Below are 144179 nucleotides of genomic sequence, written 5' to 3'. Positions count from 1 at the left end.
TTGGGATACCAAAGGCCAATGCTTGGTGTGTGCTTAAGATACCTAAGGATTCTTTTTACGGCAATTAAATGTGTTTCCTTAGGACTTGCTTGAAATCTAGCACACATACACACACTAAACATGATGTCGGGCCTAGATGCGGTTAAATATAACAAGCTACCAATCATAGAACGGTAGAGAGTTTGATCAACCGAGTTACCTCCCTCATCTAGGTCGAGATGTCCATTGGTAGGCATTGGGGTCTTGATTGGCTTACATTCATCCATCTTGAATCTCTTGAGAAGATCTTTTGTGTATTTCTCTTGAGAGATGAAGATGCCTTCCTTCATTTGCTTGACTTGAAAACCAAGAAAGAATGTAAGCTCACCAATCATTGACATCTCGAACTCCTTAGACATCAATTCACCAAATTCTTTGCATGAGTCTTCATTTGATGATCCAAAGATGATATCATCAACATATACTTGACAAATGAAGATATGCCCATCAAGCTTCTTGGTGAATAGTGTGGTGTCGACCTTCCCAATGGTGAAGCCCTTTTCAATAAGGAAGTCCCGAAGGCGCTCATACCAAGCTCTTGGGGCTTGCTTAAGCCCATATAGTGCCTTGGACAACCTATAAACATGATTAGGATATCTAGGGTCTTCAAACCCGGGAGGTTGATCAACATAGACTAGTTCATTAATAAAGCCATTTAAGAATGCACTTTTCACATCCATTTGATATAGTTTCATTTCATGATGTGATGCATATGCAAGAAGGATACGGATGGCTTCTAGTCTTGCAACCGGTGCAAAGGTTTCTCCAAAATCTAAACCTTCAACTTGAGAGAACCCCTTTGCAACTAGTCTTGCCTTGTTCCTCACAACAACACCTTGATCATTTTGCTTGTTGCGGAACACCCACTTCGTTCCAATGACTCTTGCACCGTTTGGTCGCTCTTCAAGATTCCAAACTTCATTGCGAGTGAAGTTGTTCAACTCTTCATGCATGGCATTGATCCAATCCGGATCTTTTAGAGCATCTTCTACCTTGGTAGGCTCATAGCAAGAGACAAAAGAGTGATGAGCAATAAATGAAGTAAGTTTTTGAGATCGAGTCATCACCCCCTTTGTTGGACTCCCTATGATGAGATCTTGTGGATGATCTTGTAGGAGAGGTGTATTTCTTCTATTGACCACTTGAGGAGGAGGTTGTGGAGCATCAACATCTTGTGCTTGTACCACCATTTGCTCATGGGAGATATGAGTATCTTCATTTTCTACTCTCCCAACTTTTTCACCATCTTGTGGTACATTTGATGAAGAAGGTTGGTTAATGACTTGTACATCATCTTCATCATCTTTTGGCTTGATGTCTCCCACCGGAATGTTCTTCATAGCCTCCCTCAATGGTTCATCACCTACATCATCAAGATTCTCATGTGCTCCTTGGGAGCCGTTAGATTCATCAAATTCCACATCATATGTTTCTTCAACCAAGCCGGTGGCATGATTAAATACTCTATATGCTTTGGACTTCAATGAGTAACCAACAAGAAAACCTATGTCACAACGCCTTTGAAACTTCCCTAGGTGTTGCCGCTTCTTGTAGATGTAGCACTTGCAACCAAACACCCTAAAGAAGGAGACGTCCGGCTTCTTCCCATTGAGCAACTCATATGGTGTCTTGACAAGGAACTTTTGAAGAAATAGGCGGTTGGATGCGTAACATGCGGTGTTGATTGCTTCCGCCCATAGAGCTTCGGGGGTGTTGTACTCATCTAGCATTGTCCTTGCAAGAGTGATCAAAGTCCGGTTCTTCCTCTCAACTACACCATTTTGTTGAGGAGTATAGGTTGCGGAGACTTCATGTTTGATTCCAACTTCATCACAATAAGCTTCTATATTTGTGTTGTCAAACTCTTTGCCATTGTCACTTCTTATCTTCTTTAGCTTCACTTCAAATTCATTTTGAGCTCTCTTGGCAAACTTCTTGAAACATGATCCAACTTCGGATTTGTCATGAAGGAAGAACACCCATGTATATCTTGAATAGTCATCCACAATCACAAGACAATAGAGATTTCCTCCCAAACTCTTGTATGTTGTTGGTCCAAATAAATCCATGTGTAGGAGTTCTAGCACTCTTGTGGTTGACATGAAGGCTTTGGTTGGATGAGTGTTTGCAACTTGCTTGCCGGCTTGACATGCACTACAAAGCTTGTCCTTCTCAAACTTGACATCCTTCAATCCTCTCACCAAATCATTCTTCATAAGCTTCTTGAGTGAGCTCATCCCAACATGAGCAAGTCTTCTATGCCATAGCCACCCAAGTGTTGTTTTGGTGAATAGGCAAGTCTTCAAGTTTGCATCTTCGGAGGTGAAGTCAACTAGATATAAGTTGTTGTATCTAAATCCATTGAATATCACTTGCTTGTCATCTACCTTGGATACAACAACCTCCTTCTCGGTGAACAAGCATTGGAAGCCAAGATCACACAATTGTCCAACGGATAGCAAGTTGAAACTTAATGAAGCAACATAGAGCACATTGGAGATGGAATGATCATTTGATATTGCCACTTTGCCCAATCCTTTGACCTTGCCCTTTGAATTATCTCCAAATGTTATTTTCTCTTGTCCATCTACCTTTTCATCTAGTGAGGTGAACATACGAGGATCACCGGTCATATGTTGAGTGCAACCACTATCAATAACCCAATGACTTCCACCGGTCTTGTAGTTCACCTACACACAAGAGATTCAAGCTTTAGGGATCCAAGCTTGTTGAGGGCCCTTCACCTTCTCAACAAGTGACTTAGCCACCCAAATTTTCTTAGGCCTACTCTTGTTGGGGGGACCTAAGAACATGACTTTCATCTTTCCACTCGAATCTTTTCTAAGCATGTAGTGAGCATTGAAGGCAAAGGGTCTAGCATGCTTGGGCAAGGGTTGTGGTGGTGGAGTTTGACACTCATGAGCAAAGTGGCCTTCTTGTCCACACTCAAAACATCTCTTTGGCTTTGGCTTTGGCTTTGATTGTTGGTGTTGAGCTTGAGCCTTCTTCTTCTCTACACTTGCCATATATCCAATGCCACTTCTATCCATCTTCATGACGGTATTCATGAGTAGCTCACTTTGGAGATGCTTGCCTCTAGCAAACTTGCTCAATCCCACCTTGAGATGCTCTTTCTCCATCTTGAGCTTCTTATTCTCTTCCTTGAGAATATCATTGTTCTTCTCCTCCTTGAGTTTCTTGATTTCTTCTTTTAGCTTCTCATTCTCAAGGATCACCTCTTTGTCATGATCAAGAGTTTCTAGCACAATGGTGTTGTGACTTTTCATCTCTTCAAGATCTTTCATGAGCTTTTCATTGTCACTCTTGAGCTTGACAAACTCATCATAGTCATTGCACTCAACCACTTGCTTGCCCTTGATACTAGATCCATGCTCAATGCTTTCATCAATTAAATCATCACATGAGGTAGCTATATCAATCTTAACAACATGGTTAGTAGCATCATGTGGCTCATTTGGTAAGAATTCTTGTGCAATAATAAGGGTATCATAATTGATCTTTAGAGTTGTATATTCATCTTTTAGCTCATGGTGACTAGTGACAAGCTCATTGTGCACCCACTCAAGTTTTTCATTTTTATCTTTAAGCTCTTTCTTAGAAGCTTTGAGCTCCTTGAGTTTGGATGATATAGAATCATTTGTTTCTTTGAGCTCATCATTAGCCTTTTCTAATGTATCACACTTAGCTAAGAGTGAATCATTTTTAGCATCAAGTTTTTCATTTGTAGCTCTACTCTTTCTAATGATCTTAGTATATTTTCTTAGTATTTTGACAAGATCATCATATGTAGGTGAGTCATCATCATCGCTATCACTATCATCATCACTAGCATGTTCATCATCACTACTATCATCACTCTTAGTTACCTTGCGTTCACCTTTGGCCATAAGGCATAGGTGTGTAGAGGATGATGGCGATGGTGGCGGTGAAGATGCAAGATCAATAGCAATGGCGGCCACCTTTTCATCGTCACTCTCATCATCGGATGATCCACTTGATGAATCAATGTCCGTGAGCCAATCACCGACAATGTAGGCCTTGCCACTCTTCTTCTTCTTGTAGAAGTCCCTCTTTTTGCCATCTCTCTTCTTGTATGGCTTGTTCTTCTTCTTTTCATCTTCATCACTTGACTCATCTTTCTTGCCCTTGTTCTTGAACTTGTCTTTCTTGGGCTTTGTGCATTGATGAGCTAGATGGCCAAGTTCGCCACAATTGTAGCAATCCATCTCGGAGATTGGCTTTCTTCTTGAGCTTGTGAAGAACTTCTTCTTCTTGCCATCAAACTTGATGCCACTCTTATTTAGCCTTTTTAGCATCTTGGTGGTCTTCTTCACCATGAGGGCAAGGCTTTCTTCATCATCTTCATCACTTGAGCTCTCATACTCAAGTCTTGCTTTGCCCTTGTCTTGACTAGCTTTGAATGCTAAGTCCTTCTCTTTCTTCTTTGTAGAGGATGAGCCATCTTGTGGTGTGATGTGCATGTACATCTCATGAGCATTGATCTTTCCCAAGATTTGTGTCGGTGTAGCGGCGGAAAGATCACCTTGATGTAGCACGGTCACAATGTGCCCATATTTGTCAATGGGGAGGACACTCAAGATTCTTCTCACAACGTCGGATGGTGACATTTGAGTAAGTCCAAGCCCATTGACTTCCTCTACAAGAACATTTAAGCGAGAATACATCTCATTAGCACTTTCTTTGGGAAACATCTCAAAAGAATTTAGCTTTTTAATCACAAGATGATAGCGTTCCTCACGCTCACTCTTGGTTCCCTCATGGAGCGCACAAACGTCCGACCATAGTGCATGGGCGTCTTTGTGGTTCCTTACACGGTTGAACACCTCTTTGCAAAGGCCTCTAAAAATGGTGTTGCGAGCCTTTGCATTCCATTTTTCATAATTTACTTCATCGCCTTGAAGTTGTGCGGCATTCCTAGGTGCGGGGAACCCTTGGGAGGCGGCTCTAAGAATTCCAATATCTAGAGCTTCTAAGTATGCTTCCATGCGAATTTTCCAATATGGAAAATCATCTCCCTCAAAGATAGGAGGAGGTCCATCCCCGTGAGACATCTTGCTCTAAGCGATTAAGCTTAAAAACGTGAGCACGAGGCTCTGATACCAATTGAAAGGATCAAGATGCCCAAGAGGGGGGGTGAATTGGGCTAATTCGAAATTCTCTTGCAATAAACAAATCCTACGGATAGCCCAATTAACCCCTTGTGCCTAGAAAGGTGTTTCTATTAAACTAATGCACAACAAACTCACAACCTATATTTCAACCTTACTCTAGCAAGCAATTCTATGGATGTAAAACAAGTATTGAATTGCTCAAAGTAAATACTCAAAGTAGGTGCTCAAAGTAAATAGGGAGAGAAAGGAACGCGGCGATGTTTTGCCGAGGTATCGAAGAGTCGCCACTCTCCACTAGTCCTCGTTGGAGCACCCGCGCAAGGGTGTAGCTCCCCCTTGATCCGCGCAAGGATCAAGTGCTCTTTACGGGTTGATTCTTCGACACTCCGTCGCGGCGAATCACCCAAAGCCGCTCACAACTTTAGTTGGGTCACCCACAAGCTCCGCCGGGTGAACACCAAACTCCCAATCACCACCAAGCCGTCTAGGTGATGGCGATCACCAAGAGTAACAAGCACGAACTCTCACTTGACCACGCGAAGCCTAATGAGACGATGGATGCACACTTTGCTACTCTTGATTTGCTAGTGAGGCTACTCTCTTGGATTCTCAAATCACAAACACCTCACTAGGACCTTGCTCTTCTTGGCACTCACAAACGTGTTTCTCAGCTGTTGGAATGAGCAAAAGTCACTCCACTCACGAGTGGAGCTTCTATTTATAAGGCAGCCTGAAAAACTATCCGTTATGAGCTTCTGCGGGATGACCGGACGCTCCGGTCGTGATGACCGGACGCTCCGGTCAGTTCTACCCGCGAACCAGTATTTAAAGAGTCGACCGGACGCTGGCAGGGTCCGGTCATCACTGACCGGACGCGTCCGGTCGCATAAAACCCTTACTGGAACCTTACTGGACTCGACCGGACGCTGAACCCTCAGGGTCCGGTCGCACTGACCGGACGCGTCCGGTCACACTTTTCCAAGTCTGGACCCTTACTGGAGTCGACCGGACGCTAGCTCTCAGCGTCCGGTCACACGACCCTCCAGCGTCCGGTCACAACAGACTTAACCACCTCAGTCAAATGAACTGACCGGACCCTGCGGCCAGCGTCCGGTCGCACCGGAGCCAGCGTCCGGTCAGTGTTTGACCCTCCATTCACTTTCAACTTTCGAACATATGTGAATGAAGTTTGCTCCAAAGGATCTTAGGCATTCATAGGAGCTACCTAGAGCTAGTTTTAACAAGTGTGCACCACACCTAACTCACTAGACTCAACTAGGTCAAGCTACCCGTTCATACCCCCCTTCATAGTACGGCCAAAGGAAAAACAAAGTCCTAAACTACTCTAAGTGTCTCTCCAACTCCAATCGACACTTAGAACTAGTTATCCTTAACCTTGTCGTCCATCCTCTGAAAACCGAAACGATTTTCATCGTAGGGGCATGACAACCTCGATTGCCCAATCGATCTCCATTACCATGACCTAACTTAATTGCCTCTGCAAAACACACGTTAGTCATAGTAATCTTGTATTGACATTAATCACCGAAATCCAACTAGGGGCCTAGATGCTTTCAGTCATGGAATGCCCAAAAAATCTGGAGCAGGTTATATTTCTGAGATTATGACCAAAGACAATGTCATGGAAACTACAGAATTGTCCTAATATATACATTGTGCCAAAATTTCATCCCACACAGGTTACACATCAAACACATATCACAATTGCACAGGTTACATATTCAAGCACACAAGAGAGGTCCAAGAGCACAAAGGCCCATAGTTCATACATGTCTTGCCAAACACATACATCTAGCACAATAGGTTCAACATGTTCTTGCCAACACTACAGCTTTTGTCAACATTACAGACAAAACACAAAGGCCCACACTTCATCACAATTGCCTACTTCAACACAACAGCTACAACCAAGAAGATGGCCAACAAAAGGAATATTGTTACATTCACACATCCACACACAAGACAAATGTAGCTTCCTATGCCTTCCCTGTTCTTGCCAACCATCTCCTTGACCTTGTTCAGATTTTCCTCTAAGCTTTCAATTTTTCCCACAAGCTCAGGAACATCTGTTGTCGAAGCTACTGCAATGGTTGGGTGAACTGACGGTAGGTATCCATTATCAACAAGAAACACCACATACTCTTCCTTGAACCAATACCTAGAACATGACCCCTGCATCCAAATTACAACAACAGGGAATGAAATTAGGGCAAACAAGAACAAAATTTGGGCAATGCAAATTGAGCCACTGCACTAACATTTCCATAGCTCTTCCTAGGACACTTGAAAAATCTCTTTCCTTTGTTAGACCCAGACTTTGTCGTGGCAGCAAACACCCTAACATCCCTGCAATCTAGGCATCTAATCAACGGCAACCCGGTCACATCATCGATCGGTGCCTACAGATCGACGGCACTGGCCAGAGGCGCAGCATCCACAACGGCAAGGGATCCGGGTTCCTAGGCACTCCTAGCTGCGCTTGAACGATGATTGCAAGCATTAGATGATGAAGCCTACGACATTAGCCCTAATTAAGAGAGAGGGGATTGATTAGGAACTGCAATGGCAACACAAAGAGGAGCAAGGAGGGGGATGAGGGTGATACTGCCGACCAAATGGAGGGGGACAGGAGGGGAATGATGGTGGCATTGCCAACCATGCGCACCTGGGGAGTAGGAGCACACGGCCTACAAGGTGATGGAGTGGCGCCGGTCACCGGAGATCCACGCTCCACCGACCACGCTTGCAGTGGATCTTGAGCTGCCTCCGCCTAGAGGCCGCCACGCCATCAGTTGGGGAGAGGTGAAGCTGTCTCCACACTGAGCCCTCTCGATGCCGGCCGGGCTCGCCCAGATGCCACGGCCCACCCTCTGCTCGCTGCCCTCCACTCCGACTAGGGGCCGCCGCCGGATATCCACCACCGCCGCCTGCTTCAGTCCAGGTCGGGGAGACGGGAGAGGAGACGACTGAAACTAGTCAACACAAAAATGGGTAGGGTCCACCTGCAGGGGTATATTATCGTTGGAGCACGTCTTTTATTTGGGAAAAAATAAGGTGACGCTAGAAAACTGTCACATAAAGACAGGTACTAGCGTCACAAAAAGAAACTATCAACCGGCAGTTGGTGAATGACAATTTGTGACGAAAATTTATACCTTTCTGTGACACAAAGTTTAGTGTCGTCATAAATAGTTCTGAACCTTGTGAGTTTGTGACGACAGGAAAACTTTCGTCATAAAATGTAACATTATATGATGAAATCAGTCCTCGTCATGAGGAATTTTGTCATAAAAAGATGGATTTCTTGTAGTGATTTCTTTTTTATTTTGAGGGATCGAGATGTGGATAAGAACATTTGAATTGTCATCGTAACATTTGTAATGTTTAATATTGATGGACCTGTCGTCTACGTAGCGTATATAAAGCGAAACCTGATTCCACGAAAAAATATAAATTAAAATAAATTATAAAACAATAAAATATGAACGGTCCATCACCGCCAGTTAGCAACAAACCGACAGTGTTGTCGTAACCATCACTACCGGTTAGAAGGAAACTGATAGTGTTGGCTTGGCCAACACTACCGGCTTGAACCATGAACCGACACTGCTAGTTACAAGAACACTGCCGGTTTGATCCATGAACCGACACTGATATTTACTACAACACTGTCGGTTTGAACCATGAACCGATAGTGTTGGCTTGCTCAACACTGTCGGCTTGAACCATGAACCGACACTGATAGTTACGAGAACACTACCGGTTTGGTCCATGAACCGACACTGATATTTACTACAACACTGCCGGTTTGATCCATTAACCGACAGTGTAGGCTTGCTCAACACTGCTGGCTTGAGCCAAGAACCGACACTCTTGAAGCAACCATCACTGTCGGTTGGCTCTACAAATGGCAGTGTTGTTCAACTGGACACTGCCGGGTGGAGCCAGGAACCGACACTATTTCCTATAGATCAGTGTCGGTTTTTAAGGACCGGCAGTGATGTCAACCCCCCATCACTGCCGGTATGCCGCTGTCGGTTCAAAATCTAGCAATGAAGGGGGTTTTTGAACCGGCAATGATGTCCAGATCTGGGGTAGTGTCATGACTGAGACTAAGTCGAGAAAAGTATGGTTGGTGTGGTGGATGAAGGCGTGAAGCACTTTCTGCTGCATATATATCGTTGGTGAGTGTCGACGAAATACGGCCGATAGTCTACCAAGGGGTATGCCCACGGTAGTAGATGAATCGGTGGAGGTGCATGTGCGAGATACGAACTAGATGGTAATACAAGCACCGAGACACAAGATTTAAACAGGTTTGGCCATCAATATGACGTAATACCTACATCCTGTGTTCCGATGTATTGCATTGAGAAATGTGTAAATGCCCACTAGGGGACCCCTGTCTCTCCTTATATACTCTGGAGGGGTAGGGTTACAAGGAAAATATCCTATTTGGTACTATACAGTAAATCACATCTTCTTATAGCCTTGCGGTGCACGCCTTGATCTTGTGGGCTAGGCCACCTTTGGGGTGCGGCCCATGTCTTGTCTTGTGGGTACCAGGGGTATATCCCCACAGCTAGTCCCCGAACGCCTTATCCTTTGAGCAATGCCATCTGGAGCTTATCTGAGTTGTCCAACTTGCTACAGATCACCAGAGACATGCTTCTAACCAGTTTAAATTGGAGCCGACCTGTTGAAACAAGCATCTGAGCTGTTAACCATGCGTCCAAGCAGTTGAAAACGGCATCCGAGCAGTTGAAGCAGATGTCCAAGTAGTTCAACTAGGAGCTAGGCTCGGACTTACTCGAGTAAAGTTTGCCAGAAGGATGTAAGGGGCTCAACATAAAAATTGAAAATTCTTCATCTTAGACGAAGTGTAGCCACTTAGACTCCTTAGTCAATAAGAAGGGTAAATCAGAAAGAAAAACACTACATTCATCGTCAGGTGAAGTGTAGTCATTTAGTCCCCGAGCATGTAGGAAGATGAAGAAATAAATCTTGAGCCGGGTCAAAGGAAATAAATCTGAAAGCTTAACAACGCCATCTGTCATGTACTTATCAAGACCCAGACGTGTTGCCTAAGATCAGCACCCTGATCCGAACAATATGGAGCAACTTGAAAGCATAGGGATGAGACGTAGCAAAATCCAAACACCAAGAGAGTCTCTAGCTTAACTGGCGACTCTTGCACAAAGAATCCAAGGGCCGAGGAGTCCTTAGTATAGCTGGCAAGTCCTTAGCGTAACTGTCGATGAAGCCGAACCGACAAGCAATTGCCCTATTCGCTTGGCTGATAAGCCATGGCTGAAAGTACTGTTGGCTGATTTGTTGTGAGAGAAAAAAAAATACTATTAGTTGGCTGAAAAAGTACGGCTTATAAGCCAAGCGAACATGGCGAATATGACCAACGGGTTGGTGATGAGCGCCGAGAAGTCCAACCAACTGGTCGGCGGTGAAGTGAATGCCTAAGCGGAAATGAGTGTCGAACAGTCCGACCAACTAGTCGGCGATGAAATCCATGAGCCGAACGGTCCAACCAGTTGGTCGGTGGTGAAGTCCGAGTGCCAGGTGGCGTGACCACCCAAACGATGATCCTCTTGTACTTCCTGACGGATCCAGTCCCTGAGCTTTAGCTCGTTGACTGAACTAGGCCCCTAAAATTAAAATATGTAGCACGGGCAATTCATGATGTAAAACTAAAATATATGAAACCTGGAGGAAAATCAAAAATAGTGTATGTAGCTCGGCAATTAGTTGTAGATGAACATTGTGTTCGTTTTTGGATGAAGTGTTTATATTTAATATAAACCATCCGAACAGTTAGTTTGTAGTTGAATCTCTAGCCCTGGCTAGCCCTTTAACCATAACACGGAGCGCGGAGCCCGTGTGAGTATAGGAAGAATAAAGTGTCATCAAGGAACCACTGCCGACCACCCATAACACAAAGGGTAGATGCTCATGCACATGTAGGGAGAAGCCAGAGACAGGGCCGTCTCTGGAACATCAAAGCGTCAACATGACTGTTTAGGGATTTATTGAGTCGAAAGCATGTGTCATCTTTAGGATGGTATACGCAGAGAAAAAAGTCGTTTGGAGAATGATTATGGACAAAACAACATGTAGAGACATCGGAGACGTACGAAGATTAGAGAATATTTAGAAGAATATTAAAGCATGACTTAGCTTGATTGACGCCGAATGGAGTAGAGGAGTCGGCAAGTCATGATGCCCGAGTAGATGGGTGTGATTTGGATGGCTCGCTTGACAGCTGGGACGGCAGGCTTGGCAGCTCGGACAGTTCGCTTGATAGCTTGGACGGATACGCGGAGTCATAGATGAACGGGCATAATCGGAGCCTGACGGAGTTGATATGCATGGGGAGGCGAAGCCCTTGAGCATGTCCGACCGAGGCGACGGCGTAGTCTGAGATCTTCCTTGCATGCCTTAGACACGTGAGGTTGCTTGCATGGTAGCGTAGTTCCAGATCCATATGTGCTTGTATATCTCTTCAACTACTCCAATTAGCTTGTACGACCGACCAGCATCTTTGATGGAAACACTGCTCCACATCATGTTATCGCCGGCCGCCTTTCCTGATTGCTGGTTGTCGTGATCCACAGAAACGAACTTGTGTATCCGATCAGAAATCACGAGCAACAACAAGATGCGATTAGGTTTCTTCCAACTGAAATCATGCAGACATACGGATATATCTGGAAGTATAATAACAATATTTAATTAGGAAGTGACTTGACTTAGCTTTCTTAGATTGCTTGACTCCGATCTTGTTGTCGTGTGTTGCGTCTGTTGGAGGTGCATGGCAAGGCGTCGGACTCCAGCACGTGCGGCCGTTCACAGAGGAAAGCAATCTGCTGCGTGCCAGCATCGAGTTGCCACCGAATGCCGAGTTGTCGGCGATGTTGGTTGAAGAAAAAGATTCTCATCTGATTCGCCATAGAATCAGCACGCACACCCCCTACTTGACGTGCCACTGTCGACGAAATACGACCGACAGTTTACCAAGGGGTATGCCCATGATAGTAGATGAATTGGTGGAGGTACGCGAGATACGAACTAGATGGTAATACAAGCATCGAGACACAAGATGTAGACATGTTCGGCCATCAGTATGACGTAATACCTACATCCGGTGTTCCAATGTATTGCATTGAGATATGTGTAGATGCCCATTAGGGGACCCCTGCCTCTCCTTATATTCTCTGGAGGGGTAGGGTTATAAGGAAAATATCCTATTTGGTACTATACAGTAAATCACATCTTCTTGTAGCCTTGCGGTGCACGCCTTGATCTTGTGGGCTAGGCCATCTTTGGGGTGCGGCCCATGTCTTGTCTTGTGGGTACCAGCGGTATATCCCCACAGCTAGTCCCCGAACGCCTTATCCTTTGAGCAATGCCATCTAGAGCTTATCTGAGTTGTCCAACTTGCTACAGATCACCAGAGACATGCTTCTAACCAGTTTAAATTGGAGCCGAGCTGTTGAAACAAGCATCTGAGCTGTTAACTAGGCGTCCAAGCAGTTGAAAACGGCATCCGAGCAGTTGAAGCAGATGTCCAAGTAGTTCAACTAGGAGCTAGGCTCGGACTTACTCGAGTAAAGTTTGCCAGAAGGATGTAAGGGGCTCAACATAAAAATTGAAAATTCTTCCTCTTAGATGAAGTGTAGCCACTTAGACTCCTTAGTCAATAAGAAGGGTAAATCAGAAAAAAAACACTACATTCATCATCAGGTGAAGTGTAGTCACTTAGTCCCCGAGCATGTAGGAAGATGAAGAAATAAATCTTGAGCCGGGTCAAAGGAAATAAATCTGAAAGCTTAACAACGCCATCTGTCATGTACTTATCAAGACCCAGACGTGTTGCCTAAGATCAGCACCCTGATCCGAACAATATGGAGCAACTTGAAAGCATAGGGATGAGACGTAGCAAAATCCAAACACCAAGAGAGTCTCTAGCTTAACTGGCGACTCTTGCACAAAGAATCCAAGGGCCGAGGAGTCCTTAGTATAGCTGGCAAGTCCTTTGCGTAGCTGTTGATGAAGCTGAACCGACAAGCAATTGCCCTATTCGCTTGGCTGATAAGGGCTGAAAGTACTGTTGGCTGATTTGTTGTGAGAGAAAAAAAATACTATTAGTTGGCTGAAAAAGTACGACTTATAAGCCAAGCGAACATGGCGAATATGACCAACGGGTTGGTGATGAGCGTCGAGAAGTCCAACCAACTGGTCGGCGGTGAAGTGAATGCCTAAGCGGAAATGAGTGTCGAACAGTCCGACCAACTAGTCGGCGATGAAATCCATGAGCCGAACGGTCCAACCAGTTGGTCGGTGGTGAAGTCCGAGTGCCAGGTGGCGCGACCACCCAAACGATGATCCTCTTGTACTTCCTGACGGATCCAGTCCCTGAGCTTTAGCTCGTTGACTGAACTAGGCCCCTAAAATTAAAATATGTAGCACGGGCAATTCATGATGTAAAACTAAAATATATGAAACCTGGAGGAAAATCAAAAATAGTGTATGTAGCTCGGCAATTAGTTGTAGATGAACATTGTGTTCGTTTTTGGATGAAGTGTTTATATTTAATATAAACCATCCGAACAGTTAGTTTGTAGCTGAATCTCTAGCCCTGGCTAGCCCGTTAACCATAACGCGGAGCGCGGAGCCCGTGTGAGTATAGGAAGAATAAAGTGTCATCAAGGAGCCACTGCCGACCACCCATAACACAAAGGGTAGATGCTCATGCACATGTAGGGAGAAGCCAGAGACAGGGCCGTCTCTGGAACATCAAAGCGTCAACATGACTGTTTAGGGATTTATTGAGTCGAAAGCATGTGTCATCTTTAGGATGGTATACGCGGAGAAAAAAGTCGTTTGGAGAATGATTATGGAGAAAATAACATGTAGAGACATCGGAGACGTACGAAGATTAGAGAATATTTAGAAGAATATTAAAGCATGACTTAGCTTGATTGACGCCAAATGGAGTAGAGGAGTCGGCAAGTCATGATGCCCGAGTAGATGGGTGTGATTTGGATGGCTCGCTTGACAGCTGGGACGGCTGGCTTGGCAGCTCGGACAGTTCGCTTGATAGCTCGGACGGATACGCGGAGTCATAGATGAACGGGCATAATCGGAGCCTGACGGAGTCGATACGCATGGGGAGGCGAAGCCCTTGAGCATGTCCAACCGAGGCAACAGCGTAGTCTGAGATCTTCCTTGCATGCCTTAGACACATGAGGTTGCTTGCATGGTAGCGTAGTTCCAGATCCATATGTGCTTGTATATCTCTTCAACTACTCCAATTAGCTTGTATGACCGACCAGCATCTTTGATGGAAACACTGCTCCACATCACGTTATCGCCGGCCGCCTTTCCTGATTGCTGGTTGTCGTGATCCGCGGAAACGAACTTGTGTATCCGATCAGAAATCACGAGCAACAACAAGATGCGATTAGGTTTCTTCCAACTGAAATCATGCAGACATACGGATATATCTGGAAGTATAATAACAATATTTAATTAAGAAGTGACTTGACTTAGCTTTCTTAGATTGCTTGACTCCGATCTTGTTGTCGTGTGTTGCGTCTGTTGGAGGTGCATGGCAAGGCGTCGGACTCCAGCACGTGCGGCCGTTCACAGAGGAAAGCAATCTGCTGCGTGCCAGCATCGAGTTGCCACCGAATGCCGAGTTGTCGGCGATGTTGGTTGAAGAAAAAGATTCTCATCTGATTCGCCATAGAATCAGCACGCACACCCCCTTCTTGACGTGCCACTGTCGACAAAATACGACCGACAGTCTACCAAGGGGTATGCCCATGATAGTAGATGAATTGGTGGAGGTACGCGAGATACGAACTAGATGGTAATACAAGCATCGAGACACAAGATGTAGACATGTTCGGCCATCAGTATGACGTAATACCAACATCCGGTGTTCCAATGTATTGCATTAAGATATGTGTAGATGCCCATTAGGGGACCCCTGCCTCTCCTTATATACTCTGGAGGGGTAGGGTTACAAGGAAAATATCTTATTTGGTATTATACAATAAATCACATCTTCTTGTAGCCTTGCGGTGCACGCCTTAATCTTGTGGATTGAGCTACCTTTGGTGCGCGGCCCATGTCTTGTCTTGTGGGTACCGGGAGTATATCCCCCACAGTGAGATCAAACAACAATTGACATTGCAATCTGTCATGCAGAACATGATGGATGGGCACCATCAGCTCGCTATGATGCAGCACCATCAGCATCGGAACCACGGCCAGCAGAGGACCGGAAAAAAGAAAAAAAAAATAAGACAATTGGATGTTCTCTGGTTTCTTTCCTTCCTGAATGTTTACAATTGTCATTTGATCATTCAGTAAAAGATACTTGTGTTACCAACTTAACTGGAATTGAAAGTGTAAATGCTGGTGCACATTTCTTGTGTGTGCTCCTCTCACTGATTTGATTGCTCTCATATACCAGATCTAAAGCCTCTCATGCAATTGGAAACTGCAATATAAGACGTATTCACGATGATCCATGACATCCTCATGTTGCAGGTGAGTTTGTTGTTGATACACAAGTCTATCCTTTCTAGGCTAATTAAGTTTTGAGGTCGCACAAAATGTTCAGACTTTTAGCCTGTCATTTTGTCTGACTTTTACTAAGCCCTGTTCGTTTCGCTGAAAAGCCAGGCTGAAAAGTACTGTTCGCTGATTTGTTGCGAGAGAAAAACACTATACCATGGCTGATAAGCCAGGCTGAAAAGTACAATTTCTTAGTTTGCAACCGGCAGCATGGGCCAGCAACAACTTGTATTTGAAACTAGAGGTCAACATGAAAGCTAAAGATCCATGGAATTATTGAAAATAACGTGTAAATTTGTTTAGAAATTACTAAAGTTTGTGATTCATTCTTAAGTTCATTAGTACTAAATTAGGAACTAACACTACCGGACAGAGCATCTTTGCTGAGGGCCCAGGGCACTCGGCAAAGGCCTAAAAGCCCTCGGCAAAGGCTTTGCCGAGCGCCGCCCTCGGCAAAGAGCCCTCGGAAAAAAATTTAACGGCAAAGAGGCTCTTTGCCGAGGGCCAGTTGTCGGGCACTCGGCAAAGCATTTTCCGAGGGCCAACGGCGGCGCTCGGCAAAGAAAAGCAGCCGTCAACGGCGCTACTCCGTTGACGGCGTCTTTGCCGAGTGCCGACAGTTTGGGCACTCGGCAAAGACATTTTTTATTTTTTAAAAAAACTCTTTGCCGAGTGCCTCCCCAGCTTGCACTTGGCAAAGATTTTTTGCTTTTTTTTAAAAAAAATCTTTGCCGAGTGCAATGTCCTGGCACTCGGCAAAGTTTCCCAGCTTTGCCGAGTGTCATGACCATTGCGCTCGGCAAATCAACCGAAACTGCAATTTTTTTTGTTTTTTGCATTCCACTGACACAAACAGTTCAAATATATATCACATGTCACATATATATCACAAACATCATAATAATCACATATATATCACAACGAAACCATTTTCACACATTATATCACAACCACAACTCAAATAACAACATATCGCAACCACAAGTCAAATATCACAATCACAAGTCATAAATTCACAAACACAGTCCATCAAGTCAAAGCACAAGTCACAACCACAAGTGAAGCTCAAGTCCAAGCACATGACGAAGCACAACTCCTCAAAAAAGCGGCCTATGACACGATGGTTCATTCGGTGACGCATTAGCGGGGTTATTCGAACCCGCCGACGAAAGCTGCAAAAAGGATAAGAGGTTGCATGTGTGAGATTCATCTAGTAAGTTTCTATGTGAAGCATTGGTGTATGCCATAGCTAGTGCATGCATGTAGTAAGTTTCTATGTCAAGCATCTAGTAAGTTTCTATGTCAAGCATCTAGTAAGTTTGTATGTCAACCATGGTTGTATGTCAAGGAAGCATCTAGTAAGAGTGAATTTTCATACTTACAGGAGTGGCTGTAGGAGTAGGCGGTGGAGGTGCTGCCAACGGCAAAGGTACACTCCCTTGTTGGACACTCCGCATGAAGGCCTCCATTTCTTGCATCCTCCTCTCCTGGGCCGCGAACGCTTCCCTCTAGGCCTGCAGTTGCGCGCTCTAAGCCTCGACCACGAGCTTCTGGGCCTGCAGCTCGGCCTGCAATACAAACTTCAATGTTTCAGTAATGCAAATGTAACTTAGGTGTGCAAAGATGAACGTACGACGAGTAAACCAGGACGTACCTCGAGAGCATCGACCCGCTGCAGTGACGGACTAGGCCATGGGCGTATGGGCTGGCTGGAGCTCGTGCTCCGTGCTCGGAGCATGTCGAGAGAGGGAACAGTGGTGGAGTCGATGGTGCCGTCTACAATCCACAGCCGCCCATGCTTCTTGCCTCCTCCTAGCCTCATGATGGTCTCTGCATCAATGGGCTCAGTGCGCACATCGTAATCTTCCCCATGGACCTCCCTCACCTTTGAGGTGTACTCTTGGATCTTAGTGTGCACGGTCGGGTCGGAGTACACCTCGCGCGGGGCAGACGTGTCGAAGGAGACAGAGGAAGACGCCCTGCCCATGTGGGACATAGCCCACGTAGAGAACTCCGAGACCTCCACGCCCGGGTGTGCAGCCTCCTGCGAGTAAGACGGCAAGATGGTGAGAAATAAGGCAGAACTCAGCGTCAAATAAGATAAAAGAAATCACTTACATATGCTTGTTTGTAGGCCGGGAGGCTGCGACTGCCTTGATGGTGAGTAGCACCTCGCCTCAGCAGACGCTGGTCCCGCTGCCTCGCGTGGTTCTCAGCAAAGTCGTTGGACAACCACCTGTCCACGATCATCTCCCAGCACAAGGAGTGGGATCGGCACCACCAGGGAACCACCTACAAGTCATCGATTATTTGACACAGAAAAAGATAAAATTAAACCGACTTAATCTCAAAACGAATCATTATTAATGTTTTTCGTCTACCTCAAGGTACTGGGCCCGGGACAGCTCCACATGTCTTGCATCAGGCTTGCTGATGGACTGCTTCAACACCACGGCGTAGTAGTCTCTGTGGGCCTGCACGCGCGCCTCGTGGTGCATGTCGGTGACGTACTTCCTACAGGCGGCGGCAGCCGTCTGATCCGCCCGAGCCTCAAGTCCTTCTTCTGGCTTGAAATACATCTGCATACAAAACCGATGTATCCATTCATTATTTCAATAAAAGACTTGCCCAATGAAAATGTTGTGCGAGAGAGACTTACCCAAAACTCCGCCAGTACCCGCTCCTGCTTGTGATCACATGTGGAGATGTTTGGCTTTTAGGCATCCGACGTCACAACTTGCTGCAAACTTTCTCAATTTTTTACCACGGCCTCCAGATGCGATAACAAGACACCTCGACAAGTTTCGTGATTTTCGGAGTTCGTTTGGATTTTATATAATTTAAATACACTTTTACCGCAAGTACATCGCCATGTTATGACAACAAGATGCTCGTAATTTCATGCGAGTTCCTGGATACTACCTCAACATACGCCAAACATCATGAATACCATTTTTTGAATGACCAAATTCCATTATTTCATATACATGCAGTTCAAATTTGAAATAGTCGAAAAAATTCAATGAAACAAAAATAATTAAGGAAATATAGTAAAAAACTCAAAATTATCCCAAATTTTGAAATGGAGTTTCAATTACTGTAGCAAGGCCCAGGAAAAAATGGGGAGAAAAAAACAATTTTTTTTTTAATTTGCCGAGTGCCAACCTTGACACTCGGCAAAGACTGTCAGGGCGCTCGGCAAAGGATTTTTTAAAAAAAATTACAAAAACGGTTAAAAAGTCTTTGCCGAGGGCCTAACGGTGATGCCCTCGGCAAAGATTGATGGTAGAAGACGGACATCGTGTCAGGCGGTGTTGCCGAGGGCCGGCCCTTTGGCGAGGGTTTAGCCCTCGGCAAATAATTATTGTTGCCGTGTGCTTGTCTTTGCCGAGGGTCTAGCCCTTGGCAAAGAGTCTTTGCCGAGGGCTGTTCTTTGCCGAGGGTCAGGCCCTCGGCAAAGACTCTTTGCCGAGTGCCCGATTATTTGCCCTCGGCAAAGGGACAGGCCCTCGGCAAAGATGCTCTGTCCGGTAGTGTAAGGCGCATAAATTCAGCTGAAGTGTCACTCATGAGTTCATTGGAGAGCTATTTAATTGTTATGCACGTTTGTGCCTTACAGAATGTATAAAGTTTGATTAAGGAAATATATTTTAAAGTAACAACATTTTTTGTTTCTTTATTTTGTCTTCAGAATATTTCTGTGAACTGTGTTTGAGTGTTTATTTGGAGTTCAAAACATTGCGCAATTTGCACTACAGGCTTAGAATAAGCAAGCTCATATATAGTCAATGGCCATAATAAACATGCAAGTTCTATACATTGATTAACGTTATGGCTTACGGCAGGCCAGCCACAAGCTACCTTGTCAAACTCAAACCTGCAATTCTGCGCCCCCGGCCTATCTGCACCCTGCTTCCAAACAGCGACATGAATTAGGGGAAGAACGGGGGAATGACTCCCAGGGAAACGATCATTAAATTATTTCCCCGTAGGGGCTCCGTGCACTGGGCAAATCGGCCCTGAGTTGCCAAAGTAGCCCTTATTTGGCGAGAGAGAGGCAAGCCACCCCGTGCGTGTGGTCCTTTGTTGTTGTACCGGCCTAATAAGAGGCCGGCCATCTGTGCCCTTTTTGTGGCCCATGTAAGGTAATTAGGTTTGTGCTTTGTGCTAGTATATGTAGTACATCCAATTTGTTTCATCTCCTTTTAGTTGTGACAGATTTTCTTATATATGGAGTGCTAGTTTCAATTCTGTTTCCACCACTATATTTCTTACAATGACATTTAAGGACTTGTTTAGATCCTCTGCTCTAAACTTTAGAGATAAAATTTTCAAACAGATGGTCTAAAGTTAGCACTAAGCTTTAACCCATCTCACATTAAAGCTTTAGAGCTCAAAAGTGAGCGAAAGTGCTCTAAAGCTTCTAGAGCTCTAAAATTCAGAGGAAGGGATCAAGCAGGTCCTATGAAACAAGATCCACATTGATATTCTTCTTCTCACCACTGATACAAGTATGTGTGCATTATACTTGTATCAGTTCGCCCGTGCCGGTATGGTCTCCGTTGGTCGTCGTTCCCAGTGGCGGAACTGGGGTGGCCAGCAGGGGCCGCCCCCCAATCGTCCAAAATTTTGGCGGCGGATAAGCGGATTGCGTCGCGGAGAGGAAACATCTTTAGACTCCCTCGCTGCCTCGCGTGATTTGCGTCGCATCTGCGACCGTACGGGTGGCTTCTCCAGTTCTCAGCGCGGAGGACGGAGGTGATGAAGGTGGACGAGACGAGGATCGAGGGCTCGAGGCGTCGCGCCGTCGCTGTGTCGCGGCTCGCATAGCTGGTGCGAAACTGCCGAACTTGGCTGGTCGCTGTACCGCCGTAGGACTATCAACAAGACAACAACAGGAGCAGCCGAGCAGGAGCAAGTCCTCAGGTACAAACGATTCCTATTTTTTAATTGCTATTTTCCTTTGATAATCTTGCAGATTTTTAATTCAGTTTGTACGCTAATTAAAGTAGGAACTAATGGTTTCTATATTAACAAAGAACTTACCGTACAATTCACTATGGAATGCCATTATAGATGATTTCTATGCCAGGAAGTGCAAAGTGTCTCAAATGAAAAAAAAGTTCTCTTGTCCTCTTTTCTAAAAGAGATACTTTTGTGTGTTGTCACAATAAAAAAAATTAGGATTATATGGATAGTTATATTATATATAATTAAAAAATCTCGATCCGCGGTGGCTAGGCAGCCCAAGGTTTCCGGCTTAAGAAGATCTTCTTACGCAGATCGATAAACCTCCGAACCCCTGCCCCACCTTTACACAGCGGCACCGCAGCTTCGTGAGATGAGCTGATCATAGACATGTGCTTTGGATGTAGGACGGATGAGAGAGTTTTTTTCCCCCTCCGGTCGCTGTGGAGTTATATTATATATACATGTATATTAAAATATGGTCACACTACCTATATTTGCAATATGGTCACACTACCTATACTCGCTCGTTCGTCGGCAAGAGCTAAGAGGGACGTGATCGGCCGGTCATCTCAGCGTGAGGTGGCCGGAGATGACGATATACGTGCCGCTCGGCGGACGGCGTTGGCACTTGCCCGCACGTGTAATTTAACTTGATATGCGTCCAGTCCATGTTGGCCACGTAGTACGTGCTACCACATCCAAATTAATTCTTGGTGGTTGGTGTTGGACTTTTTAGCACAGATATTGATGATCCTCAATGGCTGGAAACCGTTTTGGGCACGTTACTCGTGATGGAAAGACACACCTTGCCAATTTTCTCAACGTACGTCGTGTTCATATCACGTACGCATATAGAAAAAAGAGTAATATTGGAGGAATATTGTGGCTTCTCATCACTAAGAAAAAAACCGTAATATAGATAAATGTCCATCCATATTACAACTATGAAAAGCGGATCGAGGTTACAAACTTTGCGTGTTCGAGATTACAAACTTTTGCGTGTTCGAGAAAAAAAACTTTTTACTTAAACTTTGACTAATAATATTTGATTAATTAGCTAGTTAAATAAGAGTAAAATCATTACGTCTATTATGAAAAGCACTTTGGATTTAATTTGTGGATTCATCTATTTGCATGAATATTTGTAGAAAGACGAACAGTTAAATGGATGAAAAAATTAATAGTCATATATTTAAGAACGGAGTAGTATATATATTAATGAGAGCATTGTGAGGCGGTGGGAGGAGATTCTGCTGATTGCATCTAGATTTGGTGAGTTTTGAATTTGCCATCTGTTGTTGACTTGTGGTTTCTGGGGGGGGGGGGGGGGGGGGGGGGGGGGGGGGGGGGGCAGGGTGTACACACAGGATACTTGCATGGACTCGACATGCTTCCATCTTATACGCAACTCCGTCTGTTCAAGGTCAAATGAGATCACAATATATTCCTATCTAGGAAGTTCGTGCACTGCACGTATGTACTTTTGTCGAGCTGGACCTGCCCAAATAAGAAAGCACGCCATGATTAATTAGTGATGGTCTCTTGGGTCACCACAGCAATTATGTGTGGCTCTGGTACGTACGCATCACACGATCCAGGGTGCGGAACCATTTTACTAAAGAATGAGGGATGCTGTTTAATCAACACATTTTCAAATCCTTTCAGGATCTCCTGCTGGACTGGTTGGTGTTGGAATTTTTAGCCCATGTACAATCCTTGACAGCTGGAACCCCGTGATGTAAAGAGTCGCCGCGCCATTTTCTTCACATAGTGTTCAATGTTCATGTCATGCATGTAGAGAAATACTAGGAGATTACCCCGCACTTTGCTGCGAGAATTTAGAAAGTGGTATCTTTTGAATAGCAAATACATTAATCATGTACATATTAAAACAATATAAGGATATTTTTGGGTAAGAGAGATGAAAGACACTATATATAGTATGCACAATAGCAATAATACTATATAGTTGGCAATTTTTATTATTGATATCAGCTGACCTATAGACATTATGTCATAATTGACTTGGAAATAAGAATTTGTTTACGTGCTACATTACAATAATTTTCATATCCATCATGTTCTGAAAAAAGTGCTCACGGTAGGAAGGATCAAATGAAACCTCACTAATTAACAACCATGCATGTACAACCCGACACCGAATGCACCGGCAGTCGGGTGTCGCCAGCTGGGTAACAGGCAAAGAAGTCCCAGTCCACCGAACGGTGGCCGGCGACTCCGTCAAGGCCGTCCTCCGGCGGCTCGCGACCGACTACTCCATCACGGATCTCTGCCCCGGCCGGCATCACCATCGTTTGCACCTTCCAGACCGTCCTCATACTCCAAGTCGTCGACGCAGGTGCGTAGCGCCGTTTTAGAAACACAAAGCACGCACTGAGGAGATTGACCAGGCTTCTTGTCCTCTCTATCTTTGCTTTCCTTGTTCTTATCATCTGCGATGTGGAGGCCATAGTGGACCACCTGCGAGTGCGTCATGCGGGCGTTGGCAAATTGCATATATGAATCACGGAAGATAAAAGGCCAAGCCGCACAAGGTCCCTTGGGTTACCGGCAATGTCTCAAATAGCTCGCTATAGTTGGATTTAGCCTCTGGGAAGGCCGAAGGCAAAGCTAATCCACTTTTAGCTCTAAACACACTTTTTGCCGCCAGCTAAATAGCACCCCATTTATCCCGCTAAGCATAGGGGAGAAACTGAACAGGGCTGTCGAACCAGTTGTGCAAAGATAATCCGCTTTGAACTCATTTGTTTATAATAGTATTTGTAAGGAGGCTATCACTTGTTGATTGGTATTTGTAATATATATGTGTGGTTTATATTTTATTTTTATATATGGATAGAATTCAGTGATGCTTGACATATCTTTTGTTTAGCCGCTAAATGGCTTAGCGCGCTATAGCCTTTTTAGCCTTTAAAAGAGCTAGCCGCTAAAGATCATAGCCCCTGCTATTTAGAACATTGTTCACCAGACAGCTGTTGGAGGCGTGCGTAACTGTAGGAGGTAGGAAATGGGGCTCTCAGAGACTTTAGATCTCATGTTTGAATTGAACAAATACAAAGGATAATATATTATTCACATCTCCTATATCTCAAACGCCTGAGATCTGGGCAGACGCTCAGGCGACGTTCTCCGCGCCTCCTCCTTCCCTTCACTCCAGCGGCGGCGGTGTCTCCTCCCCGACGTGCCCGCTCGGGCGTCGCGCCCCGTGCCCTGCTCCCACGTGTTCTAGCGGCGGCTCCTCCTCCTCGGTCCCCTCCAGCAAGACGGTCCAGGAAGAAGATGAACAGGGGGCTGCATCAGCTGGGGTGTTGGATCTTGATCCAATGGCTGAGATGGTCGCCTGAAAAAAAATCCAAATTTCAGGCGCCTGGATTATAGCAATTCCCTATATTATTTTGAACAAGCGAACTAGCTAGGCACACGTACGCCACTTCACAGAGACAAATTATTCCACCCAATTAAGAAATAAATCGTAAAACGATAGATAGATGTAGTAGTAACTAGGAGCCTGCCACGTACGGATCGGAGGCGAAATTCCTTGGTACGTACGGATTGACGATCACCAGCACTGGACGTTCCAAGAAGTACGGCCTCCATCCATCCACCAATGCAAATGGAGCTCCGAACCCTACCATTCATTTTGCAGCAGCAGGAAGAGGAGGGATGCTCTGCTCATTCCTGAAGAAGTCATGAGGATCCACCTTGCTCTTCACGGCCGCCAGTCTCTTGAAATTAGCTTTGAAATACTTCTCCCCCCAAACCCTAGCCTTGGCGTAGCTGGTGACGTTACCACCCTCCTCCAGCTCGTTCGTCCCCAGGTCCAGGTCCCTGTAGTTCACGTACACAGCTCTTGGGTTTTTGGACACGTATGGCGTCAGATCCTCGTACACTCCCCTGACCCAGCTCATCCGCTTCTCCAGCGCCGCCGTCCCGTTCTCGTACCAGACCGAGTAGAACTGGAGCTGGTAGAGGTAGTTCCGGTGCGGGAACGGCGTTGCCGACGGCGAGATGCTGCCCATCCGGCCGCCGTAGGGGTCGAGCATGAGCAGCGCCGCCTCGGGCTTCTCGAACCAGTTGGACCAGATGCTCTCCCACGCGTGCCCTGGCATGGCCTCCTGCACGTGGTCGGACTTCACCTTGAGGTAGTAGTATGGATTGCTGCTCCTGTTGAGGAGCACCTCCGCCGGCAAGTCGGCCCTGCCGTAGTTGAAGAAGACGGTGGATTTCACCCAGCTCATCTCCTGGCAGTCCGGCTCCGTCATTCCTAGGTCCGGGAAGTGACCTCTCATGGTGTCGACGAGGCTGCCGCACCGGCCGAGGAACAGGGCGACGAAGTTGGCCTGCTGGTTCTGCACGAGCACGCGGAGGTACAGGTCCCTGGGGAGCGCCGGCGCGATCGCTTGCCATTTGGTGATGAGGTCGACGGCGGACTCGTTCCTCAGCCGGCGGATGCTGAACACGGTGACGGTCTCCGTCACGGGCACCAGCCGCACCTTCCAGGAAACGACGACGCCGAAGCTCTCGCCGCCGCCGCCTCGGATGGCCCAGAACAGGTCCTTCCCCATGGTGCTCCTGTTCAGCAGTCTCCCCTCGGCGTCCACCACCACGGCGTCGAGGACGTTGTCGGCGGAGAGGCCGTACTTGCGCGACAGCGCGCCGAACCCACCGCCGCTCAGGTGGCCGCCGACGCCCACGGTGGGGCAGTTGCCGGCGGGGAACCCGAACGTGGAGTTGGCGGCGGCGGCGGCGTAGTAGAGCTCGCCGAGCGTGGCGCCTGACCCGACCCAGGCCTCGGCTCTCGAGGCGTCGACGTGGATCGCGCGGAGCGCAGCGAGGTCGAGCACGGCAAAATGCCGGTGGGGGTCCACAGAGGCGTAGGAGAGGCCCTCGTAGTCGTGGCCGCCGCTGCGCGTGCGGATGTGGACGCTGTGGCGGCGGCCACAGACCACGGTGGTCTGGACATGGGCGGGCTCGGTGGCCGCAACGATCACCAGCGGCCGGCTCATGGTGGTGTCTGGCGTGACGTAGTAGCGGAGGTTCCGGACAGAGGACACAAGGACCGAAGAGAAGTTGTTGTTTGCTGGGGTGTAGATGAGGGAAGGCGGAATGTCCGCGGAGAGGCAGCTGAGGAATCCATCGACATCGCTGCTGGAAGCTGAAGAGGAGGATGTTCTTGCGCTGGAGAGGATGCATACAATAAGGGTTACGAGAAGGTGCAAGATTATTGTTGGTGTTCTTGCCATGACGATTGACGCGTAAGTACGTGGCAACTGTGTGTGTTGGAGGCTCGGAGCGAAGGAGATATATTTATAGGCAACAGTCGTGTTGAACTTCATTTGCGGCTCTCTTCTTATGATGGCCCTGTTTGGATCCATAGGTTAGAGCTAGTTTGGGCTAGTTGGAGCTCAACTAACCATAAAGTAGCCAAACAGGAGGGCTAGAGTGGGTTATTTGCAACTAGCCCACCCTAAAAAACTATCCCCCCAAAGAGGTGATTATTTGGGCTAGTTGGGGCTATTTGAGGTAGGGTCCACTGTTTTCTCTCTACTTTCACCCGTACCAATGATTTGGAAAGCACATTTATTATCATTTTAACCCTTGTATCCAAACATCTCTTAGGCTAGAGTTAGCTCAGGGCTAGTTCTGAGCTAGAAACTAACTCTAACCTCTAGCTGTGCAAGTCACATGATTAAATAGCTGTTTACCTAGAATTTTAATTAAATGATAGGTTACCTGGATGATTAATGAGATTTGACGGGAAATTACTATGATGATATATTAGCTCAAGTCACATGAACTTATGATGATTAGCGCAAGTCACATGATTAAATGGCTGTTTACCTAGAATTTGAATTAAATGATAGTTTATTACCTGGATGATTAATGAGATTTGACTGGAAATTAGTATGATGATTAGCGCAAGTCACATGATTAAATGGTTGTTTACCTAGAATTTGAATTAAATGATACTACATCCGTTCCATCTTATCCGGCGCACACGCGTATCAAGATTCAAACTTTAAAAACTTTGACTAATAATTACGCTAATAATTTTCAACTATTATAATACAAATTTTATATGAATAGATTTGTAAGGAATTATACTATCCAATAATTATAAGTTTATAAGTATAAATAATATAATATAAATCAAATGAATGGTTAAAGTGTAATCTAGGAGACCGTATCATTCTAACTTGCGCCAGATAAAATAGAACGGAGGGGGTAGTTTTATTACCCGGATGATTAGTGTGATTTGACAGGAAATTACTGGTAAAAGCATCTCCAGTATGGTCATTATTCCCCGATCCAACTAACATATTGGGGGAGTTGGTGCAATTTGGACCTTTAACTACTGCTCTCCTTCACCTGACAAAGAAAGTCAATACAGACTTTTACTCGCTCTCCTTAAGTTGCCTAAGAAAGTCTCAAACTAGTTATTATATTCTGGGATGGAGGGACTTACCATGACAAAATGAACTCTGAACAATCTCTAGTACACTTGCTTTGAATCAGTTTGGTCTCAAAGTTAACTTTGATAATTAGTTTCTCTTACCTTACATTGCCCTATATATCATTTTATAACTAGGCCTTCGATACGTTACACCAAGAAAATAGAGAAATTCTGGACATTTGCTAAGAAAAATAAAATGTCTAGCCTCAAACAAAGAAACATCTTAGGTCTTGTTTGGATGTGCATGTATTCATCTCAATCCACATATGTTGAAATGGATTGGAGTGGAATTAAACTAAGTTTGATTTCATTCCACTCCAACACATGTGGATTGAAGTGAATACACATGCATCCAAACAAGGCCTAAATGCTTATTTTAAAGTTGTTTGCACAAGAGTACGTAATAAATTTTCTTAAATGCTTCTGTGCAAGTGCCAAATAATTTATACTGTATTGGACAAACAGGTGCAAAACATTACCAGGGCAGTGAGTTTATTGGCTATTTGGTAGGAGTAGAAATGTAGAATTGTTGTGAAGTAATACCGCCGTTCCAAATTATAGGTCATTTTGGGTTTTCCAGCTACATAATAATGTTTACTATGCATTTAGATATACACTGTGTTTAGATACATAGAACAACGCATAGTACAAAATGACCTATAATTTGAAATGGAGAAAGTATAAAATTATACTTGGAAATACAATCAACCACTCTATAGCAATGCTAAAAGCTATTAAGACTGTTGGCCAATGGCCACTAGAAAAAAATATCAAGAAAGTCATATGTCTCGGAGTCGGAGTGTTTTTCTGCATGCATGCAGAGACGTTTACGTGTCAGGCAGTAGTAGCTAGATCGAGTTTGAGTTGGACACTACATCTAACATTGAAACGTGATCTCATGAGCCAATGAGCTATATATACACCCTTTTCCCTTCCATGGTTCGGTGCATGACTTTGAATCGGAAACGACTTGTTGGCTCTAAACGTAACGTAATCGAACGTGTGTTATAGTCAATTATGTATGTAATTGCTGCTGCTAGCAACACGAACGATTTCTTTCGGCACACGTACGGAATGAGCTCATGGCGCACACAGAAATTAAAGACCATGTGGACCCATTCCAGGTGCTAGGGTCACAAGTAGTCACAGATAGTTCACAATAGGCATCACATGCAGTTCATATAGATATATTAACAATACATTAATGCAAATAAACTTTAGAATCACTAGTAGGTTCATTCACAACCACAAATAGTCACAAGTAGTCACAGGTAACCCACAAATGCAAATGCAAATGCAAATAAAATCACAAGTAGTCACTTAGGCCACGAGTTCCACTACGACAACGCTGGGTCATAAGGCTCATTCGATGCCACCGATTGATGCTACACAAAAGGAGAAGGGATTGCATGTGTGAGCCAAGATTGAACAACACGTATGGTCTCTCTACTGCCTAACTAGTATAACCCTTGCAACTATCAGCAATATCTTCTCCGTTGCATTGTGCTCTAGTATGATTGCTTAAGTACTAGTTGGTAACAAACATATAGCATTAGTCACTAAGTTTCTAGTATCAGGGCATCTTTGTAAGATTGATTCTGCATAAACTAGAAACGGTGATTATAAGGTTGTAAATCGACTCACAGTGCCTGAAATAGTATTTGGAGCAGGTTGAGGAGGAGGGACTGGCATCGGTGGCGGAGGATGACCGATTGCAGCTATAGCACCCGGTTTTAAGAACAAAACCAGATACACACTATATGTAAGCCCAGGAAGTCAAATCTCACATATAGCTATAAATAAGGGTAATAACAAAAGACAATGTTTAAATACATAGCGTATCAGTATAGAGATTATAACCTCAGAGTATAGACAGCGGAAAGATAACTCCAATCTTCAAGCGAAGACTCCAGTTCCACAGAGACAACTGATTGGTTGATCACAATCCTAATTCCTCCAAACTCTAGCAATCTGGTACCCATCCGGGATTTTTCCAAAGATTTAAAAAGTAAAGCAAGCGTAAGTACATGTCGTACTCAACAAATATAACATGGGGTTCATGAGGCTCAAAAGGTTGACACTGGTTAACTACGATTAGCTTTTAATGAGTCATGATTTTAGCAATTGAGTAGCAACAAGTTTATCCACAAGCCCATAAACACATGATCAGGTAAACATGAATAATGAATAGCATAATGAGTAATTATTAAGGAGCATATTCATCATCAGCATCATCCATGTTCATCAACATTAACCATTAGTGATCATCTATTCCGTAAGGGTTCCAAGGCCGCTTGTGACCGTGAGCACGGCTGATATACCAGTTTTACACTCTACAGAGGTTGTACACTTCCACTGTGAGTCGTGATTTACCCTTTCGCCCGAGGTGATCTGCCTCTTGACCCACTACCAAGGAAGGTCGGCAGGGTTCACTATGAAGCCTTTCAAAGGTTCGTCTAACAAATTAGGGCCATGACTTTTACTTCTCCAAGTGATAGCACTTTTCCAAGTCATAATCCATTTCATTCCAACGAGGATATCACAAGCTCAAGACCAACTTGGTGAAGATGTCCTATAGATTCTTGTGATCCTCCTAGAGGTCACTCTTACTTCCAAAACGACAGTACTTCCACGCTCCACAATGGATAACTCCAAATAACATGTCGGTTAGTTCAACTCACGCTTCCTTAGTTGACCTAATGAACCGGCCACTACTTTTCTTCTCGTATAAAGACACATCCCACACCTTTGACAAGGTGCATCATTATAGCTATAAAACTCTTGTCCGGATCTAGCAAAGCTAATACTTAGATTTTACTTCAATCTTTTCTTGGACTCCTTCAACACTTAGCTGAGGTCTCTTGATCCAAACTAACTTAAAAGCTTCTCTAATAGCTCTACCAAAATCTTGATGATCTTGGTTAAACCTCCCTTGAACCTTTAATCAAACTTCTTTGAGACTCTGAGTTTCTCTAACATCTTTGGGTACCACCATGCTTCCGCTGCGCAAACTAGAACGTAGGATACTTCATCTTACAAATTCTTCAACTTGGCTACCCCCTCAAGAAAAGATAAACTAGGGGACACCAAGAATAGCTTGCACATTCTTTTAGATGAGCTAACTAGTATGAAGTCATTCTGGCATCCCGATGATACTCTTGTATATGGGCAAGGACAAGAAATCTGGAATTCCTCGCGAGCAGAAAAACAACAACGTTGTAAAACGGCTGTTACTCTCATTTTGTTAATCCAATGAAGTTGTAGATTGTACCGTTGGAAAGATTATCAAATCCTTCACAACTTCCTTATAGAACACTTTTCCAAATTCTGCAGTTAACTTGGTCTAAAATAGTGCACAATAGAAACTACTCTAGATTCCAAACAGCACAGATGCATCAGCTTATGATTTTTGTATCTCCATAACCAAAAAATAGCTATCAAGCTGATTCTTGCGCTCAGAGAAAGATATTGAAGTGTACTATTGTCCAGAATTTTCTCATGATTCTTTGTCATCTAAAATCAGAGATATAAGCCGAAGAGTGCAGACTGCTCCAAAAAGACAGGATCAAGAGAACAGAAGAAAATCATAACCCAACTATTTATTGCACTGATCCTTATACCTTAGGCCTATAAACTAAATGAAATTGTGGGAACACCCAACAAGATCATTGCAATCACTACAAAAATCCAAAACAATCATAAGCATAATGACAGTTCAACAAAGCAATAAAGGTGCACACTCAATCATTGACTCAACTTGCGATACTATCGTCATCATTATGCTAGGGGTAACAATCCTAAGACTTATCTTCAGATTACGCAAGAAGGTAATGAGGAACAGTTCTAATAGCATATCAAATCAAGCAGTGGAGATGAGAACAAGGACTTTAAAATAAGCACCAAGGTAGAGATGAATAGCAAGGGTAGAGATATAGTAGAGAAAAAATATCAAGGTTCATAGAGCAAGGGTTTTATAGCAATTTCAAAACCTTAGGACGGCCAATTTCTAACTAGGTTTGTGTCCTACAGTCAGCATTGCTCTGACACCACTTTGTAGCACCCGGTTTTAAGAACAAAACCAGATACACACCATATATGAGCCCAGGAAGTCAAATCTCATTTATAGCTACAAATAAGGGTAATAACAAAAGACAATGCTTAAATACATAGCGTATCAGTATAGAGATTATAACCTCAGAGTATAGACAGCGGAAAGACAACTCCGATCTTTAGGCGAAGACTCTAGTTCCACAGGGACAACTGACTGGTTGATCATAAGTATAATTCCTCCAAACTCTAGCAATCTGGTACCCATCTGGGATTTTCCAAAGATTTAAAAAGTAAAGCAAGCGTAAGTACATGTCGTACTCAACAAATATAACATGGGGTTCATGAGGCCCAAAAGGCTGACACTGGTTAACTGCAATTACCTTTTAATGAGTCATGATTTTAGCAATTGAGTGGCAATAAGTTTATCCACAAGCCCATAAACACATGATCGGGTAACATGAATAATGAATAGCATAATCAATAATTATTAGGGAGCATATTCATCATCAGCATCATCCGTGTTCATCATCATTAACCATTAGTGATCATCTATTCCCTAAGGGTTCCAAGGCCGCTCGTGACCGTGAGCACGGCTGATATACCAGTTTTACACTCTGCAGAGGTTGTACACTTTCACTGTGAGTTGTGATTTACCCTTTCGCCCAAGGTGATCAGCCCCTTGACCCACTACCAAGGAAGGTCGGCAGGGTTCACTATGAAGCCTTTCAAAGGTTCGTCTAACAAGTTAGGGCCATTAGATTCTTTCGGCAAACAGATATAGGAACCCCCCCTGTCGAATGGCACAATTCCATCATGGCTATACACATAAGAGTAGAGCTTGTCCAATACCCGATTCGGCAAGCCATTCTTACACCAATAAAGGTAACCACTAACAAGCTAGAAAAGGTCCTCATACTGAGCTAAAGCTAGAGCCTTGTAGCCCTCACAGCTATACTGTAAGTCCTAGATGATCACTTACAAATAAGTCCTTAGGGAGAGGAATCTAGAGCACCATAAATATAGCCCAATGCTCTAGCCCCCTTGTTCCATGTTGCTAAAAAGCATCTTTTAGTGTTTATTGCATATACCATTAGTCAAGTTATAAGATCATGGTTGTAGTTGAGCACTAGCAAAGCTACCCAATGCACATCCCAAAGGAGTCAAGGTACAAGTACAAAATACTAGAAAATCCTTAGTGGCAGTCAAGGTAGACACATGCAATATGAATTAAGTGATTAAAGGTGTATAGGACAACAAGGAAGATCCTATGCTATACTTGCCTTAAACTTATATCCTTCTTCAAGTCTAAAACTTCAAAGATCTACTTCTTGATTCACCACGTATAACTCATCGATGGGACAAGATCATAAAGCACCACACAACCATCCATGCAATCATACATGAAGCAAACAATTACATCTATATTAGAACAGTACACCAATCATAGAAAAATAAGTAAAAGAGTTTGAAATACGATTCTACGCATCGCTACCAACACACAGTCGCAAGAGGCACGCTGATCGGAGCTACGGTTGAAAAGATACAACTACCGAGAGATCTGCTCATAAAACTATTAACTTCAAGTGTTTTAATTATATAAAAACATATATAAGATATTTTATAGATAATATAAATTAAGTCAAATTTAAGTTTGAATTATAATGCTAAAGTAAAATAAATCATATTTTATTTATAAAACATAGTTGCATAATTATTATTCAAATTAGAGTTTAAACCATGAAATTCTAGAAATAGTGACATGGTAACCACTATTACTAACGCGTAGATCTCGTCGCTATGAATCTAACGCAACTTGAATGGGCTAAAACGGAGTTAAAACGTAAAAGATATGAAATAAATAAGATTTCCTTTAATAAAATAATAAATTAAATCTAACCTCGAATTTTAAAAGTTGAAAGCTTTTCTAACAGTTGTATGAACATGTAGATTATGAAATTACGAACCTAACGCAAGTTCAACGGATCAAATCGGAGTTAAAACGGAGAAGTTGTGGCTAAAACAAATCAGTGGCAAAACTTATTTTGAATCTAATCCGACGAAACTACGCTTTCCAAAAAAGAAAACTTAACCTGTGATTGCGCTTTGGACCACGGGTTTATCTGCCGAAAATACAGGGGCTCTTTAGCAAAAAGAACAGTGAAAGGGTATGTTTTAATCTAGTCCATTGATCTAAAAACGGACGGCTAATGTGTATTTCTATTGTATTTCAAGGTTTGTTTTCTTAAAGAAAAACGGCCACAAAGCTCATGCATGACCTCATATGATGTCATCAAGGTAGCCAGCAGATTGGAACAGCGCAACGCATGCAGGCTCACGGTCGGTGGTGCCGTGGCCGGTGACGACCAGAGCTCGCCAGAACAGCTAGAGAAAAAGGCCTAGGCCCCGGTTGACCAATAGGAGAGCAGGGATACCGAGAGAGCGACGGTGAGCTCACCTGCACACTAAACGGAGATGGACCGGAGGCGGCACCGGGCTTGGTAGAGTAGCAGCAACTTCCACAGGGTAAAGCTCGTCGGCTAGCTCGAGTTGACGGAGAAATAGCAAGATGCCGCGATGGCTTCGGCGGATAGGCTCGGCTCCTCGGTGAGATTCAACTGGGTAGGAGCACGAGCTCAGGCATGAACGGCAGTAAAACGGCAGGCGACATCAACGGCGACAGTGGCGTGAGCTCAGATGGAGGCGACGGCTTGCGCTTGGATTCGGCGAGGGCGTAGCGGTGCCGGGGCTCGGTATTTATGTGACTGGGATGCTTGAGGCGCGAGGCAAGGCGACGCTAGGCGGCCTCAGACTCTCGACAACGGAGTCCAGCCTAGTTACGTGAGGTAGGAGAAAGGCCTGACATGTGGGCCCGGGCTATCGGTGAGCACGGAAGGAAAGGAGGGGCACGCTGCGGCCTTGTCGGCTGCAAAGCTGGGCCGACGCGGTGACTTGGGCCAGCGAGAGAGAGGGAGACCGGGATGGACCGCCGGAAGCAAAGGCCGAGTGGGGAGCGAGAAGCAGCCACACGGTGCCAAACGGAGCTGAACAGGCCGGCGCAGTGGAGAGAGGGAGAAAGTGAGTTTCCATTTTCAAATTTTTTCCTATTTGGTTTTTTTGAAAACCAAATTCAAACATGACCAAAGTCAAATTCAAATGGGATTTCAAATATAATTTTTCAACTCAAGTAAAAATGAGGAATTTTAGTAAGTCTTCCCATAAATAATTTTTACAACTTTTTAAATTCTTTTATTTTCAAATTTTCTTTTCTTTTACTTCAAAGCTGACTTCAAAAACATTTTGGCATATTTTCAATTTAAATCAAATTCACACAATACAAAGAAACAAATGCACCGGCATGTATGCACATCCATGTTGCTAGCTTATGATGGATTTTAGTTTAATAAAAAAATTTATTTTCCTATGTTTTTATGAGCACAAAATTCATAAATGAATTATTTTAATCCTATTTTCAAAAGTGCAAATTTTAGGGTGTTACAGCAGCATAAACACCCCTCATATATTCAAACATCTACTGCTCCATCCTCTGCCGCTCTACCTCCATCTTCGCCTCTAGCTCCTCCTGGCGCCTCGTTTCTTGTTCTAGCTGAGCCTACAATATTTCATCCCAATGTTACAATGCAATGCAAAAGTATATAAAAATCAATGAACGCTGAATAAAATAGAAATAACCTGGAGTGCGTTCATCTGGAACCGTGTAGAGTCCGACCGTGGGCGTATCGCCGAACTAGAACCCGTGCTCCGTGCTCGAATCTAGGAGAGAGTGGGAGTACTGGCCGTGTCGATTGTGCCGTCGCCAATCCAGAACCGGCCATGCTTCTTGCCTCCTCCTGCCCTCATGACCACTTCTCCATCAAGGTCATGGGCGCTCGGATCGTACTCTGGGCCATGGACCACCCTTGCCATCGATGTGTATCCATCGAGGCGGCTGTGGACGGACTCGTTGTTGTACGCCGAGGGCGGGTCCTCCAGGTTGTAGGCGACGTCGGACGTCGCCTTCCCCTTGTGGGCCAAAGCATATGCCATGAACTGGGGGCAAGGCTCGCCACCATGTGCCACCGACTGCAAAAAAGCAATATGATTAGAAATTATGCATAGTTGAGCGTTAGAATAAAGAAATGAATTCGCGTACCCATCTAGCCATGTATTCTGAGAGATTGAGGTTGCCTTGATGGTGTGTTGCACCCGACATCAACAAACGCCGCTCCCGGCAAGCGTTGTGATTCTCCTCCCACGCGGGGTCGCACCACCTGTCCACCATTGGGGCCCAGCACTATAGATCGTAGGCGCACCACCATGGAGGCACCTATGTAATCAAGTATATGACATATAAGAAGATGAAATTAAGCGTAATTAATCTCAGAAAAAATAAGTATTAATGTTCTATATTTACCTTCAGGTATTGTTTTAGGGTCAGGCTCATGGTTCTTGCCGCACTTTTAAGGATCCTCTCTCTCAGAATTTCCACGTGGTATTGGATCACGGCCAGGATGCGCGCGCAGATTTTTCTAGTGCCAATCGAAATCGACTACAGAACAAAATCAATAAGCTTAACAGGGCTCGGCAAATATGAAAAAGTAATCGAACAGGACCTCAGAATTCAAACACCAATCAGAATAGATATATGATCCCAATAAGTTAACATAGGATCATCGTGTAACAGTTCAAACTGAGACATTTATATATGACACACTGAGATCGTAACGAAAAGAACCTAAAAACTGCCATGTATAGAATTGTCTAGCAGTGGTCCAAAGATTAAAAAAAGAGGTGGGAATCAATGACCGGAAACTAAAGGGAGGAAATGAACACATGTCCAAAGTATGTCACTGAGACGTCGATTGCCAAATTTGACTACTTGATAAGTGTAGTGTAGTTGCCCTTTTGTGATATCAAATTGCGTTATTACTAAAACATAACATACACTGCAGCCATAAGCAAGGTTTATTTCCCTTGAATATGAACTGATGCAAACACCTAATACAAGCATGCAAGCACACTTCCTAATTTGACTCTGCTGAACATCTGCAGTGTGTAGTCAAGTATTCTTGAAAACTGATAAGCAAGAGAACAGTCACTGTTACTTATCTCCAATTTGCTAACATAACGGATTTTAGCTCTTTAGGTACTCTGTGCAGAAAAAATTTCAGTTATACATTGCACAATCCCTTAGAAACTTATCTATTTGAAGCAACCAAGTACTACAAACTGATAGAAATTCCACTACCAAACAACTGCGAACCAAACAATGAAATCACTAAATCAGACAAAGGGAACATGAAAGAGATGACCAAGGTACTACGCGAGAGGCCGGGCGCCAGAGCTCGCATTGTCGGCACGTGGGGGCGAGCGTCGGGTGCGGTACGTCGTCGGCGCGCGGGGGCGGGCACCAGGAGCGGGACGATGGGGGCTAGGCGTGGGGCGCTGGGAGCCTGCGTCGTCGACGCGCGGGGGCAGGCGCCGGGGGCCAGGCGTGGGGCGCTGGGAGCTAGCGTCGTCAGCGCACGGGGGCCGGGCGCGGGGCGCCGAGAGCCTACGTCATCGGTGAGTGGGGGCGGGCGCGGGCGCGGGGCTGGCGGCGGGGACGGCGGCGTTGTCTGGTTTGGGAGCGGCGAAGTGTTTGAGTGTGTGCGTGTGTGTGTGGCCGGGTGCGGAATTTTGGGTGGTTATGAAGGAGGTTTGCTGAGTGCCCGCGATCTAGCACTCGGCAAATTAACCTCCATTTTGTTTTTTTTCATTTTCAAAACCTAAACTACTGCGCGTGTGTGGGGCCGGTAATGCTATTTGCCGAGTGTCCTAGTTCTGACACTCGGCAAACTACAGGTTTGGCTATATGGAGGACAATCGGCAAACCTATTTTATTTTTTTTCATTACCAAATCCTAAACTATTGCGCGTGTGTGGTGCCCATGAAGCTGTTTGCCGAGTGTACCAGTTATGACACTCGGGAAACTATAGATTTGCCGAGTGTCATCTCAGGGACACTCCACAAAGTTCGCAAACTTATTGATTTTGTACTCATTTTATTATATTATTTGAATCACTTGTAGTTCAAATTTGACTTATATCAAAAAATTCCTTGAAATGCAATAAATTAATTAAATATAGCAAAATGCATCCAGAAATATACCAAATCTTAATACGGAGTACCACATGTTGTATGTGGAGAGTACAAAATGTTTCAAGGCCGGTAGAGAAAAAAAGCTTATTATTTCATGCAGTTGTTTCTCAAATTCAATTTATATCAATTAAAATTCTATAATTACACTTAACAAATTAAAATTATCAAACAGATCCAAAAATTTACCAAAATTACACATGAAACAATCTATGTTCTCTATTTCCTATACAAAAAGTTTTGAAGTCAAACCCCAATTCGACCGTTGCTTTGACTCCAAATCTTACCGATTCCTTCTCAACGCTACGATTCTTCTTCTAAGATACTTCAGTTTGTAAACATCGTACGTGACAAATTGTGCGAAACCTTCTCAATTTTTTACCATGGCCTCCACGTATGATATCATGGGATCTTGACAAATCTCATGATTTTTAGACATCGTTTGATTTTTTAAGAATTTAAAAACCATTCGGCCACACGTTCGTGGTCGGGTTCAATGAACATGATGTTCAAAATTTCCTGGATAAGGCCTCACACGGGACTCAATAACATGAATATTATTTTTTCTATTCATTTTGTTATATTATTTGAATCACTTGCAGTTCAAATTTGACTTATACCAAAAAATTCCTTTTAAGGCAATAAATTAATTAAATATAGCGAACGGATCTAGAAATATACCAAATCTTAACACTTAGTACCACATGTTATACACTAGTAGAGAACAGACCTTTGATCCTCGGCTAAAATGGGCTCTAGTCTCAGAATTTTTTGTGCTCGGGACTAGAAATACCTTTAGTCCCGGTTGGTGGCTCCAACCGGGACTAAAGGTCCCTGCCCAACGACTACTGCGCCAGACAGAGGTGGTAGGGACCTTTAGTCCCGGTTGGAGCCACCAACCGGGACTAAAGGTATACTTTTACTCCCGGTTGGTGGATCCAACCGGGAGTAAAAGTCTACTCCCAGGCCGTGGCTGCGCCTGGGGTTGGAAAGTTACCTTTAGTCCCGGTTGGATCCACCAACCGGGACTAAATGTTCTCCCTTTATATATTGGTCGTCTCCTTCTTCCTCCCCGAGCCCGAGCTCAGCACATTTTGAAGCTCACTGCACTAGTGTTCTTGCTTCCTCCCTCCCTCCATTGTTCCTCCATCCATTCTTCGATTCCTCCGTCGATTTCTTCGATTCCTCCGTCGATTCTTCAGTTGTAAAGGTTACCAATCTCATACTCTCATTTTTCACCATTTTTTATGCCATTTTGTTCACTATATATATTTATGGTTCTTTATTGTGGTTTTTTTCATTTGTAAGCAATTTGAGCTCAAAATCACTTCAAGCTTGCATATTTACATGAAAGAAGGTTAAAGTATATATAAATATAAACTTAGAAAATAGTTAGAAAATTATAGCAAATCCGTACTAGTTGAACTTGCGGACCGTGTTCAACTCGGCGAGCATGTTCTCTGCCAAGCAGTAACGGACGTCAAGGAGGAGCTTTGATTCTATGAGGGAGAGCGACAACGGTCGTGGAAGACCGTGTTCCCTTTCTCGTAGAATCGGAGCTCTTCCTTGACCAAGTACGGTGCCGTCCGGTGGAGAAATGCTCGCCGAGATGATCACGTAAGCAAGGTCAACTAGTACGGATGGTTATTTATTCACATGTCCCAATATCGTCGTAGTAGTCTGTCAATCACCGTACCTAAACGTAGTATATATAAATATAAACTTAGAAAATAGTTAGAAAATTATAGAAAATCCGTATTAGTTGAACTTGCGGACCGTGTTCATCTCGGCGATCATGTTGTCTATCGAGCGGTAACGGATATCAAAGAGGAGCTTTGATTCTACGAGGGAGAGCGACAACGGTCGTGGAAGACCGTGTTCCCTTCCTTGTAGAATCGGAGCTCTTCCTTGACCAAGTATGGTGCCGTCCAGTGGAGAAATGCTCGCTGAGATGATCACGTAAGCAAGGTCAACTAGTACGGATGGTTATTTATTAAAACATGTTTTTGAGCTATAATGTATTAAAAATGAGTATAGAGATCTAGATAATTTTATAGTTTCTTAATTTTATTTGTTTATAAAAGGAGAAATTTGTAGTGTATTAAAAAATGAGTATAGAGAGTAGATGGCAACTGCTTCCGGGTCCTCGGCCTATCATGGGTTTCCAAAGCGACTTAGGCCGGGCCTCCCTCTCATTCCATGCGGCAAGTGTCGTGATGAGACAAAGATTGTGATGGAGTACCGAGTGAAGAAGGAGGGTCCCAACAAGGATCATATCTTCTACAAGTGTCCGGATCGCAATGTGAGTTATTTTATCGTATTTAATGATTGTGGTTAGTTTATACCTATTTTCATGATGGTTGTGATTAAAGTTCTAATTTTTTGTTTTAATTTCAGTGGGATGGCAGTGGACGATGTTCAGGCTTCTACTAGGAGGAAGAGTATGTTGAACTCGTGCAAAAATATCTTGCACAATAGGCAGATACGACGGCTAATGAGGCAGTGATCCAGCCGAAGAAGCCCAAAGATGTTGCACAATCGGGGGATCTGTCTGTTTTAGTTGAGATTGGTCGCGAAATCCTTGTGCTCCTGAAATGTATTTTATCTTTAGTTCTTTTAGTGGTAGTTGGGATTGTCTACATTGTAGCGATGCTTTCATAAATTTGTATCTTTTGTGGTGGCACGCATGTTGTATAAATAATTAATTATGATCTAGGTTTTAATATTGTATTTATGTCATGTAATGCAGATGAGCCGTCATTGGATGTATAATGCTGATCGCCGCTCCCAAGAGTTCATTGATGGCATACATTCTTTGTTACGTGCGGCCAAGGCAAACAAACACGACGGTTTCATGTGCTGCCCATGTGACATATGTAAGAATACGGTGGAATATCCTTGCTCAAGGACTCTTCATTCATACTTGTTCAAGTCGGGTTTCATGCCAAACTATATTTGTTGGACAAAGCATGGAGAAACCGGTGTTGTAATGGAAGAAGGTGAAGAAGAACAATGGGACGACAATGATATTATTCCCGATGGTGCGTGCTTCAATGATACTACAATGGGAGAAGCTGAAGAAGAGGTAGCCGCAGAAGATGAGCCGGCTGATGATCTTTCTCAGGTCATTCGTGACGCACAAAGAGAATGTGAAAGTGAAAAGGAGAAGATCAAGTTCGAGCGGATGCTAGAAGATCACAAGAAATTGTTGTACCCAACTTGTGATATAGGGCAGAAAAAGTTGGGAACCACACTAGAATGCTGCAATGGAAGGCAAAGAATGGTGTATCTGACAAGGGATTTGGAGAGTTACTAAAAATCCAACTGATCTAGCTAAACTATAGAATGATGTGGTTCAATGTCTCGTCAGCTTTGAGTTGGTGTTCCCTCCTTTCTTTGATATTATGACACACCTCCTAGTTCACCTAGTCAAGGAGATTTTCACTCTCGGTCCTGTGTTCCTACACAACATGTTCCTCTTAGAGAGATTCATGGGAGTCCTAAAGAAATATGTTCACAACCGTGCTCGCCCAGAAGGAAGCATCGCCAAGGGCTATGGAACAGAAGAGGTCATTGAGTTCTGTGTTGACTTTATTCCCGACCTTGACTCGATTGGTGTTCCTGAATCGAGACATGAGGGGAGACTAAGCAGAAAGGGGACACTAGGGAGGAAAACATATATTGGTACGAATGATGATTATTTCAATAAAGCGCACTACACAGTTCTACATAACTCCTCTTTGGTAGATCCGTATATTGAGACACACAAGGATCTCTTACGATCCGAGTTTCCAGGGAAGACTGAAGCTTGGATTACAAGTAAGCACATGGAAACTTTCGGCGGTTGGTTGCGAAAAAAATGTCAAGGTGATGAGAGCATCCATGAGCAACTGTATTTATTGGCTATGCAACCATCATGGCATATCATCACATACAAAGGGTACGAGATAAATGGGAACATATTCTACACAGTAGCCCAAGATAAAAGGAGTACTAACCAAAACAGTGGTGTCTGCATAGATGCCACAGACCCAAATGGGAATAAGCAGACATATTATGGACGCATAGATGAAATATGGGAACTAGAATATGCACCTACTTTGAAGATCCCATTGTTCAAGTGCCAATGGGTCAAGGTGACCGGAGGCGGGGTAACAGTAGACAACGAGTATGGAATGACAACAGTAGACCTTAGTAATATTGGGTACAAAGACGAACCATTCGTCCTTGCCAAGGATGTGAATCAGGTGTTCTATGTCAATGATATGTCTACCAAACCAAAAAGAGGGAAAAACGATAATGACTCAACCAAAGAGCCAAAGCGCCACATAGTTCTTTCAGGGAAAAGAGTCATCGTGGGAATTGAGGACAAGTCGGACATTTTAGAAGATTATGAAAAGGATGACCGAATTCCGCCCTTCAAAGTGAACAAAGACCCTAGCATCTTGGTAAATGATGAGGACACTCCATGGTTACGAAGCGATCATAACCAAGGGACATATGTAAAGAAGAAGTTCACTGCTGTGCCCACTTGATGATATAGTGATTTAATGTAGTGTGTGTTTGAGATATTATGTAATAATTGTTAATTCAGATGTTTATTATGTCATGTTTCAAATTAAATCAATATTTGATTTGGTGGGATTTCTCTCTCAAAAAGGTAAATTAGGATACTGAGTGATGAAAAATTAAAATATTAACGTTAAAATGATGTGAAAACAAATTTCCTGTCCAAAACCAATAGTTTTAATAATTTTAATTAAACACTACATTTTTGCATTAACAAAATAATAAATATTAGTTACATTATGTTTTATAATTGTAACAAAAACTAAAAAAAGTTAGGTTATAGATTTTTCCTATGTGCAATAAAGAAAAAGAAAATCCATACTTTTAACAAAATAATTTTATGCCTTTTATTTAATTTACTATGTATTTAACAAGAAAATCCATATTACTATTAAAAAAGTCTGCTCAAAACAGGCGGGAAACAAAACTGCAGGCCACCTTTACTCCCGGGTGGGAAGCCCACCCGGGAGTAAAGGTGGGCTGCAGTTTCGTGGCCCGCCAAAAAAAAACTCTTTACTCCCGGTGCGTGTTACCAACCGGGAGTAAAGGTATACCTTTACTCCCGGTTGGTAACACGCACCGGGAGTAAAGAGACCTTTACTCCCGGTTGGTAATACGCACTGGGAGTAAAGGGTTTTTACTCCCGGTTGGTGGCTGGCACCGGGAGTAATTCTCTCTGATATATAATCTCCAGCGCCTGGCGCAGATCGATCCGCTCGTCTTCTTCCTCGTCGAACACCGCCGCCCTCTTCTTTCCTCGTGCCGCCGTCCATTCGCCTTCCGTGACACCGCCGCCCTCTTCTTCCTTGTGCGGCCTCCACCGCGCGCGCCCGTGCCCCTCCACCGCGCCCTCCACCGCACCCTCCTCCGCGCCCGAGGCCCTCCATCGCGCCCGTGGCCCTCCACTGCGCCCAAGGCCCTCCACTACCGAGCTCGAGGTGATCCGTTCGTCGATCTCTTTGTACATTCTTAGACAGTGGCCGAAAACTAGAACATTGTTTGATGAATCTAAAACACTGCCTTTGCTCAATAGAAGAATTTTTTCTATCTTAGATCAATGTTTGTTAACGAAATTTTATCCAAATATATTCATATAGGGTCTTTTTTTTGAAGGATTTGTTGTAGGATATATAATGGTCAAATAGGAACTCAATTTGGATACCCAGTTTGTAAACTAAGCGTTTTTTAGTTTATAAAAAATATCACATGTGATGATGTAAGCATGGTTGGACTTGCATGCATGGCTACAGACAATGAAGGAAAACTTCAACGTTTCTTCATTTGTGAACTTTGAATATACAGATATAATATATTAATGTTGCTAAAGTAATATGAGCATTACATATTTTTTTCGGGAAGACTATCTTCAAACTTTATATTATAGCATCAGAGATCGCCTGTAGAAGAAGAAAATAAATTCTTATCATTTCAGAAATAGTAATGGTTATATTAGCAATAAGACACAAATACTTACATTTCATAATGACTTATACTTACATTATCAGCATAGAATTTTCTCATATGATGAATGACTACATGGTTCACATAGTACATAGGATCACAACATCACGCACCGACACCGCCCCGGCCCGCCTCACGTCGTCGTCGACGTCAGCATGCCGGCCTGCCTCACGTCATCGTCGTCAGCACACCGGCCACCGTGCCGACACGTATATATACATCATTTGTATTCATATGCATGTATATATACGTCGCGGAGCACCGCCGCCCTCATTCGCCCATGCGTTTCTATGTATACGGCGGAGCACCGCCGCCCTCGTTCACCCATGTGTACAGACATATATACGGCGGAGTGGAGCACCGCCACTCTTGTCACACCGCCCTCTCTCGTGGCCTAGTTGATCAACATTCGTATTATCGTTATCATTAATGCTAAACAATCACACCAGGGCGAACCGCGCTGTTGATGTCACCGACGTGGTTTGCCCTAGTCATCGACGCAATTTGCCCTCGGCCGTTTATGTATAGCACTAATTCACCCTAGTACCGACACAGTTCGCCCTAGTGTGGCGAATTGCGTCCGTGACCAAGGGGCAAGATTTAATAATGCATATTGTTCGTAGATTTTACGCATGTAAGCAAAGATTTGACGTACTACATATTGGTTTTGTTTTTTGAAGCTAGATGGCCGACCCGAGAAACATGGATGAGGAGGAGTTGATGATGAATTTAATCAACACTGGCACTCAAGTTGCCGGCGATGATGGTGCTAAAAATAACGTGCAAGAGGATGCAGATGACGGGAGTCAGTACTTAGCTCTTGAACAAAATGAGCAACAACATATTGGCCAAGTATATATTTTTTATTATTAGCTATATATATTATCATATGTCTTATGTGTGCTCATGACATTAAAAATAATGTTTATGTTTTGTAGCCCTCTAGATCGACATCAACAACTACAACGAAGAGTAAAAATGTTCGAGGTCCCAAAAAGCCATTGGAGGGCCGCTTCATCATCTCGGAGTTCAATGTGGATACAGGAGAACCGAGGGGGCCGAATAAAATGAAATTTATGCACCACTGTGGTTACCTTGTATGGGACCGGCTCCCGATTAGTACCCGTGAATGGAAGAAGAAGACCAATGCTCCTCATATCAGTTTTGTCTCCGATCGTGACAAGGCGTTAATTTGGAAAGATGTCTTGGTACATTTCACGCTCCAAACAGATGGTTATGATGATATAATAGATGGTGATGAATTGAAGGAGCGAGTTAGGGATTGGGCAATGAAGAAGATGGCCACCCAGTTTCAGACTTGGAAGAAACACCTATACACGACGTATGTCAAGAAGAACATAGCACCAGATTTTACTGTCCCAGGCCCGATCTCAAAGCAGAGGCCCTATTGGGATGAGTTTGTATAGTACAAGACTTCGGAAGAGGGTGTGAGTCGGGTGATAAAGAACCAACGTAATGCCCAACAGAAGACATACCACCATAACTTGGGATCAGGTGGCTACCCGACTACCATTAAGAAGTGGAACAAAATGGAAGCAGACCTTCTTGCCAAGGGTATCAGACCAGAATCACTCGAGTGGGGAGAACGTGCAAAGAATTGGTTTTCGCTCATGGGGGAACACTAGACTAGGAGACAGGGAAGTGCGTTTATGGCGCAAGACTGCAAGAAGCAGCAGAAAGATTGTTTCATGCTCAGAGAGCTACTGCTAGTGGTGCGTTCAGGCCCAACAGAGAGAAGGATGAGTTGACATACGCCATCGGGACTATTGAACATGGTGGCCAAACTAGAGGCAAAGGAAGTGTCTCGTGGGAGCATGGATTCCCTCAGGATAGACCTTCCTACAGAAGTCGCCAGAGAAAGAAGGAAGAAGAGGCACAGCGGCTCCAGAGGTTGGAGGAAGCGGTGCGTGAAGCATAGGAGCGGGAAAAAAACCTTGAAGCGAGAATGCAGGAGAAAATTAGAAGGCAAGTGCAAATAGCAGTGAGTGCAAGCAAGCAGGCATCAAAGCCAGGAATCAACATTAGCTAATCTGTTTAGTTGAAAAGCAGCTGCGCTTCCACGGAGATACCAAATCAAGGGGACACAGGACTGCGCTTCCCTGTGGATGATGTCACTGAACCTTGTACAACGTGTGAGCTACACATTCCGAAGGAGAATTCCACAATCAAGGTGGCTATCGGTCTTGTTAATCCTCTCGACCGAACCAAGACACCAAGGATTCATAGGAATATAATCCAAGAAGGATATGCTACCATCTCGGTAGATAAAGCTGAAAAAGGTTTTAGTGATTTGCCTCTTGACATTCCTGGAGGTGATGGCGAGAAGACTCTAGGAGAAGCGGAGAAGACATTCATTCTATGGCGCAAGCGCTACATCATCATTCCAGGGATGTCGGCTCCACCTCCTCCTGAACTACCTCACCATAGGTACGTGCAGATGAAAACACTACATCATTAATTTGTATTGGCTTAAATAATTAACAATCTGCTCATAATAATATGTCATTCCTTTTTTTGTAGCAGATCCTCCCCAACCTAAATCCAATTGTTCAATCGCCAGATCATCATAGTGCTCTGTACGATGACATTGTGTTGGAAGGCGAGACTGCATCCACACCATCTCCAAGGAGGTCTCCAACGCCGTAGCCGCCACCTCCAAGGAGGTCTCCAACGCCGCTACCAACACCTCCAAGGAGGTCTCCAACGCCTCCCCCGCCCCCACCTACCAAGAAGCCTAGCAAGAGGCTAGCCCCTCAAACGAAGAACCAGTCCCCGCCTGCAAAGAAAGCCACCGTGAAACCAAGGGTTATTCCCAAAATAATATCTGAAGAGAAGGAAGAAGGAACTGATGCATATAAAAAAGACATGTCAAGATTCTATGACAAACTTAAAATGAATCAAGAAGCAAGGAGAAACCCGGAGAAACCGTACTTCTTCGTAGCTCCAGATATTCTAGGAAAAAATGTGACTTCTTACCAGCAACAACAGTGGGAATCTCGTAAGCCGTCCAAATCAACGTTATCGGGCTATGACCGCACTCTCACCAAGTCAATTGAGGCGGCACAGAAAAAGAAGCGGGTAGGGAAAGGAGTTGCCCAACTCGGACAACAAGCGCACCAATCAATCCCCCCGCTAGTTGTTGGTAATGAATATGGTTCAAATTTAGGATTAATGCATCAGGCAAACATACCTCCGGATGTCGATTTGGATCACCTTGGTGAATTTCTTGATGAGACTGGTCTCGACCTTTACCAGATGTTTGGTGATGGAAACATTGAGAGTGTGGCAGAGGTTGATATTTGGAAGAAAAAATTTGTACTAGGCCAGAGTCTATACAGCCCTCAAGCCTTATCTGATCTGGGGACGCAAATGTACCTGCTAAACAAGTGGTACATGCAGGCGTCTACCAGTGGAGACTTCTGCGTTGGTGTCAGAATTAGAGATGAACATTAGTTCCGTGGTGATGATGTTATGTATGTTGACTTTGCAGAATTTCATCAACTATGCACCTGACCTCTCTGGACAAAGTTATCATTAGCTGCTATTGCCTGTAAGTAATAATTCTTTCGATCTATTATTAAACTCATCATATGTGTATATATGCATATAAATTATCCTAACAAGTACTATATATATGTAGATTTACAATGACAGAGCTCAGAAAGGAAGGCTGCAATGAAATTGGTTTTGTTGATCCCCATATAGTATTCAAAGACCCAATTACTCCAAAGACTAATTGGAAGAATGAGTCAGAGAGTAACCTCATGAACTTCTTAGTGAACCAACGCCACAAGAAGGATATACTCTTTCCCTATAACTTCAAGTGAGTGTTAATCATGTCAATCATCCTTAATGGCTCATATGTTGATTCTAGTTAATTAATGAGTGTTATGCGTTATATCCTATAAACACATGCAGCAATCACTAGATATTGATGGACATCGATCTGGTGAAAAGTCACTTGATAATCTATGACTCGATGAGAAAACCACAACAAGACTACCAAGATATGATAGATATTATCCAGAGGTAATTTCGGGATCTCTAGCAACTATATATACACACAAACATGATGATTAACTATATCTGATGATGTGGCAAATTTTTTATTGGGCAGTGTTTGGAAAACCTTTATTGAGAAGCAACACATGGAAAAATGCAAAGCGCCACTGAATATAATCCCTTTGAAAGTAAGTCCCCTGAATCGCATCATCTTTATTAATTAAACATATAGCTTTCACCGGATCACCAGATTGGATGACAAATCTTTTTCTCGTAAAGTGGTGTCTGAGGCAGGAACAGGGGAACAACTACTGTGGTTACTATGTTTGCAAGTTTATCAAGGTGCTCTCCCAAAGAACTCCTACAGAGAGACTCAAAGTACGTTAAAAATACACTATATATTCATTTAATTATTATTATTGATTGTGTTACTATATCTTTATATATATATGTACATATATTAATTTATTTTCCTTTAATTCAAACCTATAGACTCGATGGTTGGAGGAAAAGGTCATACGGCAAGACCAAATCAAAGCAATTCAAGAGTCTATAGCCGGATTTTTTAATGAGCAGGTCATCGATTCCAAGGGCGAGTTCTACTTCGACCCAACACTGCCATTGAAGCCAAACTAGAGGATGAGAGGAAACTTGTTATGTCACAACAACTGTAATACAATCTTTTGTAATATATGCACATGAAATAATATAATGTAAAATACACATATGCATGCATGCATGTAAATATATATATGATGCATGCATGCATATATATATATATATATATATATATATATATATATATATATATATATATATATATATATATATATATATATATATGCTTGAATTGTGTGATTTAATACGTTCATTGTGCTTGAACCGAAACATACTATACGTGCGTATAAATGTATAATTAGCAACGTACAATACGACTTCGAAAACCTATTTTGAAAAGAAAACAAAAAAAATGAAAAGAAAAGAAAAAAGAAAAAAACCTTTAGTCCTGGTTCGTATTACCAACCGGGACTAAAGGTGCCGGCCATCGTGGCATGTCAGGAGGCACCTTTAGTCCCAGTTGGTGTTACCCACCGGGACTAAAGGTCCTCCTTTAGTCCCGGTTCCTGACCCAGGACTAAAGGACCCCCCTTTAGTCCCGGATGCTTGCTCCCGGGTGGGGAACCGGGACTAGAGGGTGTTCCCCACCGGGAGTAAAGCTCGGTTCTCTACCAGTGATATGTGGAGAGTACAAAAAGTTTCAAGGTCAGAAGAGAAAAAAATCTTATTATTTCATGGAGTTATAGCTCAAATTCAATTTATATCAATTAAAATTCTATAATTGCACTTAACAAATTAAAATTATCGAACAGAACAAAAAATTTACCAAAATTACACATGAAACAATCTATGTTCTCTATTTCCTATACAAAAAGTTTTGAAGTCAAACCCCAATTCGACCATCACTTTGACTCCAAATGTTACCGAATCCTTCTCAACGCTACGATTCTTCTTCTAAGGTACTTCGGTTTGTAAACATCATACGTGACAGATTATCCAAAACCTTCCCAATTTTTTACCATGGCCTCCACGTATGATATCACAAGATCTTGACAAATCTCATGATTTTCAGACTTCGTTTGCTTTTTTAGAATTTAAAAACCATTCAGCCACACGTTCATGGTCGGGTTTCGTGAACAAGATGTTCAAAATTTCCTTTCATTTCCCGGATAAGGCCTCACACGGGACTCAATAAAATGAATATCATTTTTCTACTCATTTTATTATATTATTTGAATCACTTGCGGTTCAAATTTGACTTATACCAAAAAATTACTTTAAAGGCAATAAATTAATTAAATATAGCAACCAGATCTAGAAATATACCAAATCTTAACGTGGAGTACCACATGTGGTATGTGGAGTGTAGAAAAAATTTCAAGGTCAGGGGAGAAAAAAAACTTTTTAATTTGCCGAGTGCCAAAATAAAACACTCGGCAAACGAACCTATTTGCCGAGTGCCAGATAAAAACACTCGGCAAAGATTATCTTTGCCGAGTGTCACTAACCGACACTCGGGAAAGTTCTAACGGCCGGCACCCTAGTTGACGGCCGGCACACGTGGCGGTCTTTTGCCGAGTGTCTATTCTTTGCCGAGTGTCTTGTTGTTTGCCGAGTGTTTTATTTCCTACACTCGGCAAATAAGTTTTTTGCCGAGTGCATTTATTTTACCGAGTTTTTACCTGTAGGCACTTGGTAAAGATACTGTTTTTCGAGTGCCCAAAGGAATGCACTCGGCAAACCACCAGGCACTTGGCATATATACTGTTTCCGGTAGTGTAGGCCTTCGATACGTTACACCAAGAAAATATAGAAATTCTGGACATTTGCTAAGAAAATTAAAATATCTAGCCTCAAACAAAGAAACATCTTAGGTCTTTGTTTGTACGTGCATGTATTCGTCTCAATCCACGTATGTTGAAGTGGATTGGAGTGGAATTAAACTAAGTTCCATTTTATTCTACTCCAACACATGTGGATTGAAGTGAATACACATGCATCCAAACAAGGCCTAAATGCTTATTTTAAAGTTGTTTGCACAAGAGTACGTAATAAATTTTCTTAAATGCTTCTGTGCAAGTGCCAAATAATTTATACTGTATTGGACAAACAGGTGCAAAACATTACCAGGGCAGTGAGTTTATTGGCTATTTGGTAGGAGTAGAAATGTAGAATTGTTGTGAAGTACTCCCTCCGTTCCAAATTATAGGTCATTTTGGTTTTTCCAGCTACATAAAAATGTTTACTATACATTTAGATATACACTATGTTTAGATACAAAGAACAACGCACAGTACAAAATGACCTATAATTTGAAATAGAGAAAGTATAAAATTATACTTGGAAATACAATCAACCACTCTATAGCAATGCTAAAAGCTATTAAGACTGTCGGCCAATGGCCACTAGAAAAAAATATCAAGAAAGTCATATGTCTCGGAGTCGGAGTGTTTTTCTGCGTGCATGCAGAGACGTTTACGTGTCAGGCAGTAGTACCTAGATCGAGTTTGAGTTGGACACTACATCTTACATTGAAACGTGATCTCATGAGCCAATGAGCTATATATACACCCTTTTTCAGCTTCCATGGTTCGGTGCATGACTTTGAATCGGAAACGACTTGTTGGCTCTAAACGTAACGTAATCGAACGTGTGTTATAGTCAATTATGTATGTAATTGCTGCTGCTAGCAACACGAACGATTTCTTTCGGCACACGTACGGAATGAGCTCATGGCGCACACAGAAATTAAAGACCATGTGGACCCATTCCAGGTGCTAGGGTTCCTCCTCACTGTTGTGTTGTAAAACCCTCGCGTTGAACGCCGCCTAGCTAGATATAGTTTCGGTCAAGAATGTGCTGTGCCTATGCTTGTATAAGTTGAAAAAGCTAGCCATCGCAAGGAGTTAATTATTAGAGGATAAGCTTTCTAGTCAAAAGTTGAATATTGTACAGCAGTATACTACGCAAGAAAGATACGCGCGATAGATTGTTCTAGCTTTCAGCACACGGAGGGAGGATAAATGTCAACCTGCCGTTTTGTACGAGAAAAAATAAAGTGTAAAATGTTTGTTGACTCAGACAAGATTTTGTGACTCTAACCACGTACGTGGGTTCATTCCGGCTCCTGGAGTTCCCCATTATATATAAAAAAACCCTCATATTGAATGCCATGTTTTTGTCTCGATTATATATTCTGGCACCATCATATGCTGTGCTCATACTTTTCCATGCCTTTCTCGAACGTGTGGAGGCCATAGGGATTAAAATAACCCAAGGACAAACAATTAAAACCAACACAAACATGCCTCATTTGCCGAGTGTCAACTCCCAGATACTTGGCAAAGCTTCCTCCTTTTGTCGTGTGTCAAATTCCAGACACTCGGCAAAGCTACCTCCTTTGCCGAGTGTCGACTCTGGGACACTCGGCAAACCTGTCTTCTTTGCCGAGTGTCAAATACCTGACACTCGGCAAAGACTGGCCTAGAACGTATAAATGTTGGCTTCTTTGCAGAGTGTCACAACGTAGACACTCGGCAAAGAAGCCATTTTAGTCCCAGAAAGCACAGATTTCTGCCACGTGTCCCTCTTTGGCGAGTGTACTTTCATGGCACTCGGCAAATAGGGTTTTTACCGAGTGTAACACTCAGCAAAGCTGCCACATATAATCAGTTTATATGGTTCGGTCATAGCCACGTACCATATTCAAATAAACATCACATCAATCACAGATAGTTCACAATAGGCATCACAGGCAGTTCATATAGATATATCGACAACACATTAATGCAAATAAACTTCAGAATCACTAGTAGGTTCATTCACAACCATAAATAGTCACAAGTAGTCACAGGTAACCCACAAATGCAAAATGCAAATAAAATCACAAGTAGTCACTTAGGCCACGAGTTCCACTGCGACAACGATGGGTCATAAGGCTCATTCGATGCCACCGATTGATGCTGCACAAAGGAGAAGAGATTGCATATGTGAGCCAAGATTGAACAACATGTATGGTCTCTCTACTGCCTAACTAGTATAACCCTTGCAACTATCAGCAATATCTTCTCCGTTGCATTGTGCTCTAGTATGATTGCTTAAGTACTAGTTGGTAACAAACATATAGCATTAGTCACTAAGTTTCTAGTATCAGGGCATCTTTGTAAGATTGATTCTGCATAAACTAGAAACGGTGATTATAAGGATGTAAATTGACTCACAGTGTCTAAAATAGTGTTTGGAGCAGGTTGAGGAGGAGGGACTGGCATCGGTGGCGGAGGATGACCGATTGTAGCTGTAGCACCCAGTTTTAAGAACAAAACCAGATACACACCATATGTGAGCCCAGGAAATCAAATCTCACATATAGCTATAAATAAGGGTAATAACAAGAGACAATGCTTAAATACATAGCATATCAGTATAGAGATTATAACCTCAGAGTATAGACAGCGGAAAGATAACTCCGCTCTTCAGGCGAAGACTCCAGTTCCACAGGGACAACTGACTGGTTGATCACAAGCCTAATTCCTCTAAACTCTAGCAATCTGGTACCCATCCGGGATTTTTCCAAAGATTTAAAAAGTAAAGCAAGCGTAAGTACATGTCGTACTCAACAAATATAACATGGGGTTCATGAGGCTCAAAAGGTTGACACTGGTTAACTGCGATTAGCTTTTAATGAGTCATGATTTTAGCAATTGAGTAGCAACAAGTTTATCCACAAGCCCATAAACACATGATCAGGTAAACATGAATAATGAATAGCATAATCAGTAATTATTAAGGAGCATATTCATCATCAGCATCTTCCATGTTCATCATCATTAACCATTAGTGATCATCTATTCCGTAAGGGTTCCAAGGCCGCTCGTGACCGTGAGCACGGCTGATATACTAGTTTTACACTCTGCAGAGGTTGTACACTTTCACTGTGAGTCGTGATTTACCCTTTCGCCCGAGTTGATCATCGTCTTGACCCACTACCAAGGAAGGTCGGCAGGGTTCACTATGAAGCCTTTCAAAGGTTCGTCTAATAAGTTAGGGCCATTAGATTCACTCGGCAAATAGATATAGGAACCCCCCTGTCGAATGGCATAATTCAATCACGGCTATACACATAAGAGTAGAGGTTGTCCTATACCCGATTCGGCAAGTCATTCTTACGTCAATAAAGGTAACCACTAACAAGCTAGAAAAGGTCCTCATACTGAGCTAAAGCTAGAGCCATGTAGCCCTCACAGCTATACTGTAAGTCCCGAATGATCCCTTACAAATAAGTCCTTAGGGAGAGGAATCTAGAGCACCATAAATATAGCCCAATGCTCTTGCCCCCTGTTCCATGTTGCTAAAAAACATCTTTTAGTGTTTATTGCATATACCATTAGTCAAGTTATAAGATCATGGTTGTAGTTGAGCACTAGCAAAGCTACCCAATGCACATCCCAAAGGAGTCAAGGTACAAGTACAAAATACTAGGAAATCCTTAGTGGCAGTCAAGGTAGACACATGCAATATGAATTAAGTGATTAAAGGTGTATAGGACAACAAGGAAGATCCCATGCTATACTTGCCTTAAACTTAGATCCTTCTTCAAGTCCAAAACTTCAAAGATCTGCTTCTTAATTCACCACGTATAACTCACCGATGGGACGAGATCATAAAGCACCACACAAGCATCCATGCAATCATACACTAAGCAAACAATTACATCTATATTAGAACAGTACATCAATCATAGAAAAATAAGTAAAAGAGTTTAAAATACGATTCTACGCATCGCTACGAACACACAGTCGCAAGAGGCACGCTAATCGGAGCTACGGTTGAAAAGATACAACTACCGAGAGATCTGCTCATAAAACTATTAACTTCATGTGTTTTAATTATATAAAAACATATATAAGATATTTTATAGATAATATAAATTAAGTCAAATTTAAGTTTGAATTATAATGCTAAAGTAAAATAAATCATATTTTATTTATAAAACATAGTTTCATAATTATTATTCAAATTAGAGTTTAAACCATGAAATTCTAGAAATAGTGACATGGTAACCACTATTACCAACGCGTAGATCTCGTCGCTATAAATCTAACGCAACTTGAATGGGCTAAAACGGAGTTAAAACGTAAAAGATATGAAATAAACAAGATTTCCTTTAATAAAATAATAGATTAAATCTAACCTCGAATTTTAAAAGTTGAAAGCTTTTCTGACAGTTGTATGAACATGTAGATTATGAAATTACGAACCTAACGCAAGTTGAACGGATCAAATCGGAGTTAAAACGGAGACGTTTTGGCTAAAACAAAATCAGTGGCAAAACTTATTTTGAATCTAATTCGACGAAACTACGCTTTCCAAAGAAGAAAACTTAACATGTGATTGCGCTTTGGACCACGGGTTTATTTGCCGAAAATACAGGGGCTCTTTAGCAAAAAGAACAGTGAAAGGGTATGTTTTAATCTAGGCCATTGATCTAAAAACGGACGGCTCAGGATGATGTGTATTTCTATTGTATTTCAAGGTTTGTTTTCTTAAAGAAAAACGGCCACAAAGCTCATGCATGACCTCATATGACGTCATCAAGCTAGCTAGCAGATTGGAACAGCGCAACTCATGCAGGCTCATGGCCGGTGGTGCCATGGCCGGTGACGACCAGAGCTCACCAGAACAGTTAGAGGAAAGGCCTAGGGCCCCGGTTGACCAATAGGAGAGCAGGGATACCGAGAGAGCGTCGGTGAGCTCACCTGGACACTAAACGGAGATGGACCAGAGGCGGCACCGGGCTTGGCAGAGCAGGAGCGACTTCCATAGGGTAAAGATCGTCGGCTAGCTCGAGTTGATGGAGAAACAGCAAGATGCCGCGACGGCTTCGGCGGACAGGCTCGACTCCTCGGCGAGATTCAACTGGGCAGCAGCGCGAGCTCGGGCATGAATGGCGGTAAAACGGCAGGCGACGTCAACGGCGACAATGGCATGAGCTTAGATGGAGGGCGTAGCGGTGCCGGGGCTCGATATTTATGAGACTGGGCTGCTTGAGGCGCAAGGCAAGGCGACGCTAGGCGGCCTCACACTCTCGACGACGGAGTCCAGCCTAGTTACGTCAGGTAGGAGAAAGGCCTGACCTGCGGGCCCGGGCTGTCGGTGAGCGTGGAAGGAAAGGAGGGCACGCTGCGGCCTTACTGGCTGCGAAGCTGGGCCGACGCGGTGACTTGGGCCAGCGCGAGAGAGGGAGACCGGGATGGGCCGCCGGAAGCAAAGGCCGAGTGGGGAGCGAGAAGCGGCCGCACGGTACCGAACGGAGCTGAACAGGCCGGCGCAGTGGAGAGAGGGAGAAAGTGAGTTTCCATTTTCATTTTTTTTCCTATTTCGTTTTTTTGAAAACCAAATTCAAACATGACCAAAGTCAAATTCAATGGGGTTTCAAATATACTTTTTCAACTCAAGTAAAAATGAGGAATTTTAGTAAGTTTTCCCAAAAATAATTTTTACAAGTTTTTAAATTCTTTTATTCTCAAATTTTCTTTTCTTTTACTTCAAAGCCGACTTCAAAAACATTTTGGCATATTTTCAATTTAAATGAAATCCACACAATACAAAGAAACAAATGCACCGGCATGTATGCACATCCATGTTGATAGCTTATGATGGATTTTAATTTAATTAAAATTTTTATTTTCCTAGGTTTTTGTGAGCACAAAATTCATAAATGAATCATTTTAATCATTTTTTCAAAAGTGCAAATTTTAGGGTGTTACAGCAGCATAAACACCCCTCATATATTCAAACATCTACAGCTTCATCCTCTACCGCTCTGCCTCGATCTTCTGTCGCTCTGCCTCCATCTTCGCCTCTAGCTCCTCCCGACGCCTTGTTTCTTATTCCAACTGAGCCTACAATATTTCATCCCAATGTTACAATGCAATGCAAAAGTATATAAAAATCAACGAACGATGAATAATATAGAAATAACCTAGAGTGCGTTCATCTGGAACCGTACGTGTAGAGTCCAGCCGTGGGCGTATCGCCGGACTAGAACCCGTGCTCCGTGCTCGAATCTAGGAGAGAGTGGGAGTACTGGCCGTGTCGATTGTGCCGTCGCCAATCCAGAACCGGCCATGCTTCTTGCCTTTTCCCGCCCTCATGACCACTTCTCCATCAAGGTCATGGGCTCTCGGATCGTACTCTGGGCCATGGACCACCCTTGCCATCGATGTGTATCCATCGAGGCGGCTGTGGATGGACTCGTTGTTGTACGCCGAGGGCGGGTCCTCCAGGTTATAGGTGATGTCGGACGTCGCCTTCCCCTTGTGGGCAAAGCATATGCCATGAACTAGGAGCAAGGCTCGCCACCATGTGCCACCGACCGCAAAAAAAATAATATGATTAGAAATTATGCATAGTTGAGCGTTAGAATAAAGAAATGAATTCGCGTACCCATCTAGCTGCGTATTATGAGAGATTGAGGTTGCCTTGATGGTGTGGTGCACCCGGCATCAACAAACGCCGCTCTCAGCAAGCGTTGTGATTCTCCTCCCACGCGGGGTCGCACCACCTGTCCACCATATGGGCCCAGCGCTGTAGATCGTAGGCGCACCACCACGGAGGCACCTATGTAATCAAGTATATGACATATAAGAAGATGAAATTAAGTGTAATTAATCTCAGAAAAAATAAGTATTAATGTTCTATATTTATCTTCAGGTATTGTTCCGGGGTCAGGCTCATGGTTCTTGCCGCCCTTTTAAGGATCCTCTCTCTAAGAATTTCCGCGTGGTATTGGATCACGGCCAGGATGTGCGCGCAGATTTTTCTAGTGCCAATCGAAATCGACTATAGAACAAAATCAATAAGCTTAACAGGGCTCGTCAAATATGAAAAAGTAATCGAACAGGACCTCAGAATTCAAACACCAATCAGAATAGATATATAATCCCAATAAGTTAACATAGGACCATCGTGGTACAGTTCAAACTGAGACATTTATATACGACACACTGAGATCGTAACGAAAAGAACCTAAAAACTGCCATGTATAGAATTGTCTAGCAGACGTCCAAAGATTAAAAAAAAGAGGTGGGAATCAATTACTGGAAACTAAAGGGAGGAAATGAACACATGTCCAAAGTATGTCACTGAGACCTCGATTGCCAAATTTGACTACTTGATAAGTGTAGTGTAGTTGCCCTTTTGTGATATCAAATTGTGTTATTACTAAAACATAACATATACTGCAGCCATAAGCAAGGTTTATTTCCCTTGAATATGAACTGATGCAAACACCTAATACAAGCATGCGAGCACACTTCCTAATTTGACTCTGCTGAACATCTGCAGTGTGTAGTCAAGTATTCTTGAAAACTGATAAGCTAGAGAACAGTCACTGTTACTTATCTCCAATTTGGTAACCTCACGGATTTTAGCTCTTTAGGTATTCTGTGCAGAAAAAATTTTAGTTATACATTGCACTATCCCTTAGAAACTTATCTATTTGAAGCAACCAAGTACTACAAACTGATAGAAATTCCACTGCCAAACAACTGCGAACCAAACTGTGAAATCACTAAATCAGACAAAGGGAACATGAAAGAGACGACCAAGGGATTACCAAGGTACTACGCGGGAGGCCGGGAGCCAGAGCCCGCATTGTCGGCACGTTGGGGCGAGCACCGGGTGCGGGACGCTGGGGGCCGAGCATGGAGCGTCAGGAGCCTACGTCGTCGTCGCGGGGGGGCGGGCACCGAGAGCGAGACGCTGGGGGCTGGGCGCGGGGCGCTGGGAGCCTGCATCGTCGGCGCGCGGGGGCAGGCGCCGGGGGCCGGGCGTGGGGCACCGAGAGCCAACGTCGTCAGCGCGTGGGGGCCGGGCACAGGGTGCCGAGAGCCTACGTCGTCGGTGAGTGGGGGCGGGCGCCGGGGCTGGTGTGGGCGGGTGCGGGCGTGGGGCCGGCGGTGGGGACGGCGGCGTGGTCTGGTTTGGGAGCGGCAAAGTGTTTGAGTATGTGCGTGTGTGTGTGGCCGGGTGCGGGATTTTGGGTGGTTACGAGGGAGGTTTGCTGAGTGCTCGCGATCTAGCACTCGACAAACCTCCGTTTTGTTTTTTTTCATTTTCAAAACCTAAACTACTGCGCGTGTGTGGGGCCCGTAAAGCTATTTGCCGAGTGTCCCAGTTCTAACACTCGGCAAACTACAGGTTTGCTGAGTGCTATATGGAGGACACTCGGCAAACCCGTTTTATTTTTTTTCATTACCAAATCCTAAACTACTGCGCGTGTGTGGTGCCCATGAAGCTGTTTGCCGAGTGTCACTCAGGGACACTCCACAAAGTTCGCACACTCATTGATTTTGTACTCATTTTATTATATTATTTGAATCACTTGCCGTTCAAATTTGACTTATACCAAAAAATTCCTTGAAATACAATAAATTAATTAAATATAGCAAAATGGATCCAGAAATGTACCAAATCTTAATACGGAGTACCACATGTTGTATGTGGAGAGTACAAAATGTTTCAAGGCCAGTAGAGAAAAAAGCTTATTATTTCATGCAGTTGTATCTCAAATTCAATTTATATCAATTAAAATTCTATAATTGCACTTAACAAATTAAAATTATCAAACGGATCCAAAAATTTACCAAAATTACACATGAAACAATCTATGTTCTCTATTTCCTATACAAAAAGTTTTGAAGTCAAACCCCAATTTGACCGTCACTTTGACTCTAAATCTTACCGATTCCTTCCCAACGTTACGATTCTTCTTCTGAGATACTTCGGTTTATAAACATTGTACGTGACAGATTGTGCGAAACCTTCTCAATTTTTTACCACGGCTCCACGTATGATATCATGAGATCTTGACAAATCTCATGATTTTCAGACTTCGTTTGCTTTTCTAAGAATTTAAAAACCATTCGACCACATGTTTGTGGTCGGGTTTCGTGAACATGATGTTCAAAATTTCCTTTCATTTCCTGGATAAGGCCTCACACGGGACTCAATAACATGAATATCATTTTTTCTACTCATTTTATTATATTATTTGAATCACTTGCAGTTCAAATTTGACTTATACCAAAAAATTCTTTAAAGGCAATAAATTAATTAAATATAGCGAACGGATCTAGAAATATACCAAATCTTAACACGGAGTAGCACATGTTATATGTGGAGAGTACAAAAAGTTTCAAGGTCAGAAGAGAAAAAAAAAACTTATTATTTCATGGAGTTATAGCTCAAATTTAATTTATATCAATTAAAATTCTATAAATGCACTTAACAAATTAAAATTATCGAACGGATCCAAAAATTTACCAAAATTACACATGAAACAATATATGTTCTCTATTTCCTATACAAAAAGTTTTGAAGTCAAACCCCAATTCGACCGTCACTTTGACTCCAAATCTTACCAAATCCTTCTCAACGCTACGATTCTTCTTCTGAGGTACTTCGATTTGTAAACATCATACGTGACAGATTATCCGAAACCTTCCCAATTTTTTACCATGGCCTCCACGTATGATATCACAAGATCTTGACAAATCTCATGATTTTCAGACTTCGTTTGCTTTTTTAGAATTTAAAAATCATTCGGCCACACGTTCATGGTTGGGTTTCGTGAACAAGATGTTCAAAATTTCCTTTCATTTCCTGGATAAGGCCTCACACAGGACTCAATAAAATGAATATTATTTTTCTACTCATTTTATTATATTATTTGAATCACTTGCGGTTCAAATTTGACTTGTACCAAAAAATTACTTTAAAGGCAATAAATTAATTAAATATAGCAAACAGATCTAGAAATATACCAAATCTTAACGTGGAGTACCACATGTGGTATGTGGAGTGTAGAAAATGTTTCAAGGTCAGGGGAGGAAAAAACTTTTTAATTTGCCGAGTGCCAAAATAAAACACTCGGCAAAGATTATCTTTGCCGAGTGTCACTAACCGACACTCGGCAAAGTTCTAACGGTCGACACCCTAGTTGACGGCCGGCACACGTGGCGGTCTTTTGCCGAGTGTCTATTCTTTGCCGAGTGTCTTGTTGTTTGCCGAGTGTTTTATTTCCTGCACTCGGCAAATAAGTTTTTTGCCGAGTGTGTTTATTTTAACAAGTTTTTACCTGTAGGCACTCGGTAAAGATACAGTTTCCCGAGTGCCCAAAGGAATGCACTTGGCAAACCACCAGGCACTTGGCATATATACTGTTTCCGGTAGTGTAGGCCTTCGATACGTTACACCAAGAAAATAGAGAAATTCTGGACAATTGCTAAGAAAATTAAAACATCTAGCCTCAAACAAAGAAACATCTTAGGTCTTTGTTTGTATGTGCATGTATTCGTCTCAATCCACATATGTTGAAGTGGATTGGAGTGGAATTAAACTAAGTTCTATTTCATTCCACTCCAACACATGTCGATTGAAGTGAATACACATGCATCCAAACAAGGCCTAAATGCTTATTTTAAAGTTGTTTGCACAAGAGTACGTAATAAATCTTCTTAATTGCTTCTGTGCAAGTGCCAAATAATTTATACTGTATTGGACAAACAGGTGCAAAACATTACCGGGGCAGTGAGTTTATTGGCTATTTGGTAGGAGTAGAAATGTAGAATTGTTGTGAAGTACTTCCTCCGTTCTAAATTATAGGTCATTTTGGTTTTTCCAGCTACATAATAATATTTACTATGCATTTAGATATACGTTATGTTTAGATACATAGAACAATGCACAGTACAAAATGACCTATAATTTGAAATGAAGAAAGTATAAAATTATACTTAGAAATATAATCAACCACTCTATAGCAATGCTAAAAGCTATTAAGACTGTTGGCCAATGGCCACTAGAAAAAAATATCAAGAAAGTCATATGTCTCGGAGTCGGAGTGTTTTTCTGCATGCATGCATAGACGTTTACGTGTAAGGCAGTAGTAGCTATATCGAGTTTGAGTTGGACACTACATCTTACATTGAAACGTGATCTCATGAGCCAATGAGCTATATCTACACCCTTTTCGCTTCCATGGTTCGGTGCATGACTTTGAATCGTAAACGACTTGTTGGCTCTAAACGTAATCGAACGTGTGTTATAGTCAATTATGTATGTAATTGCTGCTGCTAGCAACACGAACTAACGATTTCTTTCGGCACACGTACGGAATGAGCTCATGGCTGGCGCACACAGAAATTAAAGACCATGTGGACCCATTAATACAGGTCCTAGGGTCCCTCCTCACTGTTGTGTTGTAAAACCCTCGCGTTGAACGCCGCCTAGCTAGATATAGTTTCGGTCAAGAATGTGCTGTGCCTATGCATGCTTGTATAAGTTGAAAAAGCTAGCCATCGCAAGGAGTTAATTATTAGAAGATAAGCTTTCTAGTCAAAAGTTGAATATTCACTACGGGGGAACGCAGCTTTGCCGAGTGCCGCCAGCTTTGCGGAGTGTCAAAAATCGGGCACTCGGCGAAGCCACTCTTTGCCGAGTGCCGGACCGGATGGCACTCGGCAAAGTCTAGCACTCGGCAAAGAGTGGCTTTGCCGAGTGCCACAGAGTGCCCGGCACTCGGCAAAGGGCGGCACTCGGCAAAAGCCCTCTTTGCCGAGTACACTCGGCAAAGAGTGGCACTCAGTAAAAAAAATGGCACTTGACGGCCGAGCCCGCCCATGCCATCAATTTAAAAAAAAAATTCTTTGCCGAGTGCCGGTCCTGGCACTCGGCAAAGAGGGCCTTTGCCGAGTGCCAAGGCCCTATACTCGGTAAAGATCCCTTCTATGCCGAGTGCCACTTCCTGGCACTCGGCAAAGGACCTCTTTGCCGAGTGCCAGGGCCGGCACTCGATAAAATATTTTTTTGTTTTTTACCCATTTTTTGTGAGGCCTTCCCACATTATTTAAAACTCCATGTTCAAATTTGGGACAATTTTGACTTTTTTTGCTATATTTTGTTAGTTTTTTTTGTTTCGTTGAATTTTATGGAATATTTCAAATTTGAACTGCAGGTGCATGGAATAATCGAATTTGGTCGTTTAAAAAATGATATTTATGATATTTGGTGTATGTTGAGGCCGTATCCAGGAACTCACATGAAATTTTGAGCATCTTGTTGATGTAACATGACGAGGTACTTACGGGAAAAGTGTGTTTAAATTATATAAAATCCGAACGAAGTCCGAAAATGACGAAACTTATCGGGGCATTGTGTTATCGCATGTAGAGTCTATGGTAAAAAATTGAGAAGGTTTCGAGCAAGTTGCGACATCGGATGCCTAAAACCCAGACATCTCCGTGATCACATGTGGAGATGTGTGGGTTTTAGGCATTCGACGTTGCAACTTGCTCGAAACCTTCTCATTTTTTTTACCATAGACTCTACATGCGATAACACGACGCCCCGACAAGTTTCATCATTTTCGGACTTCGTTCGGATTTTATATAATTTAAATACACTTTTCCCACAGGTACCTCGTCATGTTACGTCAACAAGATGCTCGAAATTTCATGTGAGTTCCTGGATACAGCCTCAACATACACCAAATATCATGAATATCATTTTTTGAACGACCAAATTCGATTATTCCATGCACCTGCAGTTCAAATTTGAAATATTCCATAAAATTCAACGAAACAAAAAAACTAATGAAATATAGCAAAAAAAGTCAAAATTGTGCCAAATTTGAACATGGAGTTTTAAATAATGTGGGAAGGCTGCACAAAAATAATGGGGCAAAAAAACAAAAAAAAATTGTCGAGTGCCGGCCCTGGCGCGTGCCAGGAAGTGGCACTCGGCAAAGAATATTTTAAAAAAAACAAAAGCCTTTGCCGAGTGCCGGCCTAGCCCAGCACTCGGTAGAGGGGGAAACCCTAACTAAATGTGTAGGCCGGCCCACACACTCACTCACTCCACACAACACACTCACGCACGCACACCACCGCGCCCGCCGCCGTTCGCCGCCGCCAGCTCGCCCCGCGCCCGCCGCCGGCCGCCACCGCCGTGCTCGCCCCACGCCCGCCCCACCCGCCCTGCTCCACCCCGGCCCCGACCGCCCCACGCCGCGCCATCCCCGACCCGCCCCGTGAACACCGCGCCGGCGCGCCGCCCGTCCCTACCCCGGCCGGCCACCGGCCACCGGATCCGGGGCACACCGGCCGCGCCCGGTGCCGGCGCCCCCTGCCCGCCCTCACCCCGCCCTAGCCCCGCCCCGCTCCGGCGCCGCCCCGCCCCACCCCGGTCGACCTCGGTCACCGATTCCAGGCTGCCCCGGCTGCTCGGCGCCCCGTGGCAGCGCGCCCGGCCGTGCCCTGCCTGCCCTGCGCCGACCCAAGGCAGCGGCCCCGGCGAGCCCGCCGCGGCCCTGGAGGGAGGAAAGAGGTAGCAGGAAGAGGAAGGAGGAAGAAGGAGGAAGAAAAAGAAAGAAGAAGGAAGAAGAAGGAAGAAAAAGGAGGTGGAAGAAGGAGAAGAAGAAGGAAGAAGAAGGAAGAAAAAGGAGGAGGAAGAAGGAGAAGAAAAAGGAAGGAGGAGGAAGAAGAAGGAGGAGGAGAAGGGGAGAGGGGGAGGAAGCCAAGGTGGAGGGGACGAACGTTCGTCCATGTCGTCCACGCCGTTCATCCACGCCGTCATCCCCGCCCTCGCCGGAGGAGAAGATAAAGCCGCAGGGTTATCGGCCATCGTGCCGTTTATGTCGTTGACGGCCTTCGTGTCGGGTTTGTGGTTGTGTTGTCCATCCTGCCCAAATGTGGACATCAGCCATTGTGCCGACGGTTATTCTTGTAGGTTTTGGAAACCTCCCCGTGCAGGGGAGGTTCTGCCGAAATTTTCATCTTTTAGTGTTGTTTTTCTTCTTTTGCAGAGCAGGACTATCGGAGGGGACCCGGAGCACCTCGGCGACCCTGATCGTCTTCGTCGGCGTTGCGGTCCTGCCTGCACAGCGCCGACTCGCCACTGCACCAACTCGCCATTGCACCGCTAGCCTGTCTCCACCGCCACCCTAGGTATAATTGAGCTCTCTTCCTTAGTGTTGTAGTACGTAGATCGGTGTTGCCCAGTTAGGCGTCTCCCACCCGAAACAGATACGGTTGGAGGTATGCGGATCTCTGCATATCTATGACCATATCTGTTTCGGATTGTCCACGTTTTTTGGACAGTCCGCAGATGCGTAGATGGTTAGTTTTCATGTTCTGCTCGGATCCGAGATGGAGTTTCGGCACCACCTCACTGTTGTTCTCCGGATACACACTCTCCCTTCCAGGACGTGTATCGGGAGAACAGCGGGGAGGTGCTGCCGAAATTCTATCTCGGATCGGAGCGGGAGGCCGAGCGTCAGAGGCTACAAGCTGTTGAGGCCCAGCAAGAAGGTTTGCTCAGGTTCGTGCAACAACTTGGGGAGCAACAAGGTTGGTAGATCCCACTACACCTGCTTGCACCACAGCCACCACCACAGTCTACTCCGGTGAGTATGTTTTACTTTCTGTGCTCATGCTTAGTGTCAAACCTAGAGATGGCCTTCGTGCCAGATTTGTTGATGTGTGGGCCTTCGTGCCGGGTTAGTTGATGTGTCGGCCTTCGTGCCAGAAATGTGGTTGTCGGCCTTCGTGCCAACGTTTTTCTTGTAGGTTTTGGAAATGTCCCCGTGCAGGGGAGGTGCTGCCGAAATTTTCAACTTTTCTTTAAACTCCTTACATTTCTATCTTGTCACTCACGTGTAATATCTTCTTTTTTGTGCAACGGACATCGGGGGCGGCGTCGAACCAGGTCGGAGGGTCGCCGGCATCGCAAGTCGGGCCATCCGCACCCGGACCGTCGCCGGGATCGCATGCTAGGGCGTAGTCGCCGTGAGCCGCTTGCGGAATAGTTTCTATGTATCGAACTTGTGAACTTGTGGTTTGTAATAAATTATGGATTTCGGACAAATTTGGTCGTTTGTAATATATAAATGTGGTTTGTAATTTATTGCTGTTGAATTGTGGTTTCTATTATATATATGCATTGTTGTTTAAATGGAAAAGCAAAAAACAAAAAAAAAATTAGAGGTGGCTTTGCTGAGTGCAATGACCATTGCACTCGGCAAAGAAAATTAAAAAAAAATAAAAAACACGCTTTCCGAGTGCAATGGTCATTGCACTCGGCAAAGAAAATTTAAAAAAAAAATAAAAAACACCCTTTGCCGAGTCCCGGTGCTGTGGCACTCAGCAAAGAGGTTTAAAAAAAACATATTTCTTTGCCGAGTGCCGGAGTTGTGGCACTCGGCAAAGAGTTTTTTTAAAAAAAATTAGACGGCGTCGGCCGTCGGCCGACGGCGTCAAATCTTTGCCGAGTGCCCGAAATTTGGCACTCGGCAAAAGCAGTCTTTACCGGAAGGGGATTCGATGGAGGCTCTTTGCCGAGTGTTGCACTCGGCAAAGCCTTTGCCGAGTGCCGAGTGCAAAGCTGCCTTTGCCGAGTGCAACAGGCACTCGGCAAAGAGCCCGCCTCCGGTAGTGATTGTACAGATTGTTCTAGCTTTCAGCACACGGAGGGAGGATAAATGTCAACCTGCCGTTTTGTACGAGAAAAAATAAAGTGTAAAATGTTTGTTGATTCAGACAAGATTTTGTGACTCTAACCACGTACGTGGGTTCATTCCGGCTCCTGGCGTTCCCCATTATATATAAAAAAACCCTCATATTGAAAGCCATGTTTTTGTCTCGATTATATATTCTGGCACCATCATATGTGCTGTGCTCATACTTTTCCATGCCTTTCTCGAACGTGTGGAGGCCATAGGGATTAAAATAACCCAAGGTAACACAAGGTCTCATCCATGACTTGTAAGGGCTATTATTAATAATTTATTTATGATCAATCGAGAGGATTAGACTTGACAATGTATTATAGAACATTATATTCTTATATATAGGGCAAGAATCTGGGTCCTAAATGGTTGTGAGATCACTCATATTGTTTTGGAGCTGTTCTTAAACAACTTTGTGTTGTGGTTGCTCAACGTCCCATCATGTAAGGTTGTTTTCTATGAGGTACATCTGCATTGTTCTTATATGGCGCAATCTTGTATTGTACTTAGTTACTCGCAATATCATTTCTGAATCCTCTTTTTTTTTTTGGGGGGGGGGGGGGGGGGGGGGGGGGGGGGGAGGGGGGGGTGTGGGGGGGGGGGGGCGGGGGACACCGGGGGATGAAAGATCCCCACCTGAATCATTTACCATTGATTCTGGCTAGGCCGGTGATGGTGCGTGCTGGGCACCTTAGCAGGCCTAAGAGGCCTGAAGGAGAATAGGGTACAACAGAGGGGGTTGAGCTAATCATTTCTGAATCCTAGCTACAGTTACACATAATTAGGGGTATCAGATTCTAACATAGATTCTCAACCCTTTGTGTGATATCATCGGTCTCATCCGACTCCCTCTGTTGTAAGAAAACATATCCAATTGCCTTCATCTCTAATCTAAACAATTAATAATAATATAGACAATTAACCCATACTAACTAACTTAAACATGCTACCTAAAATTTCTGACTAACTTACGAACCAAAACATAGAGTCGTCCACACGTAGTCGTCACAGCTGTTACCTAACCTCCTCGCGGGGCCCGAGCTCAAGAGCTCTAGGCCCTGCTTGCCCATCTGCTGCACCTCCTGCGGTGAGAGTATCTTTATGCAGGACACCGTACTCACGAATTCCCTTCAGGTTGCAACGGGCAGGCAGCAATGTAAGGAAGATTGTGGATGGAAAACCGAATGAAATTGATCAGCATGTATCACCAAGATGGACGGTCATGAGAACTTACTGCCAAGGGTCATCGTCCATGAGAAGGACATCCTCCTCACGGTGGACGAATACAAGCTGCCAGCCTGATCTCAAAGGGTCTTCCAACTGGCCCTCAAGGCCAAATAGGCGCCCTAGTTCCCAACGGAGCTCATGATAGTTACTAAACCTAGTGATATCAAGCGACCTTCCGTAGGTTCCAGATTTGTAAACCTGTTATTCAAGTGCAAGGAAATGTGTAGATTAGTGCCAGTACGTGATTGTAATAATAAATGGGAGAGAGAGAGAGAGAGAGAGAGAGACTTTTCATAGACTAGATTCTTATATCAAGTGCTTACAGGTAAACTATTGTTTCTTTTTTTTTGCGAAAAGGTAAACTATCGTTTCTGCTAGAATGCTCTAAAATCTTAATTGCATGATTATCCATTATATTCTATCAATATAATGATTAATACTAGTAAGCATTGGCAGTGCACAAATTTCCATAGTTGTGAGCAAATAGTCAAATATTTTGGCAATCACATGTGTTGTTCATAAATAAAGTTCGATTCACAGAGGAATCATGGTTTCCTTCCCAGTAAAAAAATTACTTACCTTCACGAAGGTCGCTGCCATCTAAGAAGCCTGAAGAATTTAGTGTATGATCCAAAGGAAAATCATTCTGTGAAGGGCTCAGGAAATTGGAGGTGGAATAAGGTATAGCAGTTGAATCATTCCCATTTTGGAGACCAGGGATGCCTCCTTGCATTAGCAGTGACTGTGAATCTATATTCTATACTAACACCAAACAAGAGATGATTTTGAGGATCAGAGTTCACATCTTGATCCACCAAGCATCGTCTTCTAGGAAGTGGTGCCAACGCAGAGCTATGAGGTATACTAGCTGGTGTAGAGTCCAATTGGTCCATTTGGGATGAAACATGGGGCCGAGAAGGAAGCAAAGACTCCACTGCAACTCGCTTCAATGACCATGGGTCGAGAACAGGTATCGCAGTGGGCCTCGGCATACTGAGGTGAGAAACGGCTTCCGATGAGAATGGCCTCAGTACGTGTATTTTGCATGGTGTTGGCGTTGGATGGAGACAATGAGCTTATTCTTTTTTTCAACAACGTGCTTAGCACGTGTTTCATTAAGAGGAAATTAGAGTTTTACAAACTGTCTTGCGCAGGCTGGCGACTTGCCAAAGCACAAGACGACGACCAGATTACAAAAGCTAATTATACAAGGAAGTAATTTGCGACAGAAGCGGTAAAAGAAGCTAGCTAAGTGCCATGCATCATGAACGGCAACATAGGCCTGATACCGGCCCCCCACCCAGGCATTAGCTTTGTCGATCACGCACTGAACAAGTTGCGCTGGCAAGAGACGCTCCCCCTAGAATGTCCGTCGATTCTGTTCCTTCCAGAGCCCCCAGGTTACTAGGAGAATCATTGAGTCGAAGCCCCAGTCGGCCAGTCTCGCAGTGGAGTCAGGCACTAGCTGCTGCAGCCCCGCTGAACGCAATAGCCGCAACCACACTTCACGACTGTAAACGTAGGCAGCGAGTGTTGCCCAAGTAAACAAGAACACAATAGGAATTTGGCTGTCAGAGGACAGCTTGGCCATAGGCCGCTTGGTTGTATTGAATTGCAAAAACTTGGGATACAAGATGATGCTTAAGCCACTGCTTATATAGGCAAGTGATGTACCTACTCCTTAGCATATTCTAACTGCATAAAGCAGATGCTATGATTCCTACTTGGTTGCCAAGGCACCATGATCAACTTGGTTGCCAAGGAACCTGAAAACTACATGATAGTGAATAGTAAATAGATATAGTAGGTAACTGGATACATTGAGGTTCAGCACTAGGCTAACACCCTCATTTCTCTGCCTTGGGGATGATCTGCTTCAAGCCAATTCTCCCCCTCATCTCTTCAAATGTGGCCCTGCCCAAAGATTTGGTGAGAATGTCTGTAAGCTGATCAGTAGTTGCGATGTGATCGGCCTTGATGCTTCCATCTTCTAGGCAGCTGCGGATGAAGTGGTACTTGATTCTTATGTGCTTGCTCCTCTCATGGAAGACTGGATTGTTGGCCAGAGCAAGTGCTGATTTGTTGTCCACCTTCAGCTCCACCACCTCGGCATGTTTGTCGAGGAGCTCTACTAGCAGCCTGGAGAGCCACAGAGCCTGGGTTGCAGCAGTAGATGTGGCAATGTACTCTGCTTCGCAGCTGGAAAGCGCCACCACCTTCTACTTGATTGATTGCCAGCTGACCAAGCAATTGCCGAGGAAGAAGAGTGTTCCACTCATGCTCTTGCTTGTGTCGATGTCGCCGGCAAGGTCGCTGTCGCAGTAGCCGATGAAGTGAGCAGAGCCGAGCACCTTGGTTAAGTGTAGACCATAGTCGAGCATGCCAACGACATAGTAGAGAATGCGCTTGACAGCTTGCTGGTGCTCCACCGTGGGCTGCTCCATGAACCGGCTGACGAAGTCGACGGCGAATGCCAAATCGGGACGAGTGTGCACCAGGTAGCGCAGACTGCAATGAGGCGCCGGTAGTGCGTGGGGTCGACTTCCACCGCCATGCTGTGTCTACTAAGCCTCAGCCACTCCTCCATTGGAGTGTGGGCAAGGTTGCAGCCAGCCATTCCGCCGAGCTCTAGGATCCACTTGGCGTAGTGTGTCTGACGGAGGGTGATGCCATTGGCATCTTGATGCACCTCAACACAAGGTAGAAGATGAGGAAGTTGAGGTCACTCATGTCAAAGATCTTCTTCATATGTGCCTTGAATGCCTCCACTTCTCGATCCTCCACGCTGATGATGATCAGGTCATCGATGTAGACGCCGATGAGTAGGACAGAGCGTCCGCTGCCCCACTAGTACATCGCCGCCTCGCGAGCGCTCTGCTGGAAGCCCATGTCCTTAAGCATGGCGTTCAAGTCGCATGGAGCCTGCCACAGACCGTAGAGGGCCTTACGGAGGTGGTAGACTTTCCCCTCTTCTCCGGCGATGGCGAAACCGGGCGGCTATTGCACGTATACCTCCTCCTTGAGGTCGTCGTTGAGGAAAACCAATTTGACATCCATGTGATGGACGCGCCAGCCCTCTTGAGCCGCCAGCGCGAGGAGGACCTTGATGGATTCCATGTGAGCCACCAGAGCGAACGCGTCGTCGTAGTCCACCCCCTCCTGCTGGACGAAGCCATGCGCCACCAGTCTTGCCTTGTGCTTGATCACCGCGCCTAGCTCATCCTTATTGAGCTTGAACACCCATTTCAGGGTGATGGGCCGCTGGCCAGTAGGGAGCAGCACCAGCTCCCAAGTCTGGTTCTGCTCCACCGCCTTCAGCTCTTGCTCCATTTCCACCCACCATGTCGGATCATCCTTGGCCTCGGCATAGTTGATAGGCTCGCCGGCGTGTGTGAGGTGAAGCTCGGCGAAGAGGTGTTGAGGTAGTGGAGGCAGAGGATGGTTGCCGATGATGTTCGTCATCGTACGGTACCACAACAGCTCATCGTCGTAGTAGGCGTCGAGTCTGTCTTCATCATCCACCAGTGGAGTGGCAAACTCCACTTGGTCTCTAGCCACAGCTGCCGCCGCTGGTGATGCCGGTGGAGTAGAAGGGATAACAAGGGATGCTGGCGGTGGTGTTGTCAAGGCCGGCTAGGGTGCTGGACGAGTGACCGCTGCTGTCGATGTCCCTCTGGGCTCCCCCAAATCTAGTGATGGTGAGCGCGGTGTAGGGTGTGATGGCCCTGGCGATGTAGCTCTGGCCTCCACTATAGAAGCACCTTGTGCTCCCATGGCTCCTCCAGTCTCCCAGAATTCGACGATGAAGTCACTCGTCGCTGCAGCCGAGCCATTGGCATCCAGGGTGGACCAATCCTAGCCACGCCCCTCGTCGAAGATGACATCGTGGTTGATCCTGACACGCTACGTACAGGGTCCAAGATGTGGTACGCCTTGGCGCCCTCCATGTACCTGATGAAGACACCGAGCTTGCCGCAATCATCTCGCTTGCGAAGCTGCCCGAGATCCTTGGTTTAGGCGACACAGCCGAATGTCTTCACATGGCCGACCGTCGACGTGCACCTGTGCTAGGCCTCATTGGGGTCTTGCCCTGCAGGATCCTCATTGGTGAGTGATTGAGCAGATGGACAGTCGTCATCACTGCCTCCCCCAGAACTTGGCCAACATCCTCCTTTGCTTCAACAGCGCTCGAGACATGGCCACCACGGTCTAGTTCTGGCATTCCACTATGTCGTTCTGCTGCGGCGAGTAAGGCACCGAGAAGTGGCACTAGATGCCCTCTCCCATGCAATAGTCGGTGAACTTTGCGACGGTGAACTCGCCACCGTTGTCAGTGCGTAGCACCTAGAGCTTATGGCCACTCTCCTTCTCTACCGTGGCCTGGACCTTCTTGACAGCATCTGTGGCAGCATCCTTGGATGGTAGCAGGATGACACACATGAAGCGGGATGCGTCATCCACCATCATGAGGAAGTAGCGCCGCCCTCCTAGAGTTGTCGGCGTCACAGGCCTGCAAAGGTCACCGTGGACGAGCTCCAACTGCTCCTACGTGCGTACTAGGCCTACTGAGGGAAGGGGCATCAACGCTGCTTTGTCATGATGCAGGTGTCCCAGACTTGCTCAGCATGCTTGATCACTAGCATGCCATGCACCATAGCCTGCTTGTTGAGCTGGTGCAGCACCTCGAAGTGGAGGTGGCCGAACCGCTCGTGCCTACGCCATTCGTTGTCGTCCTTCCTTGCGGCAAGGGAGAGTGGCTTCATGGCCTCAAGATGGAGAACGTAGAGGTGGTTGGGCCCGCAGTTCACCTTGATGAGGAGGCACCCACGGTGATCCCAGATGCGAAGAACGCCCTTGTTGATCTCCACCTTGGACCCACCTTCATCGAGCTAGCCAAGGCTCATGATGGAATTGTGCAGTGCCAGGATGAAGAAGATGTTGTGTAGGACTCGGTGCTCGCCGGTCTTGGCTTGGAACACGATCAAGCCGACGCCTTGAATATCCACCCTTGACGCATCGGTGAACCACAGAGTCGCGAACAGAGGTGTCAAGGTCGAAGAAGAGCTCGTGATGGCCGGTCATGTGATGGGTAGCGCCATTGTTGAGGTACTAGCCATCCATCATGAGCTCGCCGGAGCTGGTGTTGAGGAACGCACGAGCCCGGGGTTCATCGATGTTGAGGCTAGCCTTGGAGCAGAGGATGTTCTCCTCTGTTTCTAGCTCTAGGAAGCCATGAGCGAGAAACAGAGCCGCCTCATCATCATCCGCCTCCGTAAGATGCGTTGCACCACCACACTCGCATCGGGGCTAAGGGCAGTCCTTTGCCTAGTGGCCGACATGGTGGCAATTGAGGCAGGTGTCGTCGCGGTTTGCCTTGCGTTCGCCACCGGTGTCACCAGCCTTCTCTCCTTGCCTGCCGCCGCCATGATCACCATGCTCTCCTTTGGGCCTCTGCTTTCTACCATGGTGAGGTCACCAACAGTGGTACTTGGTCAAGCTGGATGAGCTAGAGCCACCTCCTCCCTTCTTCTCCTCCTTTTGCTGAGCGAGCCATTCTCCTTGGTGTACATTAGCTTCCTACCGACAGAGATGGGCTTGAAAGGAGGTTCTTCCTCGAGATCGTCCACCGTCTTCAGCCTTCCGGTGACCTCCTCTATGGTGAGGTCCTGGAAGTCAAGGAGGGTCTCAATCATGATCTTCAGCTGGGTGTACTTTGTCGGTGTCGCACGAAGAAGCTTCTCCACCACCTGCTCCTCGTCGAGGTCCTTGTCGCCATGGCGGACCATCTGCTGCTTCAGCGTGGAGAGGTGGAGGGTGAAATCCTCGATCTGCTCACCAAGATGGAAGGCGAGGTTCTCCCACTCCTTGCGTAGCCGCTATATCATGGCGCTATGGACGCGGTCGATGTCGATGCGTGCTGCGGCGATGGAGTCCCACACCTCCTTGGTCATCGACTTGTCCGCGAGCGGTGTGCCCATCTCCATTGGTATCCTAGCGATGATGGCCTCGAGCGCGTGTTGATCGTCGTGGTATGGAAGGTCACCATACTCGATGGCATCCCAGAGCTGGCGCACCTACATCTTCACCTTCATGAGTAGGCTCTGCTCGTGGTAATTGGTCTTGGTGAGCATCGGCCATGGTGTCCCCATGCCAGAGTCCTTGTACACCGTCTGGACGGCTGTAGGTGACCCGCGATGGCCTCCACGTCCGTGATGGTGCTCTAGCGATGGTGACGGGATCTGGCGGTGCACTGGGCTCCATGACGGCTCCCTAGGCTGCCTCCCCAACTCCGCACATAGTGCGGCGGCTGCATTGGCCGCTGCTTGGGCTGCTGCCGCTGCCTGCCTGGCCACCTCGATCGCCTGCGGCCTCTGCCGCGGCCAAGCGCTTAGCCTGATCGGTGGCAGGATTGACCACTACTCCTCCACCTACGTTGGCACCTACGGCAGTGGCTGCTGCTCTTAGGGCGCACTCGCTGGAGGTGGACATGGCCTCTACTCTCTCCTAACCTAGCTCTAGATACCAATTGTTGCCCAGGTAAACAAGAACACAATAGGAATTTGGCTGTCAGAGGACAGCTTGGCCATAGGCCGCTTGGTTGTATTGAATTGCAAAAACTTGGGATACAAGATAATGCTTAAGCCACTGCTTATATAGGCAAGTGGTGTACCTACTTCTTAGCATATTACTGCATAAAGCAGATGCTATGATTCCTACTTGGTTGCTAAGGCACCATGATCAACTTGGTTGCTAAGGAACCTGAAAACTACATGACAGTGAATAGTAAATAGCTATAGTAGGTAACCAGATACATTGAGGTTCAGCACTAGGCTAACACCCTCAGCGAGCAGGTGGTCGGTTGTCTCATCTGCCTGATCACACAAGGCGCAAGCTGCTTCCTCTTGAAGTCCATGGCGCATCCTCCGTTATGCTATCCAGTGGCGACCATGAAGAGCACAATGAGCTTACATTTGTGTCTGTAAATCTCTGTGCCTGTGAGAATGGTAATATAGTTTGCAGTGCCATAGGTGAAGACTGAGAGGCTGACGACAGTTAAGAAAACACTGATAATGCATTAGATACAGACTAGTAGTTGGTCATGTTCTATTGTTGCATTTGTTGATGTTGAGGAACTTGCAGACACCGTGATTGTTGCTGCTGTGATTCTTGTTGTTATTGCTGAGGTTGCAGCTGGGGCTTCTGCTCATTGAATGACTGGCTACATTAGATCTACTGTTTGAGGAACTCAGATTGACCCTGAATCTGACTTGAAAGAAGTGGCGTGGCCTGTTAGATAATCTATTGCTTCCTTGTGTGAACACACAGCAAGGGAAGGTGGCGCTGAAAAGGCTCCCTGCTGTGGTACTGTAGCCATTGTAGAGGCAGGGGACGAACGGCTCACCTGCCTTACTGTAGCTACATGCAGGGACAGGCGCAGAAGTCAGTCCTAATATGTTATCTAGTCACTGTTGCAGCAAGGCAGCTGATGTAGACAAGGACCGATCTTCTGAAAGGTATGATAGTGTCGATTGGTGGAGACTCGACGTTCACAATCTAGGCTTCAAACCAAGATTGATTCGGACCCCCCCCCCAACCGTTACACCACTGCTCCGTTGGTTATCAACCACGCGAACGCGATTGACCTCGTCGAGAAGGCTTTCCTGCAAGTGAATCGAGAACACAAGCAAGAACGGGATGAATGCAATCTGAAATTGCAAATAAATATGAGGCTTATGAAAATAAGAAGGAGTTCAAGTCTTTATTCGAAAGGACTAATCGCCACAGGCGAACAAGATCAAGAACTGGGGCCCTGGTTCACAGCAAGTAGCCTTGGCGGCACAGTTGTAGCAAAACGATGTCTGTTTCACAAGGAAATCAAGAACTAAACAAAACCCAAACCCTAAGGAGAGTGACGGCTGCTATTTATAGAGTCTTGGGCGTCACCCCCTTGGACGTGCCCCCTAATGGGCCCAAACACGATACACGGTCCAACGGACCAAAAGACGGTGTCGCAGCACCCTGACAGATTCTGGACGCTGACTTGTTTCGACGATTCCCGTTGATTCCGAAGGGATTTTGATGTGAAACCAATTGGGTTGGCTTCCTTATCCAATTAGCTTTCCATCCATATGTGGATCATCAAAAACGGAGTCCGAATGCGTCCTAGGTGACCAGTTTAAGGTAGACTGGTCCTGGAGCTCGAGAGGGACTCGAATTTGAGTTGGACTGGGCTTCTACCATGAAAAAGATGAATTGGACGCCCATGCTAGACCTCCTCCTCTCCTTGGCTTGTATGCGATGAAGTAGTGATATCCTCATCATCCTCCCTTTCTTGAATTGAAGTCGTCCTCGACCGAAGTAGATCATCTTCTCCATTGGATGATAGCAACGATGGTTCCGGAAGAAGACGTTCATCTTGGCACCCCATCCTTCACAAAGGCGGCTGCCATAGTGGCTTCTCTATTGGGAATTCATCCTCCTTCTCCTACAAAAGGTTAGTACCAACAAGAGGCATAGCACTAGGGGCAGGTGTACAAGTTAAAGCATAACAAGGTTCATCATGATCAGCAAGAACAGATTTAAGAGCAAATAAAACTTCTTTCATGTTACTTGATGGTTCATTTATTGGTTTGCTAAAGTCTTTATCATGGCCTTTCTTTTTATTTTTAGCAAGTTCCTTTTCATATTGCATAATTTCAGCAGGAGTTAAAGGAAGTAAAGCAATGGTCTTTCCCTTAAATATAAAAGTATATCTATTTTGCCTACCATGATGTGGAGCATTATTATCATATTGCCAAGGGTGGCCTAACAAAAGTGAACAAGCTTGCATAGGCACGACATCAAAATCAGCATAATCATGGTATGACCCGATAGAAAAATGCACACGAGCAGATTGTGTTACCTTTGCCTTACCACTATTGTTGAACCACTGAACATGGTATGAATGTGGAAGAGCATGTGTAGATAAACCAAGAGTCTTGACAAGCTCAGAATTTACCAAGTTATTACTGCTCCCTCCATCAATTATAGCACGAACATGGAAATTATTGATAATGAGGAACATTTGAAACAAATTATGGCGTTGTAGCTTGTCTACTGGCTCAACTTGTGTACTCAAAACACGCTGAACAAAGATTGATTTGTAGTATGCAGTGCATGTCTTACTATCAATTACCTCATCAGGATCTTCAGCACTATCCGCAAATTTATCTGCATAAAGATCAGTTGCAAGTGCAAATTCATTCTCTTCATCACTAGCACTAGCATACCCACCATCATTAGTAGCAATATATGCGCGTTTGCTGGGGCATTCTTTAGCAATATGTCCCATGCCCTTGCAGCGGTGGCACACAACTTTAGAAGAGCTGCTAGAGGAAGGTGTAGCAGATCCACTGGAAGAAGGTGTGATAGGAGAATTCTTCTTTACAGGCGCTGGTGGTGTCTGCACATTAGAAAATTTACTCACCTCGGTTGGACGTGAAGGAATGGATGGAGTCACGGATGGAGTCGTGGATCGCCTAGGTTGTCGTCCCTGTACTTCCCTTTCAGCTTTAATAGCATAATGATATAATTGGGAAAATCTAGTCCATTGTTTATAGTCAAGAACATCCTGTATTTTACGATGTAAACCTCCAAAAAATCTAGAACACTTATCCATATCATCCTCTTGTATGTTACTACGTGCTAGACCAATTAAAAGCTCCTGATAATATTCCTCAACAGTTTTACTACCTTGATTTAAATGTTGTAGTTTTAATCGCAGATCACGCTGATAGTATGGAGGAACAAATCTTGATTTCATTCGTCGTTTAAGTACAGTCTAGGTTTGAGGTATTTGAGCATTAGCATTAGCATTATTGCAAATATCATTCCACCAGAAAAGAGCAAAACTAGTAAACTCACTAGTAGCAAGTCTAACTCTATATTCTTCAGGTACTTGATAGGAGCTAAATTTTTTATCTACAGCCATCTCCCAATCTAAATATGCTTCAGGATCAGCAGAACCAGAAAAAGGAGGTATCTTAAACTTAGTTTTAGAGAAAGGATCATTATTACCTTGGTTGTTACCTCCCATACCGCGTCGGTTAAAGTTCAACCGATTACGGTTACGTGCATCCTCAGCACGTCATTGAGCTTCGGCTTCAGCCTCCGTGTCGCCATCGTCCTCCTCAGAGAGATGATCATTATCATCTTCAGGACGTGGTTCAGGATGTCATTGTTCAACATCTTCAATCCTCTTGGCCAAATTGGTGATTTGTTGAAGGATCTCATTGAACTTGTCATCAAGAACGGCACGAAGCTCATTCTTAGAAACACAGTCATTGAAATATGTAGGTGCGTCCTCGTTTCCTTGGCCGTTGCCTCCGGCTTTTCCTGACATGGTTAGTAGAAAGGAAAAGACAACGCAAAAAGTATTATCCCTACCAACTACTTAGGTTGTGGACAAGGAAAAATAAGACACTCAACTCTCAAGCGTCTTACCATAGTCTTACAAGTGTTCTTACCAAAGCAACAGGCGGTGCAATCGGTCGGTGACTGTGATACCGTTGTATCTTGAGTGTAACAGTTGCAAGGCGAACCTGTACTTGGTTAGAAGAAAGTGGAGCTTGGACAGGCACAATATAGTAGCAAGGAAAAACAATATTCGCAACTGAATAGCAAAGCTGAATAAGTATCCCAAGTACTTGTCTTAGTTGCTGGCCTACTCACGTTCCAAGTACCAGATGTATCAAGTGATGTGAACAGCAAGAATATGATTAGGAACAAGGTAGAAATCAGCACACGCAAACACGGCTCAAATGGCGCTCTCAATGTGCTCCTCTAGATATTGTTCTACTTTTGCCCCTTTCTTTTTTCTCTATTTTTGGGCTGTCGTTGTTTTTTAGGATTCTTTGACTTTTTCTTTTTATTTTTTTATTTTTTTCTTCACTTAGGAGCACAAAAGAAGTAACCACGGAAAATATGAGCTTAAACAAGTGAAAGACGTGGCCTATGGAATTTTCAGAAGACGTGCTCGAAATCGACAAAGACCTTGTGACCACGAAAAGAGAATATTGTGACCACTTTTTGACCAAAATAAAAATCTCCAACCCCCACGGAGCGGGGATGGACGGATCCAAAAAAATTTTTGATCGATTTTGATATATGGAACGTCGAAATCCGAGTTTGTATGTGAAAACTAGACCAGTTTTAAGAACGGACTCCGAATTAGAGGACAAAACGAGAATAATGCGCGCAAAATTTGTTACAGCAGCAATGATTTGATGGAAACAGTGAAGACAAGTGTAGGAAATTAGATGGCGTGGACTACAGTTTGATGGATACAAAGGAAACTCAACAAGACTTGGAGGTGTTCACGGATTATAATGAAAAACAAAGGGTAAAACACAAACTGGACTAAAAAACGATCTAAAACCAGCAACCAGAACTTGACCTAGGGTACAAACTCAACAACGTGAAACAGAGACGAAATTGCACGACACAAAGAGGCTATAGGATAGGGAATATGTGACGATGTATATTTTTTTGGCTTTTTGTGGACTATAGGTAATGCAAAAACAGTAACAATCTAAAGGAAAAAAACAAAGCTATACCTAACGGGCAACAAGGTCTCTGATACCACTTGATGTAGACAAGGCCCGATCTTCCGAAAGGTATGATAGTGTCTACTGGTGGAGACTCAACGTTCATGATCTAGGCTTCGAACCAAGATTGATTCGGACCCCCCCCCAACCGTTACACCACTGCTCCGTTGGTTATCAACCACACGAACGCGATTGACCTCGCCGAGAAGGCTTTCCTGCAAGTGAATCGAGAACACAAGCAAGAACGGGATGAACACAATATGAAATTGCAAATAAATATGAGGCTTATGAAAATAAGGAGTTCAAGTCTTTATTTGAAAGGACTAATCGCCACAGGCGAACAAGATCAAGAACTGGGGCCCTGGTTCACAGCAAGCAGCCTTGACGGCACAGTTGCAGCAAAACGATGTCTGTTTCACGAGAAAATCAAGAACTAAACAAAACCCAAACCCTAAGGAGAGTGATGGCTGCTATTTATAGAGTCTTGGGCATCACCCCCCTGGACGCGCCCCCTAATGGGCCCAAACACGATACACGGTCCAACGGACCAAAAGACGGTGTCGCAGCACCCTGATAGATTCTGGACGCTGACTTGTTTTGACGATTCATGTTGATTCCGACAGGGTTTTTATGTGAAAACAATTGGGTTGGCTTCCTTATCCAATTAGCTTTTCATCCATATGTGCATCATCTAAAACAGAGTCCGAATGCATCCTGGGTGACCAGTTTAAGACAGACTGGTCCTGGAGCCCGAGAGGGACTCGAATTTGAGTTGGACTGGGCTTCCACCATGAAAAAGATGAATTGGACGCCCATGCTGGACCTCCTCCTCTTCTTGGCTTGTATGCAATGAAGTAGTGATGTCCTCATCAGCAGCTGTACTAGGACTAGATAAGTAGAGTTATATATATAGTTTGCCACTGCAACTCACCAAAGAGAGTTTAGATTTGTCATCTCCTATACAGCGCTCCGGCCAACGCTGGTGCTTGTAGTGTGTGTGTATGCTCTGTTCTCCCTCTTCTTCTACATCTAGCCATAGTGGGTGTAGTCGGACAATGCTTGTTCGTGGTCGGCATAGCTAATGAGTGCTCGACAACACTAGCGGGTGCTCGACAAGACTATTGAGTAGTCGACTCACCTGAGCCGGTGATCATGTGGCCTAATAAGTGGTATTAGAGCCGTACAAGCGTTGTCGCCGGACTAACCATTGGCGATGACGAACGGTTCAGAAATGGGCGATAGCAGTGGCACTACTGTGGCTGCCCAACCACGATCTGAGATCGTTGTTCGCACGGTGTGGGAGGTCAGCGATACCAGTTGGCCGACGCTGACTCGCACCAACTATGGAGAGTGGTTGGTGACCATGAAGGTCAAGCTCAAAGCCCGATGGCTTTGGAATGCTGTTGACAAGGGCACCAACAATGAGGAAGATGACATGTCAGCATTGGAGGCTATCCTCGCTACTATATCGACGGAGTACAGGGAGCCATTGGGGGTAAAGAGCTCTTCTAAGGTGGCGTGGGAGGCTATTGCGGTGATGCGCGTTAGTTCCGACCACGCAAAGAAGGCGATGGCCTAGCTTCTGAAGCAGGAGTACGCCAACCTCAAGTTCAAGGATGGTGAAACGGTGGAGGATTTCTCCCTTTGCCTACAGACGCTCATCAGCAAGCTGAAGAGCCATAGCGTCACCATCAACGAAGAGGAGGCAGTCTCCTAATACCTCCACTCCATTCCAGCAAAGTACATCTAGATCGCTCTCTCCATAGAGACGATGTTGGACTTGTCCACCCTCACCATTGAGGATGTGACAGGCCATCTATGGGCGGTGGACGAGCGCCTAGAGCAGGCGACAACAACGAAGGATAGCGGCAAACTGCTGCTAACAGAGGAGGAGTGGGCTGCTCGGAGGAACTCCGGGGTAGCCTCCTCCAGCCACGGTGGCGATGGCAAACGCCGCAGCAAGGCTTCTTCAGTGAAGAAGAAGCAGGTCGACCCCAATGCCTATTGGCGCTATGGGAAGACGGGCCATTGGGTATGGGAGTGCCCAAATCGCAAGCAGGAGAAGAAGGCTGAGGCTCATCTGGCGCAAGCTGCTGATGATGATGTGGCCACTATCCTGATGGCAACATTCTGTGCACTGCATGACGTCAAGGCTGAGGAGAAGGAAGAGGCAACAACGGTGGAAGGACATGGGAAGGCCCTGAAGGCTATCAACCTCGACGAACCGCATGCCCAAGTCCACCTCAAACGTGTGGGCGCCGACTAGGAGCAGCGGTGGTAACTAGACTCTAGTGCCAGCAACCACATGACGGGCTCCAAGGCACCTTCTCCGAGCTCGACGACGATGTTACTGGTACAGTGAAGTTTGGTGATGGCTCAAGGGTGGCAATCCAAGGGCGCAGCACCATCATCTTCAGGTGCCAGAATGGGGAGCACCACGCCCTAACGGATGTATATTATATCCCGCAGCTGCGTTCAAGCATCATCAGCATTGGTCAGCTGGATGAGCGTGGTAGCGAGGTACTGATCAAGGACGGAGTCCTTAGGATGTACCTGCTCAACCAAGGTGAAGAGGTCCCTAAACCGGTTGTACCTGCTCAACCTGAAGGTAGAGCAGCCGGTGTGCCTGGCGGCAAGGCACACCGAGGAGCCATGGCTATGGCGTGCCTAGTTCGGACATCTTAGCTTCGACGCACTTGGTCGGCTAGAGAAGATGGTCCGAGGGCTACCCCACATCAAGCATGAAGGCGAGCTGTGTGACAGCTGCCTGGCTAGGAAGCAGAGGAGGCTACCATTCCCAAAGGCGGCCAAGTATCGCGCGAAGGACGCTCTCGAGCTCGTCCATGGCGACCTCTGTGGGCCAATCACACCAGCCACAAACGGTGGTTGGCGATACTTCCTCCTAATCACGGATGATTGTAGTCGCTACATGTGGCTGCAACTCCTGACGAGCAAGGATGAAGCGGCGGCGGCGATCAAGAAGTTCAAGATGCGCGCAGAGGGCGAAAGCGGCAAGAAGCACCGTGTGCTGAGGACTGACCGCGGTGGCGAATTCATTTCGGTAGAGTTTGCTGCGTACTGCGTGGATCAGGGTGTGGTGCGACACCACACCGTGTTGTACTCGCCACAATAGAATGGCATGGTGGAGCGACAGAACTAGACGGTGGTCAGTATGGCTCGATCCATGATGAAGGCCAAAGGCATGCCGGCAAGGTTCTAGGGTGAGGCGGTGACCACGGCGGTGTTCATCCTCAACCGCGCTCCGACCAAGGCCCTGATGGGCAAGACGCCATTCGAAGCTTGGTATGGGCGCAAGCCGAGTGTGTCCTTCCTTCGGACATTCGGCTGCATCGGCCACGTCAGGAAAACGAAGCCGATCCTCACCAAGCTAGAGGACAGGAGCACATCGATGGTGTTCCTGGGCTATGCAGAGGGTACCAAGGCATACCGGCTCTATGACCCACGTGGAAACAAGGTACTTGTCTCACGCAACGTCGTGTTCGACGAGAAGGCGGCTTGGGACTAGAACAGTCCGAGCACGGGGGAAGCTGGCGGCTTCACCAGCACCTTCGTCGTCGAGCACCTGGTCATCCACGGTGGTGGAGACGCTGGGGAAGAGGTGACGAGCACTCTAGGAGGGGTGCTGAGCACTCCAGCAATAGAGCCGAGCACTCCTAGGGCGATGCTGAGCACTTCGGGAGGGATGCCGAGCACTTAGGGTGGAGTGTCGAGCACACCTGGAGGGATGTTGAGCACGCCAGGAGTGGTGCCGAGAGATTCTGCAGTGGTTGCGACCACTATAGGATAGGTGTCGAGCACTCCCATAGCGGAGCCAAGTGGTCTTATAGTGGTGCCGACCACTCCAAGACTGAGGCTGAGCACTCCTACAGTGGTGCCGAGCACTATAGGAGTAGTGATGAGCTGTCCAAAAGTAGTACCAGGCACTACAACTAGGGTGCTGAGCTCTCTAGGTGCTATGCCGAGCACTCCGGCGGAACAAGGAACTCCATCAACACTGATCGAGTTCACCTCACCTCCAAGTGACATCACTGAGTTCGTGGATGCCTTCCACGAAGGTGAGGAGGTGCAGTTCCATAGGCTGGACGACATCATCGATGGCACAGGGCCCTTAGGACTGGCTGGTTGGCTGCTCAATGACCAAGAGCTGCTGCTCGTCAGCGCAGAGGGACTAGCCATGTTCGTGCTGGCTGAGCGCGACAGAAACTAGCGACGGGCGATGTTGGAGGAGATGAAGGTGATCGAGGAAAACGAGACATGGCAGCTCGTCGATCCACCTCCAGGATGCCGTCTGATCAGCCTGAAGTGGGTGTACAAGGTCAAGCGGGACGAGCTCAGCACCATTATCAAGCACAAGGCGCGCCTCATCGCCCGAGGCTTTGTTCAGCGCGAGGGCATAGACTTTGAGGAAGTCTTTGCGCCATTAGCGCGCATGGAGTCCGTTAGTTTGCTACTAGCCTTGGCAGCAGCAAAGGACTGGCACGTCCATCACTTGGACGTTAAATCGGCCTTCCTCAACGGTGAGCTGGCGAAGACAGTCTTCGTCAGACAACCTCCAAGTTTCGTCATCAAGGGAGAGGAGCACAGGGTGCTCCGACTACGCAAGGCGCTCTACGGGCTACGGCAGGCCCCATGAGCATGGAACGCCAAGCTTGACACCACGCTGGGCGAGCTTGGGTTCCAGCGGTGTGCAACCGAGCACACGCTCTACACGTGGCGATGGGGGAAGGAGGAGCTCGTCACCGGCGTGTATGTGGATGACTTGATCATCACCGGCGCGTGCACGGAGGACATCAATAGCTTCAAGCGTGAGATGGTGGCTCGTTTTTGAATGAGCGATCTCGGCGCACTCTCCTACTACCTCGGCATCGAGGTGAGACAGGGGAAGGAGGAACTCACGCTTGGTCAGAGCGCGTATGCCTCGAAGCTGTTGGAGCGGAGCGGCATGGCTGAATGCAAACCATGCATGACTCCGATGGAGGAGCGGCTGAAGCTGACGAAGGCCAGCACCGCGGCGAAGGTGGATGCAACACTCTACCGGAGCATCGTCAGCGGTCTGCGCTACCTAGTCCACACGAGGTCGGACATTGCGTTCGCTGTGGGCTACGTCAGTCACTTCATGGAGGATCCCAGAGAGGGTCACTAGGCTACGGTGAAGCGGCTAATGCGCTATGTCAAAGGGACGGTGGATCAGGGGATCATCTTCTCCAAGACCGGTAGGAGTAGGCTGCAGCTCACTGTATTCAGTGATGCAGACATGGTGGGGGACATCGATGGACGGCGGAGCACCTCTGGAGTGCTCGTCTTCCTTGGGTCGGCCCTAATTTCATGGTTGTCACTGAAACAGAAGGTGGTGGCGCTATCTACATGCGAGGCAGAGTACGTAGCGGCGGCCACAACGGCATGCCAAGTTGTGTGGCTGCGCCGGCTGCTGGGCGAGCTGACCAGTACAGAAGCTCACCGACCAGCACTGATGGTGGACAACCAGCCCGCCATTGCCCTCACGAAGAATCCGGTTCTACACGACCGGAGCAAACACATCGACGTGAAGTTCCACTTCCTCAGGGACTCTGTCGATGGAGGGCAGATCGTCATCGAGTTCGTCGAAACTGCTCAGCAACTTACAGACGTCCTCACCAAGCCGCTCGGACGTCTTCAACTCACGAAGTTGAAGGAGATGATCGGCATGGAGGGGGTACAAGTGATAGCAGTAGGATTAGGGGAAGAATTGTTAGATAATCTACTGTTTCCTTGTGTGAACACACAGCAAGGGAAGGTGGCGCCGAAAAGGCTCCCTGTTGTGGTACTGTAGCCGCTGTAGAGGCAGGCGCCGAATGGCTCACCTGTCTTACTGTAGCCACATGGAGGGATAGGCGCAGAAGTCAGTCTTGCTGTATTATCTAGTCACTGTTACAACAAGGCAACTGTACTAGGACTAGATGAGTAGGGTTGTATATATAGTTTGTCACTACAACTCAATAAAGGGAGTTCAGATTTGCCATCTCCTATACAGGGCTCCGGCCAACGCTGGTGCTTATAATGTGTGTGTGCTCTGTTCTCCCTCTTCTTCTACCTCTAGCCATAGTGAGTGTGGTCGGACAACACTTGTTCGTGGTCGGCATAGCTAGTGAGTGCTCGACAACACTAGCGGGTGCTCAGTAAGACTGGTGAGTGGTCGACTCATCTGAGCCGGTGAACCTGTAGCCTAACATGGCCCAACCAACTATGTTCTGTTGCTGCTGGAATTGCAGCATTGTGGGTAATGCCTGCTTTGTTGGATCCTGGAAAGCAGCTGTGGCCATCGCCTGATACATGTCAGGTTGCAGACCAAGTAATGAAGCATCCAGCCTTGGCTGCATCCAAGGGTTCATACCAAATCCACCAAAATTTAACGACTGAAGACCTGGGTTTGCGGTATCTCGAATCCACAAGAGAGAGTGAGCCAGGTCATCATCCTTCCCACCTACGGATAGACATCACATGAAAGGTTATTGGCGATAGAATGCATGCATTTGCAAAATTGCAAAATTATAAAATAAGCTAACATATTTTCAAAGGCTAGCTAAACATAACTGCACCTCATACCATGCAGAGAAGGCAAGCCTGTTGGCCGTAGACGCTTGAGCCTGAGCGGAGAAGGAGATGGATACATTGGGAAAGTTGTCAGGGGCTCAATCTCCCATTGTGACACCCTTGGCTGTCTCTCACCAGCAGTTGAGTCATCCCAGACAACCTATATTCATTCACAGGTAAATTTCGTGATCATACAAAACCATAAAGTAGGTATCTCTGAGAGAACCAACTTTAAGGCAGTACTGGAGTAGTATCGTTTTTCAACTGAAGTTTGCAACTCAAATGGTTGACAAGGGCTTGTAGTAGGCAGAGGCAACAAGAGAAGCACAGGTCAAAAATATACCTTAACAGAACGCCAGTGTGACTTTGGGGCCACCGAACAGAATCAAGATCACCGATTCCAGTAATTGTCCCCATGTATCTGGAATTGAATGTATTTGATCTGGTTAGACTGCTAATACCACCTATGACTGCATATATGGTAATTCAGTATTCATTGTAAGGAAAGAGGTATATTGACATGTGGCCTATGCCATAGATCTTGTTGGCGAATGCAGTAATCATCAAAACTAGACAAAGGCAATGTGTAGGAAACTGATAGGGAGGGAAAGAGAAAATGAAATGGCAAATGAACTAAGAGGTAAAATATATAAGGTGAACTTGCAAACAGATTTGAACTTGCCTCCTAACGCTAGACTCTTCTGTCTCAAAAAGCATCCAGAAGCGCATCCCCACAGATATGGGGGTATGATACACAGCCTTAACATACTTTGCAAGTGGTATGACAAACTCTGAAGGGCTTGCCCTGCAAAAGCAAATGTTAAAACGTTTGACAGGAAACGCCCAAAAAATAAGTGATTACAGAGGTTCTACCTTGGGTTGTAGAAAATTGTAAACCAGCTATTTGTCGAAGCAGCATGAGCAGCTGCAGCAAGAAGACCGGTATGCATGCATAAGACAGAAGACGGCATGACAGTTTGTGGCCGATTTGCCCAACGAATTCCCAGCAGAAGCTGGTTATTGTCATTCCTGACAAGGCAATGAGACATAAAATCAACCAAAAAGAAACTATCTGATGGGAAGGAGACAAAAAAAAGAGAGGATAAGTGATTGTTTGGAATGCCGGAAGTACGAACATACCAGATAAAAAGGACAGAGTCACCAGCAACGAGTCTCTTTGCACTTACAAAGACACTCCAACCTGTAGTTAGAAGATGCCGCTTTGGCTGACCTGCATTAAGGATGGTATTTAGAAGGTTATGCAATAGCCCTAACCATTGAAGGCACAGCAAGCAGAGTTAAAAGGAAAAAAAATGAAAAACTGCTTACCACGAAAGATGTGACGGAATTTCCACTCATTGCCATGAAGATCTTTTGCCATCAACTCCTGGCATGGAGGTTGCTGGGTGAAATCCTACACAGTATTTGGCAAATTAGGGGCCTGTTCGGGAGGCCGTATCGTATCGTGGATTATTTACTGCTGGCTGGTTTGGTGTGAGAGAAAAACACTGTTCCCGGCTGGAAATTTACGATCGTTTACAAGCAAGCGAACAGGCTGTAGATCAATATGTGGAGGAAACATAAATAAATAATGAACTTGAAACTCGAGAGAAGTTCACTTTCTGCAACAAAATCAAGACAAATAATGAACTTGGAACTTGAGAGAAGTTGCACATACCAGTGGAGGAAACACTTTCCTAGCTGCTCGACAGGGAACAGAGAACCCACAACTAATGTTTCTTGTGTCACTTGCTGTTAATGTTTTGCAGAAATAGTTTGTTGGCTGTTTATTGGCCGAACCTAATTCTGCATGTAAATATAGGTCCTTCAGTTCTTGCTGCATAAAAAACAAGCCAAAAATTACTCTTCATAGATACCAAGAGGAGTTTGCATGTTATATGACACAAATAGGCAGAAAAATATATAATTTACCGGGTTGAGTGGTTGCAATGTCATCTGTGCATACCTCATCTGTCTCTGCATCAGCCTGAAAGAAGGGAATTACACTGATAATGAAACACAAAACTAAACTTACTCAGCTTAAGTAGAAAGTGTTCCAAGGCTCCAAACTTACATGCATCGTCACATTATGCAGTTGGCATATAAGCTGTGGCGGCAAATTAGGATAATTGGGGATATGGGACTCCATTTCCGTGTTTGTGGACGCTGCTACCTGCAGCAGGAATTCACCAAAAGCTAGTGTAAAAAAGGGAGAATTTTTCGAGTCTTGAAAATACTGGCAGAGGATAATTGGGGGTTTGAGCTTGACAACCAAACTGAAAGAGGACATATATATAGGATTCACGGGCATGGTGAGTTTGTGCACTAACCTGCTCGCTGTGGCCCTGAGGGAAGTACACAACCGGGCTACCCACCGCGGGCAAGGAAACAAGCGGGCCGGCACAGGCATGCCACAGCTCTGAGTTCAGGCACTTGTGCTCCTCCACAGCTGTAATGGCAGAAGTATTTGTTTTGTTTTGAGAACAAGTTTCAATACTGCAAGTTTCTTCAGCAACTAAATATCAACTGGTGACATGTGCTTATGCCAATTGCCAACAACAAAAAAAGTTTCAGAAAGTGGATGGTACAAAATATAAATTCTAATAAGTGGATAAAATTGAGAATCAAGAAGGGCTATTCACTTCTAGGTGTCCTTAAACTGGAACTGCAAGGGAACTATTTTTTACATCTTAATTGAAAAAAACAACCAACCACTCGGGTGGAAATACATATTAATCCATTCCCGGGAAGGAGAAATATCAAGAAATCAACAGACAGGCTTCAAAAGAAAAAACGGTTCCAGTTCGTGACAGTAACACGGCTTCAAAAGAAATAATCAAAACAAATCCAGATAACCCACCCAAATAATCAAACACGTCGCACTGGGTCGCTGCTGCAGGATCACACACACACGGCCACCGAGCAGGTTTAAACTTTAAAGCGAGGCATTTATATTAGGAACAAACAGAAACCAAATAGCAGTCTGAAACTAATACGGAAGAGGAAACAACGAACGGAAAGAGCATTATTAATTAATGAACAAGACACCAGCGAGAACTCAAGTCGGCGCAGACAGCAGAGCAGGCGAAGGAGATTACCTTCCGGCGAGCCCGGCAGAGCCGGAAGGACGCTGCCGGACGACGAGGAGAGCCTCATCATCGCCCGTTGCCAAAGAAGCAGCAACCAGGCCGCCAATCTGATGAGGACGATGATATAAGAGCCGGCAAAGGAAGGCGAAGAGGAAGGAAAGATTCCTCCTTTTCAGGCCAAATCACAGCGCCTTCCCGGAAACCAAGCTGCTTTCCCAGTTCCTCCACGCCACGTCAGTCACCGCGAGACCCGGCGCTGGCGCCTCGGCCGCCGCCGCCGCCGCTGGGGTCGATCGATCCGAGTGGTACGTGCTCCTCTTTTTCAGCTTTGCAAAACTTGTTAACCTCTCCATTGGGCATTGCTGGTGCGCTTGGCTGTCAGCGGCCTATTCTACCGGCACGGCATCAGATAGATAGCATAGGATCAGCTCAAAAGTGTCAAACGGCGGCTATTCTTCAGCTGATCCCGAACCTGGCTTGTAGGCATCGGTTAGGATTGCTTGACCATCAGTACGTGATTCGGCTCATGTACCTACATACTGTCAATGAATGGAATGTTCTTTCTCTCTCACATTGGCTTCCCGCAGCGAGGGAGAGGGAGACCAGGCTGGGGGAGGGCTGTTGAGGCGAGATGGGTGCAATCTTCAATTCGCCAATAATTTGTGCATGCAACTGATCTTCTATAATATAGGAGCAAGCAATACTTTGGTACCCATAAATGGAATTTTTGCTTTGCGATGAAAGAAAGGATTATTATTACTCCCTCCGGTCCATTTTATCCGGCGCAATTTAAAATGGTACGATCTCCTAAGTTACACTTTGAACATTCATTTGTTTTATATTATATTATTTATGCTTATAAACTTATAATCATTAGATAGTATAATTCCTTATAAATCTAATCATATAAAGTTTGTATTATAATAGTTAAAAATTATTAGCCTAATTATTGGTCAAAGTTTTCAAAATTTAAATCTTGATTTGCGTGTGCGCCAGATAAAATGGACCGGAGGGAGTATGTGTGATAAATAGCATCGTGCCACAGAGCTTTTGGCGTTGTCACATCCACGCTATAGATGGCTATATGTTAAAGGATGGCAAGAGTTTTATCGTAATTTTTATTAGGCAGGTAAAAAGCAAATATAGGTGTTACAAGCACAACTCAGCAAAGAGAGAGAAAAGCAAATTCAGTCAGGGTCAAATGAAACACCAAAGCAAGAAAGGAAACCACTAACAACTCCCAACCGAAAGAAAAACCGGCTCAATCAATATTCCACCAGAAATAGATGATAATTCCATCAAAAACCTTCTTTCGAAGCTGTTCAAAGGATGCTCAGCATCTCCGCCGGTAGTTATAAACTGATCCACGTTGGTCTATATTCCAGCTATGGGGGATATCACAACTGTTCTGTACTATTGTCCAAGTCTCCTTTGTGAAAGGTACAGTCTTTACATAGGTGTTGCGGTGTTTCTAGCTTCATTACAAATAATTTCTTCTTATTAAGGCAGCGAGGCTCGGCGTAGCCACGACAGTAAAAAAAATGCGTCATCTGATCTTAGTTTTACCCTCTAGATTTCCTCTCACCGTTCATTCACTGTTGCTCCACGTGTTCCTCTCCCGATGGTCAACAGCAGCAAAAATATCTTCTTCTCCACCCATCTCTCCATCCGTCGCTAAAAAAATATCTTCCTCTCTCCTCTCTCTGTTACTTCGGATGTGGCGGCGCAGTGGGAGGGCCCGTGCACGGCCGGGGCAAGACAATGCGCCGGCGCCTCCGCAGCTCCCTTCCTCTGATAAGGCCATGAGAACCATGCAGAATTACAATTATATTTTGTGGCTTGCTGGTATTAATATTTATGGTTTCAGCATTCATATGCTACATGGTTGGAAAGATATACGATTCTAGATTTCAACGCAACAAACGGCGCATCTTTTGGACTTCCGAGCCAGGAGTTACGGCCGTTTTAGTGGAGACTGCACAGGCTGTTGGTGGCTGCGCGAGAATGAATGAAGACCTCAAACACTCCACTAAGAAGACTTTTCACTTGCTTTTATTTATGCTATGTTCACACCCAACTAGGAGGGACGTTCCTAGTATAAATAAACTATGTAATCCATCATTTGAATAGAGTTGATATTGATATGATATGAGAATTGAGCATGGCTCTCCTATGAAAAAACCGTAGAGTAATCTCCGGTGCTAGTTGATCTTGTTGAGTGATCTCCGAGTGATTCTAGTTTTATCCAATTCAGCTCCACGTACCCTTCCGCGAGTCGATCCTTATCATTTGGTAATCAGAGCTTAAGGTTATGGCTCGTCGTCAACGTCATCGAGCGAACTCCGGCAGCGACAATGTCAACCAAGAGCGTGATCACCATGATGTGATCCTCGAAGGCCTAGGACTTCATCAAATTGAAGAACACATGGGGTGTCTTGAAGCTACTGGTCATGAAGCACTTCATCAAGAGATGAAGAACAAGATCACAAAGGACTTCATCAAAAGGTTGGTTGTCATGATGCAACCACCCATGATTTTTTGTGGTCACCTTGTTGCTCATCATGATCCTGCTCTTTTTTATGCTACTCCTTTACAAGTTGTTAGTCATGATGTTGATAGTCCGCATCAAAGAGAACTTTTTTATTATGATTGTTGCAATCAGTGTGGTCATGGAATTGTAGATTCGTATAGTGCGTTCAAGCGATGGTGCTATTGCATCCCACCAGTTTATGACGAAGAACCAGATGATCTCTCAAGTGAAGCATATATAATTAAGAACATGGTGCTCTTTGAATCTATGCTTCATTCTTCTTGTGCTGATCATGAAGGAATCTTATACTCTTATAAAATAAAATCCCACTAACATATTTCTCTATGATTTAGTGAAGCCACGTCATCCAGAGGTCCCACATCATTAACTCTGATTTCTCTCTTATCTGGTGCATCCACGTCATCATTAACTCCTATCCACATCCGTTCATCCATGCGTAGTCGGTAGTCCCTTCACCTTCCTATGTCAAGAATGCATTGGCCGTGTGCCAAGTAACAGAAACAGGCAGCATTATTGCCAAATCTCGAACTGTCATCCAATGAACCGACGCTGTAGCTTTGCATTAAAATAGACCATGCAGCCGAATAGGCACTACGCCAGATTTGCACATCACTGCCGACATCATCACTGTCAGATTTGTGAGAACCGGCAGTGATGTACCTTCACTGCCGGTTATGAGCTTGAAAATAAAAAAAATGATTGGGGCTGGGCTAAAACCGACAGTGAAGGACCACATCACTGCCGGTTTGGACCCTTCCCTCCATTGTTGCGGCTGCTCTTCACCATGAAGCTAGTGCTTGGATTTTGAAGAATGGCTTGATCTTTTTGCTTTAAGGTTAGTAACAAACATCCACTCCTTTGATTTTGTTGCTTAATTAGCTTCGTTTTGATGGCTACATTGCTTGATTCTCATTCTAGCTCTTTCTCCATTCTAGAGAGCACTTTTCCAATTGGACATTTGTGCAAGGCTTAAATTGTGGTGAATTCATCATCCAAAAGGTTGGTGTCTATGAACACATTTAAATTCCTAGCTAATTATTCCACGGTGATCAAGATCATCATTGTTAGTATGTGATGCTAGAGGTTTTTTGAATTTTTTTATAGAAATTTCCTCTTTACCGAGTGCCTTCACAGGGGCACTCGGCAAAGGTATTTCAAAAAAAAATCTATGCCGACGGCCGGATCGGGGCACTCGGCAAAGTTGCCTCCTTTGCCGAGTGCCTCTCTGATCCGGCGATCGGCAAAGGGGCGGGTGGGGGCACTTAGGTGAATTCGACCGGGTAGTCACACAGACAGACAGCCCCGCGTCGCCCTCCCCGCGCCGTGCGCCGCCCGCCGCAGCCCTTCCCCGCCGCCCTCCCCTCCCCGTGCGCCGCGCCCGCCAGCCACCAGGCCGCCGCTGACGCCGTGCACCGCCGCCCTTCCCCGCGTCATGCGCCGCCCACCGCAGCCCTTCCCCATCGCCGACGCCGTGCGCCACCCTCCCCTCCTCGTGCGCCGCGCCCGTGGCTGCCCCCACGCCCGCCAGCCACCGACCCGCCGTCGACGCGGCGGGCCGCCGCCCTTCCCCGCGCCGCACGCCACCCGCCGTAGCCCTTCCGCACCGCCGATGCCGCGCGCCTCCCTCCCCTCCCCATGCGCCATGCCCACGGCTGCCCCCGTGCCCGCCAACCACCGGGCCGCCGCCGATGCCGCGCACCACCGCCCTTCCCCACGCCGCGCGCCGCGCGCCGGCGCCTACCCCCGCCCCCACGCCCGCATGTGGCCGAGCGTGGCCAGCTCGCCCACGCCGACCCGCCAATGCCGGTGGTGGAGGAGGGGAGGAGGAGGAGGGGGAGGAGGCGAGGAGGAGGAGGGGGGGAGGAGGGGAGGATGAGTAGGAGCCGGCCTTGCCCCTGGCCACGCCCCGTGGACCGCCCGCCCCGATGTCGCCCATGCCCGACCCCATTCACGACTCCAGCGACCTCGACCCCAACCCCGACGCTGCCCGCCCCTACCCTCGGCGCCCGTCAGGTATGCCCTCTCTCTTGTTGTTGTTGTGATAGTGATAGTTGTAGTAGTATTAGTGGTAGTAGTAGTGCTAGTGGTAGTAGTAGTAGTATTAGAAGTAGTGGTAGTAGTAGTAGAACTAGTGGTAGTAGTAGTAGAACTAGTGGTAGTAGTAGTAGAAGTAGTGGTAGTAGTAGTAGTAGAACTAGTGACAGTAGTAGTAGCAATAGTGGTAGTAGTAGTAGTAGTAGAACTAGTGGTAGTAGTAGTAGCAATAGTGGAAGTAGTAGTAGAAGTAGTGGTACTACTTGGATATATTCTTCTGCATGGATTGATATCCAAACTACATGGCTTCTCTTGAGACATATGTGCTTGTCGGCCATCGTGCCGTTGTTTTTTGTAGGTTTTGGAAACCTCACCATGTAGGGGAGGTTCTGCCGATTTTTTTTTAAATGACAGTATTTTGTTCCATTTTTATAGAGAAGAGCCCGTCGGAGCCGAGTCAAAGTTCCCGTCGCCGTGTCGGTCTGCCTGCATCGCGTCGCCTCGCCACTGCACCGACCCGCCATGGCCCCGCTAGCCTGACTCCGCCACCACCCTAGGTATAACCCCTCTTTCCGCATCATGGTCGTAGATCGCGTAACCCAGTTAGGCGTCTTCCGTTCGAAAAAGATACGGTTGGAGGTATGCAGATCTTTGCATATCTATGACCGTATCTGTTTTGGATTGTCCATGTTTTTTGGACAGCCCGCGGATACATAGATAGGTTAGTTTCCATGGTCTACTCCGGTTCGAGACAGAGTTTCGGCATCACCTCCCTGTTGTTCTCTGGATACGCACTCTTCTTTGGTAGGACGTGTATCTAGAGAATAGCGGGGAGGTGTTACCAAAATTCTATCTCGGATAGGAGTAGAACATGGAAACTAACCTCATCTACGCATCCGCGGGTGGGATTAGGACCTATCCTCACCTATTAGACAGTAGGAACACCATGTAGATGCAATTGATGGTTACATTACTCGTTGATACATATGTTAGAGGATGGATGACCGTCAGTGGATGTACATGGGCTAGAGAAGTCAGAGTGATTACACCACGGAATGGATGAACAAGACCGATGCTTTCTTGAACAGTGCATTTGGCAAGGCTGCTAAAGGACATTGCCTAGTTTTGTGTCCCTGCAGCAAATGTGGAAACAGGAGAAGGGTAAACAAGGTGGAAAAGGGTAAACATCTTGTGAAGAAGCATGAGCGGTTCTGGCTTGGTGATGGTAATGGGAACGGGGATCCCGATCTTCCGTCAGGTAGAGGTAACTATCATTGTGGCGGAGAATGACACACCGATCTGGCTTCAGATCTAAAGATCGAACCCTGCAATCTTAGCACCACAGCTCCTCTGGTTATCAACCGAGTCTCGGACCAGGTTGACCTCGCCAAGAAGGTTAACCCCTGCCTGCACAACGAAGAACACAAGCAAGAACAAGAAAGAACACAACCAAATTGCAGATGAATGATTAATCTCTTAAAGTTGGGGTCTCACAAACTGAAGAAAGGCAAAACTGTTCTTGATAGAATAATCTAAGCAAAACCCAAAACCTAATGACGGCAGCGGCATATGATTATAAAGGTCTTAGGGTCGTTGCCTACCCTGGACGCGCCCCCTAATGGGCCCAAACACGATACACGGTCCAACGGACCAAAAGACGGTGTCGCAGCACCCTGTCAGATTCTAGACGCTGACTTGTTTCGACGATTTCCATTGATTCCGAAGAGCTTTTGACGTGAGACCACTTGGATTCGCTTCCTTATCAAATTAGCTTTCCATCCATATGTGGATCGTCGAAAACAGAGTTCGAATACGTCCTGGGTGACCAGTTTAAGGTAGACTGGTCCTGGAGGCCAAGGCAGACTCGAAATCATGTTGGACCGGGCCTCCGGTTCCTGTTGGACGTCCTTGCTGGTCATCTTCGCCTCCACCATGTCCTCTAAGTCCTTCATGACCCTCTCCAATGTTCCTAAGCAAGGTAACATCATTAGGTAGTAGTATATTCTCAAAAGTATAAAAAGGATCGCTTAAGAACGAGCTCACCTCCAAATTGAGTTGACGCATTCAAGCCCGGTCATTGAACCTTGCATGATGGTTGGAGAATTAGCGGGTACATCCGAAGGAGTGATGTCCTCATCATCCTCCCCCTCTTGAAATAGAGTCGTCCTCGACTCAAACTCATCTTCTTCTCCCAAATAAGGTTTCAAATCTGCAATGTTAAAAGTAGGACTAACCCCGAACTCGGGTGGCAACTCAAGTTTGTAGGCATTATCATTTATTTTCTCAATTATCTTATAAGGACCAGCTGCTCTTGGCATTAATTTAGACTTACGCAGCTCAGAAAATCTATCTTTTCTCAAATGTAACCAAACCAAATCACCCGGTTCAAGTTTAATCTCTTTTCTACCTTTACTACCAACAATTCTATACTTTTCATTCATGCTATCAATATTTGCTTTAGTTGTTTCGTGCAACTTACGAATAAAATCAGCACGCTCTCTAGCATCACTATGTATTCTCTCAGTGGTAGGTAAAGGCAAAAGATCAATAGGAGCACGGGGATTAAAACCATACACTACCTAAAAAGGACTTACCTTGGTGGTGGAATGTTCCGCCCTGTTATATGCAAACTCCACATGCGGCAAACACTCTTCCCACATCTTCAAATTGCGCTTCAAAATTGCTCTCAACATGGTGGACAATGTTCAATTCACAACCTCAGTTGGCCCATCAGTTTGGGGATGACATGTTATAGAAAACAGCAGCTTGGTCCCCAATTTATTCCACAATGTGCGCCAAAAATGGCTCAAGAATTTTGCGTCGCGGTCTGAAACAATAGTAGAAGGCATACCATGCAAGCGAATGATTTTTTGAAAGAAAAGGTCAGCAATATGAACAGCATCGTCGCTCTTATGACAAGGAATAAAATGTGCCATCTTAGGCAAACGATCAACCACCACAAAAATGTTATCCCTCCCCCTCTTAGTCCTTGGCAAACCCAACACAAAATCCATAGATACATCAGCCCAAGGAGTAGAAGGAACAGGAAGAGGCATATACAACCCATGTGGGTTCAACCGTGACTTAGCTTTTTGACATGTGGCACACTGAGCCACATACCGCTCTACATCTCGCCTCATCCTTGGCCAAAAGAAGTGTGTGGACAGCACCTCCTCCGTCTTCTTGGCACCAAAATGTCCCATCAATCCACCTCCATGTGCCTCCTGCAACAACAAAAGACGAACGGAACCAACTAGAATGCATAGGCGGTTAGCTCTAAACAAAAAACCATCATTGATCATAAATTTATTCCATGCACGTCCCTCTCTACAATTAATCAACATGTCCTTAAAATTAGGATCAAGCACATATTGTTCTTTTATTGATTGAAGACCAAAAATCCAGCAATCAAGTTGGGACAACAATGTATATCTTCTAGACAAAGCATCAGCAATCACATTATCCTTCCCTTTCTTGTGTTTAATAATATAAGGAAAAGATTCAATAAATTCAACCCATTTAGCATGCCTACGATTCAGATTTTTTTGAGAACAAAGATACTTAAGCGATTCATGATCAGAATGAATAACAAATTCTTTAGGCCACAAATAATGATGCCACGTCTCTAAAGAACGAATAAGTGCATACAATTCCTTATCATACGTAGAATAATTAAGAACAGGGCCATGCAATTTTTCACTAAAGTAAGCAATGGGTTTACCATCTTGCATCAAAACACCTCCAATGCCAACTCCACTAGCATCACATTCTAGCTCAAAAGTCTTACCAAAGTTTGGTCGTTGCAGCAATTGTGCGTGTGTAAGCTTGTCCTTCAAAGTGTAAAAGGACTCCTCATGTGCCTTTCCCCAATGAAACACCACCCCTTTCTTCGTCAACTCATGCAATGGGGCAGCAATGGTGCTGAAATCTTTGACGAAGCGGCGGTAGAATCCTGCAAGACCAAGAAAACTCCTCACCTGTGTGACGGTTTGGGGAATCGGCCAGCTCTTTATGGCTTTAATTTTCATCTCGTCCACCTCAATTCTCTGTGGAGTTACAACATAGCCAAGAAAAGAAATTTGATCCGTGCAAAAGATGCACTTCTCATGGTTACCAAATAAACGTGCATCACGTAAAGCATTAAAAACAGCACGTAAGTGATCCATATGTTCATCAAAAGACTTGTTATAAATCAATATATCATCAAAGTAAACTACCACAAAATGACCAATAAAAGCTCTTAAAACCTCATTCATTAAGCGCATGAAAGTGCTAGGTGCATTTGTCAAACCAAAAGGCATAATTAACCACTCATACAACCCGAATTTGGTTTTAAACGCAATTTTCCATTCATCTCCAAGTTTCATTCTAATCTGGTGGTAGCCACTTTGCAAGTCAATCTTAATGAAAATTATAGAACTACACAACTCATCAAGCATGTCGTCTAGCCTAGGAATAGGATGACGATACCGAATAGTAATATTATTGATGGCTCTACAATCAACACACATACGTCAAGTTCCATCTTTCTTAGGAACCAAAAGTACAGGAACGGCACAAGGACTAAGGCTTTCACGTACATACCCACGGTCCAAAAGGTCTTGGACTTACCGCTGAATTTCCTTAGTCTCCTCGGGATTGGTTCGATAGGCAGCACGGTTGGGCAAGGTTGCTCCCGGAATCAAATCAATTTGATGCTCTATTCCTCTCATAGGTGGCAGCCCCGGGGGTATATCAGCTAGAAAAATGTCCTCATAGTCCTACAAAAGGTTAGTGACAGCAGGAGGCACCGAGCTAACAATATCATCAAGCAAAAACATAGCTCGTTTGCATACCAAAGCATAGCAAATATCATCATCAAAAATTTCAGCAAAGTCACATTTTGTTGCAAGCATAACACCACCCTTCAATTTAATTCCCTCAGCCTTAGAAATAGATGTAGACTTATCCTTTTTAGGTGGGAAAATAGAATTAGCAGCTTGCTGATTTTCAGATTGAACATCATTCAAACTAGCAGTGCGTTCTCTGTCAGCTTGTACAATTTGAGCAGGTGTCAAAGGTACCAAAGTAATTTTCTTTCCTTTATGCACAAAAGTGTATTTATTACTTCTACCATGGTGTGTAGCATCATTATCAAGTTCCCAAGGATGACCCAATAAAAGTGAACAAGCTTGCATAGGTACCACATCACAATCAACAGAATCAGCATAAGAACCAATAGAAAATGAAACTCTACAAGTTTGTGTTTCCTTTGCTTTATCTGAATCATTTAGCCACTGAATATGGTATGGACGTGGGTGTGGGCGTGTGGTCAAGCCAAGCTTCTTGGCCAAATCAGAACTTACCAAATTATTACAGCTACCTCCATCAATAATGACACGTGCACGACGGTCGCTGATGATGAAGAAAATCTAGAACAAGTTATGGCGTTGTAGCTTCTCAGGTTGCTAGACTTGTGAGCTGAGCACCCGCTGTACAATGATGCTTCTATAGGCCACCGTGGCCTCGTCACTAAGGACTTCGCCGTCCTCCTCATCTACATCTCGGTCTTCTTCATCCTCAATGTCAAAGGTGCTGATGTAACCATCTTCTGTAGCAATATATGCCCGCTGACTTGGACAGTCCTTCTGCACATGGCCAATGCCATGGCAACGGTGGCATTGAATGCCCAAAGTGCATCCCATCGATACAACGGATGAGGCACTCTTGGTAGGCACCGGCAAAGAATTTTTACCTGAATCTAAAGGTTGTGTGGGAGGTGCCTTAGGTGTAGTGGAAACTCTAGAGGTTGTTGGTCGCTTGCTCGCTGGTGGAGGCGCCCGAAAAGTGGTTGGCTTGGTCAGCCCCGAAGATGGTGCTGAGCGTGGTGTGTATGTGGTGGTGCTAACCTTGCTCTTGCTCTGTTGTTCACGCCCCTGCAATTCCTTTTCTGCAAGCATAGCAAACTAAAACAACTGGTTGACAGTGTTAAATTCTTTAAAATCAACAATGTCCTGAATCTTGTCGATGTTTTACTACCGATAGCCTGCCATGGGGGTACTCGGGACAGTTGTTCGGGCTTCGGCGAATAGCGGAATTCGGTGGTTACGCAAAGAGACTCATGATTTATACTGGTTCAGGCCCTCGACTTGGTCGAGTAATAACCTTACGTCTAGTTTTGGCATTAGCCTGTTTGCGTTGTATTGCTTTGAGTATCGGGTATGCGTTCTCCCCTTACAATGGGTAACCTCACCAGCCCTTTATAGTCTAGGTGCTGAGAGGCGTTGTTTGTGTCCTATTCAGATACAAGGTCAGAGTCCTAAGCTACGCTTCGGGCGCCTTTCCTTGTATAGTTTGAGTTAGAGTTTCGGTTTTGCACGTTGCTTTGCTCCGCGTTCTTCTTGGCGATTGGGCTGTAGGCCTTGTTACCAAGGCCTACCTCCCTGTCATATGGTCTATGGGGGGCCGTAGGGTTCCCCATCGAAAAGCCCCCGAGCATTTCATGATTGAGCTTCAAGGGTCGAGTTGTTGTAGTCTTGATCCGTGTCCTTCTTGAAGTGAAATCTTGAGATGGTCTTCTTTGATTCTTCTTTTGGCTGATGTGCACTTTTGCTTGATGTCCTCTGGGTTCTTTTTCCTTTGAGTGCAGCGAGTGCAATTTTGCAAAAATTGCACTCATTGAGTATAGCCCTCGAGCCTCTTGTTTTTTTTTTGGTACAAAAAAGCTGGAGGGTCAAAAAAATTGAAAATATGTTTTTCTGTGGTAGGTACTTGCTGCCCCAAGCCTTCTCCGGGTTCTTTTCTGTTGAAAAGAAGCCGGAAGAAGGGTCTTGATTTGTACTCCTTTGGTCTTTGTCTTTTGCTGGTCATGGATGGGTTTTGCATAGCCATGAGTGAGCGTCTTCTTTTACTTTTTGTTAGGAATCTTGCTTTTGGGCACTATTCACCTTTGTTGCTTTTGTCTCTGACTAGCCCGAGCTCTTTTTCGAATGTAGGCCTTCGGAGGATACTTCTTCTTCCCTGGCTCTTGATGCTGGTGGACCTCTACAAGATTTTACTGCTGGTAAGTTATTTTCCCATTTATGCTTGCTTTCTTGGTTTTTTCTTTTCTGTCTGACAGGTTGTTTTCTTTGTAGCTTCTCTTCCACGTATTGCCTCTCCTGCTCTGTGTGTTGAGGAGGAGGCTATTGGAACTCCGGTGTCTCCTCCAATGGAGCATCGAGTTGAAGTGAACTTAGGCAGCCCTTTTGCTGCTCCTATTCTGCCGACCGGGTTGTCCCTGTTGGACAACCTCGAAGCAGCTGCTTGGGAGGATGCAGTGAATGGGGAGCCGGCTGATAATAATCCTTCATCTGTTGCTGCTGTGGATGCTGCTGGTACTTCTAGTGCCGGATAGCCTTTGACTTCTACTCCAAGTACTCTCCTATTAACTCAGGGTGGGGAGGAGTTGGTCCAACTCGGTCGTGTTGAGCGGCTGTCTGAGTTGGTTTCTTTGTGGGAGAATTTCTCGGGCGCGTATGGTGCCAAACTCAAGGTATTCGAGTTCTTTTTAACTTTCGATATTGGTTTTTTCTGCTGCTGTCTCACATATTTTTGCTTTGCAGTCTTTATTTCAAGATCAGGATGTCTTGTTCGGTCCTCATGAGGCGTAATTTACTGCCATTGCTGAAGCCAATTTGAAAAGAAAGGAAGATGAGCTAGCTCGGACTGAAGTTGTCCTGACTTATAAGAAGGCGTAGCGTGCTCTGATGGAGTCTGCCCTCAATGCTAAGGTGCTTGAGGCTGAGAAGGTGCGCGACTCATCTTTGCAGGCTATTACTGCTGCTCAGAATGAGGTCTCTGTGTTGAAGAAAGAAAAAACTGGTGGGTTCTCCTTTCTTTGCATACTTGCTTTTTCTGCCTTGTTTTTTCTTTCTTTCTTTGAGTTCTTTGTCTGCTTTCTTTTCAGCTCTTGTTAAGGATAAGGAGAGTTGGCAGAAAGAATGAGAGGAGATGGTCAATACCCTCTGTACTTCTCAAAATCAAGCCGAGTCTGTAAGTTCTTCTTTTGATATCAAATTGAGAGAGGCCTAAGATTTATTTGCTCAGGCCAAGCTGATTAGATCTGGAGCTGACCATGACCTTGTTCAGGCTTTGAAGTCAGTGCAAGATTTGCAGGAGAAGTTATCAGCTGCCCATGATCAATTCTGGGCTCTCCAAACTAAGCTAACAGGTGCCCAAGATCAATTCCGGGCTCTTTATGAAGCTGTGAAGCCTATTATTGCTGCTGTTTGTCGCCAGGAGGACTTTGCTCAAGGGTTGAGAGGCATTATCCTGGTGTTGTCAACTCGATTTTTTGAGTTTGTCAAGGGTGGTTTTTACCGTTGTGTAAACAATGTTATATCCTTCATCCAGGTTGCCACTCCTGATGCTCTGCTTCAGTAGATTGTAGATCCTTCCGTGACTGCAGAGTTTGCGCAGCGATGGGATGAGGCAAAGGTGGAGCTTGGTGGTCTTACAGACCAAATCTTGGAACAGATGGATGTGCTTCCTGCTGTGCCTCTGGCTCCTTAGATGTTTTGTGTAATGAACTTGTGGTTTCTTGTAATATATACTTGTTTCTGAAAATATGATTAGGCTTTGCCCTGCTTTTGAATTTGTCTTTGACTGAAATGAGCAGGCTTCGACCTGTCTTTCTTTTTCTTCTGAGATGTCTTTGAATAATATGGAAAAGTTTCGCCCTGTCTTTCCTTGTGGCTTTTTTCTGCTTTGCCATAGCTTGTTTCTTCTTGTGATGTAGTAGAGTTGATGGAGTTGATTATACTTTTCTTGGGGTAATCAACCGATTTGTACTGTAGATCGCAGCTTGGGCGAAGTAGTCGATCGTACCGCTCTTTGGGTCGGCGACCGAGTTGTTTGGAGTGTTTGTGCCGCTCTTTGGGCGAAGTAGTCGATTGTACCACTCTTGGGGTAGACGATCGAGTTGTTGGAGTGTTTGTGCCCCTCCTTGGGCAACGTAGTCGATCGTGCCGCTCTTGGGGTAGGCGACCAAGTTATTGAAGTGCTTGTGTCCCTCTCTAGGCAAAGTAGTTGATCGTACCACTCTTGTGGTAGGCAACCGAGCTGTTGGAGTGCTTGTGCTACTTTTTGGGTGGAGTAGTCGATCGTACCACTCTTGGGGTAGGCGACCGAGTTGTTGGAGTGCTTGTGCCGCTTCTTGGGTGAAGTAGTCGATCGTACCACTCTTGGGATAGGCGACCGGGTTGTTGGAGTGCTTGTGCCGCTTCTTGGGTGAAGTATTCGATCGTACCACTCTTGGGGTAGGTGACCGGATTATTGGAGTGCTTGTGCCGCTTCTTGGGCGAAGTATTCGATCGTACCACTCTTGGGGTAGGCGACCGGATTGTTGGAGTGCTTGTGTCCCTCTCTGGGCGAAGTAGTTGATCGTACCACTCTTGGGGTAGGTGACCGAGTTGTTGGAGTGCTTGTGCCGCTTCTTGGGCGAAGTAGTCGATCGTACCACTCTTGGGTAGGCGACCGAGCTGTTGGAGTGCTTGTGCCGCTTCTTGGGCGAAGTAGTCGATCGTACCACTCTTGGGGTAGGCGACCGAGTTGTCAGAGTGTTTGTGCCGCTTCTTGGGCGAAGTATTCGATCGTACCACTCTTAGGGTAGGTGACCGGACCCGTATAGCACAACCGTTTCCGGGTTGGCTGTTTGCAGGGTAAGTAAGCAATCATACCAGCTCTTGGGGTAAGCGATTGCGCCCATATAGCAACAACCATTTCTGGGTTGAGCTATTTGCAGGGCTGCCCCTTTTTCCCCAACCTGGTTATGGGTTGGTTCTGTCTGTTGGACAGGGCTGTCAGTCGTACCATCTCTTTATGGTAGAGTGACAAATGCTAGCTTGGGTCTCCTTACCCAAGAAGCTATTTGGCCATTGGCCGTCAGTCAGACCATCTCCATATGGTTGAGTGACAAGATTGCCCGTGTAGCGCAACCGTTTCCGGGTTGGCTATTAACAGGGAAGCCCCTTTTTCCCCAACCTGATTACGGGTTGGTTCTGTCCGTTGGACAGGGCTCATATTTGAAGCTGTTCTTCTTGAATAATCTCTATTTTATTTCTCTTGAAACTTGAGTACAATATGTTGTACTTAATTGTAGAATCTTTTGAGCTGGCTGATATGCCAAGTGTTCTTTACATGTATTTCATCTGGAGTCATCAACTCGTATGTGTCGGGTCCTGTTGCTGTCTTCACGATGAAGGGTCCTTCCCATGGACTGAGTAATTTGTGTCATCCATCTTTCTTCTGGATTAGTCGTAGTACTGAGTCCCTTGGCTTTAGTGATCGGGGTTGAGTACTTTTGTCATAATGTCTTCGTAACCCTTGCTGATATCTTGCATTTTGTATGATTGCACTGTCTCTTATTTCTTCTATTGAATCAATTTCTAACCGCCTTGTTTCTTCTGCTTTGCCTTCTTCATATTGTTCTATTCTTGGAGATATCCATATTAAGTCGGCTGGTAGTACTGCCTCTGATCCGTAGACCATAAAGAACGGTGAGTATCCAGTTGCTCTACTGATCTGGGTTCTTAGACCCCATACTACTTTCGGTAATTCGTCGATCCATTTTCCACCATAATCTTTCAAATCTTCATATAATCTTGGTTTTAAACCTTGTAATATGAGTCCATTTGCTCTTTTGACTTGTCCATTGACCTACGGGTGTGCTACTGATGCAAAGTCGATTTCTATCCCATAATCTCTTGCCCAGTATTGGAATTCTCTTGCTGTAAATGGTGAACCAAGATCTGTGATTATTCTATTGGGCATGCCGAACCTATGCATGATGTCTTGTATGAATTCCACTGCCTTTTCTGCACTGTATTTGACCAAAGGTTTGTATTCAATCCACTTTGTAAATTTATCAATTGCCACAAATATGTATTCGAAGCCTCCTTTTGCTTTTTTGAGTGGTCCGACTTGATCTAGCCCCCAGCATGAGAACGGCCAAGCCGGCGGTATGCATATTAAGTTGTAAGCCAGCACATGTGATTGCCTAGCAAACATTTGGCAATTCTTGCATGTTCTGACGAGCTTTTCTACATCTTTGAGTGCTGTTGGCCAATAGAAACCGGTTCTGAATGCTTTTGCCGACTAGTGTCCTAGAGGCTGCATGATTTCCACAGCATCCTAAGTGGATTTCATCCAAGATTTCCTTTCCTTTATCTGTCGGAACACATTTAAGCAGTACTCCTGATGATGCTGCTCTTTTGTATAGTTTATCCCCCACCAGAACGTAGTTTTTGCTTCTTCGTACAACCCGAGTTGCTTCTGCTTTGTCTTCGGATAGTTTCTTCTCTTTGATAAAATCAATGTATGTTTGTCTCCAATCACTTTGTATGACCATGATTTGTCTTGACTGGTCTGGTTCTTCTGCTTGATCTATTTCCATTGGATCTATTGTCTCCTTTTTTCTGTGTTTCCGAGTTGTTTGATGGATGGGGCTGTGAGTTCTTCCACAAATATACCGGGTGGTACTTTTGCTCTATCTGGTCCTAATTTTGCTAGCACATCTGCTACAACATTGGAATCTCTTAGTACATGATGGATTTCGAGCCCTTGGAAATTTTTCTCTAATTTTTTGACTTCTGCACAGTACGCATCCATATTATCTTTTGTACAATCCCAATCCTTGTTGACTTGATTGATTACTACAGCTGAATCACCGTAGACAAGTAGTCTTTTGATCCCAAGCGAGCTTGCAACTCTTAGACCGTGTATTAATGTTTCGTATTCTGCCTCATTGTTAGTTGCCTGCCAAAGTATTTGTAGCACATATTTTAACTGTCTCCCTTCTAGTGATATGAATAGTACTCCTACTCCAGCTCCTCCTAACTTTAGGGAACCGTCAAAATACATTTTCCAATGATCAAGTATTGGTTCGGGTTCTTTTTGACTGATTTCTGTCCATTCAGCAATGAAGTCGGATAATGCTTGAGATTTGATTGCTATTCTTGGTTTGAAGTCTAGGTTGAGAGCACCGAGTTCTACTACCCATTTTGATATCCGACCTGTTGCATCTTCGTTGCGTAGAATGTCTTGAAGTGGAAAATTGGTTACCACTGTAATCTTGTGTTCATGGAAATAATGTCTCAGCTTTCTTGATGATATCAACACTGCATAAAGTAGTTTTTGCATGTGTGGGTATCTCACTTTTGATTCTATTAGTACTTCGCTTATGTAATAGACTGGTCTTTGCATTTTGTATGCATGTCCAGGTTCTTCTCTCTCAACCACAATTGCTGTGCTGACAACGTTCTTGGTTGCTGTAATGTATAGCATCATGTCCTCTTTGTCTTTTGGTGGTGTCATTACTGGTGATGATGCCAAGTATTCTTTTAACTTTTGGAATGCTTCTTCTGCCTCTTCTGTCCGTTCAAAATTTCCTGCCTTTTTCAATAATTTGAAGAAAGGTAGCCCTTTTTCTCCTAGTCGGAAGATGAATCTATTGAGTGCTGCCATGCATCCTATAAGCTTCTGTATGTCTTTAACTTTCTTTGGAGGTTTCATATCCATGATGGCTTTAACCTGCTTTGTACTTGCTTCAATTCCTTGGTTACTGACTAGAAACCCATGTAGTTGTTCTGATGGTACCCCAAAAACACACTTTGTGGGGTTTAGCTTCCACTGCCATGCTTTTAGATTCTTGAAAGTCTCCTCGAGGTCTTCTATCAATGATCTAGGTTCTTTTGTCTTGATTACTACATCATCAATGTATGCTTCTGCATTTCTTCCGACTTGACTCCCCAAGCAAGTTTGAATTGCTCTTTGATATATTGCCCCTGCATTTTTAGCCCAAAAGGCATTGATTTATAGCAATATGCCCCAAAGGGTGTAATGAACGAAGTCTTGCTTTGGTCTTCTTCTCTTAAGGATATTTGATGATAGCCTGAATAGCAATCTAGAAAGGATAACAGAGCTGATCCTGCTGTCGAGTCGATGATTTGATCAATCCTTGGTGGGACATATGGATCTTTTGAGCAATGTTTGTTGAGGTCTATGTAGTCGATGCACATGCGTCATTCTTTTGAATTCTTCTTCTCTACTAGGACCGGGTTGGCAAGCCAATCCGGGTTGATTATTTCTCTGATGAATCCTGCTGCCATGAGCTTGGTGATCTCTTTTTTGATTGCTGCTTTTCTGTCTGGAGTGAATCTTCGTAACTTCTGCTTAATGGGTTTGGACCCTTTGTTCACATCAATTATGTGCTCAGCCAACTCCCTTGGGACCCCTAGCATGTCTGCTGGCTTCCAAGCGAAAATATCTTTATTGTCCCGAAGAAAGTTGGTGAGCGCGAGTTCCTATTTGGGGTCAAGATTTGCACTGATGATTGTCGTCTTCTCCGGATCACCAGTCAGTAGGTCAATAGTCTTGGTAGAGGATTCTTTTGGTGGTGCGAAGTTGTTTGGCTTCTTAGCCGGTATCTTAATCTCATCTGGGTTCATTTCGTGGCCAGCATTGCAATCTCCTTTCCTTCCTTTATATCTTGTAATCTTTCGGATATTTGTACTGCTTGTACGTCGCAATCATGTGCTTTCTTTAGATCTCCTTTCAATGATAATACACCCTTTGTTGTTGGCATCTTGAGCAGTAGGTATGGATAATGTGGTACTGCCATGTATTTTGTTAAAGCTGGTCTCCCAAATATTGCGTGGTAGCATGATTCAAAGTCTGCAACTTCGAATTTGATGAATTTCGTCCGGTATTTATCTGGTGTGCCAAAGGTGACGGGTAGGGTTATCTGTCCGAGGGGCATAGCTGCTCTGCCGGGTACTATTCCGTAGAATGGTGTGCTTGTGGGTGTCATTAGACCTTCACAATCCAGATTCATCCTTTTGAGAGTATTTGCGAAAATTATGTTAAGCCCGACTCCTCCATCGATGAGTAATTTAGTTACTGCTACTCCTGTGATAGTCGGACCCAGTACTAGCGGGTAGCATCCTGCGTTTGCTGCACTGGTCTATTGGTCTTCTCTTGTGAAGTGGATGGGGTACTCTGACCAATCTAGATATCTTGGGATGGCTGGTTCAGCTGCCATGATGGCTCGGTGAGCTAGTTTCTCTTGTCTTTTGCTTCGTGTGTTAGGAACACCTGAAAATATCACCACTAATTGGCGTTGGGGTTCTTGATAATCTCCTTCATCTCTCTTTTCCTCCTTCTTGGATTCTTCTTGCTTTGGCTCCGAGTTGTTTTGATTTATGTTTTCTCTCTTCATGAATTGCCGCTGAAAAGTGCTGCATTCAACTAACTTGTGTCTGGCCCCTGGGTGTATGTGTGAAAGGTCCTAATGGCTAGAGGGGGGGTGAATAGCCTAATAAAAATTTCTACAACAACACTTAACCAAATGGTTAGACAATTATGAGGCGAAGCGAGTGTTGCGCTAGCCTACTCAAAAATGCAAGCCACCTACCACAATTCTAGTTTAGAAAGTGTCAATTCACACAAGAGCAATGACACTACCCTATGTTAGTGTGATCTCAAAGGCTAACTAAAGAGTCACACCAACCAAGCATGCAAGCTCTCACAACTAGCTACACTAAAGAGCTTGTCAACTAGTTTGCGGTAAAGTAAAGAGAGTGGTCAAGAGGGTTATACCGCCGTGTAGATGAATGAACCAATCAATCACGAAGATGAATAACAATGATGACCAATCACCTCGGAATCAATGATGAAGACGATGATTTTTACCGAGATTCACTTGCTTGCCGGCAAGCTAGTCCTCGTTGTGGCGATTCACTCACTTGGAGGTTCACGCGCTAATTGGCTTCACACGTCAAACCCTCAATAGGGTGCCGCACAACCAACACAAGATGACGATCACACAAGCCACGAGCAATCCACTAGAGTACCTTTTGGCGCTCCACCGGGGAAAAGTCAAGAACCCCTCACAATCACCACGATCGGAGCCGGAGACAATCACCACCTCCGCTCGACGATCCTCGCTGCTCCAAGCCGTCTAGGTGGCGGCAACCACCAAGAGTAACAAGCGAAATCCGCAGCGAACCACGATCACTAAGTGCCTCTAGATGCAATCACTCAAGCAATGCACTTGGATCACTCCCAATCTCACTATGATGATGAATCAATGATGTAGATGAGTGGGAGTCCTTTGGCTAGGCTCACAAGGTTGCTATGTCAATGAAAATGTGCAAGAGAGATCCCTTGAGCCGGCCATGGGGCTATAAATAGAGCCCCAATCAAATAGAGCCGTTATACCCCTTCACTGGGCAAAACGCGCTCTGACCGGACGCTCCGGTCATACTGACCGGACGCTGGCCCTCAGCGTCCGGTCGCCCGATGGACGCCACGTGTCACCAGTTTCAAATGCTGTTCGTCAGATTTCAACGGCTATGACGCTGACCGGACACAGCAGCTTCAACTAATCGGACGCTGGAACCTCAGCGTCCGGTCGTTTCCAGTAAGGTACCGACCTCGACCAGACACGTTCGGTTAAAACTGACAGGACGCTGGAACCTCAGCGTCCGGTCGAGTACAGTAAGGGTCGAAACCTAGTTTTCTTCGACCGGACGCGTCCGGTCCACCTCGACCGGACACAGCCAGCGTCCGGTGGTAAACCCTAGCACTGTACCAACAGTCAACGCGACCGGACGCAGGCAGTCAGCGTTCGGTGCTTCTTGATCCAGCGTCCGGTCACTGGACTGACGCTGGCATCAGCTCTGTTCTCACTTCTATCTTTTCCACCCTTGCTCCAATGTGCCAACCACCAAGAATTTGCATCCGGCGTAATAGAAAATAGGCATTCTATTTTTCCGAAAGCACCGAATCCCGCCGAAACCCAAACCCATCTCAACCCTGCAAACACCTTGTGCACATGTGTTAGCATATTTTCACAAATATTATCAAGGGTGTTAGCACTCCACTAGATCTTAAATGCATATGCAATGAGTTAGAGCATCTAGTGGCACTTTGATAACCGCATTCCGATACGAGTTTCACCCCTCTTAATAGTACGGCTATCAAACCTAAATGTGATCACACTCTCTAAGTGTCTTGATCACCAAAACAAAATAGCTCCTACAAGTTATACCTTTGCCTTGAGTTTTTTGTTTTTCTCTTTCTTCTCTTCAAGTTTAAGCCCTTGATCATCTCTATGCTATCACCATTGTCATGTTATGATCTTCATTTGCTTCTCTACTTGAAGTGTGCTACCTATCTCATGATCACTTGATGAACTAGGTTAGCACTTAGGGTTTCATCAATTCACCAAAACCAAACTAGAGCTTTCAATGTGACACGGCATGTTTTCTATGTTTTTCGGTGCTCTTCCTCGGTAGTTGTTACTCTGATAGTTGCTATTACTGTTGTAACCGCTGTTGTTACGGTTGTTGCTATTGTTGTAGTTGCCATTGTGATTGCTACCATTGCTATCATTGTCGTTGCCATTGTATCTTCTTTTGTTGTCTGTGGTTGCCACCATATTGTCCTGCCTTGGTCTTTTGTCTTGCTGTCTGTAATCGGGTCTTCTATTCTCTGGGTTGTCCCTAGCAAATCTGTGCCGAGTCCTTTCTTCTGACGAAATTAGCTTCTCAACAACCCTCTTGAAGTCTTCATTTGTTCTTGGGTTCTCATTGAAATAGTCCTTGTATTGCCAGTTTGCCCAGATTCCTTCTGCAAAGGCCTCTATCACCTCCCTATCAGTAATGTCGTGGACTTGAGCCCTGAATTCTCCAAATCTTCTATAGTATTCCCTTAGACTTTCTCCTCTCCTTTGCTTTACTCCTTTCAATTCGGCTACAGTCATTGGATGGGTAATAATGCCTATGAAGTTGTTGCAGAAAGCTTCTTGCAAGTCTTCCCAATACCTGATTGATCTTGGCCTCAATTTGTCAAACCATTGTAGCGGCATTGCTTCGAGGGCCATTGGGAAGAATAGAGCCTTGATGTCATCATCTCCTCCAGCTAATTCAATAGATTGGGAGTAAACCCTTAGCCATTGTCTTGGTTCGACTTTGCCATCATACTTGGAATGATTTGCTAGTTTAAACTTGTGCATTAGCTTTAAAGTTTGTAGTCTTCCTACGAAACAAGGGAATCTGTCATATGGTTCCGTTCTTCCATAATCTGGCAATCTTGCCCTTCTGTAATAAGACCTGTCTTCTTTTAACTCAGACTCTCCGTAGTCATCTTCTTTGTCAAATCTTCTTGATATTTCTTGGTAGCGTTGGCTCAATTCTGGTTTGTCTCTTTCTTGTTGCTTTGAATAGTGTTCCTTCCTTCCATTGATATCAGCACTTTCTACTGGTCCTATCCTTTGAAAATTCGATTTTTTGGGTGGCTGCTCCCTTTGTGGCTCCTATGGAATTTCTTCGTCGGGTTGTTTTCTGATCCCCCGACTTCTTTCTTCTGGTCTTCCTTTGCTTTCCTGTTATTCGTGAGGGTGTACAACTCCTTTGTTAATTCTTCAATTCTTTCCCTTTTTGTATTTTTTGTGGCTTCTTTTTCCGCCTTCTTTCTGTTGTATTCTGTTAGCTCCGCTTTGTATTTATTCTAGACTTGCTTCCTTTGTTTAGCCCGGTTCCTCCTTCTAGCTTTCAATTTGTTCTTCTTTAGCCTTGCTAGTCTTTGTTCATCATTTTCGTTGCTGTCGCTTTTCTCATCTGGCGAGATGTTGCCTTCTGATTCGTCTAAAGATTTTATATCTGGTATCTATGGTGGTTCCAAAGGTTGTTCTAACTGCTCCGCCATGTATACAGTATACCTCTTTCGAGCTCTTCTTGTACGGTATTCCATCCTTCGTTTGGTTGAGCTGTCTGTAGCTTCTGAACTAGATCCGAGTTCTTTTCCCTCTTGATAAGGTAGTTCTTCAACGCGCGTGCCAGTCTAGACTTTGCTTGAGGTGAAAGAACCTGGCCAATGCACCACACAATCTTGCGGGGTCACTGTCATGATCATCCCTTCTTGTGCTCCCTCCGGGAGTATTCTTCTTGCTGACTTCATCTTGTTTTGGGTAAAGTGTTGATAGACTGATGCCGCATTGCGTAGTCCGTAAGTTCCCAAGTTCTTTGAGTTATACGGGTCGTATCCCTTCGCGATCGTTGTTGTGTCTCCGAGTCCAATTAGGCTTGGCTCTTGTGCCGTGAAGATTGTCTTGGAATCGGGTTGTATCTCTTTTTCAGAGTCGGTTTCGTATCCGCTTTCTTCCTTATTCCGAGTTGTATCCGAAGTTGAGAGTTTCGTCATCTTCTCGGCGAGTTTGTATTGAACTTCGTCATCGAATTCTTTTTCTTCTCGGAGATAGGTACGAAGCTTGCTGTCGCCGTCAGCCTTGCAGATACAGGATCCGAAGACAAAGGTTGTTCCCACCAAAAAGGTCATCTTGAGGTTGAGGTCCGCCGAACTCTCGAGAAAAAATTCGTCGAAAGCCCCTACCTGGCGCGCCAGCTGTCGATGTTTTACCACCGATAGCCTGCCACGGGGGTACCCGGGACAGTTGTTCGGGCTTCGGCGAATAGCGAAATTCGGCGGTTACGCAAAGAGACTCACGATTTATACTGGTTCAGGCCCTCGACTTGGTCGAGTAATAACCTTACATCCAGTTTTGGCGTTAGCCTATTTGCGTTGTATTGCTTTGAGTATCGGGTATGCGTTCTCCCCTTACAATGGGTACCCTCACCAGCCCTTTATAGTCTAGGTGCTGAGAGGCGTTGTTTGTGTCCTATTCGGATACAAGGTCAGAGTCCTAAGCTACGCTTCGGATGCCTTTCCTTGTATAGTTTGAGTTGGAGTTTCGGTTTTGCACGTTGCTTTGCTCCGCGTTCTTCTTGGCGATTGGGCTGTAGGCCTTGTTACCAAGGCCTACCTCCCTACTGTATGGTCTATGGGGGGGCCGTAGGGTTCCCCATCGACAAATCTCATGCCTCAAACCCGAATAAAAACGACAAATGGCATCTTTGTTTCCCTCCACAACACTACAGCGCATCAATCCCTTTTGGAGCTCACCACATTAATCCTGTATAGATTTATCTCCTTGTTCTAAACGCATCAATTTCTTACGCAAGTCTCTATGATAAGGAGGAACAAAGCGATCATGCATAGCTACCTTAAGTTCTTCCCATGTACTAGGTAAAGCATCCTGTGCAGCAAGCCCATTCCACTAAATAATTGCAAAATCCTTAAACTCACTAGTAGCTTGTCGAACTCTATGATGCTCAGGCACAAGGTGGGTGCTAAACTTTTGTTCTACTATCATCTCCCAATCAAGATATCTCTCAGCATCATAATGACCAGAAAAAGATGGTATTGTGAACTTAATCTTAGCATAAGGATCATCGGGTACACGGTGATTATTACCTTGATGGTGGTGGACACCACCCATACCTATCGTGTTGCGGTGAAGACATCGTCGTAATCTTGCTTGTCGGAAGGCTGCTCGATCTATGTTCCCAATGGCATCATGCACCGTGTCTTCTGGCAAGAGACCATCGGTGTTGCTGCCGGAGACGTCATTGTTGTTGACCGTCACCAAGGTTTCTAACTCAGTAACCTTGTCGGTTAGCGTGGAAATTCATTTGTCCAATCTCTCCATGCTATTGCCAATGTTGAGTTCAATGAGTGCGTCAGTGACGACCTTCTTGACGGCCTCATTCATCCTTTTTTGGGCATCCTCTACAACAGCTTGTAGTTGCTCTTGGCTGACACACTCGCTGAAACCCTTAGGATTGTTATCTCTAGTCTGATCACCTCCTGCTAGTGTAAACACAAAAACAGGAACAAACGGTGAAAGTTATCCCTACCAAATGACTACGTGGTTGCAGTGGTGTCACTTTTCACAGCAAGTGAAAGCGTCTTACCAAGCTCTTACAAAGTTCTTACCAACGCAAGCAGTGGACGGTACAACCGGTGGCTGGTTCGTGATACCTATGATGTGAGGTAGTGGTACCGAGATTACAAGGCCCTTTTTCTATACTGATCTGAAGAGTTTGCGGAGCTTGAAAGGAACACAAAAAGTAATATGTATATCTAGCACACAAGTCAGTAACAGAAAGTAATGCTGAATTATAGTCCAAAGTACTTGTTCTCGTTGCTGGTCTATAATGCTTCAAGTACCAGGTGTGTAACAAACAAGCAAGTATGGTGGATAGCAACAGCAACACAAACAAGGAACCAGACAACACACGCAAACACAGCTCACTTTGGTCTTCTCTATGTGCTCCTCTAGATATTGTTCCTCTTTTCCCCTCTCTTTTTTTCTATTTTTTGGATTGTCGTTGTTTTTTGGGAAATTTTGACTTTTTTATTTTATTTATTTTTTTATATTTTTCCTTCACTTAGGAGCACAAAAAAAGTAACCACAAAAAATATGAGCTTAAACAAGTGAAAGACGTGGCCTGTGGAAAATTCAGAAAACTTGCTCAGAATCGACACAAACCTTGTGACCACGAAAAGAGGATCTTGTGACCACTTTTTGACCAATTTAAAAATCTCTGACCCCGCCAAAGCTAGGGATGGACAAATCCGAAATTTTTTTTGATCGATTTTGATATATGGAACGTCGAAATCGGAATTCGTATGTGAAAACTAGACCAGTTTTAAGAATTGGCTCGGAATTAGATGATAAAACGGGAACAATGTGCACAAAATTGGTCACAGCAGCAAAGATTTGATGGAAACGATGGGGGAAAACACACGAACTGGACTCTAACACGACCTAACCAGTAACAAGACCTCAACCAGGACACAAACTCAATATGACAGACTCTGAAACTAAAATATGCAAAGGCTATGGCGCGGAAGGTTCTAGGACAGGGAAAAAAATATGCCACTGGACTATGGGACGAAAGCGAAACACTCAAAACTAGAGAATAAAAGTGAACCTGATGGTATACCATAGCTCTGATATCACTTAATGGGAACGGGGATCCCGATCTTCCGTCAGGTAGAGGTAACTATCGTTGTGGCGGAGAATGACACACCGATCTAGCTTCAGATCGAAAGATCGAACCGTGCAATCTTAGCACCACAGCTCCTCTGGTTATCAACCGAGTCTCGGAACAGGTTGACCTCGCCAAGAAGGCTAATCCTTGCCTGTGCAATGAGAACACAAGCAAGAACAAGAAAGAACACAATCAAATTGCAGATGAATAATTAATCTCTTAAAGTTGGGGTCTCACAAACCGAAGAACGGCAAAACTGTTCTTGACAAAATAATCTAAGCAAAACCCAAAACCTAATGATGGCAGCAGCGTATGATTATAAAGGTCTTAGCGTCGTCGTCTACCCTGGACACGCCCCCTAATGGGCCCAAACACGATACACGGTCCAACGGACCAAAAGACGATGTCACAGCACCCTGTCAGATTATGGATGCTGACTTGTTTCGATGATTCCCATTGCTTCCGAAGAGCTTTTGATGTGAGACCACTTGTATTGGCTTCCTTATCAAATTAGCTTTCCATCCATACGTGGATCGTCGAAAACGGAGTCCGGATGCGTCCTGGGTGACCAGTTTAAGGCAGACTGATCTTAGAGGCCGAGGCAAACTCGAAATCATGTTGGACCGGGCCTCCGGTTCCTGTTGGACATCCTCGCTGGTCATCTTTGCCTCCACCATGTCCTCTAAGTCCTTCATGACCCTCTCCAATGTTCCTAAGCAAGATAACATCATTAGATAGTAGTCTATTCTTAAAAGTATAAAAAGGATCGCTTAAGAACGAGTTCACCTCTAAATTGAGTTGACGCATTCAAGCCCGGGTCATTGGACCTTGCATGACGGTTGGAGGATCAGCAGATACATCCGAAGGAGTGATGTCCTCATCAGACGGCGTCATCGACATGACCTCTACTCCCTCTCTCTCCTAGATTCGAGCACGGAGCACGAGCGACAGCCCGGCCATTCGCACACGGCCGACCGCTGCACAACACTGGGTCGATGCACTCGAGGTTATTCCTATTTTACTTGTCATACATTGATCTTTACACACCTTAATTAGCTTTGCATTACTGAAACATTGGAGTGAAATATTGCAGGCCTGACTGGAACAAGAAATGAGGCAACGTTAGGAGCTGGAGGACGGGCAGCAGAGGATGGCGGCCCAGCTGGAGGCCGAGCGGGTCGAGCAGCAGGCCCAGACGCAGAGGCTGACAGACATTACGGAGTTCCTACAAGGGCTTGGGCAACGTGTGGGCTTCTCTTTGCCAGCTGGGCTGTTGGTTCCACCTCCACCTCCGCGTCCTGCAGTTGCAGCTACTCCTGTGAGTATGAAAGATTTTTACTTTCGCTTGTGCTTTGCTTGTATGGCCTCTACCTTCCTAGATTAGCTATCCAAATAATCTTGTCTCGCATGCAATCTTTTCTCCTTTGTGCAGTCTCCATCTGACGGTAGTTTGAATAATCCACCTCATGCACCTCCAAATGATGGAGCTGGGCCTTCACCACAGTCGCAATGGCCGAGATGAGTGCACGTTGTATTTTTTTCATTTGTTGTTCACTTGGTGATGGACTTGTGATATACTTGTGATGCACTTGTGGACTTGTGATGGACTTGTGGATTTATTTGGATGAACTTAAGCACTTATTATTATATATGTGATATATATTATGATGGATGTGATATGTGCGGATGGATGTGTGGATGGATGAGATATATATGTGATGGATGATATATATATATATGTGTGATGAATGAGATATATATGTGATGGATGATATATATGTGATATATGTTTGTATGAATTTATTTGTTATGATGGGATGTAAAAAAAATAAAAATTGCCGTTTTGGGTCACTTTGCCGAGTGTTGCACTCGGCAAAGGACCTCGTTGCCGAGTGCTATGGTCACAGCACTCGGCAAAGCTGGAAAAATGGGCGCTCGGAAAACCATTTTCCAGCTTTGCCGAGTGCCATGACCATGGTACTCAGCAAAGAATTTTTTTTAAAAAAATTCAAACTTTGCCGAGTGCCAGCCAGGGGGCACTCGGCAAAGAATTTTTTTTAAAAAAAAATTCAAACTTTGCCAAGCGCCGGCCAGGGGGCACTCGGCAAAGAATTTTTAGAAAAAAAAATAAAACATCTTTGCCAAGGGCAGGATAGAGGGCACTCGGCAAAGATTTTTTATTTCTTTACCGAGTGCCTGCAGGGTTGGCACTCGGCAAAGCGACCGTCAACGGGGCCGGCGCCGTGACGGTCGCTTTTCTTTGCCGAGTGCCCCCGGGGCTCTCGGCAAAGAGGGCTTTGCCGATCAATTTTTTGCCGTGTGTTCTTTGCCGAGTGCCGCACTCGGCAAAGGCTTTGCCAATTGTAATTTGACCTTTGCCGAGTGCCTCAGGCACTCGGCAAAGAACCTGAATCCAGTAGTGACTGGATCATGTGGAGTGTTCTCCACTACAAATTTTACAGCAAAAAAATGGTCACACGTTCTCACAACGTATTAGGAGACAGGATTATCTATGTGCTTGTACCTTGCATCAATTCAAATGGCCTTGGTGCTGAAACTCAGTAGATTCTGAGACACCGTGCAATATGATCTGATGATAAACCCGTGTACTTCATGCAAGCAGAATGGTCTTGAGCCATTTTTCAGCACACCTCCACATCAAAATGAATCAAAACAAGTGGTTGCAGTCTGCCTGAAAACAGAGTTCAATTTAGCCTACTCGCAGATGCATGCATCCAACAAAAGTAAAAAACATGCGAAAACATGGATACGCAGATCTCTTGCATTGTTCAAGGAAAATAACCTGCAAAAACCTGATCGCCAAGAGTTATTTTCGATATATGGGGTTTAGGCCATCCATAATGATAAAAGTACATCATGATACGTACAAATATGCATCGGCAATTTGTATGGTTAGCAACTTGTAGCTTGAAAAAATAGAGAAGGCAGTCTGAAAACATGTATCGGCAGTGACGTGACAGAAAAATCATGAGTTCTCCGCGCTTCTAGTGTCAACCCCACGCGTTGCCGCAGACGTTATAAACTGTAAGCTGTGTGGTTGAATTGCAGATGGGGTTACCAATGATCTGGGATCCAAACTTCAAAAGGTAAATAAATATATAGAAGCAAGATTGGGCACTACAGAGTGTGAAATGGTAGTAAGGTACTGATAAGTTGGCCATGCAGAGGTTAACCATGAAACCTCAGTCTGTTAGAAGTAGATTAATATGAAAGCACACATAAGTAACCTAGATTCACAAATATGTTTTTTTTTCTTACAGCTAATTAATAAATTTACAATTAGCATCAATGAAGTAACTTGGATTTGAGACCATTAGGTGATGATGCTCCAGGGAGTGCAGGCCACGCAGACATCATATTATGCAAACCAGAGTCAAAGGTAGAATAGCAAACATACCAATGACATCCAAGTAAAATGTCAGGCATATAGCTCCAAGACTTCGGACTCGCGTTGCTGTACACATAAGTAAATCATGGATGTGCTGTAAACCAAGGCACACCATTGTAAAGAATGATGGAGCATATATATCTGTACAAATGGAGACTTTTTCCCCGGAATAGAAGGCCTGTAAAGACAACAGACGGATGAAAAGTTAGCAAGCAGACTCGTTTTGGGCATTGAATCGAACACTTGAAGGGAACAAAACAGCAAGGGTAGAGGAAACCGCAGCAGGGGAGACCTTACCATGCTCGGAGAGGAAAGAGAACGCAGGGAAGACGTACCTGAACTTCTTGAGAAGGTCGAGGCCGCGATAGAGTGCGAGGAAGGCGTCGCGGATGTTCTTCTCGGCGTGCTAGACCTTCTTGCGGTGGACGAAGGCGGCAGCGGGGTCGGCGCCCCCACACTGCGCCTCCGAGCGGATGTGGCCTGCGTGGTGCCCCTGGAGCAGCAGCGGGCGGCAGCGGCAGCGCGGGCGGGGGCGGTTCTGGCGCGGTCACCTGCGTGTGTGTGCGGTGTGTGTGGGCCGGCTGGGCCGGCGGGTTAAATCCCTCGTTTGTCGAGTGCCCCCGATCTGACAGTCGGCAAAGTATTTTTTAATTTTTTTTAATTCTCTGCCGAGTGCCACCTGGTCTAGCACTCGGCAAAGAGGGTTTTTTTTTTAAAAAAAAATTCTTTGTCGAGTGTCCCCGATTTGGCACTCGGCAAAGTATTTTTTTTATTTTTTTAATTCTTTGTTGAGTGTCACCTGGTCTGGCACTCGGCAAAGAGAGGTTTTTTTTAAAAAAAATAAATTTTTTTGCCGAGTGTCAGCCGTCCTGCACTCGGCAAAGATGCTCCTTTACCGAGCGCCAAACTTAGACACTCGACAAACCGTTTTTATTTTTTTTCTTCCTACCCCAAATTTTTTCTGTAGTCCTCATACAATACCTGGTACTCCATGTTCCAATGTGGCACATTTCTCGGACTTTTTCTATATTTCTTTAATTTATTTCATTTAATTGATTTTTATTAGATAATTCAAATTATAACTGCTAGTCATTCGAATAATGAAAAATGAATGGGAAAATGATATTCATGTTATTTAGTATAATGTGAGGCCGTATCTAGGAACAGACCACCAATTTCGAACATCTTGTTCACGAAACATGACCACAAACTTGTGGTCGAGTTGTTTTTAAATTCTATAAAAAGCAAACGAAGACCAAAAATCTTAAAACTTGTCGAGATGTCATGATATCATATGTGGAGGCTGTGATAAAAAAATAAGGAGGTTTCGCGCAAGTTTGTCACGTACGATGCTTACCACCTCGTCGGCCTCTTCACGAAATCATGAAACTTCTTCGGAGATTCTTCGGTTTGCAAGTATCGTACGTGACATCCTCTCTCCCTTTCCCTCTCCCAAGCATCGTACGTCGATCCTTATCATCCTCTCTCCCTTTCCCTCTCCCAACGTCGCGGCATGCCAGCGGCACCGCCTCTGAGCGAGGCGCTGGCAGGACGACGGCGCCCTAGGCTGTGGCGCAGCGCCGCCCGTGGGCCCTGGCATTGGTCGTCCCCGGCAACGGCGCGGCGCGAGTTTGCATAATGAACCAAACAGACGACCTGTTGGCGAGAGCTCAGCCTTTCGTCGTGTTTCTAGCCTTTGCTTGGGCTGGATATCGGGCCTGTTTCGCACAAACCGGAACTGATTGATATGTCGCTTCAACGCCTGCACTTCCACTCTCGTTTCGCAACGCCTGGACACGAAAATCCTTTCGCGGAGGGGAACGTGCTTGAGAGGCAAACCCAAGTGAAAATGCGAGCGACGAGATGGTTAATGGAGTATGTTTAAAACTCGAAAGGTTGTCGGACTCTCGCTTTTTTTGTTTTTTTTTTAATGCGCAAGATAGTGAGATGTGGCCATGTGGACAGCCTCGCAACATGATCAAGGAGGCAACCACCAACTTGCTCCGGTTCCAGCGCCGGGCGTGGCCAGCCGAGCGGGGGAGGAAGAAAGAAGTGAGGGAGATAGAGAGATGGAGAGAGCTGAGAGTGCCTCTCTATCCTCCCCCTGTCGCGCCAGGCGAGCGGGGCGTGGCGCTGCCGCACCGGAGTCGATGGTGCGGCAAGTGCGGCCACGTCAGCGATTAGAGCACCGCTGACTAGCCACGGTGGCAGCCCTGCTACGCCAGGCTGGGCACGGCGGCACAGTTTGGCCGCGCCAAGGACTTAGACGGGCCAAATGGGTTATATTTGAAAATGAAAAAAGCAACGGTGTTAATTTTTAAAATTGTTTAAGAAAAGGTTAACAATAAAAAATTCAACCAAGGGAGATGGGCGATTACAACTTAGCTTTTACAATATTATTTATGGCAGTATAATTTTGTGGACAATGATATTTTTTTACGGTACCAAAAATATATCAAGTTCACACATACACAGAATTATGCGTTTGGTACTATCCACAAAATTGTACTGTCCTAATTAAACCGTGCAAAAAAAATTGTACTGCCAAAAATATTCATGGTCCAAAAAATTGTTTTTTTTCAATATAATAAAATGGTACTATAAAAAAAACCTGTGCAATAAAATATATTTTTTAGAAAGTGTCGCCCTTTGTTAACTCATAATAATAGAATTACAAACACCATCAAGCGGCGGCGACAAAAACGAGCCTCAGTTAACATACTGATGTTTAAACGGGCCTCAGTTGGCAAGCCCATTTCCATAAAGCCCAATCAGGGAAGAGAGAGCCGATTGCATTGCAATGCAACTGCTGGCCTGCGGGCCCCAGAAAAGCAGGGCTCCCTCTTTCTGAGCACATCGGGCCCCAGAAAAGCCCAAACAGAGCAGAGGAGAGAGATCTAGAGCGAGCGAGGGAGAGAGATGGGCGACGAGGCTGCGGCGGCGGGGTCGTCGGTGCTCGGCCGCGCGGTGGAGGAGGTGCGCTCGGCCCTCAACGAGCACGCCGACGTTGTCGCCGACCTCTTCGGTCGCGTCTCCTCCGAGCTGCGCACTGGCTTCGCGCCCGCCGTCGACTCCTTCGTCGGCTTCTTCCACGCCGTCGACTGGAAGGTATACACACGCACGCTCGGGCTCGGTGCTGGACATCCATCCAATCAATCCTGCATGCCACCCTCTTCTTCCTCCCCCCATCCGTCATGATTGATGGAATGGAATGGAATCTCTATATTGTGCTTATGTGTGCGTGGATCTAGCTACGCTGCTATATATGCTTCATTAGATGCCATCAGACTGTTGGATTTGATTCCATGGTCTGAAACCTGCTTGCTGGAGGTTAACTGGTTAAGTGACGATGAATCAAATCAGCAAAGGGAATTATGGACCATGCCATTCCTTGTTCGAAAAGTAGCAATGCATAAAGGAGTAATCTTTATGTCCTTTGTTTGGCTTCCTTCTCATCAAATAATTCTGTATGCACCAACACTCATTTTGAGGAGCGCATCCCTCTTTCAACTCTTGGATCATTCAGGTAGCATGTTTGCTACTAATCCTTCAACCTACCCTAGGGGCTGCCATAAACTTTGGTGCACTGACAATCACACATAGATTAGCCCTTCTCGTTGAAATCGTGGTATAGTGGAAGCTATATATTGTTGATGGTACTAATTGTTATATAACATATGTGTAAAGTTCTAAGGTTTTTGCACAGAGGTTCTCCTGTTAACTTGCCTGAATCTCAACACTAATCCACACCAGAGCTAGGACAATATAGCATGCACTCCTGCCAGCGCGAATCCACAACGGAGCCCTGAGCTTGGCTTCCTAATTTTACTCATCCAGTGAACTGATTAAGTGTCTGTGTTAGTGGTTATGTCTTGGGGTTGGATCAAGCAGGTGTTGGGGAGGTGTAGACCATGTATCGGGCATCAAACATGTTCATTTTTAGTGCATAAACATTCCAGCAATATGTATCAGTGTCGCACACAGTGTTGGACACTGATACAACAATCAGCTGCCGTGTTAGTGTATCATAGGCCGTACACCTGAATTCCTAAGATAATGGGGGAAAAACAAAAACAAAGGGTTCATCCTGGGGTGAGCAAGCCATAAAAGACACCAAATGCACTGTGACGCAGTCTATGCTTGACAGCTTGTGAAAATTCAATACTAGTACTTCAGCATGGCCATTATTGTTTTCTTAACCATTTCTTTTTTGTCTCGTCAACTTCACCTATTTGCTTTTGTGTTTACAGGAGCCTTGGCTAATCAGCATACTAACTTTCCATGCCATTCTGCTATTGGTTACCATCATCTCGAGGAGGAATGTCAATTTCCAGCTCATCTTGTCAGCTCTAACATGTGAGTATCATTTTTTATTACCTTCTCCTTTTGACCCTTCAGAATCCCCATGCCATTATAATTTACAGAATGTGGAAGTCATTTATCACATTTGGTTATCGTTTGCCCCTTTCCCATACTGTTACAACATACCAGTTTGAAACATTATGTTATACCAACATTGAGTACTGATATTTCTGTATAATGGCTAATAAATGGGACTTCCCTACACATGATGTCTGGCAGCTTGTCTTAAAATCATCAAAGTAAGCCTGGGTTTGTCCGTGCTTAAACCTGTCAAGAACATTTTCTTTGGATGTATTAACCTTGTGGAGCGAACCCATAACACTGGATGCTCCCAAATTTGCACTTGAAGGAATGATTAGCATCATAGCATAGTTCATGTAACTAATGGAGTATGTGTGGAAGACCTTTGTTGGCTTTGTTCCATTCACATTTATGTACTTTTTTACTTTTAATATGATTGTGTGTACCTTTATAACCTATTCTGCTTGATTTCGTGCAGTTTCTGGTGTATTCCTTGCTGAGAGATTAAACACATTCTTGGGGCAAAACTGGAAGAGCTTCTCCACCCAAAACTATTTTGATCCCCAAGGCCTCTTCATTTCAGTCATCTGGTCTGGGCCCCTCCTATTGATAACGATCCTTATTTTGGTACTCACATTTCTCTGATCCTTTTTGTTTCTGTTCTCCATTAGTTTCGTTATCACTAACTGTTTATTTTAATGTTCATAGGTGAACACTCTTGTGACACTCTGCATGCTAATCGTAAGGTGGAAAAGGGCAGAGCTTAGGCATCGTGCTCAGCAGGCTCGTAACAAGCAGGACTGATCTTAACCTGCATCAATGTAATTTGGTGGCTAGTAGGAAAGTCGCTTTCTTGGTACAATTGGTCTAACCGAGAATCATGATCCTGGAACGATGTTCATTTAGGTAGCAGAATATAACATTCAGAGATGGTCAGATTTTGCTCTTGTGGACCTTTTGGTGCGCAGATGACCATTCATTACCCTGTGATATGTAATATTATCACGTCACATGATTTCTTTGAACGAGGACACTAGGCCTATGATATTGATGTGCCCATTTGTTCGATGCTAAACCTCGGAACTGCTTGATAGTTATTTTTTCTAGTTGTGTCGGGTTGGGTGCAGCAGCTTTCGATTGTTGATTACCTGAAGAATACTTAAGAACTGCTGAATTTTATCCATCTTCACACCCGTTGTAATCTGAAATCATCCCTCGAATTTCACTGCATCATGTGTTGATATAAGCTAGTTTCTGATGTTTCTGGCCACTTCAAAATCCTTTCTGGTTGTACTATGAACTGAATGATGCATGACATTTGTTATCAGCTTCGAGTGTGAAAGGGGATGCTTCTTGTTTGGCAGCCAATAAATGATATAGCGGTACAAAGCCCACCCGGGAAAGGGTATGCTTCTTGTTTGGAAGCCAAATGATATAGCTGTACAAGCCCAGCCGGTAACGAATGTACCTCAGGTTCGGCTGGGCTTGTACGTCGAACCTGAAGCTGTCAAGCCCAGCTGGCCGGTTTCAAGGTCGACGGCAGCACGCAGCAAATAGGATACCCAAGATGCTCAGGTCAATTTTCACCCCTATTTGGCCATATTTCGCCATTTTTGCATGCACGCTTTATATCGTGAATTTATTTGCTGGGCAGGGACTTAGAGCTTGCACTATTGTTGATTATAGTGTTTCTTACACCAATTACAAGTTTATATTTCTGAACTTCGTTATATTGGGCATATATAGAGGTTGCACCATTGCTTATTACACTTGACAAGTGAGGTACAATTTCTTTTAGACCACTTGCAACAAGTGGAGGTACATACACTAGTACATAAACAGGCTTTACTCCCAGTTGGAAAACCCCTTCAGTCCCGGTTTCCAAACCGGGAGCACGAATCCAGGACTAAAGAGCCACTCCTTTAGTCCCAGTTTCTCGCCTGGGACTAAAGGTACGTGGGCCAGCCATTTAGTCCCGGTTGGTATTACAAACCGGGACTAAAGGTTTTTTTTTTGTTTATATTTTCAATTGATGATTCGTTTTGGTTTTCGAATACGCATTCTACGCTGCTAATAATATACGTATTCTACACGTTTATAAGGTTCGAACATTTTGTACAACTAAAGTATGAAACTAACGTATATATTACATGCATATACATATATTGTATGTTATTTTATGTACATATAATATGTATATATATATGTATATATATATATATATATATATATATATATATATATATATATATATTACAAATAAAGCTTGCATTGTATATTCTATCATATCCTTGGGATAACAAATTCACTCTGAAAGGATCAAGATGCCCAAGAGGGGGGTGAATTGGGCTAATTCGAAATTCTCTTGCAATAAACAAATCCTACGGATAGCCTAATTAACCTCTTGTGCCTAGAAAAGTGTTTCTATCAAACTAATGCACAACGAACTCACAACCTATGTTCCAACCTTACTCTAGCAAGCAATTCTATGGATGTAAAACAAGTATTGAATTGCTCAAAGTAAATACTCAAAGTAAGTGCTCAAAGTAAATAGGGAGAGAAGGGAATGCGGCGATGTTTTGCCGAGGTATCGGAGAGTCGCCACTCCCCACTAGTCCTCGTTGGAGCACCCGCGCAAGGGTGTAGCTCCCCCTTGATCCGTGCAAGGATCAAGTGCTCTCTACGGGTTGATTCTTCGACACTCCGTCACGGCGAATCACCCAAAGCCGCTCACAACTTGAGTTGGGTCACCCACAAGCTCCGCCGGGTGAACACCGAACTCCCGATCACCACCAAGCCGTCTAGATGATGGCGATCACCAAGAGTAACAAGCACGAACTCTCACTTGACCACGCGAAGCCTAATGAGAAGATGGATGCACACTTTGCTACTCTTGATTTGCTAGTGAGGCTACTCTCTTGGATTCTCAAATCACAAACACCTCACTAGGACCTTGCTCTTCTTGGCACTCACAAACGTGTTTCTCAGCTGTTTGAATGAGCAAAAGTTACTTCACTCACGAGTGGAGCTTCTATTTATAAGGCAGCCTGAAAAACCAACTGTTATGAGCTTTTGCGGGATGACCGGACGCTCCGATCGTTTTGACCGGACGCTACGGTCAGTTCAACCCGCGAACAGTTTTCAAGTGATGACCGGACGCTGTCAGAGTCCGGTCAGTACCGACCGGACGCGTCCGGTCGCTCTTGGATGCTTACTGTAAACGACCGGATGCTGGATACTCAGGGTCCGGTCACCACTGACCGGACGTGTCCGGTCACTCTTTTCCAAGTCTGGACCCTTACTGGAGTCGACCGGACGCTAGCCCTCAGTGTCCGGTCACACGACCTTCCAGTGTCCGGTCACCCTAGACTTGATCACCTCAGTCAAATGAACTGACCGGACCCTGCGGCCAGCGTCCGGTCACACCGAAGCCAGCATTCGGTCAGTGTTTGACACTCCATTCACTTCCAACTTTCGAACATATGTGAATAAAGTTTGCTCCAAAGGATCTTAGGCATTCATAGGAGCTACCTAGAGCTAGTTTTAACAAGTGTGCACCACACCTAACTCACTAGACTCAACTAGGTCAAGCTACCCGTTCATACCCTCCTTCATAGTACGGCCAAAGGAAAAAACAAAGTCCTAAACTACTCTAAGTGTCTCTCCAACTCCAATTGACACTTAGAACTAGTCATCCTTAACCTTGTCGTCCATCCTTTGAGAACCGAAACGATTTCCATCGTAGGGGCATGACAACCTCGATTGCCCAATCGATCTCCATTACCATGACCTAACTTAATTGCCTCTACAAAACACACGTTAGTCATAGTAATCTTGTATTGACATTAATCACCGAAATCCAACTAGGGGCCTAGATGCTTTCAATCTCCCCCTTTTTGGTGATTGATGACAATACCACCTCAAGTATGTTATGGAGTGAGGTTTTTGACGGGCTTGGTTCATATAAGCTTTTGTCGATAAGAACAAAAGAGTTAGTCAAGCTTATATGACCCAAGCCAACACAATGTACTCAAAGAATATGAATTAAGCATGAGTACAAATAACAAAGCTCATTTGCTTCGAAGTATAAACGCGGAAGCAAAAGCAAATGCGCATTACACAAGTGATATGACATATAGATAAAGCAAAGTAGAAGTCACACATGTCAAATATCACAACCACGTAGATAGCACTATCACATATATATAATAGTATGCATGAAAGTTAACACACGAATGCATAAGTAATAGTGTATCACACAAATAAAACTCCAAATGTATATAATAAGCTAATACTAAATAACTAGCTCCCCCTAAAAACTCGCTCCCCCTAAGTCTACATACTCAAACCCTCTCCCCCTTTGGCGTCAAACACCAAAACCTAAGGGTCGATCGGTGGGGCTGCAGCGGACGAGTCAGGCGCTGAAGTACGTGGAGCAAGATGGAACTAGGCGCCATCATCATCTGACCCTGAGCTCTGAACTGACTGACCCTCTAAAGCAGGAAGTGTCGCTGAAGCGGTCTGGGTCTGAGCTGGGGCTGGTGCTGCCTGTGAAGCTGCAAGTATGTCTATCGTAGGATCTGACAAGGCGACAGACGAGGGGAGCCTCTGAGTAGTCATGATAGCTGGAGCTGTTGTAGATGGACCGGCAATATGCATGTGAGGCGGAGTAGGCATGCAGGTCAACTCGCTGAATAATGCTCCAAGACTCCTGGAGACTGATGTCTCAGGCACGAATAGCGAGGAAGTCTGCTCTGGTGAGAAACCCGTGTGATAGGGAGTGAACTGCGGGGCTACACCAGGTGAGGCTAACCACTGGGACACCTGTACGGGAGGTGACATGAACTGAGCTGGAGGCTGTCCCTGACTCTGAAGCCCGATGGGCTATACTGCTGGAGTCGTCGAAGTGGTAGGAGGCTGTGCAAGCTGGGGCGAAGTCTGTGGCAGTGGGATCCCAATGGTTGTCACTACATGCTGCATGAATCCCATGAGCTGCTGCTGCATAAGTAACTGCTGGTGCTGAAGGAGCTGCTGCTGCCACTGAAACTCATCCTGATGAGCCTGAAACTGTGCGAAGTTGGTAGCTGTCTCCTGTGCCTGTCGTGTCTGATCCAGCTGCATCCGCTCAAGAATAGCTATGAGAGCGGGGTCTGTCTGCGGAGCAGGTGGTGCAGAACTGGAGCTACCTGCCTCTGTATCGTGTCTGCGAGGAGGCATCTGAGGTATAGGCTGGTAGTCATTGTCAGAGCTGTCACTATACTCGCTCACCTCCTGTTGTGCCTCTAGCTCCTCCTCCTCAGTGGCTGCAATCCCTCTGATGATCTCATCCTGCTGAGCTGCGGACTCTGGCACGTGGGGACGATGGCTAGGCTGTTTGGGTGCCTGAGGAGTGGCGTGTCTGATCCTCTATGACAGGTTGTAAGCTGGGAACTCTGTGGTGGCACCTGTATACTCATCCATCATACCAGGGGGCTTATCAAGCACTATTCTGCGGATGAGGAACATGATCCAGTGAGCATAGAGAAGCTGCCTGCGACCCTTGAATTCCTCAGCTATTGTGTCCTCCATCTCTGAAAGCAGAAGATCCCAGATATCAAATATTGTCATCTGCATGATGGCATTGAGAAGCCAGAGCTGTAAGCGAGTCAGGCCCTCCCTGTATCCCAACCTAAGAAGCAGTGTCCTCCTAATGATGGCCTCTAGTACCCTCGCTGTAGGAGTCAAGTCACTGGGGTTCTTGCTCGACCCCTCACCAAAAGGCTCCTTGAAGCAATGCCGCACTAAATCTGTAGGGGGCACCTGCCCTCCATGAGGACGCCTGGGTGGCTCCTGATGTCCATAGCAAACCTCATGCATCTTAATAGGCTGCTCCTATAGCCTTAGTATCTCTCTGGCTCTGCCACTCATCACTCTATAGTCTTTGCCTTTGAAAGCAAAGTGAATGAATCTGTGATGAGGATCGATGTAGAGCGAGGCATAAAACTGACGAACCCAAGAAGGTACATATATGCCCATCCGTCCAATCAAATCTGTCAGTCCTGGCAAATATGACAAGTATGGCCGAATGCTCTCTCCCGCTGCTGCCACAATAGACTCTATCTGACAGACCCTCTGAGATCTAAACACTGCCCCACTGTTGAGATAGGCATTGTAGAAATCCTCCTGCAGTGGCGTGTAGAAGCCCTCAGCTGCTCTCTCATCCCTCCTCGGAGGAAACCAAACCTCAAACTCAACAAAACACAGCTGCTGAACCTGTCTGGCTGTAGCGGCCCTCAAGTCGAGGTGTACCACTGGAGGTGGACCCTGTGGTCTGGGCGGAGGGCGTGAACCCCTGCGCTGTATAACTGGCCTCGGTGGAACTGCAGCACTGGTACGACTCGAGCGGCGTAGCTGAGGTGCCGGCTCGGTCTCCTGACCCTCCTGAGTCTCCTGGGCTGGTTGAGGCTCTGCTAGTGGGGGCTGCTGCTGTGCTGATGGACCCTCCTCAATGGCAACCCGTCGTCCTGCAAGCATGGTAGTCCCAGCTGGACTACCGTGACGACGCTCAACATCCTCAATCGTAGCTCTGACTGCGGGTGAAACTGGCTAATCTGCAATAACAACTCCGCTGCGGGTACCACCTCTCTTGGCACGCTCTGTGGCCTCGGCAACAGCTGCTACTCTTGCTGTCTCCGCATTGAGGTACTTCCGCTTCTTGGATGTTACCTGCTTGGTTGACTTGCCCTTAGATCCGGCTAGCTGGCGAGGCGGGGGCCTCCGATCATCATCACCTAGGCCACCACCAACGTTCTTGGTGCGAGCCATCTGAACTAACAAGATGGTGAACTGTCGCTGATGAAGATCAACTATCAAACTGCTGCTTTCGAGGCTTGGCCTCGATCCTTACTCACGAGCTTGGCTCCGAGTTGACTGCCAACTGCCAGACGTAACACAACGGAACCGACTCGCTGTACGATAGAGTAGATGGATATACAAATAAATACCATATGTCTAATAGATGCGAAATCCTAATAGAGAAAGCAATGTAGATGCGAACTTGAATCGAGTGGCTTTCTACCTGACGATCAGCGATCCGAGAAGAGATAAGATGTCACGTGGGGGATCTCGGAACCGGCTAGGGTTAGGTCAAAAGCCCTGAACGTAATGAAGAATTAGTGCATTGAAAATTTGATCTAGGTCACAATAGTGGAGATCAAGATTGAAACACAAAACTTGCCTTACCAATCAAGGGATGGTAGGGCTAGTGCACTCGGCGTGAAGACGGACAGCTTTGGCAACGGCGGAGCGGCGAGCTAGGGCACGAGGAGGTCGGCGTGGTGCTGAGCAGGCGCGATGGTGCGTGGGACGGTGGCGCGTGGCTGCGATGGGTCGGTGTTGACGCGGTGGCGTGCGAGGACGGGGCACATAGCTCGGCTGCGGGCTCGGCTGGAGCGCGGCGGCTATGGGCGCGGTACGGCGGCGTGTGGCTGGCGAGGGGGCTGGGAGCGGTGGCGTGGCGAGGTTGGGCGCGAGGAGGCAGCGGCGCGACTATGCGGCTGCTCGGGCTAGGGCACGATGGGAGACAGAGGATGCGGGTACGGTTAAGTAATCCCCCAAAACGTGACAGAAAAGGAAACGGGGAAAAGAGTCCTTAAGACGCGCGAGATCCACTGACCGGATGCTCCGGTGGTAGCGACCGGATGCTACCACCCAGCGTCCGGTCAATTCCAGAGAGGTCCAAAACCTCTGGAATCGGGACCGGACGTGTCCGGTGGTCCATGATCAGACGCAGGCAGGGTCTGGTCAGTACAACTTGTCCTTCCTTGATCGATCGGACGCTGAACCCTTCCTGACCGGATGCACAGACGCAGCGTCTGGTCACTCCTTCATCAGCAATTCACCTCCTGTGAACTGACCGGACGCTGGACAGCAGCGTCCGGTGCAGCGTTCGGTGCACCTTTTCTAGCAAATCTTCAAACTTCCTTCGCGCTGCCTGTTCCCAATCAAGTCCCAACTTGAATAAGATCCAAATAAACACTAATTGGGACTGATGTGAGTGACCTCTCTCAAACCCTCATATTTTTTTAAAATATTTTGCCTTAAGCTATAATTCTTTTTAAGAAAATAGGCAACAAGAGGGCAAATGGAACAAAACGACAAAACAACATTCATGCATATGTAATACTTGTAAGGAAATCTAGTTGCTTGTCAAGTTTGATCCAAGGTTAAGCTTCTTCACACGCTTTTCGGCGGTTATCTTAACCATGTTAGACAAGCCCTATATGCATTGCCACAAATTAAACATGTTGTATATTATAATGAATGCAAGGGACAACACAAGCTCAATTTTTAGTGAAGTTACTAAAATCAAGTACATTGAGCTCATCCCGCAATCTACAAAATGTAGCCTCATCTAGCGGTTTAGTGAAGATATCTGCTAATTGATCTTCGGATCTTACACCTTCTAATGATATATCATTTTTAGCTACATGATCTCTTAGAAAGTGATGGCGGATATCTATATGCTTGGTGCGAGAGTGTTGAAGCGGATTGTTTGCAAGTTTTACCGCACTTTCATTGTCGCACAAAAGAGATACTTTCTCTAGAACTACTCCATAGTCTAGTAAAGTTTGTTTCATGTATAATATTTGTGCACAACAAGCACCCGCGGCAATGTATTCCGCTTCGGCGGTGGACAAAGCCACACTATTTTGTTTCTTGGAGGACCAAGACACAAGTGATCTACCAAGCAAATGGCACCCTCCGGATGTGCTCTTTCTATCAACTTTGCATCCGGCGTAGTCCGAATCGGAATAGCCAATTAATTCAAATAAAGCTCATTTGGGATACCAAAGGCCAATGCTTGGTGTGTGCTTAAGATACCTAAGGATTCTTTTTACGGCAATTAAATGTGTTTCCTTAGGACTAGCTTGAAATCTAGCACACATACACACACTAAACATGATGTCGGGCCTAGATGCGGTTAAATATAATAAGCTACCAATCATAGAATGGTAGAGAGTTTGATCAACCGAGTTACCTCCCTCATCTAGATCGAGATGTCTATTGGTAGGCATTGGGGTCTTGATTGGCTTACATTTATCCATCTTGAATCTCTTGAGAAGATTTTTTGTGTATTTCTCTTGAGAGATGAAGATGTCTTCTTTCATTTGCTTGACTTGAAAACCAAGAAAGAATGTAAGCTCACCAATCATTGACATCTCAAACTCCTTAGACATCAATTCACCAAATTCTTTGCATGAGTCTTCATTTGATGATCCAAAGATGATATCATCAACATATACTTGACAAATGAAGATATGCCCATCAAGCTTCTTGGTGAATAGTGTGGTGTCGACCTTCCCAATGGTGAAGCCCTTCTCAATAAGGAAATCCCGAAGGCGCTCATACCAAGCTCTTGGGGCTTGCTTAAGCCCATATAGTGCCTTGGATAACCTATAAACATGATTAGGATATCTAGGGTCTTCAAACCCGGGAGGTTGATCAACATAGACTAGTTCATTAATAAAGCCATTTAAGAATGCACTTTTCACATCCATTTGATATAGTTTCATTTCATGATGTGATGCATATGCAAGAAGGATACGGATGGCTTCTAATCTTGCAGCCGGTGCAAAGGTTTCTCCAAAATCTAAACCTTCAACTTGAGAGAACCCCTTTGTAACTAGTCTTGCCTTGTTCCTCACAACAACACCTTGATCATCTTGCTTGTTGCGGAACACCCACTTTGTTCCAATAACTCTTGCACCTTTTGGTCGCTCTTCAAGATTCCAAACTTCATTGCGAGTGAAGTTGTTCAACTCTTCATGCATGGCATTGATCCAATCCGGATCTTTAAGAGCTTTTTCTACCTTGGTAGGCTCATAGCAAGAGATAAAAGAGTGATGAGCAATAAATGAAGTAAGTTTTTGAGATCGAGTCATCACTCCCTTTGTTGGACTCCCTATGATGAGATCTTGTGGATGATCTTGTAGGAGAGGTGTATTTCTTCTATTGACCACTTGAGGAGGAGGTTGTGGAGCATCAACATCTTGGCTTGTACCACCATTTGCTCATGGGAGATATGAGTATCTTCATTTTCTACTCTCCTATCTTTTTTCACCATCTTGTGGTACACTTGATGAAGAAGGTTGGTTAATGATTTGTACATCATCTTCATCATCTTTTGGCTTGATGTCTCCCACCGGAATATTCTTCATAGCCTCCCTCAATGGTTCATCACCTACATCATCAAGATTCTCATGTGCTCCTTGGGAGCCGTTAGATTCATCAAATTCCACGTCATATGTTTCTTCAACCAATCCGGTGGCATGATTAAATACTCTATATGCTTTGGACTTCAATGAGTAGCCAACAAGAAAACCTATATCACAATGTCTTTGAAACTTCCCTAGGTGTTGCCGCTTCTTGTAGATGTAGCACTTGCAACCAAACACCCTAAAGAAGGAGACGTCCGACTTCTTCCCATTGAGCAACTCATACGGAGTCTTGACAAGGAACTTTTGAAGAAATAGGCGGTTGGATGCATAACATGCGGTGTTGATTACTTCCGCCCATAGAGCTTCGGGGGTGTTGTACTCATCTAGCATTGTCCTTGCAAGAGTGATCAAAGTCCGGTTCTTCCTCTCAACCACACCATTTTGTTGAGGAGTATAGGTTGCGGAGACTTCATGTTTGATTCCAACTTCATCACAATAAGCTTCTATGTTTGTGTTGTCAAACTCTTTGCTATTGTCACTTCTTATCTTCTTAAGCTTCACTTCAAATTCATTTTGAGCTCTCTTGGCAAACTTCTTGAAACAAGATGCAACTTCGGATTTGTCATGAAGGAAGAACACCCATGTATATCTTGAATAGTCATCCACAATCACAAGACAATAGAGATTTCCTCCCAAACTCTTGTATGTTGTTGGTCCAAATAAATCCATGTGTAGGAGTTCTAGCACTCTTGTGGTTGACATGAAAGCTTTGGTTGGATGAGTGTTTGCAACTTGCTTGTCGGCTTGACATGCACTACAAAGCTTGTCCTTCTCAAACTTCACATCCTTCAACCCTCTCACCAAATCATTCTTCATAAGCTTCTTGAGTGAGCTCATCCCAACATGAGCAAGTCTTCTATGCCATAGCCACCCAAGTGTTGTTTTGGTGAATAGGCAAGTCTTCAAGTTTGCATCTTCGGAGGTGAAGTCAACTAGATATAAGTTGTATCTAAATCCATTGAATATCACTTGATTGTCATCTACCTTGGATACAACAACCTCCTTCTCGGTGAATAAGCATTGAAAGCCAAGATCATACAATTGCCCAACGGATAGCAAGTTGAAGCTCAATGAAGCAACATAGAGCACATTAGAGATGGAATGATCATTTGATATTGCCACTTTGCCCAATCCTTTGACCTTGCCCTTTGAATTATCTCCAAATGTTATTTTCTCTTTTCCATCTACCTCTTCATCTAGTGAGGTGAACATACGAGGATCACCGGTCATATGTTGAGTGCAACCACTATTAATAACCCAATGACTTCCACCGGTCTTGTAGTTCACCTACACACAAGAGATTCAAGCTTTAGGGATCCAAGCTTGTTGAGGGCCCTTCACTTTCTCAATAAGTGACTTAGCCACCCAAATTTTCTTAGGCCTACTCTTGTTGGGGAGACCTAAGAACATGACTTTCATCTTTCCACTCGAATCTTTTCTAAGCATGTAGTGAGCATTGAAAGCAAAGGGTCTAGCATGCTTGGGCAAGGGTTGTGGTGGTGGAGTTTGACACTCATGAGCAAAGTGGCCTTCTTGTCCACACTCAAAACATCTCTTTGGCTTTGGCTTTGGCTTTGATTGTTGGTGTTGAGCTTGAGCCTTCTTCTTCTCTACACTTGCCATATATCCAATGCCACTTCTATCCATCTTCATGACGGTATTCATGAGTAGCTCACTTTGGAGATGCTTGCCTCTAGCAAACTTGCTCAATCCCACCTTGAGATGCTCTTTCTCCATCTTGAGCTTCTTGTTCTCTTCTTTGAGAATATCATTGTTCTTCTCCTCCTTGAGTTTCTTGATTTCTTCTTTTAGCTTTTCATTCTCAAGGATCACCTCTTTATCATGATCAAGAGTTTCTAGCACAATGGTGTTGTGACTTTTCATCTCTTCAAGATCTTTCATGAGCTTCTCATTGTCACTCTTGAGCTTGACATACTCATCATAGTCATTGCACTCAACCACTTGCTTGCCCTTGCTACTAGATCCATGCTCAATGCTTTCATCAATTAAATCATCACATGAGGTAGCTATATCAATCTTAACAACATGGTTAGTAGCATCATGTGGCTCATTTGGTAAGAATTCTTGTGCAATAATAAGGGTATCATAATTGATCTTTAGAGTTGTATATTCATCTTTTAGCTTATTGTGACTAGTGATGAGCTCATTGTGCACCCACTCAAGTTTATCATTTTTATCTTTAAGCTCTTTCTTAGAAGATTTGAGCTCCTTGAGTTTGGATGATATAGAATCCTTTGTTTCTTTGAGCTCATCATTAGCCTTTTCTAATGTATCACACTTAGCTAAGAGTGAATCATTTTTAGCATCAAGTTTTTCATTTGTAGCTCTACTCTTTCTAATGATCTTAGTATATTTTCTTAGTATTTTGACAAGATCATCATATGTAGGTGAGTCATCATCATCGCTATCACTATCATCATCACTAGCATGTTCATCATCACTACTATCATCACTCTTTGTTACCTTGCGTTCACCTTTGGCCATAAGGCATAGGTGTGTAGAGGATGATGGCGATGGTGGCGGTGAAGATGCAAGATCAATAGCAATGGCGGCCACCTTTTCATCATCACTATCATCATCGGATGATCCACTTGATGAATCAATGTCCGTGAGCCAATCATCGACAATGTAGGCCTTGCCACTCTTCTTCTTCTTGTAGAAGTCCCTCTTTTTGCCATCTCTCTTCTTGTATGGCTTGTTCTTTTTCTTTTCATCTTCATCGCTTGAGTCATCTTTCTTGCCCTTGTTCTTGAACTTGTCTTTCTTAGGCTTTGTGCATTGATGAGCTAGGTGGCCAAGTTCGCCACAATTATAGCAATCCATCTCGGAGATTGGCTTTCTTCTTGAGCTAGTGAAGAACTTCTTCTTCTTGCCATCAAACTTGATGCCACTCTTGTTTAGCCTTTTTAGCATCTTGGTGGTCTTCTTCACCATGAGGGCAAGGCTTTCTTCATCACTTGAGCTCTTATACTCAAGTCTTGCTTTGCCCTTGTCTTGGCTAGCTTTGAATGCTAAGTCCTTCTCTTTCTTCTTTGTAGAGGATGAGCCATCTTGTGGTGTGATGTGCATGTACATCTAATGAGCATTGATCTTTCCTAAGATTTATGTCGGTGTAGCAGGCGGAAAGATCACCTTGATGTAGCACAATCATAATGTGCCCATATTTATCAATGGGGAGGACACTCAAGATTTTTCTCACAACGTCGGATGGTGACATTTGAGTAAGTCCAAGCCTATTGACTTCCTCTACAAGAACATTTAATCGAGAATACATCTCATTAGCACTTTCTTTGGGAAACATCTCAAAAGAATTTAGCTTTTTAATCACAAGATGGTAGCGTTCCTCACGCTCACTCTTGGTTCCCTCATGGAGCGCACAAACGTCTGACCATAGTGCATGGGCGTCTTTGTGGTTCCTTACACGATTGAACACATCTTTGCAAAGGCCTCTAAATATGGTGTTGCGAGCCTTTGCATTCCATTTTTCATAATTCACTTCATCGCCTTGAAGTTGTGCGGCATTCCTAGGTGTTGGGAACCCTTGAGAGGCGGCTCTAAGAATTCCAACATCTAGAGCTTCTAAGTATGCCTCCATGCGGATTTTCCAATATGGAAAATCATCTCCCTCAAAGATAGGAGGAGGTCCATCCCCATGAGACATCTTGCTCTAAGCGATTAAGCTTAAAAACATGAGCACGAGGCTCTGATACCAATTAAAAGGATCAAGATGCCCAAGAGGGGGGGTGAATTGGGCTAATTCAAAATTCTCTTGCAATAAACAAATCCTACGGATAGCCTAATTAACCCCTTGTGCCTAGAAAAGTGTTTCTATCAAACTAATGCACAACGAACTCACAACCTATGTTCCAACCTTACTCTAGCAAGCAATTCTATGGATGTAAAACAAGTATTGAATTGCTCAAAGTAAATACTCAAAGTAAGTGCTCAAAGTAAATAGGGAGAGAAGGGAACGCGGCGATGTTTTGTCGAGGTATCGGAGAGTCGCTACTCCCCACTAGTCCTCGTTGGAGCACCCATGCAAGGGTGTAGCTCCCCCTTGATCCGCGCAAGGATCAAGTGCTCTCTACGGGTTGATTCTTCGACACTCCGTCACGGCGAATCACCCAAAGCCGCTCACAACTTGAGTTGGGTCACCCACAAGCTCCGCCGGGTGAACACCGAACTCCCGATCACCACCAAGCCGTCTAGGTGATGGCGATCACCAAGAGTAACAAGCACGAACTCTCACTTGACCACGCGAAGCCTAATGAGAAGATGGATGCACACTTTGCTACTCTTGATTTGCTAGTGAGGCTACTCTCTTGGATTCTCAAATCACAAACACCTCACTAGGACCTTGCTCTTCTTGGCACTCACAAACGTGTTTCTCAGCTGTTTGAATGAGCAAAAGTTACTTCACTCACGAGTGGAGCTTCTATTTATAAGGCAACCTGAAAAACGAACCGTTATGAGCTTTTGCGGGATGACCGGACGCTCCGATCGTTTTGACCGGACGCTCCGGTCAGTTCAACTCGCGAACAGTTTTCAAGTGATGACCGAACGCTGTCAGAGTCCGGTCAGTACCGACCAAACGCGTCCGGTTGCTCTTGGATGCTTACTGTAAACGACCGGACGCTGGATACTCAGGGTCCGGTCACCACTGACCGGACGCGTCCGGTCACTCTTTCCCAAGTCTGGACCCTTACTGGAGTCGACCGGACGCTAGCCCTCAGCGTCCGGTCACACGACCTTCCAGTGTCCGGTCACCCTAGACTTGATCACCTCAGTCAAATGAACTGACCGGACCCTGCGGCCAGCGTCCGATCGCACCGGAGCCAGCGTCCGGTCAGTGTTTGACACTCCATTCACTTCCAACTTTCGAACATATGTGAATGAAGTTTGCTCCAAAGGATCTTAGGCATTCATAGGAGCTACCTAGAGCTAGTTATAACAAGTGTGCACCACACCTAACTCACTAGACTCAACTAGGTCAAGCTACCCGTTCATACCCCCCTTCATAGTACGGCCAAAGGAAAAAATAAAGTCCTAAACTACTCTAAGTGTCTCTCCAACTCCAATTGACACTTAGAACTAGTCATCCTTAACCTTGTTGTCCATCCTTTGAGAACCGAAACGATTTCCATCGTAGGGGCATGACAACCTCGATTGCCCAATCGATCTCCATTACCATGACCTAACTTAATTGCCTCTGCAAAACACACGTTAGTCATAGTAATCTTGTATTGACATTAATCACCGAAATCCAACTAGGGGCCTAGATGCTTTCACACTCCATCTGGTTTGGCTTCCATGTTTCGTTCATGTCATTGTAGAACTCGCCGGCGGGGTTTAGGACCTGGTCGTTAAGAAATCATGCTATGGTCTCTTGAATTGCTTTCAGTTAGTCACGCCGTATGACTTTTTCCTTCAACCATAGAGTCTTCAATAAAAATTAAAGAAAAAATATTAATATATATATATATATATGTGTGTTGGTCACGTGATTACTTATATATATATATATATATATATATATATATATATATATATATATATATATATATATATATATATATATATATATATATATATATATATATGAGCAATAAAAGAAACTGTGAATATATGAATATATTTATATAACGTATTTTGAGGATCTCTTTGGGAGTTCTTTTTGAGTACGCCATGATGAACTCGCAAACATAGTATCCGCAATAGTTGTTCCCCTGTTCTTGTCACATAACCCACTTTTACGAGAAAAAATATCCGATGAATTGAAAGCATGCATGGTATTAATTTTAGTCCCGGTTGGAGCTACAAACCAGGGCTAAAGGTCTCTCTAGTCCCGGACGCGAAAAATACCGGGACTAAAGCTAAATTTCGAAGTGGATCAAAAGTCGTTTCTCTACTAGTGATATATACACACTTGCAATGCAACAGCACGCATATAGTTCTTGTTAGTGGACCAATTACACTTGGAACTGTTCCACATATTGTTGTTCGTAGGTTTCTTTCCTTGAGCTTTATTTTTCTTGTATTTCCGTGCAAAGCTTTTTGCTGGTTTTTATTAGAGAAGAAATTAAAAACGCACGTTGTTATTAGAACGGTAGTGGACATCTGGGTTCTATAATACAGTGCTTGTAGCACAATTCTTTTCCACTGACGATATAATAAAAAAAGCCAGTCTTTTAAAAAAAGGATTATATCCGAGAGTGAGGGGATGAACCAGGCACATCAGTGTGTATATGCATGCTGCAGTGCGGCAACAAAAACCTTGGAACAGAAGCAAAACTCACTGCATGAAAAAACAGTTTGTATCAACGAGGCTTTTTTTTCGGTGCGGCTGGCATTGAAGCCGTCCTTACAATAACATGCTCGGGCTCTAGCATAACAGTCGCCCTTATAAATAGTACAATAGAAATGACTGGTAATATAAACTGCTTTTACAAATACATTAATTTGTAGGGGCGGCTGGTACGTAGAGGTGGCTATTACCAGCCGCCCCTGCTGTGTTCAACACAACCGAAGCTCGGCCCAAAGATCAAAATCAGCGGCCCAACTTAACCTTCACTTGACTCTCAACCGTTGATCAGATCGACGGACGAGATCCATCCCGCTGTGGATAAAATGCAGAGGCGTTGTTCTCCCCTTCGAAACCCCTAACCTGGTCCATGTCGCTGTGGCCGCCGCGGCAGTCCCGCGTGTGCGACGGCGGGAGCTGGAGGCCGTGGAGCTTATCATGGCCGGCGGCAACATCTAGGCACCCGCATCCAGGAGTAGGAGGCGGTGGTGTTCGCATCCAGGCCCAGGCGGCAGCGTCCGCGGCGGGCTGGCCGTGCAGCCGGGCGGAGGCGATGGCTCCCATGGCTGGCTAGCTGACCACACATCCAGTAGAGGCGGAGGCTCCTACGGCTGGCTTGCCGCGTAGCCCGGCACCGACGGCACCACCCACTCCTCTACCGGCGTGGTCACCATCCCCTCCTCCACCGGTGCGGCCACCACCCCCTCTTTTCCTCACTCTCAGATCGGACACGGTCGAATCCTCCCCGAACCCTAGCTCCCTTCCCTGGCGCCCCAAGTCCCTCTTCGACGGCCGCGACGCCGCCCCCACGGGCCTCCCCGACGCCCGCACCACCCCCGGCCCCGCCACCCGCGCCGCCGCCCCCAGGGGCATCCCCGACCACCGCACCGCCGTGCCCCTAGGGGTAACCCCGCCACCTACGCCGCCGGCCCCTCCTCGACGCTCGCGCCGCTAACCCTTGGTCCTCCCCTGACGCCAGCACCGCCGACACTACAGGGCCTCTCCAGCACCCATGCTGCTGCCACCGCGAGGTGCTCTCTCTCTCCCCAACCCCCCTCTCAGATTTGTTCCTATTTTCTTGTCTGCGGGGATCTATGTTCATAGTCTCGTAAAACTGATGATGAGATGCAAGAACTAATAGGTCAGTTTGGTTTCTCTCAATTTTGCCTCTATACATTGTATAGAAATTCATCGTTCTCAATTGCAGCAGGCTTCAATATATAGCTTAAGTGGCACTATAACACATTCTTCAGTTTGACATGCTTCAATTTAGGATTACATCCACCACCTTACATTCTAACCGCCAATATCCTGCATAGGCTTTCCTCATTTTATCACTAAAAATTTTCATTTTATTATTTCAGTGCACCAATCAAATTATGATTGCCTCATCTTTGTGTTACGATCCTAACACTGAAACCCTGACATTAGCTTCCAGCCATGGCTGTGAATAACCCTAACACTGAAACCCTGACCAGCAAATGGATTACTTCTAAAATTAATCACTGGTTGAATGCAAATTCATGAAAATTGGTTCAATGCCGTATGATATTCTTACAGTATTAGAAGTTCTTGTGAACAAAAGGATGTCTGTATTTTCTGTTAGTTCAGTTGCCATATTCTTAAGTGATTTTATAGATTTATCATATTTGATTGTTTTCTTGGAATGCTGGAGGCTGAGGCTTCTATTTGGTGGCTGGTTTTTACTTTGCAGATTGATATCCAGTATTTGGCAGTCACTTCAATTTCAATGTAAATTACCCTTAACTTAAACTCCTAGTATTTGGTTTCCATAAAGAAAGTAACCTTGGCTAGGACATGTTAGGAATTTTGCTTTGTATTTTTGCTTCTTGGGGTGTCAATTCTGAGCTCCGTCATTTCTGAAACAGTTTTCAGCCTTATAGGGCAATAGCTGTCATCACTAAATTAGTCTAATTAAAATTCCACTTTACCTTCTCAGCTTTTAGTGACCAAATTTTCTCATGATTACTTTTTTAGTAAAGAAAAAGAAACCTGGAAACTAATGATTGTTCTTTGCATTACCAAAACATGACATTATTTGTATACAGGATTACAGGTGTTTTTTCTTTTTTAATTCTGAATCATCTTTTCTTGTGTTATCTATATTTTGTTGATGCCAATTCTCTTTCCATGGGCTACTAATAAACCTCACTCAAGAGTTGGGTGACGCTGTTCTTCAAGACTGGTAAGATCTATTCTAACATATATGTGGTGTGGTACTGTTTTTGTTGGGTTCAGAGTGTGTTCTTCAAAGACTGGTAATCTAGTACACTGTTGGTTGAATAAGTTGTGAAACAAAAAGCATTTGTCCAGTAGTATATGCAGTATACGTGATCTGTGACAGTTCCTTTCCAAACTCATATTTTTCTACCATTTTGCTATATACTAGTTTCAGGATTGCACATGCTGCTCCTTTCTACAATTTGCTTGCCTAACTAGTGATAGAATATGATGCAACGGTTAAATAAAGGGGTGCCCACTGCAGTACTACTTGATTTGCTGCTGTCTGCAATTTGATCTGCTGTTTTTTTGAACGCAATTTTTGATCTGCTGCTTGCCTGCTGCTATATGGTTTGCTCATTCGGTCATTTGTTGTTGCAGGATAACACTGCATCACCACGGGGGAGTCATTTAAGTGGCCACGGTCACTATATATGGATGGTTGCATAGATTTTCATGCTTCTATACAGGCCACCATAAATCCGTCCATGTATGCAGATTGTACACGTCAAAGGCACCTACAATGACTAAGATTACTTAGGTAGAAATCCTTAGTACCAACACCAACTGAGATTCTAACTTAGGTAGAAATTCTCAGTACCAACACCTTCGTGAGACTGAATTATGTCTATTTAATGATGGATTGTATTTATTCTTGTGAATTGTATTTATTCTGTATGAAAAAGGATACAATTTTAGCATAGTACCGGGTCAAAACATCGAATTTTAAACATATCAACAGTTATGATACCACATATATAAATATTATTAGATTATTCATCAAAAATATTTAAAATAGTGTAATTATCTGGCATCATAAGTATTTATATATATTTTCTACAAATTCGGTTAAACTTTATATAGTCTTCTTTCTAACTATAGGAAGAGAGGAAGAATTACATCCTTTTTGAGACGGAGGGTACGCAGACCCTTCAATTGGTTTACCTTATCCTGGTGGATGGATCAATTTGAGTAGAAGCATTGCATTCACTGGTCTAGACGGTGACAGCCACAACCATGAACTAACCACCAAAAAGAACATATATTATACTGCCGTCCGACCGAACATACGAGAATAGAACACACGGCACAATGATGAATATAAAGGATATCTAGTCAATTGTGCTTCCCAAGGATGATCTTCCTCGCTTCTGATCATCGTCATGAGTGCTGCTACGTAACATACGTACCACAAATAATGCAACTATGGTTGGGTGCCACGTAAAATGGTTCATGTTTAACCAAATTTCTAGCAAATAGTATTCACATTTATGACTCTAAATTAATTTATTATGAAAATACATTTCATAATTAATTTAATAATATTTATTTGATATTATAAATATTTATACTTTTTTATCTATAATTGGTCAAAATTGATATACTAGCATGCGATACTGTTCTAGAATTGCATTCTGTTGGGATAATACTATGTCCGTCCAAAAAAAAGATTCTAAATTTCGATTGATCTAAAGTTCTCAAATTTAATTAAATTTATAATATTATTATTAGCATTTATGACTCGAAATATGCTAATAGTATACTATAAAAATATATTTCATGATATGAAACTAATTATAGTTATTTATTAGTATCATAAATAATATTATCTTTAATTTTTATATACCTTTGATCAAAATTAGGATAGATTGACTTGATAAAAATCTAGTATTATTACATTTTTTTTTGAGACAGAGGGTAGTTGCTCAAATTTTATTTCAGGTAGTGGTGGTCCCGCTACTACTGGAGATTGATCGAAATGCATGCATATATGGCATCATCATCCGGCCACAATCTGCCAACACGGTGCCTGATTGGTGCAGTGCAGTGGGGTCCACACGCATAAACATCATATGCTTTTCACTGTCAGACTGAGAGTTGGAAATCTAACAAACAGGGATCATGTCGATGAGGAGATCCCAGGAATTGTGAAGAAGGTGACATAACGTCTGTTCCAAGCATCACAGCCTTGCACCACAATATAACGGCGCAATTGTCTATTTTACATATGCGTGCGCGCGTGTGTCAACTTGCAAGTCCATGAGCAATGTATGCGCCAAGGATTAATCTGCATACAAAATTAAATTAAACTCCATCTCCTACCAACATCTATAAGCAAACTATATTGCGCGACAACTTCTTTCATAATATAATCATGGACCCTTCATGCAAGAACAATGTAAATAGTTTATGTATGTAGATTTTATTAATTGCACGTGTGTGATTGTGTGAGTATTGATTTATTTTATCTGTTGTTTCTTAGAACATAAAAATCCTTAATTTGTGTGGTGTTGTAGTTAGCAATTAAAAGTGGCCTAATTTGGGTGTCCTGGGAAAACTGATAATGCATGCCGACACGATGACTTTATCAAGTCAACAATTGAATTTCATCATTTTCATAGCTCTCGTCGAGACGATCGAAATGCATATATGGAAACACCTAATTTGATGTCTAGATGAGAGAACTCCAAAACTTTGAAAACATTCACACCTTAGAAACAGGCCATGTCTTCTAAAACCTGCCAGAACTATATTGATAGCCCAAACCGAGTTAGGACTTTGTATTTTGACACGGGATTTGTCAGAGTTTCAACTCCTAACAGGACAAGATCTCTCACCTATAAATATAAAAGGGTCATGGCCTTTTATCCCTTAAACCCTACGTTTCCAAACCCCATCATGATGTCCTTCTCTCGTCTCCATGGCATGAGAAGGCACCCTATCAGCTGGTCTACCGAGCCTAGGGCACACTAGCATGCGCTTGCTCCGATGAGTTATTTCCTGGGCAACCGTTTGACAAACTGACAGATGATCTAAGCAGCCTGTTGGTTTCGGCTTATACCACTAGTAGAGAAACGAGCTGTACTCCTGGTTCTCAACCCCCTTCAGTCCCGGTTTTGGAACCGGGAGCACGAATCCGGGACTTAGTCCCGGTTGGTAATACCAATCGGGGTTAAAGAGGCCTCCCGGATTGGCCACGTGGGCCGGCCCTTTAGTCCCGGTTGGTATTACCAACCGGGACTAAAGGTTTTCTTTTTTTTCTTTTCTTTTGTTTATATTTTCTTTTTCTTTTTTTTTCTATTTTCAATTGATGATTCGTTCGCATTCTACGCTGCTAGCGGGACTTTCAATTTTCGTTCGCATCCTGCGCTGCTACCGGGACTTTCAATTTTTTTTCTTTTTCTTTGTTTCTATTTTCAATTAATGATTCGTTTTGGCTTTCGAATACGCATTCTACGATGCTAGAATATACGTATTCTACACGTTTATAATGTACGAAGGACTTTTAGTCAAGGATGCAGCGGTACGATCTTATAGAACAGATCGTGTTCAAGTAAGATCGTGGTGCATGGCTCTAGAGCTGAGCTTTTAAGTTAGCTTTCATCCTTCTGAGCAAGCGAAGTGGTGCTAATAGGTGGGACTGGCCAGCAATTCCAGCATATTGCGTACTGGGCCGCTCCATTCTAGTATATGCTCTCTCCTATGTGTGGGCTTCAGGTCGAGCCAGCCCATCGAGGCTCCTATAAACACCCGGGACTAAAAGACCTTTAGTCCCGGTTGGTATTACGAGCCGGGACTAAAGGTACCTTTAGTCCCGGCTCATAATACTAGCCGGGACTAATTGCTACTTCCTAGTACAAACTGTAACCGGGACTAAAGCACGGCAACAAACTATAACCGGCTCATAATACCAAGCACACAAGTATGTCTCGATCTAGTAGCACTTCCTAGTACAGTGTCACCACTCATAACCGGGACTAAAGCATGCATTGTCACTCTTCGTTTCTTATTGCTACTTCCTAGTACAAACTGTCAGTGTCAGTGTTAGCACGGCAACAAATGCACGGCAACAAATGCAAGCAAATGCAAGTATAAATGCAAGCAAATGCAAGTATAAACCGGGACTAAAGCATGGCAACAAATGCAAGCAGGGGACAACACCCTGTCAGTGT

General features: G+C 44.9%; 5 protein-coding genes, 2 long non-coding RNA genes and 1 pseudogene across 8 annotated transcripts in view; 1 reads left to right on the top strand and 7 right to left on the bottom strand.

Moving 5' to 3' along the window:
- Nucleotides 1–17799, bottom strand: part of LOC136501948 (uncharacterized) — a 19584-nt gene extending 1785 nt beyond the window's left edge. Inside the window, exon 1 of the mRNA XM_066497457.1 lies at nt 17698–17799. Within this exon, the coding sequence (XP_066353554.1) occupies nt 17698–17799 (102 nt within the window). The remainder of the gene's footprint in view (nt 1–17697) is intronic.
- A 6020-nt stretch (nt 17800–23819) lies between these two features.
- LOC136501810 (berberine bridge enzyme-like Cyn d 4) lies at nt 23820–26059 on the bottom strand. Of its 2 annotated transcripts, none has more exons than XM_066497344.1 (2): nt 24324–26059; nt 23820–24144 (listed from the first exon to the last, which is right to left on the bottom strand). In XM_066497344.1, the coding sequence occupies exon 1, from the start codon at nt 26045–26047 to the stop codon at nt 24440–24442; it is 1608 nt and encodes a 535-aa protein (XP_066353441.1). In that variant the 5' UTR covers nt 26048–26059; the 3' UTR covers nt 23820–24144; nt 24324–24439. The 2 variants fall into 2 exon arrangements, with proteins under 2 accessions (XP_066353441.1, XP_066353442.1); XM_066497345.1 differs by having other exon boundaries at nt 24354–26059.
- A 25829-nt stretch (nt 26060–51888) lies between these two features.
- Nucleotides 51889–52603, bottom strand: LOC136501351 (uncharacterized). The gene is made up of 3 exons (XR_010770233.1): nt 52491–52603; nt 52275–52348; nt 51889–52016 (listed from the first exon to the last, which is right to left on the bottom strand). It is a non-coding gene; the product is annotated as an uncharacterized lncRNA (long non-coding RNA).
- Nucleotides 52604–62985: 10382 nt separating this feature from the next.
- Nucleotides 62986–63738, bottom strand: LOC136501946 (uncharacterized). Its single transcript, XM_066497456.1, has 2 exons — nt 63647–63738; nt 62986–63424 (listed from the first exon to the last, which is right to left on the bottom strand). The coding sequence occupies exons 1-2, from the start codon at nt 63736–63738 to the stop codon at nt 62986–62988; spliced, it is 531 nt and encodes a 176-aa protein (XP_066353553.1).
- A 2679-nt stretch (nt 63739–66417) lies between these two features.
- LOC136501944 (auxin response factor 17-like) lies at nt 66418–88244 on the bottom strand (annotated as a pseudogene).
- Nucleotides 88245–88294: 50 nt separating this feature from the next.
- LOC136501943 (uncharacterized) lies at nt 88295–92599 on the bottom strand. Its single transcript, XM_066497454.1, has 3 exons — nt 91958–92599; nt 89823–89903; nt 88295–88498 (listed from the first exon to the last, which is right to left on the bottom strand). Exons 1-3 carry the CDS (start codon nt 92597–92599, stop codon nt 88295–88297), a joined length of 927 nt encoding a protein of 308 aa, XP_066353551.1.
- Nucleotides 92600–116128: 23529 nt separating this feature from the next.
- Nucleotides 116129–117527, bottom strand: LOC136500436 (uncharacterized). The gene is made up of 3 exons (XR_010770025.1): nt 117357–117527; nt 117031–117199; nt 116129–116304 (listed from the first exon to the last, which is right to left on the bottom strand). It is a non-coding gene; the product is annotated as an uncharacterized lncRNA (long non-coding RNA).
- A 2364-nt stretch (nt 117528–119891) lies between these two features.
- Nucleotides 119892–122593, top strand: LOC136501532 (uncharacterized). Its single transcript, XM_066497056.1, has 4 exons — nt 119892–120129; nt 121272–121377; nt 121883–122031; nt 122113–122593. The coding sequence occupies exons 1-4, from the start codon at nt 119941–119943 to the stop codon at nt 122206–122208; spliced, it is 540 nt and encodes a 179-aa protein (XP_066353153.1). The 5' UTR covers nt 119892–119940; the 3' UTR covers nt 122209–122593.
- Nucleotides 122594–144179: the final 21586 nt, after the last annotated feature.

This window comes from Miscanthus floridulus, chromosome 13 (assembly GCF_019320115.1).
Source record: "Miscanthus floridulus cultivar M001 chromosome 13, ASM1932011v1, whole genome shotgun sequence".
NCBI lineage: Eukaryota > Viridiplantae > Streptophyta > Magnoliopsida > Poales > Poaceae > Miscanthus > Miscanthus floridulus.
The sequence above is the reverse complement of the archived record's forward strand: the minus strand, read 5'-3'. Positions and strand labels throughout refer to the sequence as shown.

Excerpts from the sequence above, each read along its gene's own strand:
- LOC136501810 (XM_066497344.1), bottom strand. The coding sequence starts at position 26,047 with ATGGCAAGAACACCAACAATAATCTTGCACCTTCTCGTAACCCTTATT.
- LOC136501946 (XM_066497456.1), bottom strand. The coding sequence starts at position 63,738 with ATGGCCGATAACCCTGCGGCTTTATCTTCTCCTCCGGCGAGGGCGGGG. Across the intron at positions 63,425-63,646 it reads GACGACATGGACGAACGTTC|GGCCGCGGCGGGCTCGCCGG; the intron begins GTCCCCTCCACC and ends TCCTCCCTCCAG.
- LOC136501943 (XM_066497454.1), bottom strand. The coding sequence starts at position 92,599 with ATGGGCGACATCGGGGCGGGCGGTCCACGGGGCGTGGCCAGGGGCAAG. Across the intron at positions 89,904-91,957 it reads AGGGCGACGCGGGGCTGTCT|AGGAAGGGAGCTGCGGAGGC; the intron begins GTCTGTGTGACT and ends TGGCCTTATCAG. Across the intron at positions 88,499-89,822 it reads ACTGCGCCGCCACATCCGAA|GCCGCTGACAGCCAAGCGCA; the intron begins GTAACAGAGAGA and ends CCGGTAGAATAG.
- LOC136501532 (XM_066497056.1), top strand. The coding sequence starts at position 119,941 with ATGGGCGACGAGGCTGCGGCGGCGGGGTCGTCGGTGCTCGGCCGCGCG. Across the intron at positions 121,378-121,882 it reads CATCTTGTCAGCTCTAACAT|TTTCTGGTGTATTCCTTGCT; the intron begins GTGAGTATCATT and ends GATTTCGTGCAG. Across the intron at positions 122,032-122,112 it reads TGATAACGATCCTTATTTTG|GTGAACACTCTTGTGACACT; the intron begins GTACTCACATTT and ends TAATGTTCATAG.